Source organism: Macaca fascicularis, chromosome 3 (assembly GCF_037993035.2).
Source record: "Macaca fascicularis isolate 582-1 chromosome 3, T2T-MFA8v1.1".
NCBI classification, from domain to species: domain Eukaryota; kingdom Metazoa; phylum Chordata; class Mammalia; order Primates; family Cercopithecidae; genus Macaca; species Macaca fascicularis.
Window position 1 is genome coordinate 117,585,594 of NC_088377.1, and position 133,106 is coordinate 117,718,699.

Here is a 133,106-nt window from a genome sequence, read left to right on the forward strand (position 1 = left end):
TCACGAAATCTACATAAAACACTTAGCAGTTTGCCTGGAACAGAGCGAAAACTTCTTAAAAGTAGTTGGTAATGTTTTATGTCTTGACCTGGTTAGTGGTTACATGGACATGCTTATTTTGTTCTAGTTCATCAAGCTGTACACTTACGGTATAAGCACTTTTCTGTATACATTTTATGCTTTAAAAATAGGATTTAAAAAAAGTTTAAGATACTGCTAAGGAATGATAGTGGATTAGGGCTGACCTAACCTTTGGATGCAGTAGTCTCTTGCCATAAATTATTATGCAAAAGGTCACTGATTACCTCCCAGAGAGTACCAAAACAAAAACAAAAACAGAAAACCTATTCAATTAAGAGTTAATGAAACAATGAGTCTAACTATTACTAAAGTAATAATATTTAACTTTTGGTGTTAAAAAAATAATCACTATAAATTCTTCTCTCCCCCAAGAAAGAGAAATTAAAGTTTCAGCAAGATGTTTCAGCAAGATGCACAATGTTTATACTATAGACTTGTACACTCCTAAAGTATCTCCATATTTCCCTGAGGTTGTAATATCCCAATTTGTAAGCCTTTGATTGCTGTTTCTTGGCTTGTTTTCTAACCTAATCTGGATAACTCCCTTTTTCCACTCCTCCATGCTCATTTCTGTTGTGCTCTATCCTCATGGGAAAACCGGTTTCTCCAAGTATTCCATACTAATTCATATTTTCACACCTTTTCACATGATGTTCATAATGTTCCATATCCACTCCCACTGCAGCCCTGCAGTGAACCTTATTCATCTGGAGATTTTTTCTTTTTTTCAATGTTGAAAATGAACTTTAAAGGGCTAAGAAACATGATCCTGTATATATCTCACTACTTCTTTTTTTAAAAATTATACTTTAAGTTCTAGGGTACATGTGCACAACGTGCAGGTTTGTTTCAAAGGTATACATGTGCCACGTTGGTTTGCTGCACCCAGTAACTCGTCATTTACATTAGGTATATCTCCTTATGTGATCCCTCCCCCGTCCCCCACCCCACAACAGGCTCTGGGTTGTGATGTTCCCTGTGCTGTGCCCAAGTGTTCTCATTGTTCAATTCCCACCTATGAGTGAGAACACGCAGTGTTTGGTTTTCTGTCCTCGTGACAGTTGCTGAGAATGATGGTTTCCAGCTGCATCCATGTCCCTGCAAAGGACATGAACTCATCCTTTTTTATGACTGCATAGTCTCTCATGGTATTTATGTGCCACATTTTAAGAATCCAGTCTATCATTGATGGACATTTGGGTTGGTGTCAAGTCTTTGCTATTGTGAATAGTGCCGCAATAAACATACGTGTGCATGTGTCTTTATAGTAGCATCATTTATAATCCTTTGGGTATATACCCAGTAATGGGATCACTGGGTCAAATGGTATTTCTAGTTCTAGATCCTTGAGGAATCACCACACTGTCTTCCATGATGGTTGAACTAGTTTAATCTCCCACCAACAGTGTAAAAGTGTTCCTATTTCTCCACATCCTCTCCAGCATCTGTTGTTTCCTGTTAATGATCATCATTCTAACTGGTGTGAGATGGTATCTCATTGTGGTTTTAATGTACATTTCTCTGATGACCAGTGATGATGAGCATTTTTTCATGTCTGTTGGCTGCATAAATATCTTCTTTTGAGAAGTGTCTGTTCATATCCTTTGCACATTTTTTTGATTGGGTTGTTTGTTTCTTGTAAATTTGTTTAAGTTCTTTGTAGATTCTGGATATTAGTCATTTGTCAGATGGCTAGATTGCAAAAATTTTCTCCCATTCTGTAGGTTGCCCATTCACTCTTTTTCTTTTGCTGTTTCTTTTACTGTGCAGAAGCTCTTTAGTTCAATTAGATCCCATTTGTCAATTTTGGCTTTTGTTGCCATTGCTTTTGGTGTTTTAGACATGAAGTCCTTGCCCATGCCTATGTCCTGAATGGTTTTGCCTAGGTTTTCTTCTAAGGTTTTTATGGTTTTAGGTCTAACATTTAAGTATTTAATCAATCTTGAATTAATATGGTTTTGCCTAGGTTTTCTTCTAAGGTTTTTATGGTTTTAGGTCTAACATTTAAGTCTTTTTTTTTTTTTTGTCTTTTTTTTTTTTTCCTTTTTGTGGAGAACAGGGTCTCGCTATATTACCCAGGTAGGTCTCGAACTCCTTGGCTCAAGCTGTCCTCCTGGCTCTGCCTCCCTGAGAGCTGGGATTACAGGCGTGAGCCACCGCGCCCGGCCACATTTAAGTCTTTAATCAGTCTTGAATTAATTTTTGTATAAAGTGTAAGGAAGGGATCCAGTTTCAGCTTTGTACTTATGGCTAGCCAGTTTTCCCAGCACTAATTATTAAATAGGGAATCTTTCCCCATTTCTTGTTTTTGTCAGGCTTGTCAAAGATCAGATGGTTGTAGATGTGTGGTGCTATTTCTGAGGCCTCTGTTCTGTTCCATTGGTCTATATATCTGTTTTGGTACCAGTACCATGCGGTTTTGGTTACTGTAGGCTTGTAGTATAGTTTGAAGTCAGGTAGCATGATGCCTCCAGCTTTGTTCTTTTGGCTTAGGATTGTCTTGGCAATGTGGGCTCCTTTTTGGTTCCATATGAACTTTAAAGTAGTTTTTTCCAATTTTGTGAAGAAAGTAATTGGTAGCTTGATGGGGATGGCATTGAATCTATAAATTACCTTGCACAGTGTGGCCATTTTCACAATATTGATTCTTTCTATCCATGAGCATGGAATGTTTTTCCATTTGTTTGTGTCCTCCTCTTTTAGTTCATTGAGCAGTGGCTTGTAGTTTTCATTGAAGAGGTCCTTCACATTCCTTGTAAGTTGTATTCCTAGGCATTTTATTCTCTCTGTAGGAATTGTGAATGGGAGTTCACTCATGATTTGGCTCTCTGTTTGTCTGTTATTGGTATATAAGAATACTTGTGATTTTAGCACATTGATTTTGTATCCTGAGACTTTGTTGAAGTTGCTTATCAGCTTAAGGAGATTTTGGGCTGAGACGATGGGGTTTTCTAAATATATAAGCATGTCATCTGCAAACAGGGACAATTTTGACTTCCTCTTTTTCTTTCTTTCTCTTCCCTGATTTCCCTGGCCAGAACTTCCAACACTATGTTGAATAGGAGTGGTGAGAGAGGACATCCCTGTGTTGTGCCAGTTTTCAAAGGGAATGCTTCCAGTTTTTCAGTATGACATTGGCTGTGGGTTTGTCATAAATAGCTCTTATTTTGTTGAAATATGTTACATCAGTACCTAGTTTATTGAGAGTTTTTAGCATGAAGGGCTGTTGAATTTTGTCGAAGGCCTTTTTCTGCATCTATTGAAATAATCATGTGGTTTTTATCATTGGTTCTGTTTATGTGATGGACTGTGTTTATTGATTTGCATATGTTGATCCAGCCTTGCATCCCAGGGATGAAGCCAACTTGATCGTGGTGGATAAGCTTTTTGATGTGCTGCTGGATTCGGTTTGCCAGTATTTTATTGAGGATTTTTGCATCAATGTTCATCAGGGATAGTGGTCTAAAATTCTCTTTTTTTTGTTGTATCTCTGCCAGGCTTTGGTATCAGGATGATGCTGGCCTCATAAAATGAGTTAGGGAGGATTCTCTCTTTTTCTATTAATTGGAATAGTTTCAGAAGGAATGGTACCAGCTCCTCTTTGTACTTCTGGTAGAATTCAGCTGTGAATCCATCTGGTCCTGGACTTTTTTTAGTTGGCAGGCTATTAATTATTGCCTTAATTTCAGAGCCTGTCATTGGTCTACTCAGAAATTCAACTTCTTCCTGGTTTAGTCTTGGGAGGGTATGTGTCCAGGAATTTATCCATTTCTTCTAGATATTTTAGTTTTTTTTCTGTAGAGGTGTTTATAGTATTCTCTGATGGTAGTTTGTATCTCTGTGGGATTGGTGGTGATATCCCCTTTATCATTTTTTATTGCGTCTATTTGATTTTTCCCTCTTTTTTTCTTTATTCATCCTGCTAGCAGTCTATTAATTTTGTTGATCTTTTCAAACAATCAGCTCCTGGATTCATTGATTTTTTAAAGGGTTTTTTGTGTCTCTATCTCCTTCAGTTTTGCTGTGATCTTAGTTATTTCTTGCCTTCTGCTAGCTTTTGAATGTGTTTGCTCTTGCTTCTTTAGTTCTTTTAATTGTGATGTTAGGGTGTCAATTTCAGATCTTTCCTGCTTTCTCTTGTGGGCATTTAGTGCTATAAATTTCCCTCTACATACTGCTTTAAATGTGTCCCAGAGATTCTGGTACATTGTGTCTTTGTTCTCATTGGTTTCAAAGAACATCTTTATTTCTGCCTTCATTTCGTTACCTACCCAGTAGTCATTCAGGAGCAGGTTGTTCAGTTTCCACGTCGTTGGGTGGTTTTGAGTGCGTTTCCTAATCCTGAGTTCTAATTTGATTGCACTGTGGTCTGAGAAACAGTTTGTTATGATTCTGTTCTTTTACATTTGCTGAGGAGTGCTTTTCTTCCAACTATGTGTTCAATTTTGGAACAAGTGCGATGTGGTGCTGAGAAGAATGTATATTCTGTTGATTTGGGATGGAGAGTTCTGTAGATGTCTATTAGGTCTGCTTGGTGCAGAGCTGAGTTCAAGTCCTGGATATCCTTGTTAACTTTCTGTCTCGTTGATCTGTCTAATGTTGACAGTGGGGTCTTAAAGTTTCCCATTATTATTGTGTGGGAGTCTAAGTCTCTTTGTAGGTCTCTAAGGACTTGCTTTATGAATCTGGGTGCTCATGTATCAGGTGCATATATATTTAGGATAGTTAACTTTTCTTGTTGAATTGATCCCTTTACCATTATGTAATGGCCTTCTTTGTCTCTTTTGATCTTTGTTGGTGTAAAGTCTGTTTTATCAGAGACTAGGATTGCAACTCTGGCTTTTTTTGCTTGTTTGTTTTCCATTTGCTTGGAAATAGAAAACATTTATTTTGAGCCTATGTGTGTCTCTGCATGTGAGTTGGGTCTCTGAATACAGCACACTGATGGGTCTTGACTCTTTATCCAATTTGCCAGTCTGTATTTTTTAATTGTACATTTAGCCCATTTACATTTAAGATTAATATTGTTATGTGTGAATTTGATCCTGTCATTATGATGTTAGCTGGTTATTTTTCCCATTAATTGATGCAGTTTCTTCCTAACATCGATGTTCTTTACAGTTTGCCTTTTTTTTTGCAGTAGTTGGTACAGGTTGCTCCTTTCCATGTTTAGTGCTTCCTTCAGGAGCTCTTGTAAGGCAGGCTGGTGTGACAAAATCTCTCAGCATTTGCTCGTCTATAAAGAATTTTATTTCTCCTTCACTTATGAAGCTTAGTTTGGATGGATATGAAATTCTGGGTTGAAAAAATTCCTTTTTTAAGAATGTTGAATATTGGCCCCCACTCTCTTCTGGCTTGTAGGGTTTCTGCCAAGAGATCTACTGATAGTCTGATGGACTTCCCTTTGTGGGTAACCCGACCTTTCTCTCTGGCTGCTCTTAACATTTTTTCCTTCATTTCAGCTTTGGTGAATCTGACAGTTATGTGTCTTGGGGTTGCTCTTCTCGAGGAGTATCTTTGTTTGGTTCTCTGTATTTCCTGAATTTGATTGTTGGCCTGTCTTGCTAGGTTGGGGAAGTTTTCCTGGATAATATCCTGAAGAGTGTTTTCTAACTTGGTTCCATTTTCCCCGTCACTTTCAGGTATAACAATCAAAAATAGATTTGGTCTCTTCATATAGTCCTATATTTCTTGGAGGCTTTGTTCATTTCTTTTTACTCTTTCTTCTCTAAACTTCTCTTCTTGCTTTATTTCATTAATTTGATCTGCAATCACTGATACCCTTTCTTCCACTTGATCGAATCAGCTATTGAAGCTTCTGCATGCATCACATAGTTCTCATGCCATGGTTTTCAGCTCCATCAGGTCATTTAAGCTCTTCTCTACACTGTTTATTCTAGTTAGCCATTTGTCTAATCTTTTTTCAAGGTTTTTAGCTTCCCTGTAATGGGTTCGAACATCCTTCTTTAGCTCAGAGAAATTTGTTATTACCGGTCTTCTGAAGCCTACTTCTGTCAGCTTGTCAAAGTCATTCTCCATCCAGCTTTGTTCCATTGCTGGTGAGGAGCTGCAATCTTTTGGAGGAGCAGAGGATCTCTGGTTTTTAGAATTTTCAGCTTTGCTGCTCTGGTTTCTCCCCATCTTTGTGGTTTTATCTACCTTTTGTCTTTGATGTTGGTGACCTACAGATGGAGTTTTGGTGTGGATGTCCTTTTTGTTGATGTTGATGCTATTCCTTTCTGTTTGGTAGTTTTCCTTCTAATAGTCAGGTCTCTCAGCTGCAGGTCTGTTGGAGTTTGCTGGAGGTCCACTCCAGACCTTGTTTGCCTGGGTATCATCAGCGGTGGCTGCAGAACAGCAAATATTGCAGAACAGCAAATATTGCTGCCTGATCCTTCCACTGGAATTTCATCCCAGAGGGACACCTGCCTGTATGAGGTGTCAGTTGGCCCCTACTAGGAGGTGTCTCCCAGTTAGGCTACTTGGGGGTCAGGGACCCACTTGAGGAGGCAGTGTGTCTCTTCTCTGAGCTGAAACACCATGCTGGGACAACCACTGTTCTCTTCAGAGCTGTCAGACAGGGATGTTTAAGTCTACAGAAGTTTCTGCTGCTTTTTATTCAGCTATGCCCTGCCACCAGAGGTGGAGACTATGAAGCAGTAGGCCTTGCTGAGCTGAGATGGGCTCCGCCCAGTTCTAGCTTCCCTGACTGCTTTGTTTACCTACTCAAGCCTCAGCAATGGTGGACACCTCTCCCTCTGCCATACTGCCACCTCGCAGGTCGATTTCAGACTGCTGCGCTAGCAGTGAACAAGGCTACATGGGTGTGGGACCTGCCGAGCCAGGCATGGGATATAATCTCCTGGTGTGCCATTTGCTAAGATCATTGGAAAAGCACAGTATTTGGATGGCAGTGTCCTGTTTTTCCAGGTACTCTCACAGCTTCCCTTGACTAGGAAAGGGAAATCTCCCAATCCCTTGTGCTTCCTGGGTGAAGTGACGCCCTGCCCTTCTTCCGCTCACTCTCTGTGGGCTGCACCCACTGTCCAACCAGTCCCAGTGAGGTGAACCAGGTACCTCAGTTGGAAATGCAGAAATCACCCGTCTTCTGCATCAGTCACAATGGGAGCTGCAGACTGGAGCTATTCCTATTCGGCCATCTTGGAACGGAATCTGGAGATCTTTTTATCATTGAGCATAAAGTTCCAGAAGCTGCACTTGGTGAGGATTCCTTAACTTTCCCAACCAGAATAAATTACTCCTCTATTGTATCACTTCTATTTCATGTACATATATCATATTTATGTACCTATATATCACATATATGGTATATATTTACCATATATTTCTCATATATATCATATATTTCTCATATATATCATATATATTTCTCATATATAATATATACACACACACACACACACACACTTCTACTATAAGAAATGAGTACTCTGACATTCTTTGTTGTCATGTCGAATTCCCCTGCTAGACTGTGATGTAGATTGTCTAGAAAGACTGTCTGGAGCCCAAGAAACATCTGAGTGAAAAAGGAATTTAAAAATTTACCTACTGGATCTTTTCTTCTAGACTGTGAAGGTCATAAGCAAGTTCTCCAGCAGGAAAGAGCCCCAACTAGGAACTTGTATAAAAGAAGGGGGGCCTGGGCTGGTGACCTGGACTTCTTTGCACAGCAATGAGAAGAAAGCCTAGTTCTGGTATATTCTGTATGTGAATATAGAAAAGTCCCAAAAGTCCCTCCTCACTCTGTCTTTCTAACATGGTGTACTCACTCTGAATGTAGGCTCACTCTTCCTTTGTGTCAGAACTACTGCAGCCACTGCAGAATTTTTATCAAAAATGCCTTATGACAGTAAGACCTGTTTAGAACAACAATGCTGTGACACAGACTGAAACAATAGTGGCCGAAAAACAGAGGCTGCTGGAAGACTGGTTACATTACTGTGTACTTTTATCACCCCAAAGCATTTGGCAGTAGGATTGGCTTTTAAAATTAAGTTCTCATGGTTTTGGGATCATTCAGTGAAGGAGGAGAGGCCTCAAGGGAAAAACATTGGTCTTCTGAGAATGCAATATTTTACCCTGAGGCAGTTTATTTTGAAAAATTGAGTTGTGACTTTCCCAAACCCTTAGCTCATGAGGTGGATCATACCAGCCACAGAATGAATAGTCATCAAAGATATTTTTTCACTTGAAGACTGCCAAGCCCAGATCTATGCTGTAGGAAAATTGCTCTGGCAAAAAAATAAAAAAAGTGTGTGGGAGTGGGTAAGAATAAAGAGAATAGGACTAGTTAGAAGGCCTAGTATGATTTCTGGTTAGAGATAATGGAAGCGCTAAATGATGATAATCCAGAGGAAATGAATTGAAGGGAAAATAGGAGTTTCATAATTTGGAGAGAAGATTGACAGGTCCTAGACATTTATGAGATATATGGGGTAAGGGAGGAGTCCTAAGGTTCTTAGGTGTTTAGTCAGAGTAATAACACAAAAGGAATCACAAAAGGGAAGAATCAGTGTGGTAGAGAATATGTGATTCTGGAGTAGTATATAGGTTTGAAGTAGTAGAGATATAGATGTATACATATAGACTAGTTCAACACAGTGGTTTTCATAACTGGCTTTCATTAGAATCGCCTCACGAGGTTATCTTTCCTTAAATGCAGCCATTTCCGCTGAAGCTGGAATTTTTATATTACAAGATAGATATACCAATAGATATATCATGATTGATTATGTAGATAATAGATTTTGATTTACTCACATTCTACAAACTGCTATTGAACATAATGCTATCATGAGCAGAAAGCAGTAGGGAGACAATGATTGAAAGCTAGCAGCACATATTAAAATAAAAGCTGTTTCTTGGGCAACATAGCTGTTTTGTGCCTCCTATGTTAATGATTTATAAAAGTGGTAAATTTTATATAATAACTTCAGCACTAATGAGCATTCTGGTTGGGTAGAAAAGGGACAATAATAAGGAAACCTAATGAAATCAAATCTGGATTTGCTTGATTTTGTATCTATTTTATAGCCATACTTAAACAAAAATAAGTACAGGAAAAATTATCTCTCTATGTGACTGATAATTTATATAATTTATAGCTCCTTACTCTCCTTTTTATTTTTCATCAGAATACTTGTTTTAACAACACACTGTGAAAATTAGAAGTTTCTGAAGGCTACAACTCTTATGTGATGGTCAAAAGATTTTACAATTTTCCTGCTCAGATCTACTTAATCAGATTATCTCAAGGTAAGGTCTTTAGAAACTAATAGAACAAGAAGTATCTGGAAATCACTGAATGAAGCTGTCAGAAGCCGGTGCAGGATAAATTTCAAGTCACTGATAAGATGGAAGGTAGGTGATAATACTAAAGAAAACAGAAAACAAAAACTTGGAGAAAAGCCTATATTTTCAGGTTCATAGAATTTTTTTTTTTTTTTTTTTTTGAGACGGACTCTCACTGTCGCCCAGGCTGGAGTGCAGTGGCCGGATCTCAGCTCACTGCAAGCTCCGCCTCCTGGGTTCACGGCATTCTCCTGCCTCAGCCACCCGAGTAGCTGGGACTACAGGCGCCCGCCGCCTCGCCCGGCTTAGTTTTTTGTATTTTTTAGTAGAGACGGGGTTTCACCGGGTTAGCCAGGATGGCCGATCTCCTGACCTCGTGATCCGCCCGTCTCGGCCTCCCAAAGTGCTGGGATTACAGGCTTGAGCCACCGCGCCCGGCCAGGTTCATAGACTTTTTAAAAACCAGATTGCTGTGTACAATTTTTTAATTGTTGGGAGGGAGTCAGAAGAAATGGTGCCAGGTACAGGTGTGTTTACTCTGGCAGGAAAGACTGCTTCTCTACTATGCTTACAGTACAGGCCAGTGTGAATTCATATTGTGATCTTTGTCTACAGAACTAAAAGAGGGCTTGGACAGAGGTGGAGGAAGAAGGAGTTGCGACTGCTCAGCTGTATTGACAGCAGGACTGTATGTAGGTCTTACTTTCACTGGTAGTGAATGTAGGTCATCCCTGGCACAGAAGGTGGTGTTGCGAAAAGCAAAAACAAGCTTTCAGGGAAGATTCAAGATAGGAGTGGTAAGTGCGCCCTCTTTAGGTTGTGCAGGATCAAAGGAAGAATCCTGGCAATTGATAAGTATTTAGAAAGGATTTATAGAATGAATAAATGAGCAAATTAAGTGTGCCTTAGAATCTTTGTGCCTCATTTTTCTCACTGGGTTGTTTTGGGGAGAAGGAATGAAGTTCCTGTAGCTATAATACGAATAATTGTTAGATAAAATAGTACTTTATTGATATATGATTACTTTTACTTTTTAGGTTTCTGAAGATCACAGAACTTAACTAAAACAACATTTTTGTCATAAGCAATTAAGATTTAAGCATTACTCTAGACTTAGAGAATTATTTTTGGTGTAAAGCAGGTAAATTGAGTAAAGATGCAGCATAATTTCTGATCTAGTGAAGAGAAAGATAAAATTGCTGGCTATCTGCAAGTAATTTAATGACCAAACTGAGTTCTAAATTTGATATTTGAAAAAAAATTTTGAATTTCTCTAAAAACCAACATATGTTAAATGAATGCAAGGCAGTTAGTTTACAGGGTTATTTTAAAATAAGTAGTTTTTCACATTTATCAATTATCCTCAAAATTGTCCTCTAGGGAAAGCAAGATCTGTGTGATTTATCCTTATTTTATAAATGAGGAAACTGAGGCTTAGTGAAGTTCAGAGATTTACTTGCTGAAGATTACCAAACTAGTAATTTTGGATCTGCAACTTGGCTTACTTCAGGTAAAAGCTCTATCCTGATTACACACTGACTTGCTTTGGGATGTGGAATGCAGGAATGAGTCAAGGAAGGAAGAAGGTTCTTTCAGAAAGTTTCAACTATGACAGATGAAGGCAAAAAAAAAATATGGAAGGTCAACATGTTCTTGTTTTGAAAGTGCATTTCCTGTTTTTAGCACAATTATCCCTTAGTATGCTTCATTTATCATAAAGATATAATGTTAAAGGATTAATAACTAACAGTCTGGAATCTATTGAGAATTGGCAGCAAATTTATGACATACTCAATCCAGAAGAATTTTACGGTTTTAAGGGATCCAGATGTGGTTTCAGAATTAGGGAATGAAATAAAGTCTAAAGTTTAACACTCACAAGAGAAATAACTGATGTTGGGGACTGTCATGCTATCTTCTATTTAAAGGTAACCGCCTCGTAGTAGAAAATATGATTATCTTTTTTTTTTTTTTGAGACAGAATTTGGTTCTGTGGCCCAGGCTGGAGTGCAGTGGCACAATCTCAGCTCACTGCAACCTCCGCCTCTCGGGTTCAAGCAATTGTTTTGTCTCAGCCTCCTGAGTAGCTGTGACTACAGGCGCGCACTGCCACGCCCGGCTAATTTTTTTTTGTATTTTAGTAGAGACGGAGGTTCACCGTGTTGCCCAGGCTGGTCTCGAACTCCTGAGCTTAGACAATCTGCCCGCCTCAGCCTCCCGAAGTGCTAGGATTACAGGCGTGAGCCAACATGGCTGGCCAAACATTGGATTATCTTAATGCCTCATGTGATTACCAAATATTAAACCTATATGAGTCTTTGTATTTTCTTTAGAACAGCAACTCTCTATGACATAAATTCAAAGTGTGTTTGGAGGCTCATTTAAATTCAGAGTCAATGTGATTCTTCAGAAACTTCAAAGATTAAATGAGTCTGAGAGACTGATAAATCACTTCTGTTATAAATCATATCTTAAGACATTAGATAGAAAGGTTGTAGAAAGCCAGATTCTCAAACATTTCAGTAATTCTGCAATTAATTAAACTTTTCTCTAAGATGTCCTGGTACTAAGTACAATAAGACGAGGACATGTTTCAGGAAATATCTGAAATATTAGAAATTTATGTGTGTAATTTGTGTGTTGAATGATTACAAAGATAAGTAGTGTTTAATTTGAAATTCTGCTATATAGACAATAGTTTATGTTCTAGACTAAAAAACAGAAATCAATCCTACTGTTTTTGTCTCATACTGGAAATAAGCTTATTTTATTCTAAAGCAGAGGTATAGGGAAAGTACAAATGATCCACCAAAAGATCTTGGGATGACTACAGATCTGTGTGTTTGTGTGTGTATGTGAGTGTGTGTGTATCAAAATCTGACCATAATAATGGTTGCTAAACTATTAGTATCAGAAGACCAGTTTAAAATGTATTTTAAATCTAAGAGAAAAAATATAATTAATTCTTAGTTTTATTTATTTGCATATATAAGTGGTAAACATCTGGAAAAGATTAAGAATTTTGTATATTTTATTAAAAATGGAAATTATAAATGATGAGCATGGTTGATATTTTCTGCTTTCTGTTACTAAATAGACTTCCCATTTATTAAGAGGTTATAAGAGCGCATTGAATTAATTCATAACACAGGAATGAAAGACAGGCTACAATTGGATCTTTTGAACTTCATGTACAACTTGTAATCTTACAAAATCGCATTATATGTAATAAAGCAAAATTCCTATTTAAACAAATGATTTTTTTTTTAAGAGATGGGGTCTTGCCATATTCCCCAGGCTAGTCTTGAACTCCTAGCCTCAAGAAATCCTTCATTTTGGCCTCCCAAAGTGCTGAAATTATAAGCGTGAGCCACTGCGCCTGGCTGGAGAAATGGATATTAAAATCGGGCTTTAAAAAATCAATTATTGTGGTGTCTCACACCTGTAATCCTAGCATTTTGGGAGACCAGGTGGGTGGATCACTTGAGGTCAGAAGTTTGAAACCAGGCTGACCAACCTGGTGAAACTCTGTCTCTACAAAAAATACAAAAATGTTATCCGGGTGTGGTGAAGGGTGTCTGTAATCCCAGCTACTCGGGAGGCTGAAGCAGGAGAATTGCTTGAACCCAGCAGGAGGAGGTTGCAGTGAGCCAAGATTATGCCACTGCACTCCAGCCTGGATGACACAGCAAGACTCCATCTTAAAAAAAAAAAAAAAAAATCAATGATCATTTAATATTTTGGATTCTAAACTATAATTTCTAAACAGTTAAAAAATTTTCTTTGTTTAGATTTTACTCAGATATTAAGGAGTATTATTAAATATATAAATTCAAACTTTCTATGAATTCCAAGAAAATAAAATTATTTTGATGGCTAAAAAATTATAAGCAAAGCTAATGGGAAAATAAAATGGTACAGTCACTTTGAAAAATTTTCTGATGGTTCCTCAAAAGGTTAAACATAGATTTGCCATATAAGCCAGTAATTCCATTCCTATGTACATACCCAAGAGAAATAAAAAACATATTGTGTTAGTCCGTTTTCACACTGCTATAAATAAATAGGTGAGACTGGACTATTTATAAAAAAAGAAGTTTAATTGGCTCACGGTTCTGCAGGCTGTATGGGAAGAATAGTGACTTTTGCTTTTGGGGAGGCCTCAGGAAACTTGCAATCCTGGTGGAAGGCAAAGGGAAAGCCAGCACTTTACATAGCTGAAGCAGGAGGAAGAGAGAGGGGGAAGGTGCTATACCCTTTTAAACAACCAGATCTTGTGAGAACTCACTCACCATCACGAGAAAGGCACCGAGGGGATGGTGCTAAACTATTCATGAGAACTCCACCCCCGTGAATCAACCACCCTACTTCCAACATTGAGGATTACAATTGCACATGTGATTTGAGTGGGGACATGGAGCCAAACCATATCACATATGTCCACACAAAAATTTGTATATAAATGTTCATAGTACCATTATTCATAATAACCCAAAAGTGGAAACAATCCAAATGTTCATCAGCTGATGAATGAATAAACAAAATGCGGTGTATCTGTACAAAGTAATATTATTTGGCAATAAAAAGAACTGAAATACTGATGCATGCTATAACATGGGTGATGCTTGGAAACATTATGCTAAGTGAAAGAAAGTCACAAAGGATCAAATGTTGTATGATTCTATATCGTATGTATGTATGACTCCATATAAATATTGTATGATTCCATATATACATATATATATATATATATGGATGCCTGGTATAGGCAAATCCATAGAGACAGAAAATCTATGAATGGTTGCCTAGGGCTGGGAAGGAGGAGAGTTAAGAAAAAATGGGAAGTGACTGCTAATGGGTGTGAATTTTCTTTTTAGTGTACTAAAAATATTCTAAGACTGATTTTGATGATACTTCCACAATTCTGTGAATACACCAAAAATCACTGAACTGGGGGGAAGAAAAGCAAAAGCAGTCTCTCAAAACTAAATGGCTTCTACCAGTAAACCATGTTTCTTTAAAAAGACTTGCACACCTGCCCATGTACAAGGAATTTTAAATCTTGCACATGTCTACAGGTTAAAAAAATTTTTGCAATACTCTAGCTCTTCAGGATATATATGTAGGTTATTATTCATGTCATGTTTAGGAGAACTGAATTTTGATTGAATTTGTTACAGTTTTTTTTACTTCAAAGGAAAAAGATCACGAGGCATCAATAGATCTCACTGAGTTTTTACATCAAAATATCCAGTTATCTGAAGGGTAAGATTTGCTGACTTGCAAACAATTAGCATATACTAACTGATTATCTCCTGTGTCACAAGCAAGACTTCACAAGGAACAACAGAATGCCTTTGAGGGGTTCAGTTTAGGTTGGGATTGTGTCCATTATGTTTTCACGTCACAAATAATTCCATTCCAAATAAAGTAGAAAAATTGCACTGCTACAACATCAAAGAAGAGAACTAAACAAAGATTAAGCAAAGGTATTTGGCAACACATTGTGCTAGCGCATGGAAATGCAAGTCTCCACTTTGGCAGCTGTGTTTGCATACATTCCAGTCCAGGCTGAACATTAAGACTCCTTACCAAACTGAACACCATGTGACTGGTGAAGCTTCAGCATAAACACAGACAGTGTTATGTATATGGATTCGCTTTACAACCTGATATTTATGTCATGGAAATTAAATATGCATTTGTACAAAGATTGAATATATCAGTACATACGCACAATATTTGGAGACTGCCTTCTTGCCAGCACTGTACTGGACTCTGGAGAACTATAAACACATGACTATATCCTACCTATTTTTAAAAACATGCAAAATAAATACAATATGTCTTTAATCATTGTCATCATATATCTCACCACATATTATTTTTCTTCATAATTTTAACCCTAAACACACTACAAATTATTTAATTGATACATAGGAACACTAAAATTTAAATTTGCTTTTTTTCTGTTGTGCTTTTTCTATACACATTACTCTAAGTGACTTAAAAGGGCCCCGATTTCTCTTTTTCCATCCTAAGGATCTCTGAGAACAAATCATTTCATATATAGAAGGGAGAAAATGTTGTTGGCCTTTTCTTAAATTTTTGATGTTTCCAAAATTATTTGTGAAAGCCACTTGGGGGACTCTTCTGAGATGGTGGAACTTTCTGTTTTATCCACTAATGTCCTAGAACCACAGCCTTCATTGAGATCAGAATTAGAAGTGACTATAAGGAAAGATCTTTTTTTTTTTTTCCATGAAACCCTCAAATCCAACACTCTATTCTGTGTGTATATGTCAGGGATCCTAGCTGCCAACAAATGAAATCAATTCTGGTTAATTAAGCAGAAAGGAATCTTAAAAAGATGTTATGGAGCCCTCTGAATCTGCTCGGGGGCCAGAGAGCCAGGCTCAGAGCCTGCACAGTCAAGAACAATGTTCTAACTTAACCATTGATTAACTGCCAGCAAAGACAGACCTGCAGCCATTGTTGGGCAATGCCACCATAGACTGGTACTTCTGAGGATGAGCCCTGGACAAGACTGCCAGAGCCTCAGCCATGGGCACCTCCATAAACTGGGTGCATCCACCACCGTCCTCACCAAAGTAGATCCCATTGCGCCAGTGTCCCTGGCTCCAAATTTAAGCCTGATATGCTTGCATTTGACAGGTGGTATTTAGGCCCCATACTTGTGCCCCCCACCCAACCCTCACCACTAACTGCAAGGACAGATGGGAACACTGGCTTCTAAGTTCTTTGTAGGAGATGGGCTGTCAAAAAGTAGAGAAAATGTTGGCCAAAGAGCTGGATGACCTAACAGTCTAAAATATTCAATGAAATATGTAAAATCCCACATTGCTTTTTAGGTGACTTAGCTTATTTGTGAGCAAAATCCTTGCACTGAGAACATAACTTCTAAGATAGATGGAGAGGATGTGAGAAGGGGGTTTGAATTAACGATTCTTTCCCAACCATGTTATTCCCTTACTCAAAATTCTTCTATTTTCTTATGTGTAAATTTCAGCAACATAGAATTTCAATTCCTGGAGTATGAGATTTTATGATAAATTTTGTGATAGAAAATTTGAAAAAGAGAAAATAAGGACAATTGAAAATCTGACCAAAGAGGCAATGTGTCTCTGCCTTCCTCATGGGCCTGGAATGCTGCTGGAAATAACTTAATTATCCACCCATAGTAATTGAAACTTTTACAAAGGTATGGTTATAAAACACATCTGGGCTCTCAACATCACCTGCCACCCCACCTTGCCTCCACTTTTTTCTTTTGAAATATCCTTCTCTCCATAGTGGTTATTACTTAAACCTTTCTTATTTGCCTCACATGTTCAAATACAGCATGTCCTTTCTCACTCAGCAGATAATCATACCTCCCCAAACTTTGGGGCACCCTTCTTTTCTCCAGTGACACTGGAAGTGAAGAGCCATCTGCCTGAGGCTTATCTTGCTCCAGTGCCTAGATCTATCTACCCCTGCCCTCCTATTTAACACTTTCAGCTGCGTTCTGAAACTTTACATTTGTGCTAGTTATTTCCCTGCAGCATGTAAATATTTTCAAGGCTTTTACATTCTTTAAAAAAAAAATCTTTCTGCAACCCCAGATCCCGCTGTACTTACTGGCTTTCCATTGCCATTACTGCCAAACATTTTAAAGAAAGAGTGTTTCCTGTACTAGCTTTTTCTGTTACTTTGCTGAATCCACGAATATTTCTGGGGTTTTTATCTTTCTTGATTACCCAGCAGCTTTGACAATACTGACACCTTCTTCTCTTTTTCCTGGATTTCTTTCTTTCTTTCTTTCTTTTTTGAAAGGGAGTTTTACTCTTGTTGCCCAGGCTGGAGTGCAATGGTGCAATCGCAGCTCACCACAACCTCTGCCTTTCAGGTTCAAATGATTCTCCTGCCTCAGCCTCCTGAGTAACTGGGATTACAGGCATGCGCCATCACGCCCAGCTAATTTTGTATTTTTAGTATAGATGGCATTTCTCCGTGTTGGTCAGGCTGGCCTCAAACTCCTGACCTCAGATGATCCACCCGCCTCGGCCTCCCAAAGTGCTGGGATTACAGGCGTGAGCCACCGTGCCCGGCTCTTTTTCCTGGATTTCTTTCTCCAGTCTTTTCTTTCTCCCCTCCTCCCTTGTCCTCTTCCTCTCAGGCTCCTTTGCGGGTTTTATTTTCCCAATTGTTTACCTGTCTGAGTTCATTTTGACTGCTACAACAGAATATTATAAACTGGTTGACTTATAAACAACAGAAATTGATTTCTCACAGTTCTGGAGGCTGGAACATCCAAGTCTAGGTGCTGGCAAATTCAGTATCTGCTGAGGGCCCACTTCCTGGTTTGTAGACCCCTGTCTTCTCCCTGTAACTTCAGATGGTGGAAGAAGTGACAGCTCTCTTTCAGACTCCTTTTATAAGGGCACTCTAAAGAGTTAAAGTCAAGGGTGTATAGTTCAATGATTTCTCACAAAGTGAGAACACCCTAGATCTCTGCAGTGTTGTATTTTTGGGGTTTGTGTATATGTGTGTATTCTATTTTATGGGTTTTTTTGGTTTTTTGGTTTTTTGGTTTTACAATAGCATGTGTATGGGTTGAATTGTGCCCTCTAAAAAGATCTGTCCATGTCCTAATTATCAAAAACCAAGTATGTCCTCATTTAGAAAAAAGATTTTTTCAGTGTGATTACATTGACAGTTTTGAGCTAAGATCATCCTGGATTAACCAGGTGGGGCCTAAATCCAATCACAAGTATCTTTATAAGAGAAGACACAGTGAAAAAGGACGTAAAGGAGTCAGAGATTGGAGTTAAGATGCCGCAAACCAAGGAATGCCTGGAACCACCAGAATCTGAAAGAAACAAGGGAGAACTTTTCCCTGGAGCCTTTGTAGGAAATGTGTTCCTGAAGACGCCAGGATTTTGAACTTCTGGCCTCCAGAACTGTGATAGAATAAATTTCTCTTGTTTTAGACTACCAAGTTTGTTAGCATATTCCTGGGAAACTAATACAGCATGTATAATCATTATGACAGCAATAAAGTAAATATTATTAAATTACAAGATTTGCAGTCCTCCTCCTCCCCCTACCTTCTAAGGAGGCAAGCAGCCTTTGCCAGCTGAGTGAACTTCTGATTGTTGTTGTGTCCTTGATCATGATGAAGGGTGGAATTGAACTGGAAGCTAAGGATTAAACTCTTGATTTTTAATTTTTTTTAAATCTTGCCCAAATTCTTATCTAAGGGGTCTGGGGCGTCATGCCCTCAGATGGGTTTTATTTTACCCTATATACCATGATTTACTTTCCACCCTGACTCTGGTGTAACATTACGAGACAAGACAATCAAAATATTTTACCCCAAAACATGTTTCTTTGCCATATTTTGAAATGGCCCTGCAAAGCTGTTCTTTGTGGGGGAAAATTTGCATCTGTAAAGAATCTCTATTAACATAGCTAGATCTTTTTCTTCCAGACCCTCCCAATCCTAAAGAGATTAACCAAGATCTGAATAGGAAACATTTGTCATGTATTGTTTCTAAGGGCAGCCACTTCAGAAGAACTTTGGTCTCCACGATCTTTATCTTAACCTGAACATTCCCTTTCTATCAATCCCAGGTCTTTAGACAAACTCAACCAATTGTCAACTAGAAAATGTTTAAATTCACCTATAGCCTGGAAGCCACCCCACTTTGAGTTGTTCTGCCTTTCTGGACCAAATCAACGTATTCCTTAAATGTATTTGATTGATGTCTCATGTCTCTCTAAAAATGTACACAGTCAAGCTATGCCGGGACCACCTTGGGCACATGTTCTCAGGACCTCCTGAGGGCTGTGTCACAGGCCATGGTTACTCATATTTGACTCAGAATAAATCTCTTCAAATATTTTAAAGAGTTAGACTCTTTTCCTCAACAAAATCTAGTATAATGAGGGTGGGATATGAATGAAGAAAAAGATAGGAAAAATGAGCAGCTTCAGTGAAGAACAGAACATCTGGGGGAAGGCTTGCTCTGGGTTCCAGCCCCAGCAGCCAATTTACCAGGGAGTAATAGATAAGACCCAAACATTGTGTCTGGAATTGGTTCCTTCCAGTGGGTTCTTGGTCTCACTGACTTCAAGAGTGAAGCTGCGGACCCTCGTGGTGAGTTCTTAAAGATGGCGTGTCTGGAGTTTGTTCCTTCAGATATGTCTGGAGTTTTTTCCTTCCAGTGGGTTCGTGGTCTTGTTGACTTCAGGAGTGAAGCCGCAGACCTTCGCAGTGAGGGTTACACCTATAAAGGTGGCACGTCCGGAGTTGTTTGTTCCTCCCAGTGGGTTCATGGTCTCACTGGCTTCAGGAGTGAAGCTGCAGACCTTTGTGGTGAGTGTTACAGCTCATAAAGTTAGTGTGGACCCAAAGAGTGAACAGTAGCAAGATTTATTGCAAAAGAAGGAAGCTTTCACAACATGAAAGGGGACCCAGGCGGGTTGCTGCTGCTGGCTCAGGTGGCCAGCTTTCATTCCCTTATTTGGCCCCACCCACATCCTGCTGATTGGTCCATTTTACAGAGTGCTGATTGGTCCGTTTTAACAGAGTGCTGATTGGTGCGTTTACAAACCTTTAGCTAGACAGAGCAATGATTGGTGCGTTTACAATCATTTAGCTAGACAGAAAAGTTCCCAAGTCCCTACCTGACCTGGAAGCCCAGCTGGCTTCACCTCTCAACATGACAATATCTCTTCTCTGACATTTTAATTGTGTTAATTTTCATTTGATATCAGTGAGTGAGGCCAGCATGAGCATCAAATACCCATATGCAACAATCTGTACACATCTGAAAACTCCAAGGCCGCATGTGGTGTACTCTGTGTAAAGTGGGGAACTAGATATTTTGCATAGGGCAGTCCATGGTCAGGATTTGCCACTGTGCCATTTTAGCCAGCCACTGTGGCTATTTCAAGACACTAAATATGACTCAGACTAGGGACAGTGATTTGTACTATGTTTACCTGTGATATTTGTCTCTAGGTTAAATATACTATATGAGTTATATAAGCCATTTTCTTCCTCTGAATGACTATGGATATACTTATCCTGTGACTTATTTCCTTCATTAATATAAAGCCATCATGGTGGCTTTAGATATCCAGGCCAAAATGGCACCTGATGTTTGGAAGACTCTTTATCCTAACTTCAGGCATCACTAGTTAAGGGAATCTCCTGCTTTGATGGACAAATCTGGCTACTTGATTTCTGGCTTCTGGTTTTTGAAGGTGCTATTCAAATAAAGCCAAGTCTGTATTTACCTGTCTATTGTTTACCAGCTCATAGAGACATAGGTTAAGTCCATGGACAAATGCGTGGTCAATGGTGCTTTTAAAAAACATAAATAGGGCCAGGCTCACGCCTGTAATCCTAGCACTTTGGAAGACAGAGGAGGGCGGATCATGAGGTCAGGAGTTCAAGACCAGCCTGGCCAACATGGCAAAACCCCATCTCTACTTAAAATACAAAAAATCAGTGAGGCGTGGTGGCGGGCGCCTATAATCCCAGCCACTCAGGAGGCTGAGGCAGGAGAATCGCTTGAACCCGGAAGGCGTAGGTTGCAGTGAGCGGAGATCATGCCACTGCACTCCAACCTGGGAGACACTGTGCGAGACTCCGTCTCAAAACAAAAAACAAACAAACAAAAACCATAAATAGTGATGTCACTGCCTTTCACCCATCTGAATTTGTATGCTGAAAAATACAACAGCCATTCATAACACTATACATTCTACAGCAATTACAATTTCTACTTGTAATATTCCATGAGTTCCCCAACTTTACTGATAACTCTAATGCTATCTGTATCTAAAATAAATGATAGGATGGATATCAATACCTTGAGGACTCCTTCCCACAGCAGAGGGTGCAGCCCCAAGCTAGAGAGGAAGATTATACAAGAGAGTCTTGGCATCACCTTTCAGTACAACCACGTTCCCCAAGCACCTGGCCCCTTCAAAATAATGGAGATAATCAAACAAGTTCAGTTGCCTCCCTTTCTTGTTTGATTGTATCCTCTGAACTCTGCCATAAACTCCATTACGGATGCCAAAACTCTAAAATGTGGAACAACATTGTTTCTCTGAAGGTATTGTGTTATTGAAGAATCCAGGCTGAGGTTCATTGGAAAGGGAATGCATCAGGAGAGATTTTCACCTACATAGCATCTTTGGTATGTCAATACTCCAGTGAAACCCTGCCCACATTCACCTCTTCCTTTGACCTTTCTAAGGAGTTAAGGGTCCTGCTCTATCATTCTCACTACTATTCCAGTTAAAGCTCATCAGTTCCCTGGGAGGTGAGATCTGACAAAATATATTCCATCTAAGGATCACAAGCTAATGACAATGTCAGATAATTAGGAAAACTCAAATTTGTGCATTCTTGTTTACTGTTTACCTAGAAGTTGGCATTAGCCAGAATGATTTGGATAACATCAACATTAGTTTTACTTCATGAATTATTAAAAGCTTAGGTTGAGTCATAGTAGACTTGCAGGGATATTTTAATTCAGTATTGTTTGCAATCAGCACAGAAATAACGGAAAACAATTTATAATGAGACATTTTTAGTAAAGGTGTCATTTTTATTGTAATAACACTAAAAATCTCTCTAAATAATATGGAGTTTGTCATGTTAACTAAATTAAAGCATCAATTTTTTACGGGCAACAGAAAATATGACTACTGAATTATTTTTCCTATATTAAGAGAAAAGTATGTTAGAAATTATCATCTGAATAAAAGGAGACATGATGAAATGCATGCAAATGCCATAGTCAATTATAAACTAGAAATAACATCTTAATAAGGGATTGATGTTGTCAAATAATACTTGGCTGCTTTCACATCAATATGAAAAAGAAAAAAACACAGGCTGCAAAGACCCAAGGGAAAATAATACCTCTGATTTGTCTTCCATGATTGCATTATACAAGGAAATTGCTAAACAGTATCTTTGTTTTTTTACCAATGCAAAAAACATATATATATGTATATATACACATTAAAAATTCATGTCCAGGTGCGGTGGCTCATGCCTGTAAATCCTAGCACTTTGGCAGACCAAGGCAGGTGGATTTCCTGAGTCCAGGAGTTCAAGACCAGCCTGGACAACATGGCAAAACCCCATCTCTACACAAAAAATTAGCTGGGCGTGGTGGCACGCACCTATAGTCCCAGCTCCTCAGGAGACCGAGGTGGAAGGATTGCTTGAGCCCAGGAGGCAGAGGTTGCAGTGAGCAGAGATCCTGCTACTGTACTCTAGCCTGGGCAACAGAGTGAGACCCTGTCTAAAAAAAAAAAAAAAAAATCCTTTAGTACACACATGTATGCATTTTTGTTGATTATCTACCATGGAGTGGGATTTCTGGATTGTAGGATATGTGTATGTTCATTTTAGTAGAAAGTACAAAAACTGTTCAAAGCCATTATATCAATTTATACTTCCCCGGTAGTAGATGCAAGCTCCAGTTTCACTACATCCTCTCCTGTATTTTTACTTGGCATTACCAAGTAAAATATTTGATTTTAGTCATTTCCTAATGAATATTAAAGTTAAGCCACTTTTTACAGGTTTTTTTCTTTTTTCTTTTTCCCCTGAGATGGAGTCTCGCACTGTCACCCGGGCTGGAGGGCAGTGGCACAATCTGGGTTCGCTCCAACCTCCACCTCCCGGGTTCAAGCGATTCTCCTGCCTCAGCCTCCCGAGTAGCTAGGATTAAAGGCGCTCGCCACCATGCCCGGCTAATTTTTTGTATTTTTAGTGGAGACGGAGTTTCACTATTTGGTCAGCCTGGTCTCGGACTCCTGACCTCGTGATCCACCCGCCTCGGCCTCTCAAAGTGCTGGGATTACAGGCATCAGTCACTGCACCTGGCCTTTTTACAGGTTTAATGGCTACTTTTCTGTAAGTTTTTGTGAAGTGCATTTATAAGCCAGTTTTTTTTCTCTGAGTTGTCTGTTTTATCCAAGAGCAAGAACACAGTGGAATGAATGATTATTCTACATACGCGGGGCATATGTAGGCTTTTAAATTCAAGGCCAGTTCAAATGAATTAGGTTTAAAATAAATGTTTAGTGTTTTCCTTTCAGTCCAAAGTAATTATTTACTTATTTTTTCAGCAGAAGGGCTTGTGTCACTATACAATAGTATAAATTCACAGTATGCAGCTTTGGAGAATGACTGGGACAAGAATTGCTTCATGACTGAATAAGGAGTTAAGTGGACAGTTGTTTTATGTTTATAGTGTGTTCCTAACTGTTACTGGAGGCCAAAACATTATTCAAAATACAATGTGAAGGCCATTCTCTTTACCAGAACTGCTAGAAATAAGTGGTGGGAAACATTATTTGATAAGCTACCTAAGATGAGATGAGAACACTGAGGACTGTGCTTGACAAAATACGGAGGATCTAAATGGCTCACCAAGGCTCTCCAGCACCAAGAGGTAAACGCAGGACTTCTGTTTGACTGAGTTGAGTATGAATTTCTTGAATCAGAGAGAAAAGATGAGGCTGACCTCTACTAACAGTAGTCTCCCTGGGTTTTTCTGCTTTCTTTCTTCTGATTAAATATTAGATAAATATGCCAATGTATCAGTTTGAAGAGACACCAGCATATTAGCTTGCTAGGGAGCACCTGTATCTCTTTCTTCACATGTACCCAGTCTAATGTGTTTGGTTTTAGATTAGTACATATGTTTCATATGTTTGGCAAATATATAATATTTTATGTGTATGTTTACAAAAATAATACTGTGCTATAGATCAAAAAGTTTTGACCAGTTTATACATCTATTAACAGCGTATGGGTGAACCTGTAACCCTACACGTTGATGACCACTAACATTTTAATATTTTAACATTTGCTAATCTGGTAGATAGATAAAAGTATGATTTTTTTATGGATTTATTTAATTAAGAGTGTCTTAGAACATCTTTTCATTATTTATCAATCATTTTCATTCTTTTCTGTGAACTTCTATTCATGTCTTTTGGCCATTTTTCCATTGAGTTGTTGACTCATTGATTTGTAAGACTTTCTTTTCAATGAAAGGAATTCTTTACGTAGCTATAATGTTAGCTGTATGTATTACACATTAATTTCTAAGTTACTCATCTGTTTTGAGTACAAGATACAGTTGATTCTTCCTATCTGTGGGTTCTATATCTGCGGATCAAAACTATTTGGGGAAAAAACAATAAAATAACGATACAACAATACAAAAATAATGCAAATAAAAAACCAATATACTATAACACTGTTTACACAGCATTTACACTGTATTAGGTATTATAAGTAACGCAGAGATGATTTAGAGTATACAGGAGAATGGGATAGGTTGTATGCAAATACTATGCCATTTTATCTAAGGGACTTGAGCATTCAAGGATGTTGGTATCCACAGGGGTCCTCGAGCCAATATCCTGTGGATACTGAAGAACAACTGTATATCATATTTCCATGTAGTGAATGTATCATATTTTTAATTTTATGCTTTATGAGTACATGCATCTTTGCTGTGATGCATTCAGAAATTATGCTTATGTTCTTCTCTTTCCATCTTTTGGGCAGGTTAAAACTCTGCAACAGAACTGAATAATCATTTTAGGCTCTTGGCAACTTTTATTCTGCCTTATCATCTTGCTGCTGATCTCATTTTTGATATTGCGATTCAATAAATATTAACTGAGACCCTACTATATGCCTAGGCCTGTGCTATAAATTGGAGATGAGAAAAACCACTGGCTAAACTAGAGAAACATCGTCAAATACAATGTACCCTGAGCCACTCACCTTGCCCTTTACTAATTTTGTGAAAAAGTACTACTTATTACATCATTTTATTCTCATTATCTTTCAAAAAATATTGACTCAGAGGATATTTATAAATATTTTTAAAAATTATTTTTCACTCAGTTACATTCCTAGAAATGTTAAATGTCTACTTCTGTCATTTTTGTTGCATGCAGGACTAGTGCTATATTTATTAGTACAGGTTACACTGCTATAGCAAGAAAATGCCTTTTTAGGTAAATGTTCCTTTAGGCAAATGTCAGAATTGGGTCACATGGTCATAATCAAGTTGAAGTAAGGCTAAGAAATATCAAGTCTGCTTGGACAGCCACATTATCTGCTAGAAAACAGTGAATTCTATGATTAAAAGAAAATGGAGATATTCAATACTAAGGGACAGCAGTTTCTACCATAGTCCATTTATGTGGTATGTCAGTTGTCTCTTTAGTTTTTTCATCCCACATAAAGGATGAAAAAAATTCATGTGGGATGAACTGTTGGACTACATTGTTCATCCTTTAGGACCCAACAATTCTGAGCTTTTGGCTAAGAATCTAGAATCTCTACATGAGGCAAAGTTCTTTCCATGAGTCCTAATGTAGCTTCTTCTTTTTCAATGACCTATATAGACTAGTAGATAATGTAACTGCCACTCAGTGTATTAGTATATACTGATATACAATGGTATATTGGAAATAAAATAGAATGAAAGAATATAATAGAATGGAATGGAATATAATCAGGGTAACTGCGATAAAAACTATTACTTGGAAAAGGGAAGAATGGGAAACATAAAAACCCACTTGTCTGTAGTTTTACTGAAATCTTGCAGGACAAAAATTGCTAGGATTCTCTAGTGGCTACTTGCCAGTATGTAGCTTGAAGTCATTAACTTACTTGAACTTGGCTCTGCTCCCTGGGATACTCCCCTGTCCATTGTCTTTTTGATCTCCTGGCTTTGCCCTTAAGGAAATTGCTCCCTGTCCACAATCCTTTGGGGCACATCTACAGTGAATGCTAAGGCATAGCTTCTTTTCCACTTTAGATGTGATAATGGCCAAGCAATTCTAGGTTTTGAGCTGAAGACAGCATAAGTTTCTTAACTCTCTGCTGATTCAGGTTAAAGTTTTAGGCGATGCTATATGATTACACATTCACATGTCATTGTAAACTAGGTTTGCAAGTTTTTTGGAATACGGTATGCTCAAAACCACAGTTGACTCCTGATCTATTTGGTTCCAGGCAGTTGTATATGAAAGAAACCACAAAGGCTTTATCTGAATATAACAATGCTATTGTCACTCTCTCCCTCAGATTAATAGCAGCTACATTGGTGGGGAAACAACATCCTTAATCTGATTTTGTGTCTGCATTGGTCTCTATTTTTGGTTGCAAACACTTAAGGGAAGGCTCTTGAGCAAGGTCCTGAGTAACAACATAACTACTGTTATTTTCTTCATAGAAACAGTTGAGTTCTCCCAGTTACTAATCCTTCAGTCAATTTAGATTGCTTGCCATCTGCTGATAATGGAGTAGGATTATATTCCCTTTCATCTCTGCATTAAATTGATTAATTTTTGCCTGCCTTACTCTCTGTCTTATAGCACATTGCTAAGAGCAGCAAGGAACAACCAATATACATTAATATCCTGAATTTTACAAACCTGTCTTCCAGGAAATAGAGGCTTTATAACTACTGTTAAAATTTTTACTTAATGTTTTTATCATAGAAGGGATGACTGGCCTCCCAGCTCACAAAATTTACTTATTCACTCTCAGCAAGTCTACAAGTAAGGCAGAACTAGGACATTTTTAAAGAACATCCCACTTCTGATACTAGTTTTTATATTAATTAGGGTACAGACTAAACTGCTTAACAATGAGATTCTGAAATGCACTGGCTGAAACAAGGTAGAATATTTTTTTTATCAGTCTTTACAAATTTATTTTTCTTTGCCATGCAACACTTTATTCAATAAAATGGAATAAGTGTGCCCTTGCCTCTCAGTCGTAAAATGAGCACATCGAGTTATAACAGGGAAGCTCTGCCATCTGCTATGTGTGGTTTCCATCGCTGGCCTCAAAGTGGCTATTCCAGCTCTCATCATTTCTCAGCCAGTGGGAAAGGAATAGAGAAGTGGAGGACAAAGAGCTTCCTTTTTAAGAAGGTGACAAGAAATCTGCCCTCATAACTCATAGAACTTCTGCTTGTGTGTCATTGGCCTGAATTTAGTCAGATGACCACATTTTAACTGCCAGGGAATGTGACCTATTAGGATATGCAGGCAGGGTTTCTGTTACTAAAAGAGGAAAGAGAAGAATGGATAATGGAGATCATTTAGCAGATTTTTCACATCTGTTGGGAAGAATGGCATGCATATTTAGAAACAATAGTTTTAGCTCCTAGGTTACATAAAAATTATACATTTTTTATCTACTTTTCATACTTTTAAATATTCAGACTGTTTATCAGCACCAATTCGCCAATGAATTAAAATATTTTTATTTGCAATACATTCAGCTTTTTAATTTTTTTGTCATTCAAGTCACACTTTTTTTTTTTTTTTTAAGGGAAAGTATCTCTGTAAACTTTTACCTTTTACTTACTGGAATGTTCGGTAAAATCTACATTTCTTATTGATGTGTTGATGGCAGAAGTCTTCTTTACTATAAATAGTCTATTTATAGTAAATGCAAAAGGTGGGAATAGTAAATATGTAAAACAGCTTATAATATTATTGTAAGAGATAAATTTGTCTTTATGTTTTGAAGGAGTTTCCCCTAACTTCTACACAGGTGTTTTTCATCCTATTTTTCACTTCTCACCTCTGCATATATAATAAACCTCATCAAGCACAAAGTACTACAAACTAGCAATAGTTTCTGGCATTCAATTTTTTCCATCATCACCCTACCCTCATCAGCATTCTTGTTTTATTTATTATTTATTTTGGGCAATCGTTGAGTTTTTTCCCACTACCTCCTCACCCCCTTTTGTTTTCCAGAACGTTTCCATGAGTAATTGAACATTTATGCTTATAACTCCTTTCCTCGTCATATCCACTTTTTGACATGTTGGTTTAATTTGGCTTTGTTCAGAAAGTTTCTCTGTCTTCATATTATGTATATTCTGACACTGTGCCACGCTCTTGTTCATGTCTTCCTTCTCTTTTCAGCTGGCTTAGCCGGGGGTAGCAGCTCAACTACTTCCTCCTGACTTCCAGCAGCTGTTCTGGTTTCTTTCCCAGCATTCACACTCCTCCGTGAAAGACTGTGAGGTGAGTAGTCAGGAAAATACATGCTTAACCATTAGAGAAACTAAGATCAAAAAGCAATGAAGTGGTTCACCTAGTATATCTGGCCCTGTATCTGGTCTTTTAATTAAAGGACCTATCAAGACACCATGCAGTGTTCTATAGTATTGCATCGCTATTGGAATCAACCACACTGCTTTCAGACAAAGCAATGGAACTCCAACAGTATCAGTTATCTGTCAGTTATATTTGGCTATTAAGTGTCATCTTGGGAATACCCAGGAAAGAATCTGGTTCCACCAAGATTTACTTGAAAGTTTACTTTCCTGCGGGCAGAAAAGCCATGCCTGGATAATTGAATGAAATTATGCCCTTTATTTTTGGTCTCACTTGTTACCTTAAAATCCAATGAGTATAAAATACATTTTTTAAAAACACATAAAGCTCAAAATTTTAGGAGCGTAACATATTTTTGCAAGCTATAGAATACCTGCAATCCTTATTAGGAAATAGGACATAATTTTCAGGTTTTTTTCTTATTAACTTTTTTTCATTGAAATTTGGGGAATCACTATTCGGTGACCATTTCTGCCTACACATTCTTCTGGGCTTGTGGCAGTTTTGGTGTTGAAGTATGAGGTGATTTGCTCTCATATAATTTATGAAATTCCTTGATAAATATTTATAGCTATGTTTGATGGTGACCTATTCTCTTTAGCAGTGTCATCAGAAATCATCGATGTATGGATTTTAGAGAGGCCGGTTAGGCATTATATAAGCTTTTTGTTCTGAGTTACTGATGACCTCATGGGCCTGAGACATTACAAAGGAAAGAATAGAATGCAGACAGAAATAAGCAGCTGATTCAAGGACTGTAAAATAAATGTTCGCTCTGGTGCCCTCCATAAAAGTTCACGAAAAATAATACTTGACCTTATAAAACATGACCTTTTTTGAAGCACATTTGTATTCAGAAGTAGAAATCTCAAAATAATGATTTCTCTTTATCAAACCTGAGTGAAATAGTATGTACCATTAGAAGCCTGTTGGCTAACCCTGACTGATGACCTGCTGAGAATGTTATCTTTCCAGCGATGTCCTTCCTGGATTGTAAAATACATAACATCTACAGATATCCTGTAACTGAGAATAGAAAAATATCACTCTCAAAATCCAAAGCTCAAAGTAATCTTATGAAATTAGATCCTTAGTTTAAAATATTTTGTTTTTGGTTTAACTCAACTGAAATATCCTATGTACTCTCTTGTTTCCATAATTGTTCCACATACACTTTTGTATTTCAGGTAGTGTTACTGTAATTGTGTAGATAGCAATAGCCTTATATGAACCCAGTATATGAGGTTTTTATTTCTGCCCAAGTATGAAAGATTGTCAGATTGAAGCAAGAACAGAAATTTTTCAAGGATTATGAAAGAGATGAAATATTGACTATTTTTTCCCAAAGTTGCTATTTTTTATTTATTTATTTGTTTTTTTGAGACAGGCTCTGACTATTGCCCAGGCTGGAGTACAGCAGCATGATCATGGCTCACTGCAACCTTCACCTCCAGACTGAAGGGATCCTCTCCCCTCAGCCTCCCAAGTAGCTGGGACCACAGGTATGCACCACCACACCTGGCTAAATTTTGTATTTTTTGTAGAGTTGGGGCTTCACCATGTTGCCCAGGCTAGTCTCAAACTCCTGAGCTCAAGTGATCCTCCTGCCTCGGCCTCCCAAAATGCTAGGACTATAGGCATGAGCCACTATGCCTGGCCCAATTATTTTCTATTTTAGAAATGAGGAGCCCAGCGCAATGGTTCATGCCTGTAATCTCAGCACTTTGGGAGGCCAAGGCAGGAGGATCACTTGAGGCCAGTAGTTTAAGACCAGCCTGGGCAACATGATGAAACCCTGTCTCTACAAAAAAAAAAAAAAAAAAAAAAAAAATACAAAAATTAACCAGTAGTGGTTGTGCACACCTGTGGTCCCAGCTACTTAGGAGCCTGAGGTGGGAGAATCACCTGAGCCTGGGGAGGTCGAGGCTGCAGTGAGCCATGAGCACACCATTGCACTTTGGCCTGGGCAACCGAGTGAGATCCTGTCTCAATAAATAGGTAGATAGATAGATAGATAGATAGATAGATAGATAGATAGATAGAGGTCTAGCCTGATGGTAGAGTTAATGGAAGAGAGTGGGAATATTGACCAGCTTTTCAAGATATCGGCTTCTACCCAATATACCAACTGACTAGAATGCTAGCTTCACTGTACACCTTTTTACTCAGGCAGAATAGCATCCCACCAAATATGTCTACACACTGTGACAAAGATGTCTAGGACCTGTGAATGTTAGTTTACATGCCAAAAAAAGGACTTTGCAGATGTGATTAAATTAAGGATCTTGAGATGGAGGAGATTATCCTGCATTATCTGATGGCTCAATAATCCATTGGACCATTAGACAACGTAAGCAAAAGGTTCTTATAAGTGAAGGAGGGAGGCAGGAGAATCAGAGACAGAAAAGGGGATGTAACCAACAGAAACAGAGGCCAGACAGGAAGACACAGATTTTGAAGATGCTATTTTGCTGGCTTTGAAGATGTAGAAAGTGGACACAAACTAAAAGGGAAGGTCTTGGGAGAGGAGGATGCCACTGGTATCTGGCAAGCAGAGGCCAGCAATGTTACTAAACATTCTATAATAAACAGGCAGCCCCCCCAAAATAAAGAATTATTTATGTGTCTATAGTGCCAAGGTTGAGAAACTGCCTTGTTAGATATGTGAGGACCTCCTGCAAAGTACAGAATAGGTGAGAACAAACATCCATCTCTTGTTCCAGATCTTAGTGCAAAATATTTAATTTTCCATTCTGAAGTATGCTGTCAGCTGTACATTTTTTGTGGATACTCTTTTTAAGATGGAAGACCTTCCATTCTATTCCTACTTTGCTGAGAATTTTTACTATGAATGGTTGCAGAATTTTATCAACTGCTTTTCTGTATCTATTCAGGTGTTCAAATGGTTTTTAGTCTGTTAATATGGAAAGTTATTGATTAATTTTTAAATGTTAAAATGAATTCCTGGGATAAAACCAAGTTATATATTGCTGGATTCAATTTGATAAACTTTTAATATTTTTACATCCATGTTATGAGGAATACTGGTTTTATTACTTTCTTATTACTTTCCTCCCAATCTGTGGTAAACTTTCTTAAAAGTTTAACAGAAATCACCAGTGAAGCGCAAACAGGCCTGGCTTTTTCTCTGTGAGATGTTTAGACTGGGCACTGTGGTTCACACTTTTAATCTCAGCACTTGGGGAGGCTGAAGAGGGAGGATCACTTGAGCCCAGGAGTTCCGGAACAGGATGGGCAACATAGCAAGGCCCCATCTCTGCAAAACCTAAAAACAAGTTAGCCAGGTGTGGTGGCATGTCCCTGTGAGTCCCAGCTACTTGGGAAGCTGAGGTGGGAGGATTACTTGAGTCCACGGGGTCCAGGCTGCAGTGCATGTGATTGCGACACTGTACACCAGTCTGGGCAACAGAGGAAAATCCTGGAGTCTCAAAAAAAAAAAAAGTTTGACTATAATTTCTTTTTTATTTCCTTTTTTTCTTTTGCCCAGGCTGGAGTGCAGTGGTGCAATCTTGGCTCACTACAACCTCCACCTCCTGGGCTCAAGTGATCCTCCCAGCTCAGCCTCCCATGTAGCTGGAACCACAGGCACTCACCACCATGCCCAGCTAATTTTTGTATTTTTTGTTGAGATGAGGTTTTGCATGTTGCTAGGCTGATTTCAAATTCCTGGGCTCGAGTGATCCACCTGGCTTGCCCTCACAAACTGCTAGGATTAATTTAATTTCTTTAATGTGTGTGTGTGTATGTGTGTGTGTGTGCACATGCACATGCATATTCCTACTTAGATTATCTGTCCATGTCTTCTTGAGTTAGCTTTAGTAGTTTCTGCCTCCCAATGAATCCATTTTATCAATGTCAAGTTTATTGGCATAAATTATTTCTCTTACATATTTTAACGTCCATAGGATCAGTGGTGGCATCCTTCTTAATCTTTATATTAGTAATTTATGTTTCCCCCCTTTTATCTTATTAGTCTGGCTAGAATTTTATCATTTTATGATTCAGAAGAACCAAATTTTGACTTTATTTTTTCTAGTTTTTAAAAAATCTATTCTTTATCATTCCCTTTTCTCTGCTTATTTTGGGTATAATTTGTCATCTTTCAATTTCATAAGATAAGAACTTAGATTATTGATTTGAGGGCTTTTTATTTATTTAATGTAAGCATTTAATGCTATAAATTTCCTTTTAAAAATTTTCTAATTTCTCTTGTGATTTCTTCTTTTACCCAAATTTGGGGACTTGCCAGATATCTGTTTTTGATTTCTCAATTAGTTCCATTGTAATTAGAGGCACAGTTTGTATGATTTCATCTTTTTAATTTGTTGGCATTTGTTTTATGGCCTAGAATATTTTCTCTCTTGGTAAATATTTCAAGTTCCCTTAAAAAACAAATATACATGCTGGTATTATTGGTGGTGTTCAGTAATATCAAGTCAGTTAAGTTGGTTGAAAGTATTGTTCAAGTCTTTTAGATTCTTGCTGATTTTCTTCTTATTGTGTAAGCTACTATGAGATGATTTCCCTCTTCCAATGTAATTCCGTGTATTCTCCCATTATTTTCATGTTTCATTTTCACATTAAAATTTGTGAACTACATGGAATTTATCCAGGCACATATAGTAAGATGTGGATCCAAATTTTGTTTTTCCTTTAAGACCAAAGCATTGCATCATGAATATTTTAGGTAGCACAATAAGCTCAGTTGGTATTTAATAAAAAAATTTTTTTTAGAGAATATGCATAATACATATCATACTTTAAAAAATCTAACATAAGTCTTTAAAATTAAAAGGGGAGTCAACATAGTGAAGAGAAAATAAGATGACAGAGCAAGGCAAACAATTTTTGAAAATACATTAAAAAATTACAACACACCCATCCTGTATATATAGTGAATATTATTATTCTTTTCTTCATTTTGATTAGAATTATATCCCTCTGAATAACCTATACAATCCAGAAATTGTTTTGAAGTCAGTTTACTGATTGTCTTGCAAAACAAAGCAAACAAATGACAGCTAAGGCCATAAAACAATTGTTGATTTTACCTGGGAACTGTGTTTCCTGGTTTTTTGCTCAAAGTAATGCCATAATTTGATTCTTTAATTCTTGAGATGTGCTACTCTTTTAAAAATTATTTTTATTTTTGTTTTTGTAGAGATGGAATCTCACTCTGTTGCCCAGGCTGCAGTACTGTGGCTATTCACAGTTGCTATCATAGCTCACTACAGCCTTAAACTTCCTCTCGCCTCAGTCTCCCAAGTAACTGGGACTACAGGCACACACCATTGTGCCCAGTTTATTATTTCTTACCAGATTAATTATTTCTGATTAGTACTTGATTTTTCTGGATTCATTTATATATATATATATATCCATATATATATAGTGTTTATTAGTCACAAATTTCACACAACTAGGAGTGTGCTATATTGTTTGGGGCAAGAAAGGGTCTGTAAAGCACTGGTAGCTGAGGATAAATACATTTGTTTTGGTTTCTGATCCCCAAAATCCACGAGTAAAAGCAGAGAAAAAAGAAATCTGATATTTCATATTAAAAATGAATATTAGCTTCACTAAAGAAAAATAAGAAAGTAATTATAAAACTTTTCCATTTATTAATTAGGCTATATGAAACTGCATTTCAATTCCAAAGGACTAATTTCTATAAGGAATTACATGTAATTTGAGTTTTAGGACTACACAGTATCATTGAACAACGGAACACTCTCTAGAATAATTTTCTTTAATCCCGCAAATGTTCACCTTTTTAGAAGTAGGTTTTGTTTTTGTTTTATCTGGATTTTACTTGTGTTGCAGATGTTTCTTCAAGCCACATCAGCTTTAGTTGTGAAATTAAAATGCCAACTCCATAGGGCTCATAAGTATTCTTGCAATAGCGGCTATAGTTGCTGACAATTTGTGTTCACCTCTACTGGTCAGGCTGGGCAATGGGCATAGGTACTTCCTTCCCACAGTGCTTGTGCTATTGATGCTGCTGTCTTTTTATTTTTTATTTTTTTGAGACAGAGTTTTGCTCTGTTGCCCAGGCTGGAGTGCAGTGGCGTGATCTCAGCTCACTGCAAGCTCTGCTTCCTGGGTTCATGCCATTCTCTTGCCTCAGCCTCCTGAGTAGCTGGGACTACAGGCACCCGCCACCATGCCCGGCTAATTTTTTGTATTTTTAGTAGAGACAGGGTTTCACCGTGTTAGCCAGGGTGGTCTCAATCTCCTGACCTCGTGATCCACCCACCTCGGCCTCCCAAACTGCTGGGATTACAGGCGTGAGCCACCGCCCAGCCTGATGCTGCTGTCTTGTTACCATCACGGCCTCTGATTCCCTGGGTTTGGGATTTGGAAAAGCAGTATTCTCACAGCTCAGGCTGCAATGATTTTTTTTCTGGTGCAGTGGTGACAGTAGAAGAGAACCCTGTGGAATCTCCCTGTTTCTTTAGACTTCAGCCCATTCTACTAGGCATGCTTTCCTTTTAAGGCCTTTGCTGTTGGTACTCCTTCGGCCTGGTTGTAACCCTGAGGTTCACTCCCCACTCGCTATCGATTCTTTTTTTTTTTTTTTAAATTTATTTTCACACAGAGTTTCACTCTTATTGCCCAAGCTAGAGTACAATGGCGTGATCTCAGCTCACTGCAACCTCTGCCTCCCAGGTTCAAGCGATTCTCCTGCTTCAGGTTCCTGAGTAGCTGGGATTATAGAAGCATGCCACCACGCCTGGCTAATTTTTATATTTTTAGTAGAGACGGGGTTCACCATGTTGTCCATGGCTGGTCTCGAACTCCTGACCTCAAGTGATCTACCTGCCTCAGGCTCCCAAAGTGCTGGGATTAGAGGCGTGAGCCACCGTGCCTGGCCTCGATTTTCTGTTTAGATATCGCCTACTTAACCACGCTTCCCTTGACCATACTATTAGTATTGCCTAGCTCCTTTCCTAAATTTTCTTCTCCACAGGGCATATCTTCTAATGTATTTTATAATATCTCTATGTGTTGATTTGTTTTTGCTTTTTGTTTTTTTTCTCTTCCCTAGAATATAAACTCCATAAAAGTTTAGATTTTGTCTGTTTCATTCATGTTGAGTCCAAAGTGCCTGAAATAGTGCCTGATACTGAATAGACATTTTGAATGAATAGTGCCTTGAAGTACAGCTTCTCTCTGCTTCCTTACCTCCTATGCAAGCTCCAGGATTTCACGGGAGCATTCACTATTAGGCCATAATAAAACTGGGCCCACTTCTCCATACCAGGACTCAATTTGAAACACATATGCCCTTCATTTCCCCAGAGAAAAGGTAAAAACTCCTCAGATCACTTCCCTGCTTCGTTTCTTCTTCCCATGGAAATGCAGCTTCCCCTCCTCAACTACCCAGTCCTCTATCCAATGACCAAATTCAGTTCCTACTTTAGTGGGGCTCCAGATTCTGTCCCAACTCCTGTTTTCTGGGGACCTGTGTTTCACATGCAATCTCATATTTCAAAATTTTCATAATGATCTGACCATGAACAGCTGTTTAATTTTGACCACTTAATGAGGATGAATTAAGAAATATTAAACTCAAATCTACTTATGCATAGATGTATTTGACCTTAAAATTAATAGTGTAATTAACTCATCAAATTTGAATAAAATGTCATAACACAAAACTTTCAAGGAGATGTATTTTAATAATTAAAGACAGCATTAGTGAAGTTTTTCTGTATGTATCTTTTGTGATATTAAACATGTACTGTCAAATATCTATCTATCAAAGTGGATAACAATGCAATTCATTTTGTCATGAAAGAGCTGTGCTTTCAAAGACTTTTAATAAGGTTTTAAAAAAAGATAAAATTTCTCTTAGAAAATAACACGTAGGAGTTAATGGCATCAAAGTCACATTGACTAAAGAAGGAAATAGCAACAAATTGTTAAAGCCACTTTAACATAAACCTTATTGCAAGTATACAAATCATTTGAACACAATCTATAGAAAAGAAAAAAACTTCCAAGGCATTACAACTTTTTCTCTGGCATGTTAAAAAGCAAGTTTGACTAATGGCTAATGCATTATAAAATTTCCTATCTGACAAATCTCTCTAGATTATGCATAGTATTTTACTTTTGAAAGGTCATAAAAAAGATATAAATCAGTTTCCAGAAGAGCTAATATTGGCCCATAATGAAAGTTTCCTTCAGGTTATTTGAATGTATTAACGTAAGAAAGCTCCAGTTTAAGAAGAATTTCAAACCAAAATTAAGCATTAAAAAATAGGCATTTGGTTGAGGTTATTTTTTATTTATTCATTTATTTTTTGAGACAGAGTTTCTGTTGCCCAGGCTGCAGTGTGGTGGCACGATCCCGGCTCACCGCAACCTCAGCCTCCTGGGTTCAAGCAATTTTCCGGTCTCAGTCTACTAAGTAGCTGGAATTACAGGTATGCGCCACCATGCCCAGCTATTTTTATTTTTTTTTGTATTTTTAGTAGACACAGGGTTTCGCCATGGTGGCCAGGCTGGTCTCGAAATCCTGACCCTAAATGATCCGACTGCCTCAGCCTCCGAAAGTGCTGGGATTACAGATGTGAGTCACTGCACCCGGCCTTAATTTTCTAAAGACAAATAAACAAAAAGCTTTTCCTGTTCCTCTCCCAAAAGAGCAATGAGATAACTGCCTTGTAATGTTTGTTTGCTTTTTACAAACACCAGTTTACCACTTGCTGGAATCCCAGCCCAGGAACCAGCCTGTGAATGTGGGTGGCTCATGGCCTTGTTTTATGATGACAATTGGTGTCCTCTTGTCTCTTCCAGAAGGGTCTGTCTCAAGGTACATTTTGGCTAAAAACAGTTGTAAAGACACATAAATTCGGTTAGTTTGGGTTAAACTAAAGTAACTGCAGATTGAAAATTCTTCGAATAAAAGTAATAAATTAAATTTCCAGAAGAACAAATAAATATTGGCCACATTGAAAATGAAAATTCTTCGAATACAGTTCTTCAAATGAAAGTGATAAATTAAATTGCCATTGACCAGGTAGACAAATACAATTTCTTTTTGATTTCTCTCATCTGCCATGAAAAGCAACATGCGAGTCTCATCAATGCCCGAAAAAATTCCAAGTTTTATAGAATTGTTCTGGTGGCATAATTATTGTTACACTTTTCAGTAAAAGGAAAATTGTGCCAGAAAGAACAGCTTTAGTCAAAAGGAAGTTTAAAAAATCTGGCTTATCACAGTAATGGAGGTTTTACTCTTATCATAATAAAACAAGGGTTGAAATGAATTTAAGTTTTTCTGGTTAAATTGATATAATTCTATTCTAAATTAGATAACAAAACATATTTTTTCTTGTGCCCATCTGGAAATTCTCCAGTTCAAAAAATCCCATTACTTTTTAGTTTTGAGGAGGAATGCTAAGCTACTTCTTGATTTTGAAATGTAGTTTTGTAAGACATGGTGGCAAAGAGCAGTCAGACACTCGGTCATAATGGTGCCCAGTTACTGCTATAATTGTCCATCAATTGAGCTTACCAGACTTCAGAGATTCTTTTTTCTCAACTTCATTAGCATCTTTGCCAATCCAAATAAATATCTGAAAAATGAAACAATAACAATACGTATGGTTTCTGGGATGTTGACTCAGGCTAGGCCCTGTGTAAAGTGCTTCACGCACACACTGCTCATTGAATCTTCACAACATCCGCAGAAGTTAGGGATGTGGAGGCAGTGGCCCAGAAAGGTACCATCACTTTCCCAGTGTTCACACTCATCAGGAGACACCTAAACTTACATTTAGCCAGTTTCACTTCGGATTTCACACTTGGATATTTTATGTTTACATGGTATTTTCTAGTTTGTAAAGTGATCTTTCACAAAAACAACAGATTGGGTGGATTTTTTTTTTCATCCACCCCCTAGGGTGTGACAGCAGTCAGTCGAAGGAAACCAAAATATTTCACCTCCGAATACACTTCTTTGACATATTTTGAGATGGCTGTTCAGAGGGCTTGCAAAGAGAAATAGTCCGGCAAAGCTGCCTTTTGTGGGGGGAAGAGCTGCATCTGTAGAGAATCTGCATTGGTGCAGCCGGGCTTTCTCTGAGGCCCTCCCTTTTCGGGATCTAGGGAAGATTAACTGAGAGTCTCACACCCATAAAGGTCTGAAAGAAACATTTACCATCTATACTTTATGTGAGGTTTTATTCATAACAAGACCACCTTTCCTAGCCAGGCCTCTTCTCCCATAACCAGTTTTGCCATCCTCCAATCCCCCATTCTTTCTGTAACTTCCAAATGGTACAAAAACATCAACCATCCAGCCATTTCTTCAATTCTTGCATTCTGTATGACTCCTGTGCACATTAATATATTTGTATGCCTTTTCTCCTATTAATCTGCCTTTTATCAACTGATTTTTGTATGAACCTTTGGAGAGTGAAGGGGAAATTTTCCCTGGGCCCTTACACAGTCATTATCCCCATTTCCTAGACGTGGATCTTGGCTGGAAGGGACTACATGTAGACACAGAGCTTGTCTGTGGGTGATCCCAGACTCCCTCCAGGAACCTCTGACTTAAGGTTAGTGTTTTTCTCTTCTAGTAGCGTGCCCTCCCTATAAGATGTTGGTAAAAATGCTATAATGTTTAGTATTTAAATAGCAATTTTTTTAAAAAATTGATATAATTATATAATTATACAATCTGTATATATCCTTCTCCTTGTCAAATGTGTGGGTGGGGGTACTTTAATGCTGAAAAAATTTCCTGAATTACCTTATATTGAAACCACTTTAAAATCACTTGTGGCAGAGCAATTTTGATCAGTTATGTTTAGACTGTATTCTAATTCATACTGAAAGTGCTGAAATATTCGTGTGCAGGGCACAGAACAAACCATGACAGCATGGTAATGTAAATAAAAAGTATGACTTTAAAAAATGAAATGTGGCTTGGTAAATATTCTAAAAAGCATCCATGATTACAGAAACAAGAGTTGACTACAAATGAGAAAAATTAAATATATATCTGAACAAGGAAGTGTAATTCTTCTTTAATTCTTAAATACACAAGAGTGTTTTATTGACTTGGAGATTTAAATCTCATCTAGAAATAAGTACTCCATTCACTTGGCAAGAATCTGAGGCTGGGCCCTCAAGTCAAACATGGTCATTGTAGATCAGAAGCGAGGGTGTGATATAACTGAATGGTTTATCAGTTGGGAACAAACTTAAAAGGAACAATCTCTGTGCTTGCCTCTAAGACTAGGCCTAATTCAGATAAGCATTTCACACTTGTTCTATATAATTTAGTTCATAATATATTTACTTTTCTCTTTCACTGTTAATTTACATAGAGGTTAAAAACCTATCAGATGTGGCATGTCAAATCACCGTTAATTTCCTTGAAAATTAAGATAAATAAAACAGTAACATATTTTACTGTGTAGATTCAAAACTATTCTGCCTGTTTCTTCCCCAGGGGAGGGGCACCCATGACTTCTTGTCAAATTTCAAGAGAAATTTTGAATATGTTGGTTTCCTCAATGGCATTGTACCCCCATGACACTGTACACACGAATACACTTATTAAATGAATTATAAACAAATTAGGAATGAGTAATTTTTACAAATAAATGAAAAATAACAGGTTTTTTTGCCTATAACTGTAAAGCCAAAGATGGTAGCTCTGGAATTATTTTCATAGGAAGAAATCAACTTGCCATATGTATTAGTTTCATTTTTTACCAAATGTGTGTGTATTTTTAATACAGCCTAAATCTCTAGGCTCATTTATATCTAGATTTACCATTTCTCAAAGCAAGTTCTGTCATCTTTCAACCAAGAATGCATTCTCTTGTTATGAACAAAATGTAGTTGTACCTGTTCCCAAGCATCTAGTAACATGACATCATCTTCTGCTAAATCATCCTGGGTGAACTCCCCTGGAACCTCTTCAATCTGAAAGGTATAAAAAGCTATATGAGCAAACAGTAAAGCAGTGATTTTTCCAATACATAGGATACAAATGCCCTGTTTTTTTTTTTTTGAGTATAATGAAAATAAAATTTGGTAGTAATTTTTTTCTTCTTTTTTGGGTAATAAAATTTTAAATAATTGATCATTAATTTGGCATCACAAACTGGTGGTATTTTATTTGGCCAGCACAGTATTTAATATAAACATTGCATTTGTGAAATTAAATAATTCAAATATAAAGCTGGTGGAACCTTAAATTATTCTGAGCTTTGAGAGGAATGTGGCTATGTGGCCTGAGTCTTGAGGCATGCACTCAAGCTTTTGCCTTTTTTTCTGCAAATAATTCGGAAGACCAAAGGGTGCAGAGCTAAGACCCCCCTCAGATCACCACTCCTCACAAAGTAAGAACGTATTCTTCCTTGGAAAGTATTAATAGCAATCTGTAACCAATCAAATCACTGTCAGTATGCACTGGACTTATATAAAAAATTACATAAGCCTGCTATAATTTCTCTGTTTCTGCCTATTGTCAGTGAAACTTTAAGTCCTCCACTTTAAAACACTGGCCCCATTCATTTGGAGTTAGTGTTTCCCGGGTAGCTATCCTCAAGCCTGGCATTTCAATAAACTATATATTGAATCATATTTTCTAAATCTCATCCCTAAGGTTGGCACATTTGAATGCCCACATATATAGTCAATTTGCTCACAATCCTCTATACTTCCAGTCCCTTATGACTAATTGTTTCACAGATTTATGTTGCCTATCTAGTTCCTAAAAACATTGAGTTTATGGTCCGAGTATTAAATTATCTTTCATTTTGTAGGTCAAGATTACTTTTAAAAAATCAATAGGGCCGAGCATCATGGCTCATGCCTATAATCCCAGCACTTTGGGAGGCCAAGGCAGGCGGATCATGAGGTCAGGAGTTCAAGACCAGCCTAGCCAACAGGGGAAACCCTGTCTCTACTAAAAATACAAAAATTAGCCGGGTGTGGTGGCAGGCGCCTGTAGTTCCAGCCACTCAGGAGGCTGAGGTAGGAGACTTGCTTGAACCTGGGAGGTGGAGGTTGCAGTGAGTCAAGACTGTGCCATTGCACTCCAGCCTGAGCAACAGAGGGAGACTCTGTCTCAAAAAAAAAAAAAAAAAAAAAAAGAGAAAGTTAATAGGCCTGGTCATTTTTATAAATCAAAAATTTTCAATAAGATGACATTATAACATAATATTGCATGTACAAATTTTTTTATTTTTATTTTTAATTGTGTTAAATTATAGTTATAGCATTAAAGGGTAATGGGAGGGTTAGCTTCATCCACCCAATACCAATGGGCATGTATTAATCTAAAGTTTGGTATTTTTAGACAATTGTGGGTGAAAACCCCCCTGGATCCTTAAGGCAGGAGTTTGGATTATGGTTCCCAGTTCTTTATTCACTCCCTCTGGCATGTGACTCTGCAGTGCTGTGGAGCTCACTGGGGCCTTGGCCATGTCATATTAGCAAAGGTGACTCAGCAAGGGCCTTTTTGTGTCTTTGGCTTTGTCACTGGAAAAATATGTATAAACCCAAAACATGCGCCCAGCATAGATGAACCTAGTTCCAGGCAGCCTGCAGACATCTGAGCATGACAATTCATGTTTGTTGTAATCTGATGAGATTTTGAGATTGTTATACAAAATAAAACAAAAAACCTTGACCATTTAGAGGGCAAAGGATTTATTTATATTATTTTTATAAGACATATACCAATCACATAATGATTTTAAAAAGAAAAACTTTAAATAGCACTTACTTGATGTCAGGCACTGTTCTAATCTTTTATATGCAACAGCTAATTTAATATTCACAGCAACCCTATGAAGTAGGCACTATGATTACCACCATTTTAGAGTTGAGACAACTACAGCCCAGATAGGCTCAGTAACCAGCCTAAAGTCACAGAGCCGGCAAGTACTACCACCAGGTAAGTGACAGCACATGGGCGGATTGGTTCCAAAAGCTGTACTTTTAGCTAATAAGCTCTGCTGCCTTGTAGCTGCCTTGTAGGAATCTACATGTGTAAAACCTACTTTCTGATAGTAATTTTAAGATCAAATACTTGTTAGCAACAATCCGTTGCCTTAAACTGTAAAGGGAGTGGAAGGGGTTCCAAACATCAAACAAGAAAATGAGTTGGTGCAGAGGAAATTTATATTTCTCTTAAAGGCTAATATACGTGCATAACAAAAAGCCAAAGACTAACAATTCTTTTTTTTAAACACACTGAGAACAAAGCCTAGGTACTTATTTTTGTAAAATACATCTTTCTTGGAAACAAATATCTAATTTATAGCAATGTTAACAAATAATTATAATAAGAAATTATAGAAGCATATGCTGAAAAATAAGTTGCTTGGATGCAATATCAAGTTACCAGTTAAAACAATAAAACAGCAGATTTTTCTGATGACAAATCCATAAAATATAGCAAGTTCAGGGATTTCCTGTAAAGTAGGTGAGCAAATTGTGGTATACAGCAACCAAATATTTATCTCAATGCACTGTTTAAATCTTTAACTTGTAGGTCAAATTATTTATAAGCTTCAAGGGGGACTTGAACCACTTCATCTCAAGTAATTTTATTTCTAGTAATCAAAATATCTGGCAAAATGCATGGGAAATTTTCTTTCCTGTGTTGAAAAATAAAGTTTGCATTTGTTCACTAGGACATGTTGACCAAAATCTGTAGATCAAATTTCATATAAAAGAGGAATTCATTCTTTAAATGAAAAATTTAGCAAAAACTTAGCATGTGAAACAGAGAAAGTATAACTTTTTTTTGAAATTTAGGTGATAGGCTGTGGTTCAGGATGATATTTCAGAGCCCAGTGTAAAATCACTCTTGTATTCTTTTATATTGGATGTTTGTTTCCCCCCAGAATTCCTATGTTAAACCTCTAACCCCCAATGGCATGGTAGTAGGAGGTGGGGTCCTTAGGAGGTAATTAGGTTCAGATGAGGTCATTAGGGTGCAGTGCCCCTGCTTAGCGTCCTTATAAGGAAAGACCTAGGCTAGAGCTTGCTCTCTTGGCCATGTGAGGACACAAGAAGGCTAGAAAGTGGTCCCCTCACCAGACATCAGATCTGCTGGTGCCTTAATCTTGGACTTCTCAGCCTTCAGAATTGTGAAAAATAAATGTTTGTGGTTTAAACCACACAGTCAATGGTATTTTTGTTATAGGAGTTTGAACTAAGACATGCATACACATACTTCTAATTTTACTTCTGACTGACTGGAAGTCAAAGCTTGTAATTGACTATGAAATAAAACATTCCTGTTGATGTCAGTTAATTTGTAACTGCATATATAGCTTTCTGTGATTTTTGCTCAATGATCATAATATTTCCATAATATTTTTAATTCAGTCAAAATGGTGAAAATTTTTACTCCGCTGGGAAATTGACATGTAAAATTTACATATTTCGATCAGAAATAATGATTGCTGCCCATAGAAAATGCCAAATTATTAAATTAACAAATCTAACCACGTATCTATTCATACAGCAACTGCATGCTCACACAGGTGTAAAGTAGCTGGTACTTTTAAGAGCAGCTTAATCTATATAGGAAATCACAACATTAATGCTTTCACATTAATTACATCATTAACCCTTAAAAACACCCTGTGTAAGGAACAGAAAGCCAAATACTGCAGGTTCTCACTTATAAGTGGGAGGTAAATGATGAGAACACATGGGCACATAGAGGGGAACAACACACACTGGGGTCTATCAAAGGGTGGAGGGTGGGAGGAGTGAGACAATCAGGAAAAATAACTAATGGGTACTAGACTTAATAACTGGGTGATGAAATAGTCTGTACAACAAATCCCCACGACACAAGTTTACCTATGTAACGAACCTGCACATGTACCCCTGAACTTAAAATAAAAGTTAAAAAAAAAACCCTGTGTAGAGCAAAGGTTGTTACCATGGTTTGCAGGCAGGCAGAAACTGAGATTCAGAACAGTAGCACGTCTGAAAGTGTCAGAGCCACATGGGACTGCCCCTCCCGGTGTTGTTAGGTTCTATCCCTCTCTTTTTTGGGTTTTTTTTTTTTTTTTTTTTTGAGATGGAGTCTCACTCTGTTGTCCAGGCTGCAGCACAGTGACGCCAGTGGCATGATCTTGGCTCACTGCAACCTCTGCCTCCCGGGTTCAAGAGATTCTCCTGTTTCAGCCTCCCAAGTAGCTGGGACTATAGGCACGCACCACCATGCCTGGCTAATTTTTGTATTTGTAGTAGAGATGGGATTTCACTATATTTGCCAGGTTGGTCTCAAACTCCTTGACCTCATGATCCACTCATCTCGGCTTCCCAAAGTGTTGGGATTACAGGTGTGAGCCACTGCGCCCGCCCCCACCCCCCCGCCTTTTTTTTTTTTTTTTTTTTTTTTAAGAAGGAGTTTCGCTCTTGTTGCCCAGGCTGGAGTGGAGTGGAGTGGCGCGATCTTGGCTCACTGCAACCTCCGCCTCCTGGGTTCAAGTGATTCTTCTGCCTCAAGCCTCCCAAGTAGCTTGAATTACAAGCATGTACCACCACACCCAGCCAATTTTTGTATTTTTAGTAGAAACAGGGTTTCTCCATGTTGGTCAGGCTGGTCTCAAACTCCTGACCTCGGGGGATCCGCCTGCCTCGGCCTCCCAAAGTGCTGGGATTACAGGCACAAGCCACTGCACCCGGCCCTATCCCACTGTTTTTAAAGACACTTACAATGAATCTTCCAGTTTTGTTAGAGCAGCCATAAAGCCGAGGTGGATGGTCTTCAGCCTGGGTCTCCAGTAGTGGGGAGGTCTGGTAGTCTTCTTTCCCTCCAAGGGAACTCCAAAACTCCTCTGTGGAAAACACACTGAGTTATCCAGTGCATTTTCAGGAACACATGCTTGCTGTTGCTTTATATGAACAAATATCATCTCACCTTGGTTTCAATGTTGAGAAGTTACTTAAAGAAATCAGGTACCATCACCCACCCACCTTTGCAACTAATGGAGAGATTGTTAACCCTTATAAGCCGTTAGAAAGTGGCTTTTTGGTGAAAAAAAGATGATTGGCAATCATATCAATATAAAATCTAGTTAGTGCCCTTGGCCCCACAGCACACACCTGGCTCCTCGCCTTCTTGGATCCGTAAAGTTTTGCACTTGAGGACACTTGCTACATACTCTGCTCCTTTCTCCTCCTCCTGGCTAGCACCTTTTCCTATCCAGATGTAGCCACTATTTTGTGGCAGTTTCAGGACAAAAACATCATTAGAATTCAGTGAATGTGCATCAACATCAACCTGGAATATAAAGAAAAATAAAACAGTGATTCAAATTCATTGCTGCTCCCTCAATAAACACGTCCTAGAAGCTGTGACTGTGGCAAACCATACATAGCCTTCTGCCCTATCCCAGGAAATTAATTCAGGGCAGCTCTGGGACACCACTATGGTGTTTTAAACCCTAGAGTAGGAGCACTTTGGTCTGTGTCACTTGTGAATTTGTGACTCTGTGTCCTTCTCTGTGAGAACCTTTCTGACCATATGACTGTGCTACTATGTCACTGGCATGACTTTCTGCATAATTGTCGAACAAGTGTGATATGTGATTCCAGAAAGAGGAAGAAGAACCAATAAGCAAGACTGAGGGGGAGTAGCTGAGACGGAGGAGGAAAACAAAAGTGTAGTGATCTTGAGGCCAAGTGAGGAAAATGCTTCAAGAAGGCAGGGGTGATTTGCTGTGCCAGATGATGCTGCTTGGCCATCTACACTGAACTGCCAGGATGAAGGCATCCACGATGTGGAGAGTTGAATATCACCAGGTTTCTCAGGAGCCCGTCCAAGGAGAGAACACTAGAGGAGGAAGGAACGATTGTTGAAAGTTTTAAAGGCATGTCCAGGAATTGGGAACATTCAGGAAAATGATAAAAATTATCTCCCAGCAGGAATGAGGCCTCACAGACCAAGCTCAAAGGAATCTATCAGATGTAATGATGGAGAATTACAGGAACAAAGTCTGGCTTCCAGGGCTTCCAATTTCTAATATATACATCTCATTATGGGTCCAGAGGAAAGAGCCAGGATGAAGGCTAGAAGGTGACAAGAGATCTATGCCCAGACTGGTGTGAGATCAGGAAATGAGATCTAAAACAGAACCTTATAAAGACTTAGACTGCCAGCAGATGAAGACAGGAAGACTTGTGAAATGATCTTGACTGGTGCATTTCAGAGAGGCTGGGAATGTGAAAGCTGGTTTGAGAGGCCGCAAGGAAATAAAGAGATGCACTGCAAGCAGCTGATGAGGTCTCACAAAGGAATGTCCACTGGGGAAGAAATCAGAATGTAGGAATGGGGCATTTTGGTTGACTTTCCCATCTGAAATCAACTGAGAATGCCCATAGATAATGAATGCTTAAATGTCATTTTGATAGTTTTTAAATGTCAAAAATTAATAGTCATAATTAAACATAGAAGAATCCGTGCACAGAAGGTTCTGGATGAGATCAATACATACGCTGGCATTTATACTATATGACTAAATGAGACCATGGTGAAGGGGCCAAGGCCGAGGCTTGGAGCGCTGAAGAACTTAGAGGTCAAACAGAAGAGGAAAACACAGCAAACTGGCCCAAGAGGAGTGGCCGATAGGTTAGGAAGAAACCATGGTAAGTGTGGGGATACATTCACCTAGTGAAAAAAAGAAGTGCTCAATAAAACTGGAAAGGCTGACTGGCAAATGCTAGTGGGAAGTTGAGAAAAACGAGATCAGAAAAGTGACCTTTGATTGTGGCATACGGCAGGTCACCGGCAAACTAGATAAAAACCAATTCAGTGGACTAGTGGGATGGACACCTGATTGAGGTGGTTTTAGAGAGAACTGGCTTTAAAAAGTAGAGATGATGAGTGAGTGAAAACACTCAAGACAAACCTTTCAATGATATGTGCTCTTAAGAAGGACAGAGAAATGATGCAGTAGCTAGAGAAGGTAATGGTCAAGGTCAAGACACAGTTTTTAAAGAAATGACAGGAGGTTTTTGTTACAGTCATCTTTGTAGTTCAAAGTGAATGATTCCACATAGAAAAATAAATTGATGATACAGAATGAAAGGAGATTACTGCTTGCAATCATGATGAACTAGAAGTGGAATAAATGCACGGGAAAGACAGAAATCCAGGAGATTTCTTAGGAAAGCAAGAAAGGGAAGGATCCAGACAGAAGTTGGTGGCCAGGTGGGCGGAGGAGGAATTGGGCCTTAGATAGGAGGGATAGTCTATGTAATAAACATTTAATAAACTATTTATTGATGTATAACTGTATACAAATACATTATTCATTGCTAATTTATGGATAATAGTATATATGTAATATGTATAGTATATAATCACTTATAAGACACTTCATATATGGAAATTCCTAATATAAAACATTTATTAACTTAAAAATATAAATACAAATTTGATATTTATTTCATAAAACAGGAGGGAAAGAGAATATATACATAGATGCAGACAAATTGATAAAGTTGCAGGGGAGTAGATAAGATGATTTATGCCTGATTTATCTTCTCTGTGAACTCTAAATTAAAGTTATCAGTAGAGAGAAGGGGATGCTGGGGATGTGGGGAGAAAGGAGGACATGAAGGGTGGGGTGTGAAGGAGGCAGCGGGTTCATGGATTCAGCTATAGGCCTGGAGAATTGCCAGAATGTGCATTCTAGAGTAAAGGAGCCAAAGGACAGGAGAGAGTTGTCAGAGATTAGATGACTGGAACAGATTTCTGAGGAGCTATAGTTATTGCAAATGGCAAAATTTAGCACAGGACCATGTGAGTGTGAGATGAAATGCGGTCAAGCAAAAGACTGCTGGAAGAGAGAAGCCAAAGAGATGGAAATACTGAGATAATGGCTGAAGTCATCAAAGAAGAGGAGAAGGACTGGCAGTTCAGTCTATGAAAGCACAAGAGGTCTGGAGGAGGGAAAGTCTGATACAAAGGAGAGAGGCAAGATAAAATCAAAGAGGTAAGGGTGAGCGGGGTGGGGGAACTTGTCCAGCCCCATCCCTGAGGCCGTGGTGAGTGGGCCTTGGGAAAACACAAGTTCCACTTGAGAAGGTCTGCAGGGGAATCTGTCCTCAGAGGACAGTCGTAGAGAAATCAGGTGCAGGGAGAGGGAGGCTTAGAGAAGAGGTCACAGGTGGAGGGATGAGATGACCAACCCGGGTTTCAAGGGTCTGCTGATGGACTTGTATGGAGGGGGAGTTTGAGGGACAGCTCCAGGCTTGATATGCAGAGTATGCCGGGCAGTGTAAGGGTGATGTGGAAGACTTGAATTTCAATGGTGACTGGGGTGACAGGATTGTCCTAAGGTCAAAGCACTTAGCTATTTAAAAACCTGGGCAGACTGGCCTTGTCTATACCTGGAGGTCTCCTTATCTTATGGCACCATGGCATGGGGTCTGATTTCTCTCCCAGCTGCTGTCAGAAACAGCTCATGGGGCCAGTTCAGTTACGGTTCTGGTCCAGTGTGGTGGGACATGCCTCCCATATTTGTTACACTTGTGCAAACGAGGGCCTTCCCTCTCAAATGTCTCCACTGTGGTCAATCACCTGACCATCACCTGTGATCCATCCACCTCAGGCCTTTCAAGATGGAGCTTAAGCAGCCTCATGCTTTTGACAGCTAATTTGTGATAGTATTCTTAAAAATTTATTTGTTTGGGTTCAATGCAATTGAAAAATGTGAGAGGCCTGATATCTAGAGTTTTACTTTTTACTCAACTCTCCTGCTATTAGTGTTTTTAAAATTTTGAACAGTGGATTAATTATAGAAATGAAGGGGTTTTATTTGCCAAGTTTTTAAAGTCTAATATTTGCTGATGGCTCAGGTCCATTGGGAAGTCCACAATTAGGACATGTTTTATGGAATGCATGACATTACCTCCACAATTCTGGTGATAGATGCCAGGTTTCTCCGGACTTGAAAGAGGCGTGTAGGGGGAGCAGGTGCCTGACCTCCTTTCTTTGATGTTCCATTCTTGTAAATAATGAGCGGTTTGTCTTTGAACAAACTCAGCAGGTGAATAGGCTCTTTGCCTTGGGAGACTCGGATCTGATGGGGGAGAAGGGGAATAAAAGAAATATAATTAAGAGTACCGTGAAAGAAGGTTTTAGTTCCAAATGTGTTCTTATGTTCTCTTTTTGAAAATAAAACAAAAAATAAAAAGTCAAGAGCAGGAGAAATGATGATTAACAGAAAATATAGGTTAATGAAAATCAGTTTTCCTTGGTGACTTAAGAATCTTTTGTTTTTGCAGGCACGGTGTCCCTGAGTAGTTTCTTGTCAGGGGAAACATCACCATGCTCCAATACTTTCTGTTTTTGAAAAGTATGAAGATTTAAGTTTGTTTGTTACATCTCCAACACCAAAGTGCTGGAGTCTGCGACCTTATGTGAAAATCTTAAGTGAAAATCGCTCTTCTTTCAAGGGCGCCAGTAACACTTACAGATACTTACAGAGGTACTAGAATCTCATGTTTTTGGATCTGGTTCAGAAGGTTAAGAGATGTGCATTCAAATGCTTTACAACATAAGATGACCCCAAATCATACTCATTATTTCTATACCTCTGTATTTGTAAAATAAAAAAATTACACACACACAAAGATTTCCATACAAGCATTAAAAATGGGCAAAAATAAACAGAATATGTTTTCTACTTTTTAACTTACCTATAGAAATGTAATAGTAGATATGCTCAATATAAGAAACTTTAAAAAATAAGACTTTTAAAAAAATAAGTCTTTTTTTTTTAAAAAAGACTTCAGGATGAGGAAATCGAAAAAAAAGGAAAATTATTTACTTGATTTTATTTATTAGCCCCAAATATTGGATTAGAATTTCCTATTTCTCGCACAAACTATTGATGCATTTACATAAAGAGTTCAAATTTCATGTCAGTCTCCCGTTGTTTTCATTTATTCTGCCCTATGCGAAAATTGAACCGTCTCACTTCCCCTGGTTTGTCTTTTTCTAGAAGCCAGGTGAATGGGAATGCTGATGCATGTACCATTAGAGGGAGGCCTAAAGGCATTGAAAATAACTGACTTCATAAATATATTTCAATTAGTAGGCATTCAAATAAGTGAGCAGCAAAATAGAAATGTTTTGTCAGTTATGGTCTCACAAATACCTAAAACTGTTGGCTTAGCATTTCATATAACATGGAGAAAATTTTAATTGCCAACATGAGAGAAAGTGAAACACTGATTAAGGCCCATCTCTTACTGTCAAAGGAGAATAAGAAAGAAAAAAGGTTGATTAAAAGTAATTTTAATGGTTAATATATTCTACAAAGGAGCATTGAAAACCGCAATACTTTAGTTTTTTCATGCATTATTGTAAGCTACTGCCATCTAGTGATTAAACTAAAAATTACCATTTTGTTGTCAATTTAGGATTCAACTGGCTAACAATTCATGGAAATTCATAATCGAGTGTATCAAATATAGTACTATGAAATATGAAATATGTAAGACAATGCATATCTTCAAAGTTTTTTGTAATAGTTTGGTAAGTAATAACTTAAAGATCAACTAAATTTCATAGAATTGAGTGCATTTAAATAATGCAGTCATCTCATTAATTTGTTAATTAAAAATTAGCAAGTTATTTTTAAAAAGTTAATATGCACCTTTAAATTTAGATGTAACTTGTTTTATGTATCTACTAACTTGTATCAAGATGGGAAGGAAACCAGCTGGAAGACCAACTTCAGCCTCCACATCTTACACTTTATGTTCTAAAGAGTCTAACTTGCCTCTTTATTTAATTATTATATTAAAATAAGCAATTACACACTGACAAAGATTTGAAAACAAGACAGAAAAACCCTTTTGTACCATATAGAATCTTAGCTCTCTTGACACCAGGAATGAGGAAGTTAAACAGGCACAACCATGCAAAGGGAGTGTTTCATGCTGCTGTATCAGAAACATCACTGCACTGGCCAAGTAAGCACCTGCTTTCTGTTTGAACTCTAATCTGTAAGATGCTTTTCCCACCAGATAGGAGCAGATGGCTTCTCAAAAACTGGCCAAAGACAACAGGCGGGCAGAAAACAGGCAGCAGTGTGCGCAGCTCCAGCTAGGAAGACACAGGGAATGAGAGAGAGGGAGAGAGAAAGCTCCAGCCAGCTGTAGGGAAAAGGAACAAGCAAGTGCCCTTTCCCAGAATGAACAAGAAAGCAGACAGACACACTGGGGCACACTAGAGGAAAACAGGGACTCCTTGAAGTCTGTATGTCAGTTATACAGTAAGGGAATTTAAAAAACAAAGACCCAAACTTTTTCATGGTAACTAATAAGGGTCCTGAAACAAGTAGCAGATACTCCACCATAACTATAAAAGGAGGAGCAGTTGAACTTAGGAGAGGACAGAAGGTTGAACCAGGCTAGAAACAGCAGTCTCTTAGATACAGTGAGATCTAGAACTAGACATTGATACTGTCTGACACTGTATAACATTTAAAGTTTTATAATAAATAAAGCAGTATATTATCTTTTCCTGCCCATTTTTCTCTATTTTAATCTCTCTCTGTCTCCAGATAGAGATAGATAAGATAGATAGATAAGTTAGATAGATATATTAAAGTTGACTCATTTTTAATTACATGAAATTTTCATTTTGAATTTGGATTTAGTCATTCTCGACAAGTAATTTTTTTTTCAGAAATACCCAAATAAAAAAATATATCTCTCCTCCCTCTCATACTATCCTCTCCCTTGCCCTTCCTCTTCTCTCCTCCTTCCTACTTGTCTCATTTCTTCCTCCATGATTTCCCTTTCTTCTCTTCCCTCTCCTCCCCTCCTTCCCCTTTTCTTTCCCCTTTCTCCCTATCTTTTCTCTTTGTCCCTCCCATTTCTGTTCATGCTTTCTCCCTCTCCACCACTTCCTCCCTCACTTTTGGGTGATGGACTTTGTTTCAGTAAGATTTTGGTACCTAAAAGGGAAATATAAGGACTCATGCTATTTTATCAAGATTTATTTCTGTTTACTTGTGCAAAACATAACTTACGCATGTTTATGATTTGAGAGTGTAAGAGTCTTTTTTCTACCTATTAATTAGAATTGCTAATCTGTGCTTGTTCTGTACTGTTGTATTTATTTCCCAAATTATAATTTGTTACAGAATTGCTGTAACAAATTACTATGATTTAGTGGCTTAAAACAACAAAAATTTATCATCTTACAGTTTTGGAGGTCAGAAGTCTGAAATGAGTTATGGGGTTAATTTAGATAGATCACTGGGCTAAAATGTGGAATAACAATTTAGTCATGGGGCTAAAATCAAGCTATTGCAGGGCTATAGTCCTTTCTAGCGGCTCTAGGAATGAATCTATTCCTTGCTTTTTCTGGTTTCTAGAGGTTGCCCATATTTCTTTGCTAGGGACTCTCTTCCATCTTCTTATTTTTAATTTTATTTTTTAATTGATTAATAATTGTAGATATTCATGGGGTACATACAATGTATAGTGATCAGATTAGGGTAACTAGCATAACATCATCTCAAATATTTATCATTTCTTTGTGCTGGGAATGTTTAATATTCTCCTTCTAGCAATTTGCAAACTATATAATATGTAATTGTTCCCTCCATCCTCAAAGCTAGCGATCGCTGGTTGGTCTTTCCCATGCTGCATCCCTCTGACTGTCTGGCTTTCTGTTTTACTTATAAGGACCCTGGTGATTACACTAGGTCCACCCAGTAATCCCAGATAATCTCCCTAGCTTAAGATCTGCTGATGAGCAACCGTACTCCATCTCCAACCTTAACTCTCCTTTGCTTTGTAACATATCACACTTGCAGGTTCTGAGGATTAGGACATGAACACCTTGGGGGATTATTCTGCCTACCGTATCTGTTGAACAACAGCTGGAAACAATAATACAGGTAAAACCGTTTTAATGTCAAGCGACTATCACTGACGCAGGGTGTGATTCTAATGGGAAGATTCTTTTGGGATCTTAAATCTGTCGATAGTTTTTTGTTGCTTGTGTTTGTTACCTCCTTTCCAGAATCTGAGAGAACTAATTTGAAATGAGAGTAGGAATATTTGAATTTCAAAATGAAAACAGAGTTCATATCAAGAAAATGTCAAATTTCTATTCCAACTTGGGAGGCAGCTACAGCTATCTATTGAGCTAGCAAGACTTTAACTTGTGTGAGTTTTGGGGGTAAAAATATCCCAACCTGCACAGCCTGTCCTCCGAGGGACCGATCCAACTGAACAGTCAGGAACGCAGATGTTGTCAGCTCATCTCGCGTGGCATTTGCTCCTTGCCTAGAGGAATGAAAGTGAAATAAATTAGCTTGCCTTTAAGTTTTAAGATCGTCGCATGTAGGCATTGCAAGCAGAGACAAGTTATTATGAAAGATCAAGAAGAAGCAAACTGTTTTAACATGATATGAGCTGTTAAGCTATTGTTTTTGTCAAGGTATCTAACATTGAATTGTCCTATGTGTCGTCTAGAACTGTCTATGGTAGGCATTTTTATCTCCATTTTAAAGAAATTGAGCTTTTGTTCCTTACATAACTTAGCTAAGTCATCAGGTTCACCTGATTTTAAGTTGGAGCTGCCTATTTTTTAGAAAACACCACTACAGTGAAAAATAATCCATCTGAAATGAAAATACGAGCCAAACTTATTGCGTTGACTGTTAGTGGCATTTTGTCTTTCTTTTTTTTTTTTTTTTTTTTGAGATGGAGTCTCACACTGTCACCTGGGCTGGAGTACAATGGTGCAGTCTTGGCCCACTGCAACCTCCGCCTCCCGGGTTCAAGCGATTCTCCTGCCTCAGGCTCCGGAGTAGCTGGGATTACAGGCATCTGCCACCACACCCGGCTAATTTTTTGTATTTTTAGTAGAGATGGGGTTTCACTGTGTTGGCCAGGCTGGTCTTGAACTCTTGACCTCATGATCTGCCCGCCTCAGCCTCCCAAAGTGCTGGAATTACAGGCATGAGCCACCACGCCCAGCCAGCATTTTGTCTTTCTATGAATATTTGGTGAGCATGAACCAAATGTCTGTAACCCAGAAAAATCAAGAAAATAATAATGAGAAGTTGACAATGGAGAGGCCCCATTTTGTCATCTTAGCAATTCCATAAGGAATTATTTATTATTATTATTATTATTATTATTATTATTATTTTTTTTTTGAGACAAGAGTCTCACTCCATCACCCAGGCTGGAGTATAATGGCATGAACTTGACTCACTGCAACCTCTGCCTCCCGGGTTCAAGCGATTCTCCGGCCTCAGCCTCCTGAGTAGCTGGGATTACAGGTGCTTTTTTGTATTTTTAATAGAGACAGGGTTTCACCACGTTGGTGAGGATGGTCAGGCTGGTCTCAAACTCCTGACCTCAGGTGATCCACCTGCCTCCGCCTCCCAAAGTGCTAGAATTAAAGGGGTGAGGCACCATGACCTGCCCACCATAAGGAATTAGTAATAAGGCTGTACAAGATGCTAAGCTTCCAGCACTCAGATACGGGTCAGTCCATCAATATGGCCCATCAATATGGCCAGTTCATTTGTAGCCTCTCTTTCTAGGGTAGCTTGTGGCTGTTAACTCTGTGTCACCTTAACCTGTAAAGCAACTTGTGGGAGATTTGCTGTTTGATGAGCTTGTAGAGAAGACAATAAAAGAAAACAAACAAAGCTCCAAACATGGTAAAAGCACTCATTGAGCATTATTTATTTTTAGCCAACTTTCCCATTTCTATCTGACTAGTGGTTAGCTTAGCAGTAGGAATGCTAAACTTGGATTTAGACTTTGAAAGTTAACTATTAGATTGGTGCAATCTATTAGATTGCTGTGTTTGCTATTAAAAGTAATGGCAAAAGCCACAATTACTTTTTTTTTTTTTGGAGACGGAGTTTCGCTCTTGTTGCCCAGGCTGGAGTGCAATGGTGCAATCTCGGCTCACTACAACCTCCGCCTCCCGGGTTCAAGTGATTCTCCTGCCTCACCCTCCCGAGTAGCTGGGATTACAGGCATATACCACTATGCCCGGCTAATTTTGTATTTTTAGTAGAGACAGGGTTTCCTCCATGTTTGTCAGGCTGGTCTCAAACTCCTGACCTCAGGTGATGCGCCTGCCTTGGCCTCCCAAGGTTCTGGGATTACAGGCGTGAGCCATGGCGCCTGGCCTACCCGCAATTACTTTTGCAGCAACACTAATATATCTTTTCTTCTAAAACTTTGACAGTAAACTGTTCCATACTTGGAACAGATTAACAGAACCTGCCACGTTGGGCAACACACACGCGCACACACACACACCCCCAAAACACTGGGAAGATGGTGCATATCTTATCACACAATTTTCCATTGGACCAGCATAGGCAAATGGTTGATGTAAAAATTTTCTACAGAGAGGTGCAAAAAAAAACCATGCACACACATGTTGATAAGAAAATAAAAAATGTTTTCCTTAATAAAGGGACTACTAAAAACATAGTGTTTTAATGTCAATAGCCTACATTTCCCAAGAGCCTATAATGCTAGCCAACACCTGTGTGTGTACTGGAAGCACAGGGTGAGGAGTTACACAGAGCTGCATGAGGACGGGCCACCGCAGGGTCTGTATCATGCGTTGTTTCTTTGTCACATCTGTGGTTTCCTGAATTCTCGCTTCCAGCTGTTGTTAAAAATGGCTGCTTTCCATTTTGCTTTTATTCTGAAGGGAAGAAATCCAACCACTGAACAGACAATATTACCCAACTTTTGTCTTCATTTTGCTCCTTTTTTTTTGGAATATTTCAACTAGCAAACCTGAAAAACATCACTAAGTTTCTGCCTCATGACACGCTGAACAAATACTTTCTACTCATCTTAAACCTCTCTTCTGGATCCCAAGTACCATACTGCCATCCACACAGATTCAAGTATTCCACTACAATCAAGAAATAACACAGTCGCTCTTTTTCTAATTTTAAAATCTTATGCTGAACAAAAAAAGCAATCTACTTTGACGTATTTTTTCTTTATAAACCTGTGGTGGTTGTTGCTCATTAAAGATGAGTGCTGCGTAAAAATGGGATTTACTACTTGAGGAGATTCATCATTGTCGTCTGTTCAATTTTAATTACCTGATATTTCAGAGAAAAGATCATTGCTGAAATTATTTCTGTCCTGTCATTTCAGAATACAAGTGGTTTCATAACTGATTTAATTCTAGTTTCTCACCTTTAACTCTGCCTCTTGGACTTAAACCTATTTATATCCCTGCATTGAAATTATCACATAAACTGGAAAGTTGTTTAATTTGAAAGTCAGTCTTCGATGGAACTGCTTATTTTTTGAAATCCTCTTCACTATCTTTATGGAAGCTTTTGAAGTTCCACAAACCATACAACACTAACAGACTTACATACTTCACATCCATGATTTCAAATGGTGAAGACTCACAAAAGGACTCTGAAGTATCTAATTTACATTCTTGATATCCCCCAAATATATACATTCTTATGATGGAAATGTTGAACATTTCAAATTGGAAAGAAGAAAACTAAATGACCATCCTTCCAGCCCCATTCCAAAGATAGTAACTATTACCAATGTGGTGCCTTCTCGTTCTCTTCTTTTTCCTTTTGCATTTTTGTGCAGTGTGGGCCAAACTTGTCTTCCTCGTAAGATTTTTAATCTCAGGAAATAAAACGCTACCCATTTATGCTCAGACCAGAAACCCAGGGGTCATTCTTGTCTTTGTCTTCTCCATTCCCCATTAACAGTTTTTCTGGTGCCAATACCTTAACACATTGCAAATTTGTCTCATTCTTTCCTTCCCTGTTGTCACTACACTAAATTCAGGCCACATCATTCAGCTGGATTATTGCAACACATTCCCAGTTGTCTTCCTGCTGCTAGCCTTCCTCTACCAATCCATTCTGCAGATGTCAATCAGAATAATTTATCTAAAATGAAAACCAGGCCAGGCATGGTGGCTCACACCTGTAATCCCAGCACTTTGGGAGGCCAAGGCAGGTGGACCACTTGAGGTCAGGAGTTCAAGACCAGCCTGGCCAACATGGTGAAATGCCATCTCTTCTAAAAATACAAAAAATTAGCCGGGCGTCGTGGTGTGCACCTCTAATCCCAGTTACTCAGGAGGCGAGGCAGGAGAATAGCTTGAACCTGGGAGGCAGAGGTTGCAGTGAGCCAAGACTGGAGCCACTGCACTCCAGCCTGGGTAACAGAGTGAGACTGTCTAAAATAAAATAAAATGAAATAAAATGAAAATCAATCATGTAACACCCCATACAAACTCTTTCAGTGACTCCCAATGTCTTAAAAATAAAGTTTGTCCTCTTCAGCATGGTTTATGAGGCCATTTACAATTTGGCTCCTTCTAATTTCCTTCGTTTTATCTTTTGCAGCCTAAATGTTCTCCAGCCATACTCTATGACGAGTAGATTAGAGCACACTATTTTCCTGCATTGCTTGGAACAACTTCCCTATTTGCCTGCCTGTCTAGCTTCCACTTCAATGCCACTTTTTCTAGGAGGCTGTCTTAGTTCATTTTCTGTTGCTTATAACAGAATACCTGAAACAGGGTAATTTATAAGGAAAAGGAACTTATTTTTACAGTTATGGAGAGTGAGAAGTCCAAAGTCAAGAGATCACATCTGGTGAGGGTTTTCTTGCTGGCAAAGACTCTGCAGACTCCTGAGGCAGTGCAGGTCATCACACAGTGAGTGTTTGAGTATGCCAGCTCAGGCTTCTTTCCCTTCTTATAAAGCCACTGGTCCCATTCTCATGATAACCCATTTATCCACTAATGGACTCATCCTTTCATGAGAGCTATCATCTCTTAAAGGCCCCATCTCCCAATATTTCCACACTGAAGATTAAGTTTCAACATGAGTTCTAGAGGGTACAAATATTTAACCAATAGCCTAGGAGTATGGTGGAGGGTCTGTATATAATTATCAAAAGATCACTCAGCTTGATCTTACATAAAATCATCTATATTGCACTAAAAATACCTGTTAATCATCTGTTTCTTATTACATATAAGCTCCTGAAGACACAGGTTGTATTTTTCTTTCCACCACTGTACCTCCAGAAATTAGTACAATGCTTAGCACATAAAGTGCTTTCAAATGATACAAGAAATAGCTACAATTTAAAACTTAAATTTAGCATTTAAAATTTGTAACCTGATTTGTTCTATTTTAGTATGTCCATATAGACATTTATATGGGTTGCAAATTGTTAATTCCTCAAAACACTCTTTCGCATTACTTGCTTAGTCTTTTTTCGTTTAATCTAAATTCACAATTAATTATGTTTTTCATATTCAAAAGAGAATTAACAGGAAGACCATGAAATAAAATGCAAAAGAAAAGTTAACTAGGAATAATTAATTTATCCCAATAAATGCTATGATTTTGTTGCACAAACACTTTTCTGAATTAAACTTTTAGAAAATGAAATTGCAAAATAAGGACATAACTACCTGATATAGATATACTCAAGCCTTAAAGAGACCAATCGATTAAGATTTAAAATGTTGCCTTACAACAGTTGTAACTTTGAGTTAAATTACTTTGTCTGTCTAATCTCCCCTGCTCCATTCTTTTTGGAAAGACGTAAAACAAACAAACAAACAAACATCTGGCACTTTGCCAGTGAAAACATGCTGCTCACAGAATGGTTGCTATTAAGACGACATGTTAACCACAGAGCTAAATAGCTAAACACATTCATCTAGGACAGCATATGGAGTGACTGTGGCATCAGAGATGGTCCTGGGTGCAGTGGTTCACACCGATGTGGTGGTGTAGATTAGAATCTCAGGAATCCCCTCAGCTGAGATTTTGATTTGTTTGGTGAGGGTGAGAGCATTTGGATTTATGAGAAATTGTTCAGGTTATTCCAATATGCAGTCAGTGTTCTAAACCACTGCCTGAGGCAATGTCTGTTAATCATTGAAGTGCATATGAATTACCTGAGGTCCTTGCTAAAATGCAGGTTCTGCCTTAGTGGGTCAAAGGTGGGGCCTGAGAGTCTACAAATCTAAGAAGTTCCCAGGTGATATTGATGCCTCCGAGTTCCCAGACCACTCTTTTGGTGTCATCCCATCTCTTGAACTTGAATGGGCTCAAGGCACTGGGCAGTGTAGATGACCAGACTATGGGGATGAGTGTGACTCTGTCTTTGTGTGTGAGGTTCACCAAAAAGAAATGTGACCATATCAGCAGAGTACTGAATGCATGTATATTCTATACACCTATTACAGGTTGTTATAACTATGTAGGCAAAGGTAGGATCCTGCCCTGCCTTTGCACCTTACACCCACATTTCTCTGCTTGAAGATCTTTTTTAAGAATTATTTTCTTTTTTCCAGCCTTCTTAGCAATATTCTATTTTTACCTGATTTCACTTAATAAAAAGTTAGAGAATTTCACATTATATAATTTCTTGCTGAATCCCCATCCCTTGACGTATCCTGGCATGGTGTATGCACATAAATTACCTGGTTGGACATTTGGTCATTTTCTCCTTGAGCAGGGCATTGGTATTTACTGAAAGTATATTTAGACTTCAATTAACCCAAATCATCATGCAAAACCATGTAAGATGAAAACACAGGGGCTGGGAGCAGTGGCTCACACCTGTAATCCCAGCACTTTGGGAGGCTGAGGCGGGCAGATCACAAGATCAGGAGATCGAGACCATCCTGGCTAACATGGTGAAACCCCGTCTCCACTAAAAATACAAAAAGTGTATCCAGGCGTGGTGGTGGGCCCCTGTAGTCCCAGCTACTCGGGAGGCTGAGGCAAGAGACTGGCGTGAACCCGGGAGGTGGAGCTTGCAGTGAGCCAAGATTGGGCCATTGCACTCCAGCCTGGGTGACAGAGTGAGATTTTGCCTCAAAATAAAAATAAAAACAAAAACAAAAAAACCGCAATTGCATATTTTTTCCATTATTGTAAATTTAATGGAAACAAAGAATAAGAATTGCATCAAGTTGAGGTATCAATGGAATCACAAATTGTATCTCCTACAGGTTTTGCCATATTGCAACTTTGCAGTTCCAATTAGGATGGACCTCTCTGAATTTTAACAATAAGAAGCCATGGTACCTGACACTTGCTGTTGCAGTGTTAACCTGCGTACAAGATGAGATATTCAACTACATATCCACTAGCAGAACATCACTGGTTTGGGATATCAAAACTTTTTCCCTAGACTAGATAGCATGATTTTTATGTAACTCCTGCTGCCTGTGGATGGCAGCTGCAAAACAAAGTCAAAATCATATAAAAAGAAACTACTACATGCATGCTACACAAATCTCACTGGGGTGATTATAGGATTATTCTACCCCATAATGCATGGAATTTAATACTTTGGAGCAAAATCTGGCTCCTGTGGAACCCGAGATCTTTGCCCGATATAAACTCACCACGTGTAGATAATTTGTCCTCTGGGATAGGTGTAGAGTATGATGTAGCAGTCACCACCATAGAATTCACCATATGAGTTTTGGTCGACTTGGATCCTACCATTGTTTTCTACACGCCAAATCTGGAAGGAATGGAATATATACACCAAATTACAATTTTCTTGATCTAATAGTACTTCTCATAAGCTTTAAATAATTTTTGGTTCAAATCTATTATTAAACAACTTTTAAATTATTTTTTAACTAGTTTACAAATCAAGCAAAGGAAAGAAATTGTTATCAATTTGCCAATTTATTGACATTTTAAGTACTTTTATGTTTCTTTTGCTTCCTCTACAGTATTAAGCTCAGTTCCGAGCCTGGTGATTAATAAATACCTATTGTTTCATCTACTAGTGGAAATAACATGACACTCCAGTGGAATAAAAAACTGCAAGATTCAGCTCAGAAATATGTATTTTAATTTTTTCTTCAATTATGAAATAACATGTGTATTTTTTTCCCTGTGCTTGAAGATAGGAGACTATTATTTTCCCAGGCAAGACTTGGTAGACTATGACCAGATACTGAAGATGCTACAACACACTGAATGTTTGAGTCCGTCCACGATTTATGTTGAAATCCTAACCTCCAGTGTGACGGTATTAGGAGGTGGGACCTTTGGGAGGTACTTAGGTCATGAGGCCAGAACCCTCATGAGTGAAATTAGTGCCTTTATAATCAGAAAGCTCTCTAGCTCCTTTTTCACCACGTGAGGATGCAGCAAAAAGTCTACCGGGAAGTGGATCCTTCACCAAACACTGAGCCCATCGAAACCTTCAACGTAGACTCCCCAGCCTCCAGAATGGTGAGAAATAAATGTTTCTGCTTAAACTCTCAATCTACGGTATTTTTGTTATAGTAGCCTGAACAGACTAAGACCAAAACGATAACATGACTTCTGTTTTTAAAAGGTGCCATCCAGGTATAAGACTGAAATGTGATGATGGGATAAAAACAGGCAGAACCACTTTCATTCTACCTCCTCCTCTTCAGCACAGATTAAAGACCCTCCAAGTTGGAGAGATGAGAACTGTAGATGAAACAGGAGAGTAACAAATGAAGGAGAGGCTGCCAGGCACTGTGTGTGTATGTGTAAGCACACATACACACACACACATACACACATATGCACACTTGCCTAAGTTCTCCAGTGGGAAGGGCAGACTCTTTGCTTTGAAATCTGAAGATGAGCAAGTGGACAGGAGCAGTGCAATGCTTCTAGAGAGAGGCCACCCCACCCTACCCTAGAGAGCAGAAGCCTTATATCCTAGAGACAGCACAAGATCCTAGAGAGAGCTCCCCAGATTTCAGCAGCCCTAGGATGGCACAGGAGAAGGCTGCAGCCAGGACACAGCTGGTGCTGGAGACCAAGTTTGCCAGGAGGACTGAGCTCCATCAGGAATGTCTAAGTAGGAGACAGATGCAGACCCAGAAGTCGATACTCCTTTGACAACAGCCATGAGGGACATTTGTGAACTTCTCCCTTGGCGCTCCCCACTCCCCAACACCCATGCCACTTCGATTCATGCTTCATGTCTTTGAAAAGAGTTACAATTATTTCACTAATTTCTTGACCGTATACTTTGGTCCAAGCATTGTAGTAAGCCCTAGGAATATAGAGATGAAATATTTAATTCCTGTCCTCAAGGAATTGATGAGAGGTCTAGGAGAAATCTGGCAGTAAATGAACAATTCTGTGGTAGGAATATGATAAATTCTGTGAAAAATATCCCTAGAGGTTGAATACAGAGAAAGGCCACTTCAGCACTGAGGGAAGCCTTCTCAGAAAAGGTATGGCTTGTGATTTAACTGAGTTGCCAATGAGGTGTAGTAGGAACGTTAGCTAGATGGCAGAGGGGAAGTCAGTCCTCAAGGCAGTGGATAGGTGAAGCCAAGAGAAGGGAAAGGGTCAAGGGTCCAGCTGAAGATGGATGTTCTCAGGAAGGCTGAGGAGAGCCATTAAATATGTATAAATACATTTAGATATACATTTATAAATATATATGTATATATAAACACAGATATCTGTATGTATACACATTTATATATATGTGTGTGTGTGTGTGTATACACATTTCTCCCTCTGTCACCCAGGCTGGAGTGCAATGGTGTGGTCTTGGCTCACTGCAGCCTCCACCTCCCAGGCTCAAACGATTCTCATGCCTCAGTCTTCCAAGTAGCTGGGACTACGGGTGAGCTCCACCACAGCTGGCTAATTTTTGTATTTTTAGTAGAGGTGGGGTTTCACCATGTTGGCCAGGCTGATCTCGAACTCTTGACCTCAAGGGATCTCCCCTGCCCTCTCCCAACATACACTAGCATTCATGGGCTTGACGAAAACAAAAACAGGTAAATACCTCCACTTTGCCAGAACCATCATCCACCATATTGTGCTGGGCTGCCATCTGTGGAGAACTATGTAATTTTGAGGCATCAAAGGGAATTTGTTTTATTTGAGCCACTTTCTCTGTGACATATACTTTCCCGAGGCCATCACTCTGATCTTTATCTCTCCAGTCCTTAAAAAACTGTTTGAAGATTGGTGTTTCACCTCCTTCTGGAAGAACTTGAATCTGAAATTTAAAATAATAATAATAATAAACAGGAAAATAAGCAATTGAGGGAAAATATGAATCTGGCAGTGGAGACATAACTAAGGAAATGAAAAATTATCCTGGTTTGGCTATCAAGCTCATATAATCCAAAACTGCTTTTTCTCATGACTAAAGTAATTACCACTGAATTTTAATATTTGAGAGACAAATCAAGTTCTTTAATATGTTATCCCTGCAGTAAAATAAGTTTGTCTTTCTCCATAAGGTTCACAAGAGATCTGTGAGGTGGAAGAAATTATCTCATTGTGTTCCTTGTGTAAGGACATAAAAACGAGGAGAATAGATGAGGCTGAGAGATTTGGAAAGGAAAGGAGTAATTAGACAGTGTCTAAATTGATTTTGATTAAGACAAGTATCATCTGGGTTTCAGGCCAAGTCTGCACAACTTGCTCTAAGGAATAATAACTCATAAGTGCTCTTAGCTAAATCTACTGTGGTTTACTATCTTGAATTAAAGGCAGTGGAGGAAGTGAATGGGCGCTCTATAGAAAGTCTGATGAGCAGTTTCTAAAAAATTCTAACCCCCACACAGATAAAGAGGGACATGTGACACCAGATTGTAGCAGGCAGGCAGGTGGAGAATCACTTCACATGCAGACGTTACTTTGACCCAAACTTTTTCATGAGTTTCATGGAGATGTCATGAGTTCCCATGTTTTCTATTTTTTTCTAGCCAGTTCATTTTCACACATACTTGGGTATTCTTGGAATAATTCATTTGCTGTAGAAATTCTTCAGCTGTCTTCATTGCAGCCTTCCTCTCCTGGGGATTAGCATCTTTACCTAAAATACAAGGTAAATTAAAGAGAAAGAACTTCAGAGAAGGAAGACATTCTATGATTAAGAAATACTTGTGTACCATAATAAACATAATTATAATTGAAGTTAAATGCAACAGTGAAAGAATAACAAAATTGGCCGAGTGTGGTGGTTCATGCCTGTAATCCCGGCACTTTGGGAGGCTGAGGCGGGTGGATCACGAGGTCAGGAGTTTGAGACCAGCCTGGCTAACACGGTGAAATCCCGTCTCTACAAAAAAATTAGCCAGGCATGGTGGCGGGCGCCTGTAGTCCCAGCCACTAGGGAGACTGGGGCAGGAGAATGGCGTGAGCCTGGGAAGCCGAGCTTGCAGTGAGCCGATATTGCGCTACTGCACTCCAGCCTGGGTGACAGAGCAAGACTCTGTCTTAAGAAAAAAAAAAAAAAAAGAATAGCAAAAATTTCCTGGTATATGAAGTATATTTAACAATACGCGAAAAACGTTATTTGTAAAACAATTCTTTTTATATTGCCCAAACGCTTTTTTTTTTTAAACTTCATATCCCTGGTACATGATGTTGGTAGGAGGAAAATGGCTGTATTTTATGTGAGACATGTATAGATCAAGTCTTAATTAAAAGGTGGGATTTTTAAAAAAAATCAAAAAAATATATTTTATGTAGCCTTTTAGAGGAAATATATATACATCGGAAATACAGCATCGCCAAAGGAATTTTTCACCTTTCCATACGAAAATTTGTTTTGCAGCCCCGTGGTCCAAAATAAAGCATTCTTCAGAAAGCAGCATTGCCATCGAGAAGGGGTTTTCTTCTGCCACCACAGTCACCCTCATGGAGCCACTTGCATCTGAAACCTAATATAAAAACCACGACCTCCATGTTTTCATTTGAGGATGATGAGGATGTTCTATAATTAGATTATGGTAACGGTTGTACAACTCGGTAAATGTAATAAAATAAAAAGCATTGAACTGTACACTTTAAATGCATGAATTTTATAGTGCATAAATTATATCTCAATAAAACTGTTTCAAAGAAAATGAAAAGAATCCACAAGACTTCATTACACTCCAATTTTTTTTAAAAAGTCCTTTGGGGTAAACTTAACAAATAAAAAGTTAAGTTTTGACACTGTGCCTAAAACATCAGAAAAGAATAGTGATAATAATAATGGCTAGACAGATGCTCTTATGTACTAAGAACCATGTAATTAACTTTACATGATTATTTCTTGTACGTTTTAGAGCAATCTTTTCAAATAGGTAATAATCTTAAAATCATTACATACACACAAGAAGATGAAGTTTAAACATTAATTTAGTCAACATTTACTATCTACTATATACCAGCCACTTTGCTAATTAAGCTATTGATACAGTTTATGCATAAAGATTTTTTTCAACATAGGTCCTGCAAGGTAAATACACTTTGTATAAATTATCAAAGTAAATTTCTTCTGTGACATTTGGAAATGACTACAGACTATTAAAACAATTTTTTAAGTGGTCTTATAAAATCGAAAGTGATATTCATGTGCAAGTTAGGATTTACTGGTTTTCAATGGCCAGCTTGTATGCTACAGTTTAGTCACCAATCATGCAGATTCCAGAGCCCTCCCTTGATCAGTGGTGGAGTTTTGCAGGACCAGGGTGGAGTTTGAATTCCGTAGTTTTAGAAAATGCCCCAGGTGATTTTGCTTGCCAGCCTTGTTAAGAAACCGGAATTATTTTCAAAGGAACTTTATACTTTATATCCATGTAATACAGCATAGCTCCACTAGAGGAAGCTATGACTCAGGATGAATATTTTCCCCTTTAAAAACACTTCTTTAGTTCATAATGCTGTCCAAGAGGGAGAACCGTTTTGGTTGATGATGTGAAATAAAAGATATCTGTCAGGCTGTTGAAAATGAGTTTTAGAAATAGTAATTTTTAAAAGCAGTCACAAAATATTTAGGTAACATTTTCTGTATGGCTCATATTAAAATTACCAATATTTAGCAGAAATGGTAACCATATTTCCTTTTGCATTTAGGAAGAAAAAAATCCACTTATTATGAAAAGGAAGTTACGCTGAACAAGTTATTAATTTGGTCTTCACATAAAATCACAGAGTTTCGGAGCCAAAAAACCCTTAAAGAGCAGCAAATATAGTTTCTTTCTGATACCGATGAGAAAACTACTAAATTCTGCTGGAGATTTACGATTTTCTCCAAAGAAAGTTGCAAGGGGAGGGAACACTTGAAGAATACCACTGTAGCAATCCCCTTAACTGGAGTGCCTTGCAGTTTTTGTTACCCTCAACAGAAAAAACAAACAAACAAAAAAATAAAAAAACTACAGAGTTGGAAGGAACCTACTTTCTTTTCTGTGTGTGGATAAGAATGCTAAGACCCAGAGTGGTTATATCCTGTGCGAAGTCATGCTGCTAATCATGTGCCATACAGCTGACGTGGAAGTAGGTATGTTAATGCCCAGAACAGAAGTGTTTTTACCCTGGTTCCCTCCAGCTGTTTCATTTGGTAGCTCAGCCCTCCTGTAACAAAGAACTCCTTCATTATGGCTAAAGACAATGTTTTAAATAGGGTGAAGGCTTTACATTCTTATCAAGAATTTATAAGAAAAAACTGATAAAATATTTTTACTCCATAAAGGAAATATTGTATTGAGTACTACATATCAAACGATTGTTGCAAACTAGTACAGCAACAGTATATAATTTTATGTGAGTCACAGCAATAAGTTCACATATTTGTTGTTTTACATAAAAATAACAAAAAGTATTAAAACTTAATTTAAAAAAATATACAAGAGCAAAGAACTGATTCTATCTACACATTGCTCTTGGAGAGCGATGAGGAGATTTCTCAATTGCAACAAAGGGAATCCCTCCCAATACAGGCCTCTCTAGCTACATCCAGTCCTGTAGAAACAATAAATTTGGTTACAGTGAACTCACCATGTATAGTTTAGCCATTTTCCTGTTACTTATGTCTGCTATAATGTCATCATCATCACCTCCATCTGGAAGCTCCGGCTTTCCTCCTAAGACCTGGAAAAAAGTGAACAGTGGATGCAAAGATAAAGACCTCTCATTAAAGGATGCAGAGTTAGAAACATACATTTATAAAGACATGGATTATAAAATATTTGCAATTAAAATGACCAGGCTCAAACACTTCTCATCAATTCATACACAGTAGTCCTTTTCACATGGGTCAAATCAATCAATTACATTAAGTAAATTGAGTTTGCTTGTGATATGAATTTCCAAGAAAGGAAAATTCCTAATTTGAAAGCCTAGGTGTCCATATTACTGAAAGCTAGAAGGAATTAATTAAAACTTGAGCTCTATGTTCAGCTCTGCAGCAGAATTTATTCTATGACCTCTGCTTCTAGAAATAATCTCTAAGGTTTATGAGTTTATTATAATAAAGATTTGAATCAAAATTACTATCTGGAGGTAAAATACTATTATAATTATTGACATATAGGATGAAGTGCAAGCTCTTGATCACCCAAATCACGCTTTGTTTTCTGCTGTATCGTTGGCACTTGGAACAGTTCTTGGGACATAGTATATGCTCAGTAAGTATTTGTCAAATTAATGAATAAATGTATTTATCTATTCTGTGCATATGTGATGCAATCCAAAAGTCTAAAAAAGTGTTTGGTAGAAAATACATTTGAATCTGCTTTGAATTTCTTTATATTAAAATAAAAAATATGTCTATGAGTAATTAATTTATTAAATTAATTAACACAAACAGCATAGAATGTCAAGGACAGGAGTCAAATATAAACTTATTCTAAATAATTTAATTTTTATAATATAGATATAAATTCAAGTTTAGAAAATGCAAAAGTGTTCATTTAGATACAACAAATACTTAATACACAATGAGTTCCTTACATAATGTGTTTTATATTCACTATTCCTTACAATATATTGTATAAAAATGTGTACTGCAAAATACCAGAAAACAATAAAAATATACTTTTATCCTTGCATGAGTATAAGTACATTCTCAAATTTAGAGATGCATCAGAGAACTTACGTTCTCTGAGAACATACCTATCTTTTTATTTGTACTATGACCAATAAGATGTTTTAGATACTGTACATGCTAAATGATTGTAATAGTTTTTCTTTTTTTGCCAAAAATAGAACCAAGCAAAAAAAAAAAAAAAAAAAAAAAAAACCACTTGTGACCAAAAGCCTTTTTTAAAAAACACTTTTGCTATAAGTATGTATAGGAGGTTGTAAGAGCCATCAAAGATCTCCTCACATATACTTTTCTAATTCTACTCCAACTAAGACCGTAGTTTGGAATAAACAGTTTGCGTTAAGGGCATATCTAATACTAGGAAACCTCCCAGCGGGAGGACCAAGTCTGGGATTTGAGGCACACTCTAACTTTTAATTTTCAGACCACAATTCCCATATTAGCCAGGCATCTTAATTAGCTTCTCAAAGGACTGCAGCATAGTTGGGAATTGAACCCAAGGGATTTAACAAAAACAGGCTTAACTCCGGGGTAGAAAGATGCCGTATATTTGTCAGGAATCATCTCTAAGGATCACTTTAAAATTGAGTTCAACTAAGCATTTATCAAATATTTGAGGTCACTGAGGTATATAGATGAGTTTCTAACCACATTGTCCAACACTTAAGGACTTTACATCTGGTGTAGAAAGAGCAAAATAACTAAATATGTTCACTTTATCAACTAGGCCATACATTTTGATCTTTGACATAAACTGTGAATACAGCTTGGAGTATCATGCCTGAATGTAAAACATTTTCATTTTGGGTTGCCCACGCGATTGGCATTTAGCTCATGTAATCCTTTGCATGTGAAATAACATATATTTTGACAATTTAATGGGGTACAAACACAGAGAACCCTCATTTGAGGGTGTTACATAAAAATTTCATCAATTGTTCTAGCCAAGATTTATCTTGCAAGTTTGGAGCTCCTCTTTCTTTCAATTATTTTCTGTAAGTTTCTGTTTAAAAGTATTGCCATCATCTAAATACTCCAAGCTAAACTTATTTTCTACAAAATTAGCCACTCTCAATTCTCCATTGTGTAATGTATCTCTATTCTCTTCTCTTTATATGGACTTACAATTATGTGATCAATTTTAAATACTCCCTCTCCTGCACTTTGGATCTCCTACCCACTCCTACCCACTTATTATTTTTAATAATGGTTAGTCACCGATTCCCGTCTATTCCTTGATTCAGACCCTAGTGAAGGCCCTCATCCCTCTTGTTGTGGGTAACAGCTCTGCCAGTTCCACTTCCTTCAGTGTCACCTCATCTTTTCATCCTAAGAGTTATCCTGGACACTGGCTGCAAGGCCCCTTACTTCACATTACTCCTATGTTGTAGGAATATGACTCTAGATCAAGGAAATCCTGTCATTTGCAACAACATGGACGAACTTATTGTATATTACGCTAAGTGAAATAAGCCAGATACAGAAAGATAAACAATGCATGATCTCATTAATAAGTGGAATCCAAAATAGTCCAATTCATAGAAATAGAGTGGTAGAATGGTGATTGCCAGGGGCTGAAAAATAGAAGAAATGGAGAAATGTTAGTGAAAGAATTCAAACTTCCAGGTATAAGATAAATAAGTTCTGGAGAAAAAATATAGTATGATGGTTATACTTATTAATAATGTAGTTTATATTTGAAATTTGCTAAAAGAGAAGATATTAAAATATTTTCACCACACACACAATGTGAGGTGACAGATGTTAATTATCTTCATTGTGGCAATCATTTCACAACTTATACATATATCAAAATACCATTTTGATAGATGTATGCACATCATATATATATATAGGCATCTATCAAAATATCACATTTTGATAGATGTATATGTACAAACTTTGTCAATTATCCCTTTATAAAGCTGGAAAACATTTAAAATTTCTTTTTAAATTTTTAAAAACTAAAAAATATTTATATTTTACGTCTGCTGCAGTGGTTCCTGAACTTCAATGTACTGAAGCAACACCTGTGTGACTTTGTAACTACAGATTCTCAGCTGCCATCCATTGAGTCAATAAACAGGTCTATGGTGAGGCCCAGGAATCTGTAATCTAGATTATTCTGAATTGGGTGCTCCCACTGACCCAAAACTTCTGTCTGAATCCCAAGTCCCCTTCAGATGCTGAATGTCATCTGTCCTGCATTATTTCTCAGCACTCTCTACCTTGTACCCACCTCTAATTAGGCTGACATACTCGGCGTTCCCTGGAAGCCACGCCCATTCTTTCCCCCTTGCTAGCTAGGAAATTAATAATCACCCAGCCTTAGAGTTTCTAGGTTCTCACGACCTGTCTCAAGACCACCCTTGGTGTTTCTTTCTTTCTTTCTTTCCCTACTATGATCCAAGGTGAACTTTTCTTTTTAAAACTTAAGCAGGCCTATGTGGAAATTTGTATTTTTAGATAAAAGGATCAGGCAGCTAAGAAACAATTGCTATACTCTTTTACTCTCTTAATCCTTAGTTTTTTCACAGTATGTACATCTGTTTTTACTTATTCATTTATTTTTTACCTTTTAGTCAACTCTACCTACTTTGGATAAAAAATTCCAACATTTACACTGGCTCGTTCTCAAGATGTGGTTTCCCTTCTTTATACAAAAAAGTCAAGATGTTTGGCCACTTTAGAATAAATATTTGTAATGCATCATAAGAAAACAATACTGATGTATAACCTGGAAGAAGGACAATATGTAACTCAAAGCTACATATCACTGTGGATGAAAATGCGCCAAGTTGGTGCCAAGTCCTAAAGGCATTTAACATTGAGGGCCTTATGTGCTCCCAGCAGAACTCTGGGAGACAGGCAGGACCTGTATCATGATTACTTTAACTTCATAGATTGAGAAAATGAGACTGAAGGAAGTTAGGAGTTTTGCCTTAGATCCGTGTCTCATAAATATTAAAGCAAATATGTAAACCCCAGGCATTCTAACCTCTACTTCAAAGTTCTTTATATAGAAAATGAGACATTTCATTCTTCTTACTTTAATCATTTTAGGGTAGATGGCTCTGGTTTTATTTTCACTAAAAATAGAATCAGCTCACAGGTTCCAAGAATGGATATTTTAATTACTCAGTAAATTCTGTATCTTACTTCCTTTCCTTAACTGAGAAACAATCAGTAGCGTGCAACATATGGAGCACAGAAATAAATTGTAAGAGTGAAGCTAACCCTTGTTGTTATGGTGTATTTACTTGCTGCAAGGCATTTTATGCCTTAGATAAGACAAATATTTGATAACAGGGAAGATCCACAGAGATATAAAATGACTGGTGATTCTGAGGAAAGCTGCAGTCTTATTTAGCCAGCTCCACCCACTCTAGATATAAGATTCTAATATTTACTCTGCTGCTGTCTCTCAGTGATGGCCTCAAAAATACCTTTATCCCTTTATTCATAAATGAAATAGAGGGTGATTTCATATATTAAAGAATAGATAAAGGTATTTTAGAGGAGGGAAAGCATGTGAGGTATTTTAGAGGTAGGAAAGCATATTTGGATAAAAAGACAAAGTGAATTGGGCATCTGCAAGAGGTTTAGCTATAGTGCAGTGCTGTCCTGTAGAAATTTCTGCAATACCAAATATTCCATATCTGTGCTGTCCAACACAGTTATCACTAGCCTTTTGTAGCTAATGAGTACCTGAAATGTGGCTAGTGTGACCGAGTAACTGAATTTTACATTTTATTTAATCTTAAGGAATTCAAATGTAAACTTAAATAGTCACTCATGTCTAGAGGATGCCAGATGGAGAGTGCAGCCCTAGAGGCCTCAGGGAAACGCTGTGGCAATGGGGAACTTATCATGAGGCAGGACTGAGCTTCAGCGTTCCTGTAATATCAGCGTATTAGAGAATAGATGTTGAAGGGTGAAACTCATATGAAAGTTACCCCAAAATTTACTATAATATGGAAAGTTACCTTACAAGTTACTACAACATAGAAAGCAAAATCACAAGTCATTAAAAGCCATAAGCCAGAATGCCAACTTATTAAACAAGAGCAGTTGTTTTCACTGTCTGCATATTAGAACCATCTGGGCTGATATAAAAAAGAATGCCAACATCTGAATCCAATCTCTAGAAATTCGGATTTGTTTATTCTGATTGGAGCCCATGCATTGTATATTTGAAAAGCCTTCTGGGCCTGGTTTGGTGATGTGATTCAAGTGCTCAGTGGCATCAGCTTTGCTAGCCTGGTTTATCCACCTCAACCATTGGGATAGGTCTGCCAAGCATTTCTGAGGTTCACATAAGCTTGCTAGAACACATCTCCCTTGGACACATTATTAGGGCCTGGTGGTCTGGGAGCTGCTGTGAGCCAAATCTCAGGTATTAAGATTTTAAGTCATTTGACTTTTCTGGACATCACCAACCCTTTTTCCCTAAGGCTTCAAACCCACTTTGGACATTTCTGTCTGATCAGTGCTTGGATGAACGCTTCCAAAACTTGCCTTTGGGGTTCCTAATTTCTCTGCATTCCACCACTGTCTTTTTGACACCTTCCTTCATTTGGCAGGATCAGGCAGACTGAGCTGGGTGGAGCCGCTACTAAGAGTCTCTGTAATCTTGTTTCCACATTTAAAGTGGCATAATAAATAATACGGTTCAATTATTATGTGATTACTACTATGACTAGCATATGGTGAAAATTCAACAAACGGTAGATCCTGTACAACAAATGGTAGATCCTTTCCTCACCTTTATATATGCAGAGTCAAATCTTTCCCTGGTCAAAGCATTACTCTTTCTGTATTATACAACCCTGCATATTACTGGACTAATCCTTTGCATAATGATTTTACCACTGGACTTCTTTCTACACACCTCCTCATGGACTTACATTTTATTATTTGTTCATGTACTGATCTGATGATTTTATAAAACAATCTAAAGTCTTGGTAATGTACCTTTGTTAAAATCTTATATCTTAGAATTAAACTACACATTGAATATAGATCTGTATGTCCCTCTCCAGGCAAAACCTAGAGAAAAGTATTTTATGCAATCAGCAAAAGAGTAGGTGACAATGCTGAGAAGAAGGAATACGATATAGTAATCTCTTCCTTTCATTGAAGTTTCTCCATAATTGTGGTGTCTATCATAAGTCCTTGATTATAAAACAAATTCTCTGATCCTCCTCTGTGTTTCCATTGTATTTTCCCATATAGTCTTGTACCTATGACCTTATTTTGGTGAGGCAAGATATATCTGTTATGTAAGGTTTATTTCTTGAGTGTCTATAATATTCTGGCTTTGTGGGAAACAGCTGAGTCTACAATGGTTAACAGGGTAGCTTTGATCCCTGCTTCAGGTGAACTGACTTTCAGTGCAGTGTTTTAGCTGTTTGGAGTTGCTGTAACAGAATACCACAGACTAGGTAATCTATAAAGAAAATAAATTTATTTCTCACATTATGAAGTCCAATATCAAGGTACCAGAATCCGGTGAGGCCTTCTTGCTACCTCCATCTCATGGTGTAAGGAAGAAAGGCAAGAGAACGTGGGGAGCAAGAGAGCAAGAAGGGGCCAAGCTCGCTTTTACATAATGATAAACCCATTCTGGAGAAATAACCCACTTCTGCAATAATAATGTCAAACTATTCACGAGGGCTCTAGTCATCTCCTATCAGGTCCCATTTCCCAAAACTGCTGGATCCACAAAGACCATTCTCCCCCTCTCATGGCTGGGGCTTCACTACAGTGTCTCTGGTAACATTATTAGTCTCAGTAACTTCTTGCTTATTTTCACTGACTTTGGAAAAGATTACGCTCTGGTAATCTAAGTTGGATAAAAAACTAAGTTGGATAAGAGGAGAAATGGAGAAGAAAATAGGGCACCCCTATAGTGAGAACATGAGCTAAACCTCCAGGAGTATTTTTTCACTGCCCTGTATCGCCATATACATATACATATACACACATTTATATGAACTTGTTTAATTTTATCTCATCCTTTGAGGAGAAGGTACATAAACCTGATTTATATATGACTTTTAATTCAGTTTGGCTAAGTTTTGTTTCAATGGCAAGGGAGTTGAGAAAACTTTTTTATCTACATAATCCAGAAAATTTCCAAGCAGGAAATTTTAACTGAGCAAACTCAAAAATGGCTTTTCAGGTACTCTGAGGCACTTAAAAATATTTGCATTCCTTCTATGCTGTACATTAAGAAAACATATATTCTTTCCAAAAAAATGTGTATCCCAATTACCCTGAACCTAATGCCTCTGTAGTTTGGATGAAGGGGTGAATGCTAATGGTAAGAGATATAAAACAAAGGGGTAAGCCAGTTGAATTAGTCAGTTTTCGCACTGCTATAAAGAAATACCTGATACTGGGTAATTAATGAAGAAAAAAGGTTTAATTGATTCACCATTCCACATGACTGGGGATGCCTCAGGAAACTTACAATCATGGTAGAAGGTGAAGGGGAAGCAAGGCACATCTTACATGGCAGCAGGAGAGAGAGAGGGAGCACACAGGAAAAAACTACCACCTATAAAACCATCAGATCTCATGAGAACTCCCTCACCATCAAGAGAACAACATGGGGGAAACTGCCACCATGATCTAATCACCACCCACCAGGTCCCTCCCTTGATGTGTGGGGATTACAATTACAGAGGAGATTTGGGTGGGGACACAGCGCTAAACCATATCACCAGTCCACTGAGTACAAACATTGTGCTATTAAAACTAGTAATTATTATATGGAATATATAAAATGAGGCATAATTATCAAACATTTCTGGCAAAGTTTTTGAAGTTGTAAAATAACTTCACAGCAGTTGGGATTTCCCTTGCTCTGTATGTTTAAGATCATGGTGTCTGTAAGAAATACTGCTTGGGTGTGATCCACAGATTCCTTTTTTTTTTTTTTTTTTTTGAGACAGAGTCTTGCTCTGTCACCCAGGCTGGAGTGCAGTGGTGCGATCTCCACTCACTGCAAGCTCTGCCTCCTGGGTTCACGCCATTCTCCTGCCTCGGCCTCCCAAATAGCCCAGACTACAGGTGCCCGCCACCGCGCCTGGCTAATTTTTGTATTTTTAGCAGAGACAGGGTTTCACCGTGTTAGCCAGGGTGGTCTCCATCTCCCGACCCTGTGATCCGCCTGTCTCGGCCTCCCAAAGTGCTGGGATTACAGGCGTGAACCACCGCGCCCAGCCGATCCACAGATTTCTTATTCTTATTTCCACTTGAGCAAGTTACATAGCCTATCTATGACTCAGTTTCCTCATCTGTAAAATAAGGATGTAGTAGATGCTATTGGTGCTCTGCCCATATCACCTTGATCTAACTTAAAGGTCATTTGTAGATAGTGTCTTAAAGCTCTAAGTCTTCTGTTCTTTACATGGTGGCATTTTCTGGCCATGGAGCTGTCTATAAATAGTGTCTTAAAGCTCAAAGTCTTTTGCTTTCTATCTGGTGGCATTATCTAGCCATGGAGCTGTACTGTGTCCAAATACAAGGCAGACTGGAGGTTTTGGGGCATTAAGAACCAAGGAGCAACGCTCAAGCAATGAGGGATGGGAATTACTGGCTAGACCCAGCAACCACTCAGCCTTCTGAGGGCTAATGCCTGAGGGTCGCTTTGAGACTCAGTCCCAGTTGCTCACTGCAGTAAGACATCTGTTAACAAAATGTTGTCTCACTTTACTCCTACTTGGTGCTTTCAGGATCATCTTTGAAATAACAACCTGCCCCCAAGTCCTTGTCTCAGAGTCATCTGTTGGAGGAAAACAACAACATAGACAGGAAATAAAAAATGTCTCTATTTCATAGTAAGTGTTGTAAGAATTAAATCCTGTAAAGCCTACAGAAGACTGCCTCTTCTGTGGTTAGCACTGAATGTTTGTCAGGGTAGGAGTTCTTAGCTCTTTTGCAGCACTTAAAATCCATTTCCTAGATTATTTAATTCCTGTGTTAATAATAAGAAACACTTGTATGCTATCAAGAAAATGTAACAAAAAGATTAAGGAAGGAATAGAAAGTTCAGCCTACCAGTGAGCCATCTACATTTACCCTTATAGAACATAAGATGAGAGAAGTCGTGCCCTCCCGTAACAATAGTGTTCCATAACAGTGAATATCACAACACAATTGTAGAGCATTTGCTCCTTGATTCAGAACTGTTTTTAATCAGCATATTTGTCTTCTCTACATGCACTCTATCAGACGTTGTTGAAATGTATTTTCGATAGCGGATTGCTTTTTAGTTTATTCATTGCAATAGAGCATTAATATTTAATTTCTCTGTGATACATGGTATATGACTTCACTTACCAACATATTTCTATGAAGTTTTTTTGTTTACATACATATACTAATATATTTTAGCAGCAAGTTAGTACCTTTTTCATTATTAGTACATTATGGGATATCTGACACTGAGAATTTCCTATTGGTTTCCACTGAGTAGAATACTGTATTTACATGAACAAACCATCCTTTCCTTACAAAGTCACTTTAAAGTCTTTTAAATAAATATATTATTACATATACTTTTTTCAAAATAATGTAATTCTAAAAATTGTGATGCACTAGATACCCTTGCAAACATAATAGCAACTCTAATACAATAACACTAGTTTATACAAGTGCTGTCAATATAACCCAGTTCCAACACTTTGCAATTCTAGGCTCTGGAAAAACAGTACTAGGAAGCACAATCCAAGTGGTCACCATTTTAGGAACCTCTTTCCAATACGTGAGCATATTTCCTCATAATATTAAACAAATGTTTATTATCAAATACATACTAAGGAGATGTGAATTGCTGAATCTTGCAGATTTGACATTTTCGTATCCGGGCTTGGCTAACTCTAAGAACAATATGTAAGAGGAAACTGATATAAAGTAAATATTATTGTTTATTATTATATACCTAAAGACTAATTTACTAAATGAATGCAAGAAATCATGAATCACTGAATCAGAGACCTGGCCCTTTTATATCTGTGTTTGGCTGATTCTTAACACTAAGGATAAGATGAACTTGACCTGAAATTACTGAAAAAATACAGTCTGTTAGTTTTTTTTTTTTTTTAAATTATCACTATTGTGACAAGTGGAACACTAAAAGGATAGAATAGAAACTGCCATTATAGTTCAATATTTATATTAGCTTATCAATTGAGATACACACCTTTTGGGGCAAAGATCCATCCCTCTCCCCTGTCCTACCCATTAAATCCATCTGTCTTGGAACTGCATTATCCTGTTTACAGAGTCTATTTGATATTCCCTCACTTCAGCTGCAAGCTAAAAGGAAAATTACCTCATTCAGAGATGATTGCCAAATGGTGTTAATTTGGACTGATTACATAACAGTGGTACCTTATCTGTAAGGTTACAAGTCTTCATGATGAACTTTGGTGTGACAAAGAGGGAGATTACATGAAATGTTATCACTTTATTGCAGCATATGATAAGCTGTTACTATATGAATTTCTTATCTTTGTTCAGAACATTTCAACTTCCCCCACTGGATGAACTGGTGAGGAACAAAATGGGTATCCATATTCAATACTAGAAATCCAAGCACAAATTAGTTAAATTAAATAACAACAAATGAATAGGGTCTTAAACAGTGCCTGGCAAAGAGTAAGCCATCAATACATGGTAGATCTAAATAGCTAGAGCAACTATAGTGTTCTAGACAGCATCGCAACCTTGGGGCAGGTGCTCCTTATCACTGTAATACTTTGGATTTCAGGAGTGTACTAAGTATTATTTCAGTAAAGCAAATGGAGAAAATGCATTAATTACAATGCAACAAAGAGGAGAAAGGGAAAGATTCCTACTTGCTTGTATTTCTGATAGTTCATCTCTTCTCTATATGCAGTGTAGCCTCAGGACTAATTTAGAGAGGGTTGCAAATATATTTGCTCCCTTTAACTTAAGAATCTTTGAATGGTAAGTTGGTAAACGGACCTCCTCTTTCCCAATGACTCTCATAATAATGTTATTTCAGTCAAATGACAAATACTCGATGAGCAGTGCCTATGTGTCAGGCACCATGCTACATGAAAGAGAGATTCCAAAATATTTAAGACATTGTTCAATTTCCCAAGGACTTACAAAAATTCCTAGTAAAATAAAAGTGGTATAAACAAGGAAGCTAAAACTACTTGGAAAACACGCAAGTATTTAGACCCAACCGATATCTCAGACAACTCAAATTTCCATTCTTACAAAGTACAGAGTTTTGACTAGAACTGAAAAAAAATAGCAGGGCAACAGAAAAATAGTTTAATGAGTTATTTTTTTGTGTGGGTATTACAAACCCATAGAGCAACCTTAACCTTTTTTTGTTGTTGTTTTAAGAGACAGGGTCACTTTCTGTTGCCCAGGCTGGAGTGCAGTGGCTATTCACAGGCATGATCATAGTTCACAGCAACTCGAACTCCTGGACTCAAGCAATCCTCCCACCAGAGCTTCCCAAATAGCTGGGACTATAGGTGTGCACCATCAGCCTAGCTGTATATTTATTTATACCATTTTCCTATAAAGCTTTAGACGCTTTCAAAAATGCTATATATACTGTTCCAAAGTGGTCGTGAGGGGGATTTTCGCAAAGCTCCCCATTTCAATTACTAGTACTTCTTGGTTCATTTGATACAACCCTACAAAGATAAATGGAGAATGATTGATTTATCTAATCAAAGATCACGCCCCAGAAATAAAGTTCTTTCCTTTCTCTGTAGTATCATTTTCAAAACAATCATTCTTTATTCAAATGTACAACTATATTTTCATTAAAATATTAAAATATAAACCCATGTAAGTCCAGTAAACTTAGGACAAACATTTCCCACAGAGAAACTTTAAGGAATGCTGACAAAATTCTAAGCTTCCAAGTTCCGATTTGATTTGGTAATCTTTTACATTGTATGCTGAAATGTATGAATGTTCCAATGATCAAATTATTAAAATTTAAAAATCACTCCTATTTCTGTAAATTTAAATTATGTAAGACCTTTGGAAGCACTAGCCATGTGCACAGCCTTTTGACCTTAAGTTTGGGGGAAGAATAAGACAAATGTACTCAATAACAAAGCACTACATGTGTGTAGTTCCTTGGAGTTCATGGAGCAAATTCACCTTTAGTCCAGAGTGGTGAGCAGTGGTGGCCCCAACAGTTCCAAAAGAGGCAGCACTGAAATTGCAGGCAACAGCCAATCAGGGTCGCCAGGCCAGCGGGCAGCAGTGTTACATGCTGTCCTGGCAAGAAAAGAATTGGAGTTTTGTGGCTGCTGGATTCTAAAAGGGGTGATGACCTGACCTGAGAGGGACGTAAGGTAACATGCATTTTAATTCACAGATGAAGAGTTTTAGATACTAGCTACACGTTTCTTACTGTGTGAAGCACTTTCACTTGGAGTATATGCCATCTGCCTAATATGTGGGACAGTATTGCACTAAGTATAAATAAGCTCGAGACTTGTTCGTTGTTTTCGAGAGGCTGTAACTATCACCTGAAAAAAGAAGAGGAGCAGCATATTTGAATTATCTTTTCTAAATACTAACTGCCCTTCTATATAAATCTAGTCGGTCTTAAAACTTACTTTAATCAGCATACGACTTTGTTCATGTCTACATCAACAATATCACCTAAAACAAGGGTATTTTTTAAGTAATACCATCCTCTAAAAAACAGAAAAACAAGCATACTTAGTTTCTGGAACTACATATTTCACAGTTAATTGTCTTAATTATTCAAATACGAGTGAGCAATGTGTTAGAGCTGTGAGGGCTACACAAATACAAAGGCAGTGCCTGCCCTCAAGGAACTTAGTATTCATAACATATACATTTTATTTTGCAAAGTACTTTGAAGAAATATGGCTAAAAATTTACTCTTTGCCTCAGTAGGCTTTGTAGAGTACATCTCTAAAAGATAACTTAAGAACTATGTTCACTATTCAACTCTAGTTTTTACTAACAAGACAGCCAGATCAGCATAGAGTAAATATCCCATCAACTTTCCAAGAGAATGGCTGAATACATTCTTTTGTTTTCATACTTTGAATTATGACTTATTAAAACAAAAGCAACACATTTTCCAATTTGGGAGAAGCTTTGGAGGTTAATCTAGACTATACGCTAATATCATAAAGTCTAAAATAGGATTTTCATCATGAGAAGTCTTCCAACAAATTGTGGTGTCATTCAGACCATGCGCTCTGGCCTCTGAGGACCCTCACGACTTATTCTCACACTGTCTGACTTTTTTCTAGTGCATGTTTATCTCCTCAAGCAGACAATAAAGTAAGCAGAGTCTTCAGATTTCACTGGGAACCAACCCTGCACTTGATAAACAGTTATTAATGAAGATATAATATGTTATTCTGATTCTCTTTTTTTTTTTTTTAGGTCAAAAATCTGAAACAATCATTGCATGTATGACTTTCCAGAGAGCCTTACAGTTGCTTTTATAAAAGCAAGAGTTCAACAACAGTTCAGCAACACAGCATCTGCCCACCATCTCCCTGTAGTATTTTTACTGCCAGTATTTCACCACCAGCATTTACAATGATTATAGGCTTAACGAATTCATTAAACTATATTTAAAAAGTCTTTCCAGAATAAAAAAAAATTGTTGTTGTTTCAAACAACTTGCCCCTTCTTCATCTTCATTCTTTTTATATCTATGGGATGCTGGTTTTTTTTCTTAATGAAAGTCTATAAAACATATATATATTTTTTTCCTTGGGTTATTTTTCGTTTATTTTCTTTTTTCTTTTTTGCTTTCCTCCTAATGTTTACAAAATGATTAATCAAGGAATAAAGTTTGGGACCTTAAGGCTAGTGAAATATTTAAATTTTCTTCACATTCACTGATTATTTTAAATATGAAAAGAAGAAAGATGGTGAAATAAACTTTACATAATTTATGTGCAGTCATTTATGGTAAATACATTTGCAGCAAAAACAAGCTCACAGTAAAATCTGACTTTAGTTACAGAGTTTAGATTTTTCCACATATAGGATTGTCTTCCTATGTAGGCACATAGGCTTTTAAAAGTACTAAAGATGAAGAAAGGAGAGTGAGCACACATTCTGTTTCCCCAGACAGTCTTGTTAATGATGGTTGTGTTCTGTTTCCTCAGTGCCCCCTTTTACTCTACAACGTGCTTTGCTTTGGAGGATAAATTTGTGGTCACCCTGGAGATAAGCCATATAAAAACTGTGTGAAAATAGTGTGATCAATAGCTGAAATACTTCAAACTAAAGACAAATTTTTCAAAAGACTCTCAGAAAAGTTTGAGTTTCAGTGTTGAGCACTTTAATGTGTTAGACAAGTTCAAAAAATTCAGCACTGAATACAGACTAATGAAAACAGGCTCATTTAATAGATTAAAATATGCTTGCTTTCAAGGCATTACTTTCACATAGAGAGGCTTTCAAAGTTTTTAAAGTTAATAATTTTAAAAGAACCTCATTAGAAATGAATCATTTAAAAGGTCAAATTTAGGCTGGGCGCAGTGGCTCATGCCTGTAATTTCAGCACTTTGGGAGGTCAAGGCTGGCAGATCACGAGGTCAGGAGTTTGAGAGCAGCCTGGCCAACATAGTGAAACCCTGTCTCTACTAAAAATGCAAAAAATTAGCTGGGTGTGGTGGTGGTCACCTGTAATCCCAGCTCCTTGGGAGGCTGAGGCAGGAGAATCGCTTGAAGCCGGGAGGTGGAGGCTGCAGTGAGCTGAGACCGTACCACTGCACTCTAGACCCGGTGGCAGTGCAAGACTCTGGCTCAAAAAATAAATAAATAAATAAATAAAAGGTCAAATTTAAAAGATATTTGAAAATTTTTTAGATTTTCAGACTCCATCTCTAGTAAAATCAACAGTTGTACTAGAGTCTCAGAAAAAGGAATGACATTTTTTAATCTTAAACGAGGATACTCTATGTGTGTGTGTGTATGTGTATGTGTGTGTGTGTGCATGTGTGCGTGCATGCTATAGACTGATTTGGAACACTTCTGAAACCTATTAGTTCCCTTCTAAGAAAAATATTTGCTAAATGCATAAAACAAGATACAAAGTATTATAATGGAAATAAATTACACTGAAATGCAACTCTTAAAATATCAAAATATATATATTTTAAAGTTTGGTAAAGTAATATATGAGCGTTTCAGTAACTCATTAAATACTAGTGAGCAGAAGATCTAATAACAATAATAATTACCAAGTAGCAATGAGCAAAAATGATATTTTCAGGTTGTGTACAATAGCTATAATGTGATCTGAAAAGTCACAGTACTGTTCCTGCTACTCACATTTGCTTATTACTTTCACAGTTGGAGGAAAGGCCATATTTCAGTTAAGAGGTTAGTGAAAATAAAGTTGTAATTCTTCCCAACCAAGTTCATGAGCTTTTTGTATTCTATCCTTATCATTACAACACTAAGAAAGCCTAGAAGTCAAACAAGTTTGTTATAGGTGCTCACTTAATAAATCAAATAATTACTCTTTCTTGTAATCAGACTACGAAACTACATTTCCAAAAACAAAAAGCCCAATGAATGCTTTTTTCCCCCTATCTAATAAAGGTTTTCACTGTAAATTCATCTCAGTTCATTGTGTGGGTGAAAGCAGTCAGATAAAATGTAGTATAGACACTGAATGTATTGAAAGAAAACAAAGTGGGTGCTTTGTAGGATTTTTCTAAAAACCAAACGGAAAAGTCTTGGAAACACAGACGCGACATTTTATCTTAAGCATTATATCTCTTTATTCTATCATTAATATTTAAAAGCTAAATTATATTTTTGCACAGTTTTTCTTCATTTGCATTTTCTTATTTTAATTTTACAGTGTAATGTATTAATTGACTGTTTACACTTTCTTTTCCAAAACGTTGAATGAAATCCAATAAGCAAGGACACCAAATATGTACATGCACAGCAAAGCCCCTCAGCCACAGCAGCATCACTTCCTGGAACAGACTACAAGTGAAAAATGAGTGGTAATTAAACACAGCTGCTGCCCAAGAGGTAAGGTAGAATCATAGATCATTAGAACCTAAAGGGACCGGAGAAGCCATTTTGTCTAACCCTTCACTTTGCAAATGAGGAATCAGAGACAATGAGTAGTTAGGAGACTTGGTTTGGGCCAAGGGTGACCCTGGAGAAGCATCAGTGATGTCTGATAGTTAAAGTAACACTCTTCTTACCACTTCTCAGGGCGAGTCCTGTTCCTGAGTCTGCTTCTATCCAAGCATAGCTATCGAGATAAGGGGTTACAGTCAACTAGAAATACATCTTATTTATAGATTTTTGCTTCCAAATATGCCAAGTTAGAAGACTTACATGGTTGATCCCATCTCTAGAACAGAGGACTTAAAAGATCAAGAATTTGTTTTGAATACTTTTCAAAGTCTGATTTATTAGCTATGTTATTGTAACCAGTGAAAATCCAGTAAAACCATCCCTAATTTTATCTTAATTTTTTAAATGGCTTTTCTTTCTGATTATAAAATGAATCATATATGTTAATTATAACAAAGACAAATGAAGAAGAAAATAAGCAGCCACATCCCAAGATGTAATACTGGTAATATTTTAGAATATTTTTCTAGTTATATGCGTATGTATGAATACAGAGCTATATACACATATTATACATTAGTATAATATTGCATATAACATTTTATATTCTGCCTTTTCTCCTAGCATTATACCATGAGAATTTTCCCCACTGAATTAAAATTATTTCCAAAACATCGTTAATATGAAAGTCTGTGTCTGGATGTTATTAAAGCAATAACGTTTAAAGACATTACAATATATAAAGTTATTTCATATAATTTCTGATCACTGGATTTTTAGGTTATCACTGGACCATGTAACTCTACTGCAGTAAATTTCTGTAAATCAAAAATATTAAAAATATGTTTATGAGATAGCCTTTAGATAGATTTAAATGCAAATCTAAAATTACTGGAGGAAAATGTATATAATATTCCAGGAAATCAGAGAAATGAAAACTCAGGGATACCACTTACTGCTATTAAATGCAGAAGTTTCTAAAAGGTATTGTATCAATAGATTTTGACAGGGCTCTGTAAAGTCACGATGGAACACAGTGCTCATACAAGGAAGTAGTAACTGGTGCAAACATTTAGCGCCTGGCATATCGCAGGAGTACAATAAATATATTTGTTGTGTGAACAAATGGAAATTAATTTGTGAATACGTATCAAGACATCTCAGTTTAGTTATGCTCCTTAACTGATAATATTATTCAAGGGAATATATACAATATATACACTTAGATAGTCACTGCAATATTCTTAAAAGACAAAGATTGGTCACAACCAAATGCCTAAGATTCATATAATGGTTAAGTAAATGATGTAGGTCTATAGAGCCAAGAATCCTTAATTTTCACATTAATTTAAGAACTACACTAAAATCATACATGTGTTGCCTGTAATTCTTAGCTTAAAATGATTGAAATATTTTAAATACTAGCATGTTTAATCTCTTGGTGTAATATTTTATTTAATTCTTTTAATGAAATACAGGTTTAGCATCCCTAATCGAAACATCTGAAATTAGAAATATTCCAAAGTCTGAAACTTTTTGAGTCCTGATGTTATGCTACGAGTGGAAATTCCACCCACAAGTACTTAACACACATTTTGTTTCATGAGCAAAATTATTTAAAATATTGTATAAATTTATCTTTAGGCTGTGCATGTAAGGTGTATATGAAACATAAATGAATTTCATGTGTAGATTTGACTCCCCTCCCCAAGATGTAACATTTTGTATATACAAATATTTCCAAACGGCTGGAAATTCAAACCCTGAAACACTTCTGGTCCCATACACTTTGGAAAAGGGATACTCAACCTGCAACTATTAATTTTAAAATTGAAGAAAACCGCCATGTTTGAAAAAAACCCTGAGAAGGCTGGGCGCAGTGGCTTATGCCTGTAATCCCAGCACTTTGGGAGGCTGAGGTAAGCAGATCATGAGGTCAGGAGTTCAAGACCATCCTGGCTAACACTGTGAAGCCCTGTCTGCCAAAAATACAAATAATTAGCTGGGTGTGGTGGTGGGCACCTGTAGTCCCAGCTACTTGGGAAACTGAGGCAGGAGAATGGTGTGAACCCAGGAGGCGGAGCTTGCAGTGAGAAGAGATTGTATCACTGCACTCCAGCCTGGGCAACAGAGCGAGACTCCGTCTCAAAATCAAACAAACGAACGAACAAACAAACAAACAGTAAAACCCTGAGAAGCCCAGAAGAATAGATGAAAGAACTATTAATATTGTCTTCCTTCCAAAATACATTTTTTTTTTTTTTTTTTTTTTTTTGAGACGGAGTCTCGCTCTGTCGCCCAGGCTGGAGTGCAGTGGCGAGATCTCTGCTCACTGCAAGCTCCGCCTCCCGGGTTCACGGCATTCTCCTGCCTCAGCCTCCCGAGTAGCTGGGACTACAGGCGCCCACAGCCGCGCCCGGCTAATTTTTTGTATTTTTAGTAGAGACGGGGTTTCACCGTGGTCTCGATCTCCTGACCTTGTGATCCGCCCGCCTCGGCCTCCCAAAGTGCTGGGATTACAGGCGTGAGCCACCGCGCCCGGCCCCAAAATACATTCTTATAGTCAATTTCAGAAGTGCCACTCATTTGTTTCTCCTCATATACTATAGAAGATAGGACCAGAGTTTCCTTTGATAGTGACACCAACAGTGAGAGAAAGTCATGACTTTCTGTTTTCCCAGCTCCATCACTTAGATAACCCTGTTGTTTCCTCTTGCTAATTGTAGCTAGGCTCACTATTGAAAACTGTGTTGAATCTCTTTCCCCTTCTTCACCACCCTGCTGCCTTATACACACACACACACACACACACACACACACACACACACACACACAGAGTTGGAGAGGTAACCCTTTAACAAACAACAGGAATCACAATACCTTTATAAGTTCTGAGGGTTCACTTCCTTCTTCCACGACAATTAGTTCAGACCTTCCTTTCCTTTCATTGTAACGAATGCCCGTAGCTACCTGGTTTGCCTTCAGACGTTCATATTTGTTGCATGAGGAACCACACCACTGATAAATTTTCTAAAAGAAAGAGAGAGATCTGTTGACCCTAAGAATATGAGGAAGACATTTAGCCTCAGTATAATACTTTGATTAATTAGGAAAGAAAAAGGAAAATTAAATGACCTGTTGTTAAGGTGTATACATAATTGTTATACTTCACTCTGCATTCTGCTGCTTTCAGTTAGCATTACAAAGTAAGCAGTTTTTAAGCATGGAAAATATAATATATATATCACCTTTCTCTGTGTATATAATCTATAAATTACATTTTATAAAAGTAAACATATGGATAAAATTTGAAATAATAAATATATCACACTTCAGAAAAGAAGTCAAGAATCTGTTAAGATACTCTTGATGATCATAAAATTAATATAATACTTTTGTAAAACTATTCATGTTTTTAAATTGACAAATACATATTGTATATATTTATTGTGTATAACATGATGTTTTGATATATGTATACATTGTGGAATGGCTAAATCAAGATAATTAATATATGTAAAGCAATTTAACAATTCTTATCAAGAGCAATAAAAAGATTGATACTGTCCCAGTAATATCACTATCTGGCACTTACTTTAATAAATAATTCATAAAAGGAGAAAAAAAACACACATATAAGGGTGCTCATTGCTATGTGACTATATTGGTGAGGCCGTGGAAAGGCATTAATTGTTCAAGAATAGGATAATAGTCATATAAATTGTGATACATAGGGAAAATTTGATACTTAACTGTTAAAATTAAACTTTAACATCAAAACATGAAAAAGTAGAAACAGAATAACCAGGTGATATATTGTAGCAATTATATTAGCTACCATTTAGATTAAACTACTATATATTTTAGATTGTAGATTTTAGTATAGTGTCCAGAAGGTATACAGATACAAATGGAAAATAATAATAAAAAATTATATCCGCCATTAACATTGTTTACCAAAAGAAAGAAAGAGAAGTTGAATAACAACCAGAATTGGAGGGGCTGTGGGAATGGGCATTATCATCCACTATTTGGGTGGTATAAACTGACACAGGTTTTTTAAGGGTAGTTTGGCATCATTATAAAAAAATTTAAGGCCGGGTGCAGTGGTTCATGCCTGTAATCCCAGCACTTTGGGAGGCCAAGGTGGGCAGATCACAAGGTCAGGAGATCGAGACCATCCTGGCTAACATGGTGAAACCCTGTCTCTACTAAAAATACAAAAAATTAGCCAAGTGTGGTGGCAGGTTCCTGTAGTCCCAGGTACTCAGAAGGCTGAGGCAGAAGAATGGCTTGAACCATTCATGAGATCACGCCACTGCACTCTAACCTGGGGGACAGAGCGAGACTCTGTCTCAGATAAATAAGTAAATAAATAAATGTGCTTTTAATGTCAAGAAATTCAATTTATAGGAATCTATAATACAGAAATATTCAAACATGAGATATAAAAACAAAAGAAACTGTTGCAGGAAGTCAGGGACCCCGAACGGAGGGACCGACTGGAGCCACAGCAGAGAAACATAAATGTGAAGATTTCATGGACATTTATCACTTCCCAAATAATACTCTTATAATTTCTTATGCCTGTCTTAATCTCTTAATCCTGTTATCTTCGTAAGCTGAAGATGTACGTCACCTCCGGACCACTATAGTTGTGTTAACTGTACAAATTGATTGTAAAACATGTGTGTTTGAACAATATGAAATCAGTGCAGCTTGAAAAAGAACAGAATAACAGCAATTTTTAGGGAACAATGGAAGACAACCATAAGGTCTGACTGCCTGCAGGGTCAGGCAAAAAGAGCAATATTTTCCTTCTTGCAGAGAGCCTATAAACGGACCTGCAAGTAGGAGAGATATCGTTAAATTCTTTTCCTAGCAAGGAATATAAATATTAAGACCCTAGGAAAGGGTTCCTCCTGGGGGGAGGTCTATAAATGGCCACTCTGGGAGTGTCTATCTTATGTGGTTGAGATAAGGACTGAAGTATGCGCTGGTCTCCTGAACTATCCTCAGGCTTACTAGGATTGGGAAATTCCAGCCTGGCAAATTTTTGGTCAGACTGGTTCTCTGCTCTCGAACACTGTTTTCTGCTGTTTAAGATGTTTATCAAGACAAAACGTGCACAGCTGAACACAGACCCTTATCAGTAGTTCTGTTTTGCCTTTTGTTTTGTTTCCTCAGAAGCATGTGATCTTTGTTTCCTTTCTGTCCTTTGAAGCATGTGAGCTTTGTGACCTACTCTCTGTTCTTGCACACCCTCCCCTTTTGAAATCCTTAATAAAACTTGCTGGCTTTAAGGCTCAGGTGGGCATCATGGTCCTACTGATATGTGATGTCACCCTCGGAGGCCCAGCTGTAAAATTCCTCTCTTTGTACTCTTTCTCTTTATTTCTCAGCAGGCTGACACTTATGAAAAATAGAAATAACCTACTTTGAAATATTGGTGGCGGGTTCCCATGATATCTGGTGCCCAACGTGGGGATCAAACCCAGCACCCTGAGATTAAGAGTCTCATGCTCTACCGACTTCCCCAGATAAGAAACAAAACAAATGGCCATCAATAAGAGGATGGCTAAATAAATGTCATTGCATGAATGCTGTCTACTCCTCTTCAGTAGTTAAAAATTAAGGAAAATGTTTAAATACTGATGTAGAAAATTAGTGAAGGTATATCATCAAGAATACAATAAAGACATAGAATAATATAATTACGTTAAAGTAGAAACAAAAACACAAGCTCTGTCTCTGTGTTTGCACAAAAAAAAAGATAAACAGTTTTAAGAGATTCAGAGGGCATGCACATGCAGAAAGAAAGCCTTCAATGTTTACTGTATCTAAGTCAGTGATTTTTTTGTTTGTTTTTATGTCACATACATTTCTAGGTGCTTATTATGCTGGGGACACACAGATAAATAAGAAAAAACTAGCAAGGAGAGATGGACAGGTAGAAAAATTGGCTGATACATTTGCACTGTGCTTAGTTTTCACAACATTCCCACACACATTTCATCTAGTCAGCCATGTAGAGTTGTGGTTAAGTGTGAGGGAAATGGAGCTAGGCTGCCACTCTCTGGGTATTTGATAGTGTGTTTGCAATTTTTCAAAAGAGTAAATAAATTAGAAATAGCACAAGAAAACATTCAGAGAAATGGACTCTTTTCTCTGATTAAATTTCCAGCCCAGAGTCATTTCTTCACTCAAAAAATGGTTTACTGAGTGACTAAAATGGGGCAGCCTCTCTTGTAGATACTGGAAGCACCATTCTGAACAAAGTGGGCTTGCAACAGTCTCTATGACTGCTGCTTAACATTCCTGATTACCTAGTCCACAGTCTTCCTTAAGAATAAAACACGCATTTTAGGAATGCAAAACTTTATAAGAAATAAAATCAAAAGGCCTATGTCTAGCAATCTTTTTCTCTCAAGAATTGAATGCAGTTATTTTGTATGGTCAAAGGGCATGGTCAAAGGTCAAAGTATAGTAAAACCATATCTAGGAAATACTCACAAAAATAGTAAAACTTTAAATTATTTCTAAAAGAATAGTGCACTTCTACTGTTTCTTTTTAACCTCTTTTCTACATTTGGGCATTGGAATATGAGGCTCACATGTGGAGGTCATTTGAATACCATGACAAAGTTAGCAGTTAGAAAGAGTGAAAATAAAGGACTCCCACTGATCAGTCAGCTCTTAGCCATTGACCATTAAAATCAGATAATGGAGTAGCAAGGTAATTTTTAAAAATACAAAGATGTGAGTTCTATCTTTAGGAAATCTCAGGTGTGTTCTGGGCAGCTGTGTTTATTAAAAGCTCCCCAGGTGATTCTAGTATTCAACCAGTGCACACCAGGTATGATGTACTCTGAGTACACCACACTTGTTGTGCACGATAGGGAATCTGTAACATCTAATTATCCAATGCAACTCAGCAGACTTTTCTGTTTAGCACAAACTAGTGTTTTTGTTTTGAAAACATTTTACTTATACTTGACTCATGACAGAGAAACATTGACCCTATAAATCAGAATATTTTTTCCTACATGTATCTTTGTTTTTGTCTTAAATTTTTAATTTCAATAGATTTTTTGGGAACAGGTGGTATTTATTTAGATGAATAAGTTCTTTAGTGGTGATTTCTGAGATTTTGGTGCTCCCATCACCTGAGCAGTGTACAGTGTACCCAATGTGCAGTCTTTTATCCCTTACCATCCCTCATCCTTTCCCCTGAGTCCCCAGTGTCCAATGTATTATTCTTATGCCTTTGCATCCTTATATCTTAGCTCCCACGTATCAGTGAGAACATATGTTTGGTTTTCCATTCCTGAGTTACTTCACTTAGAATAATAGTCTCCAATTCTATCCAGGGTGCTGTGAATGCCATTATTTCATTCCTCTTTATGGATGAATAGACCTAAATCTAAGACCTGAAACCATAAAGATTCTAGAAAATAACATTGGAAAAACCTTTCTAGACATTGGCTTAGGCAAAGACTTCATGAACCCAAAGCAAATGCAACAAAAACAAAGGTAAATAGATGGTACTTAATTACACTAAAAAGCTTCTTCACAGCAAAAGAAAGAATCAAGAGTCAACATACAACCCACAGAATGGGAGAAAATATTAGGAAACTATGCATTTGACAAAGGACTAATATCAAGAACTACAAAGAACTCAAACACATCAGCAAGAAACAATCCCATCAAAAAGTGGGCTAAGGACATGAATAGACAGTTCTTAAAAGAAGATACACAAATGGCAACAAACATGAAAAAATGCTCAACTTCACTAATTATCAGAGAAATGCAAATCAAAACCACAAGACAATACCACCTCACTCCTGCAAGAATGGTCATAATGAAAAAATAAAAAATAATAGATGTTGGTGTGGGCGTGGTGAAAAGGGAACGCTTTTATACTGTTGGTGGGAATGTAAAGTAGTAACGACCACTATGGAAAACAGCGTGGAGATTCCTTAACAAACTAAAAGTAGATCTACTGTTTGACCCAGCAATTCCACTAATAGGTATCTACCCAGAATAAAAGAAGTCATTATATAAAAAAGATACTTGCACACACATGTTTATAGCAGCACAATTTACAATTGCAAGAATATGGGACCAGCTCAAATGCCCATCAATCAATGAGTGGATAAAGAAAATGTGATACACACACACACACACACACACACACACACGTATACACACACACACACCATGAAATACAAACTAGTGTTTTGCTCAGATTCGTCTTCCAATCTTATTCCATGATATTTTGCGAGCAATTATTTTCTCTGCAAGTTTGAGAATACAGACTTCTAATAATTATATTTTACATTAAAGTGAAAGATAAGAAGTAGATCAGAATTTAGCTCTCTAGAATTTTTCAGATTTATTAGCAAGGTTTCACAACTAACTTACTTTGTAGTTGTATAATCATTTAACAGATGTTTATATTTTTATTACCTTAGTTGTATAAGTGACCTCTCATCTACTTCAATGAGATTATATAAAATCATAGTAAATTTTATTAGCATATGTAAAACATTATGGGAGCTTGGTAAAATGTGTTTTAAAGTGAATGTAAACTTAATAATTTTACAAACATAATTATTATTTAACATTTAACATAGGATTCTATAATATTTTATGGATCCCAGAATATTTTCTATGATATTACTGTGAGTTGGGAGTTTTATGTGCATATCAATTCAGAGGTAAATTTAGTTATAGAAATATTTCTTACCATTGCTTAGAGACCACAGTTTCTCTAAGTTACTTTACTTTAAAATAGTAAAACCATATCTACGAAATACTCACAAAAATAGTAAAACTTTAAAAGTGAAGTTTTCTTTTTACCTCAAAGGTGACTAAATTACTAAGCAAAGTGGTTACAGAAAACTTCTTATTCAGCATGAAAATGAATGACTTGAGTTCTCTTTTTTATTTTCACCTTATTTTATGCCACCATTTACATACAAGTAACATATTTTCCTACTTAGTAGACTTATTTTCAATGGTTGAGGTAAAAAATTTAATAAAATAATAACTTTAATTGTAAATGGCTAAAAGTCAGATTGCCTAACAAGTCATTATTAATTAAAACACTGTTTTTTTTTCTTTCTATCTCTCTCTCTTGCTTTTTATTTGAGACAGAGTCTGGCTCTGTCACCTAGGCTGGAGTGCAGTGGTGCAGTCTCAGCTCACTGTAGTTTCTGCCTCCAGGTTCAAGCAATCCTCCTGCCTCAGCCTTCTGAGTAGTTGGGACTACAGCTGCGAACTCTTTTTTTTTTTTTTTTGTAGAGATGGGGTTTTACCATGTTGCCCAGGCTGGTCTCGATGTCCTGGGCTCAAGTGATCCACCTGCCTTGGCCTCCCAAAGTGCTGGGATTACAGGCGTGAGCCACTGTGCCAGCCTGATAACACCGTTTTTATTTAATCTAATTAAATGTTCATTCAGTGGTGGCAGCAGCACATTAAAACTTGCTTTAAAAACACAATTTTAGTATTTCATCAAATATGAAAATTTATATTCTACCATGTGTGGATAATGTGTTTAGGATATCTCATTTTAACAGAGCTCTACTGTGCTGAAAGAAGTGCGTGTAGTTTTATTAATAAATCGTACTGCCCAACACTTACTCTATTCAGAGGTAGTTAGTTATGACTACTTCACCACTCTGGCACAAGGAAACTTTGTATTCAGTTGGCACCATGCTTGAAAAAAACTCTCTTCTATAATTCAACTTACTCTGTTTCCTCCAGGGAGTAGGCTTAAAAAATAAATTCCTTCATAAACTTAAAAAAAGTCTGAATAAATGTGATAGGTAAATACCTATTACTACAACAAAAAGTTTTCACTATAATCTAAGTTATTTTATGTATAATGCTTTAAAAGAATTTAATTTAAAAACCATTCATTGACTTGATTTAAGTGTGCTAGACACTGAAAATTGTAAAGCAAACAGTTTCAGGGGCAACTATTTCACCATTTAAGATCCCAAGGCATTTAACAACTCAACACTAAATATTATATTTCTTTAGGGAAGTAATGTTAAAAAAAAAAGCCCTGTAAATATGAAATTATCCATTTGTAAATAATTTGGAATGAAATCCACTTAAATTCTGGCAGAAAGCTGATGGACATGTTGTATAGGAACATCCTCTAGCAGAAGTTTGTGAAACTATAATTAACTCTTAATATACAAACTATTAAAGAAAAATAAAATTATTCTGCACAATTGGAAAAGGAAGAAATAAGACTATAAGTACAATCTGTTACTGGCAGTTAGTCTGGTCCACTAGTTACAAGAAATAAGAGCAAGTAAGTGATATTTATAGAAACAACCACACTTGGGGAGGGGAGTCCAATTATTGGTCTCGAAAACCAGAGGTTTCTAAAATTTCTTTAAACTATGTGGTGAGTTAATAAGTGCAGCCAGACATCATTTGAGGACAGAAAATAAGGGCAAAAATAAAACAATGCTCAATGGTGCCCTTGAGAAAAAGCAAGATTTCAGAGGCTGTGTTTAAAGGAGCATCCCAAACAGCCTATGTGATGTTGACTCAACATGAGCAAAGAATTCAGCATAATAAGCTTGCTACTCTTTCGTCCTTTTCTAAGTTATTATTCTAAATACATCTAAAATTTCATTAAAGGAGAACATGAGGCCAGACTTCCTCTTCCTGGCATCTATTGGCTTAGTCTTTCCTGTGTTTAGCTTTCCCTTAGATCTAGTTACCCAAATATAGAAATTCATTAAGATGTATCTTTAGCCCAGAGGTTCTCTAAGTATAGTTTAAAAATGATGATTTGTGAGATAACTCCAGGAACCTTTTTTATTTTAAAAGTTTAAAATATGACTTAACTTGTTTGAATAAACAAATGTTTCTTTATGTCTATTTTGCTGTTTCCTCAAAGCCCACACAACTCAATATCCTTCAGTGACATATGTATTGAAATATATTGTGTGTGTTTTTCAAACTACCTCTGAATGAAGGACGCAAGATGAATGGAGTGGTGTGCAGGGCCACTGAAGGCTTGGTGACCAGAAAGGAAGCAACTACATTTGAATTAGGGCACATCAGTGGTGACAGAGGGAGGAGAAATAAATATTTAGAACGTCTAAGCCTATAGGATTGATCAATAATGCCATTTGGCTGTGCAGTAGAGGGACAGGGAAAAGGAAAATGACTTGGACAATTCTAGCTTGATTGCTGGTAGTGATGCCACTCACCAGGACCAGATGAACAGTTTTGGGAGGGATCTTTGCATAGCATCAGTGAGTACAGGTGAAATTATATTCTCTTACTAGTCAAAGTGTTTGCCAAACCAGAAAAAAAAAAAAAAAAAAAAGCTTATAGTCATACTTTAACAAAAAGCATTTCTGCCAGCCACCTAAGTTGGTGACTCAACTGCTCAATCATCAAGAATTACTACTTCTTCATGCGTATTGTTACAGGTAGTTACGCAGGCATGAGTGGAGCAGGAGAGGGCCCTCCCCGAACCACTAGGAATGTCAGTTGATGGTTCAGCAATGATCACATTGCCTCTCTAAAAGTGATAAATTGGCAGCTGGCACCAGAAAGAGGGCATTTCCTGATGGTCCACACCTGTTGCACTAAAGTGAACACAGACGTCAGGGAGGCCATTTCCTGATGGTCCACACCTATTGCACTTAATTGAACACAGACGTCAGGAAGAAGCAACTTCTTGGGGATATGCATGAAGAGACAACATGGTGGAGTATGACCTTCTGGGGACACACCACTGGAAAAAGGAAAAAAGCCTCAGGTGGGCGTGTGTATGACTTCCTAGACACACTGCATGTGCCCACCTCCCAAGGGTAAGGAGGGCACTGTACATGCGGGCAGCCCACCCTAAGGGAAGAATCATGGGAAAGGAATCTATAAAGTCCTAGGATCAAAGGAAACACCACACTTGACCTTGGTGCCTGCTTGGGTCTCTTCCAAGCATATGTTCCTTTCCTTTCCTTCCTGTTCTAAGGCCTTTAAAAATAAACTTCCACTCCTGCTCTGAAACTTGTCTTGGTCTCTTTCTCTGCCTTATGTCCCTCAGTCGAATTCTTTCTTCTGAGGAGGTAAAAATTGAGGTTGCTACAGACCCATATGGGTTTGCCACTGGTAATTCGGATACCTTCCACTGGTAACAATACGACCCTGAATTGTCCAGCACCTTTAGACATTTTCTTGAAGTGATTTTCAACATTCAATGTACATTATATTATGGTATCCCGGAGGGAAGGAATCTTAAGAAGTCCCAACACCAAATTCCAAAACTTTAAACTCAGAATCTTCAGGAGTCAAGTCAGTTACCAGCATTTAAAAAAACTTTTCCAAATGATTCTAATGTGAAACCATGGCTGAGTATTAAAGCACAAATTGTAATATCTTAAGAGTTGTCTTTCATAGTGCCTGCTCCTCTTCCCTCAACCATCATCCCTATCCAGCAAGAAGCAGCCAGATGACAATGGTGCCCCTCTTCTATTACCTATTAAAAGCCTGGAATGTTAGGGACAAGCTGCCCCAGACCCCCACCTCCACCCCAATGCAGTTGACCCTTACCGGGAATACTCTGCAGCTGCATTCCTGGACCCTTATCTAGGCGCTATAGCACGGTCACCAGACTTGCTTACAGCCCTCCAGACGGCATGGGGGAGGTCATGAGAAACATGGAGAAACCTAAGTTACATCCTCTTGTACATTCCTATATTGTAACCTGGTCACGAGATATGTGGTAATGTTAACTGACAAACAACCCCAGGGTCTCTCTCCCCCATATAAATCCCTCACTCTGTAAGCTCAGTGCTGCTTCCTCTGACTGGTGGAGCAGCTCGGCAGGATAATAAGCTTACTTGCCTGACCCTGGGTCTCTCTCTCATCCTTTCTCTTGGCTAATCTTACGTTTTGGTGCCAAAACTCAGGGAGGGAATAGGCTCTGGCCGGGCGGCCTTAGAGGACTCCCTCTCTTTCTCGACCTCTCTCTCTCCTATCATCCCTTACCCAGCCAATCTCCCCTTCCTGAACCCGCTGAAGACCCGAAGGATCTCTCAGACTCCCCCACTGTTGGTGACCTCATCCACCATCAGATCCTCTGCTTGGGGTGAGTAAGAGAGACTTTTGCCTATTACCCGGAAGCCTTGACCGCCTCTTCACTCCCAAAAGACCCAGCGCTGGGCCAAGGGCTTCCTCTGGCCTCCAGGCCTCTGGTTCCTCCATTTCAGGGACGCCTGACTCGGTGGCTACCTCCTCTATTCCGGACAAGGCCCATGAGACAGGGGCCGCCCTCTCTCGTCCTTGTCATTGGTGGTCTCTTCTTCCTCTACCCCCACCTCCTTCATTCACTATGGGAGTCTCTCTGTCTACCCCTCCCAAGACCACCCCCCTTGGGTGTCTCCTCTGCAATCGCAAGGCTCTCGGCCTCCATTCAGAGATCCGTTCTAACAGGCTTATCTTTTACTGCACTACCGCATGGCCTCAATACCAATTGGACAATGGATCCCAATGGCCCAAAAACGGTGCTTTCTATTTCAATATACTTAAAGACTTAGACAACTTTTGCCGTCGCAATGATAAATGGTCTGAGATTCCTTATGTTCAGGCTTTCTTCATTCTCCGTAACCACCCTTCTCTCTGCCAGTCCTGCTCTAGTTTCCAAATCCTACTTGCCAGCTCAAATCCTGATTGATCTCCTGCCACCCCACCCACAGCCCCAGCCAATGACTCTTCTTCCTTTAACCCCATGGATTTTCTCCCTCCCCGACAGCATCATGATCCTCCACTGCATGTCCATTCTCCGGCTCTACCCCTCTCCCCTGCTCTCTCCAACCAGCCTGCTTCTGACTCTGAGTCCTCTCTGTCTCCGCCCCTCACCCGCTCTCAGGCCCAACGTGCTCAGCAACCAGCTCCCTTGCTTCCTCTCCGGGAAGTAGCAGGAGCCGAGGGCATCGTCCATGTCCACGTCCCTTTCTCCTTCTACGATCTCATACAGATTGAAGAATGTCTTGGGTCCTTCTCCGATCCCGATACTTATATCAAAGAGTTTAAATATCTTACTCAATCTTATGAACTCACTTGGCATGCTCTCTACTTTATCCTTTCTTCTACCCTCCTTCCAGAAGAGAAGGAAAGAGTGTGGTTCGCAGCACAGGCATATGCCGATGATCTTCATCGGCAGGATCCTACTAAGCCCGTAGGAGCTGCTGCTGTTCCCCAGGAAGAGCCTTCCTGGGAATACCAACCCACAGACCCTGGCCGAGCATACTGTAGCCATATGATTACTTGCCTCATTGCAGGCCTTAACAAAGCTGCCCATGGGCTGTAAATTTTGAAAAACTTAATTTCCCAAAAGGCAGATGAAAATCCTGCCCAATCCCTTTCCCGCCTTACAGAGGCTCTCCAAAAATATACCCACATCGAACCCGCCTCCTGAGAAGGAACTGTTGTTCTTAAAGCTCATTTTATTTTCCAGTCTGCCTCCGACATCTGCCACAAACTTAAAAAGGCTTAAGATGGTCCTCAAACCCCACAACAAGACCTCCTTAACCTGGCTTTCAAAGTCTTTAATAACAGGATGAGCAAAATAAATTAGATAAAGCCCAAAGAGATCGTGCTAAATACCAGCTTCTAGCAGTGGCTATCCGTCAGCCTAGCCATAGTACCCAAGGGCACAAAAGACCCGATAGCAGCAACCCTCCTGGGCCTTGTTTTAAGTGAGGCAAAGAAGGCCACTGGATGCAGGGATGTCCCAACCAATGAGTGCTGAAGAGCCCTTGCCCAGTCTGCCAGTAGACAGGCCACTGGAAGTCTGACTGTCCTCTCAACAGATGGATAGACAAGCCTGCTTCTCAGAGCCACCAATCCTTCAACAAGACAAAAAGTGAAGAATTGCTTGCACTCCCACAGCTCCTTGGCCTAGCCACTGAAGACTGATGAGGCCCAGGGTCCCTGGCCCCTGGCGCCCAGCTCCCACTGCCATCACTGCATCAGAGCCCAGGGTAACTCTACTAGTAGCAGGTAAGCCGATCTCTTTTTTCATTGATAGTGGGACCACCTACTCAGCTTTGCCTGAGTTCTCAGGACCCACTCATCCCTCTCAAGTCTCAGTTGTGGGTGTTGACAGACTCATCTCACGTCCACTTGCCACCACACCTCTTACTTGTTTCCTGTTTGATGCTGTTTTCTCACACTCTTTCCTTGTCATGCTTCGTTGCCCCACCCCCATTCTAGACTGAGACCTTTCAGCCAAAGTCAAAGCTACTATCACCTTTTCTTGCCCCCCTCAACCAGAGGCCCCTCCTGCTCCTCTCCGCTAGTCCAGCTCCTGACCCCTCTCCCCAGTACCCACTTCCTGCCTCTCTCATTAACCCTTCCATAGCGGCTCACCATGACCCTATCAAAATCCAGTTAAAAGACCCCTCCAAATTTCCCAACGTTCCTCAGTATCCCATCTCTCTAACCCACCAAAAGGGCCTACAGCCCATCATAAACAAGCTCTGCTCACGCAGTCTTCTTAGACCAACACACTCTCCATATAACACGCCTTCCTCCCTGTTAAAAAGTCTGATGGCTCATACTGACTTGTTCACGACCTCCGAGCCATCATTCAGGCTGTCCTCCCTATTCATCCCATAGTCCCTAACCCCTATACACTTCTCTCTCTCGTCCCCGCCAACACCACCCACTACACCAAAACTGACCTGAAGGATGCCTTCTTTACCATTTCCCTACACCCTGATTCCCAAAACCTATTTGCTTTCACCTGGACTGACCCTGTCACCCTCCAGTCACTACAACTCACATGGACTGTCCTCCCTCAGGGCTTCAGGGATAGCCCTCACTTCTTCAGACAAGCTCTAGCCAGAGACCTCACTTCCTTAAACCTGTCTCCCAGTCGTCTTCTTCAATACATGGATGACCTTCTTCTTTGCAGCCCCTCTCTAAAAGACTCTCAAACTCACATGGCCGCTACTCTCTTAAACTTTCTTCCTCTCAAAGGGTATAGGGTCTCCCCCTCCAAGGCCCAAGTCTCCACCTCTATGGTGACCTACTTAGGAATTCAACTTTCCCCTGGGGCCCAGGCTATGACTACAGCCGGGGCAGCATTAAAAGAAAATCGACCCCCACCCTCCTACAAAAGGGAAATCCCTTCCTTCCTAGGGCTAGCAGGCTTCTTTAGAATATGGATTTCCAACTTTGCCCTCCTAGCTCATCCCCTCTGTGAAGCGGCCAAAGGCTCTCTCAATGAACCCCTAAACCCCTCACATAACATACTCCCCAGCTTCCACAAACTCCAAACTGCTCTTGTCACTGCGTCAGCTCCGTCCTTACTTGATATCTCCCAACCTTTCACTCTCCATAACTGCTGAAAGCTGAGGAATAGCCCTCGGTGTCTTAGGACAACAGAAAGGAAATCCTCCTTCCTTTGCCCCTGTAGCTTACCTCTCTAAACAACTAGATAACACAGTCAAAGGGTGGCCAACCTGCCTTAAAGCACTAGAAGCGGTGGCCAGCTTAGCTCTAGAAAGCAGGAAACTAACTTTCAGCCAGAATACCACCGTCCACAGTTCTCATAATCTACAAGATCTCCTCTCCTCCCGAGCATTAAGCTCCCTTCCTCCTTCCAGGATTAAATTACTCCAGGCCCTCTTTATTAAATATCCCAAATTCAGTCTTGCCAGAAGTGCTCCCCTCAACCCAGCATCCTTAGTCCCCATATCCTCTTCCCCTCCTACTCATTCTTCCACCGATATCCTGGACCACGTACAGCCACATTTCCCAAGCATTTCCTCTGAGTCTCTTACTAACCCTGATGACTAACTGTTCATAGATGGCTCCTCTTCCGGGCCCAGTGGCTCCCCCCAAATTGCTGGATATGCAGTTGCTTCCCTTGACCAAGTAATTGAAGCCAAGCCCCTGCCCTCAGGATCCTCCTCGCAAAAAGCAGAACTCATAGCTCTCACCAGGGTCCTAACCCTTTCCAGAGGCAAACGAGTCAACATTTATACAGACTCCAAATATACCTATCACATTCCTCGTTCCCATGCTGTTATCTGGCAAGAGAGAGGATTCCTTACTGCCAAAGGAACCCCTATCACTAATGGCCCCCTTATTTACCAACTCCTTCAGGCCGCACACCTCCCAGCTAAAGCAGGAGTTATACACTGTTGAGGACATCAAACAGGATTGGATGAAATCTCAAGAGGGAACAGAAAGGCTGATGAGGCAGCTAAAGGAGGCTCCCTATCTTCTGCCTTTGCCCCCTCCTCCTCGTTACCCCAGCAACCCAACCCAACAACTCTCCCACCAAGAAAGCTTCGCTGCTACAGCAAGGAGCCTCCTTTCAAGGGGACTGGATAGTCAAAAATCAAAAGCTTGTCCTCCCCCAAGAGCAAACCAAAGAAATTCTGACATCTCCTCACCAATCCTTCCATATCAATGTGCACCCCCATACCTACTCCTTTGCCCTATTTCTCCTTCCCCCATCGATTCACCTCACTAAGAAACATAACCTCAAGTTGTTGTATATGCTCTGTTACTTCCTCCCAAGGCCCTCCACTCTCCCTCCATCCCTACACATCAGCTCAGAAGAACACTCCCAGGGGAGGACTGGCAAATAGACTTCACCCACATGCATCCCGTCAAGAGGACAAAATTTAGTCTTACTCTTATAGACACCTTCTCTTGGTGGGTAGAAGCATTTCCTACCTCTTCAGAAAAGGTCACAGAAGTCTCCCAAATTCTTGTAATAGAAATCATCCCTAGATTTGGTCTCCCTTGCTCCATACAATCACACAGTGTCCCCTAGCTTAATCTCCCAAATCACTCAACAGTTTTCTCAGTCCCTTGGCGTCCAGTGGTGTCTCCATATCCCATACTGGCCCCAGTCATCCGGAAAAGTCAAAAGGGCAAATGGGATCCTTACAGCTCAGTTACTCAAACTCACTCTTGAAGTCCAAAAACCATGGACCTCCCTTTTGCTCATAGCACTGGCCAGCATTAGAGCCAGTCAAAAAGCACCCTGCTTCCCCAGTCCATTTGAGTTAATGTACGGACTCCCTTTCCTCTTACAAAACAGGCCCCCTTCTAACTCTCAGCTAGGTGAATACCTCCCAACACTCTCCCTCATCCGCCATCTCCTCCACTAACAAGCCAACCAGGCCCTTGCAAAACCCCACGAAAGGGTTTCCAATCCCAAATAGACTTGCTCTCCAATTCCAATTAGACTCTTTAAGCAGCAGTGACACTTCAAAACCATTGAGGTTTAGATCTCCTCACTGCCAAGAAAGGCAGACTGTGCATCTTTTTAGGAGAAGAGTGCTGTTTCTATACTAACCAGTCAGGACTAGTACAAGATGCTGCTTGACGAATAAGTGAGAAAGCTTCTGGCCAGGCACAGTGGCTCACGCCTGTAATCCCAGATCTTTGGGAGGCCGAGGTGGGCGGATCACAAGGTCAGGAGATTGAGACCATCTTGGCTAACACGGTGAAACCCCATGGTGAAACTCTCTACTAAAAATACAAAAAATTAGCCAGGCGTGGTGGTGGCCGCCTGTAGTCCCAGCTATTCAGGAAGCTGAGGCACGAGAATGGCATGTAGCATGAACCCAGAAGGTGGAGCTTGCAGTGAGCAGAGATCGCGCACTGCACTCCAGCCTGGGCGACAGAGCAAGACTCCATCTAAAAAAAAAAAAAAATCTTCTGAAATCAGGCAGCGCCTTTCAAATTCCTAGCCCCAGTGATTTCGTAACTCCTGAGCACCCTGGCTACTGCCCTTCCTAGGCCCTGCCATTACCCTCTTCTTCCGTTTAGCACTTGGCCCATGTCTCTTACATCTCCTCATCCAGTTTTTACAGGACCATGTTAGAACCTTCACCAATGGAACAGTACAAGATATGATGCTACTCCAAAAATACCAACAGCTCCAGGAACTGCAGTCCCTACTACCCAGCCTCTCCCCACAACCATTGCCCCTATCCAGCAAGAAGCAGCCAGATGACAACGGCACCCCTCTTCTATTACCTATTAAAAGCCTGGAATGTTAGGGACAAGCTGCCCCAGACCTCCCCCACCCCAACCCAATGCAGTTGACCCTTACCGGGAATACTCTGCAGCTGCATTCCTGGACCCCTATCCAGGCGCTACAGCAAGGTCACCAGACTTGCTTACAGCCCTACAGGCGGCATCGGGAGGTCACGAGAAACATGGAGAAACCTAAGTTATATCCTCTTGTAAATTCCTATATTGTAAGCTGGTCATGAGACGATATGTGGTAAGGTTAACCGACAAACAACCCCAGGGTCTCTCTCCCCCATATAAATCCCTCACTTTGTAAGCTCAGGGCTACCTCCTCTGACTGTGGTGAAGCAGTCTGGCAGGTTAATAAATTTACTTGCCTGACCTCAGGTCTCTCTCTCTCTTGTCCTTTCTCTCGGCTAACTTTACAGTGCCCTCATCCATTCTCCAATTATAATGTGTTTACACCTTTCCTCCAGCATGTCTCACATTTTACCTTGTCATCCTCTTACTTGTAGTATGTGTCTATACCTCTCAGCATTTGACAGTACCTGAAGGTCAAAGTGTATCTGCTGTTTACCCATACAATTCTATTCACTCAGCACATACTAGGCACAGAATAAATGCCATTCATCCCTACTTTTACTTCAGGGTACATTTTAGAGATTTAAGATTTGGTGTATCTTTCCCATTATCCATTCTTGTTGCCTCGAGGCTTTCCTCTTATAAATCTAGTGGTATGCATTACTTTGGGGGTAAGGACAAATTTATCTAGAACAGAGAAGATGTGGTTCAGTCTTTAGTTTTAAAATAAGCATTTCTAAGTAATAGCAGAGACAAAAGTCCGAAAGCCAACATAGTTTTAATTTAAAAGAAACTTGATTTTGCTACAGTTTTTTGGCCAGGAGTAAGTGAGGATGCTGTTTCGAAAGCTGGTCTTGCATCTTAAGTAGCACAGTGTTGGTCTTAGGGGCTGGAGTGTATTTTGCAGGAACCATAGAGTAGGCAAGAATGTGAGGTGGTGTAAGACTACTTTGTCTGGTTCAAAAAGTAAAAAAGACTGAAAAAAGTAGGACATCTAACCCAAAGCAATGAATCTTTGAGAAGAGCCCAGCACACTTCCTTTCCAATTGATTTGTCCTACACCCATCCACGAGCCTAAGCATTAGAGCAGAAATGACTGAGGGTAGCATCCAAGCCATTGAGCCAAGGGGCACTGGTACGATGAGGATACAGTGTCCCTCAACTACAGGGTAGTCTGAGAAAAACAAAGCAGAGTTCCTGAGAAGAGTGCAGTGGTGGCTGACAGAACCAGAAAGGGTGTTGTAGTAATATGTGGCCATGACATCAGAAGCCTAAAAGGAGCCTATGGATATTCCCTAGCAAATCTTGGGAACAGAGGCCAAAGCCCAAAGCTCAAGAATTAATGGAATTAATGGAATGACTACAGCTCAATGGAGGTTATTGACTACAGCTCAATGAAGGTTATAGATTAGCGCGGACTGATGACTACAAACCAGACTCACACTTTCATCCTCATCCTCACTCCTGACTCCCAGGCCATAATATTACATATATGTCCCCTACTCCTGAGGGATGGAAAAGAGGATGGGTAGGATAAGTTCAAACTGCTTTAATGGCTAACAAAATTCACCTTTATTCCCTTTTATTTTTAGCTGACATGTAAAAATTGTACATATTTATTGGTTATGGAGTGATATTTTGATACAAATATTAAGTGTGTAATGATCAAATCAGAGTAATTAGCATATCAATCACCTCAAACATTTATCACTTATTTGTATTGGGAACACTCAAAATCCTTTTCTAGCTTTGAAAAAATATACAGTAAATGATTGTTAACTGTATTCACCACATAGCACTATAGAACAGTAGAACAGAACTCATTCCTCCTATCTTGCTATAATTTTGTATCTGTTAGTTAACCTCTCCCTATCCTCCCGTCCCCCTACCCTTCCCAGTCTCTCATAACCACAATTCTACTCTCTAGACCTATGAACTTATTTCTAAGTCCCTGCATTTGAGTGAGAACATGACATATTTATCTTTCTGTGCCTGATTTACTTTGCTTAACGTAATATCCTACAGGTTCATCCATGTTGATGCAAATGGAAGGATTTCATTCTTTATTTTATGACTGATTATTGTTGCATTGTGTGTATACCACATTTTCCTTATCTCTTCATCTATTTATGGATATTTATGTTGATTCCATATGTTTGCTATTGTGAATAGTGATGCAATCAGCATAGGGGCATGCGTATCCCTTTAATATACTAATGTCCCTTCCTTTAGATAAATACCTAGTAGTGGGATTGCTGGATCATATGGTAGTTCTATTTTTATTTTTTTGAGAAACTTCCATAATATTTTTCATAATGGCTGTAGGAATTTATATTACCACAAACAGTGTATAAGACTTCCCTTTTCTCTGCATCCTCATGAGCATTTGTTTTTTCTGTGTGTGTTTTTGATGACAGCCATTCTAACTGGGATGAGATGGTATCTCATAGTGGTTTTGCTTTCCATTTTCCTGATAATTAGTGATGTTGAGCATTTTTTCATTTACTTATTGGCCATTCAAAATTCATTTCAATAAATTGAAATTATTTTTAAACCTTCTGGGGAAATAGGAGCTTAAGAATAGGGTACAGTTGAGCTATAAATGAATAAAAACACTCTAGACACGTGACTGCATGAGCCATATACTTTATGCTGGATGGATATACATTTGTTGAAACATTTGTTGAGTGGCTGTAAGTTCTAGGCTTTATATTTCAGAAACACAGTGAGTGAGGAAGACTGATACGTAAACAGACAAGCAATATAGAAAAGGCTGAGAAGCAAGTCTCTGCATAATGACAGGAAAGTTAAGTCTAGACCTGACCCTAAAGGACTGGGACACTGGACAGGAGAAGCAGAAGAAAAGGTCAGGAAACGAACTATGAAGAAGGCAATATCTGAAGTGAGTATCAAAGGATGAGAAAATATTGGATGCCTGCTGGAGAAAGGTGCCAAAGAAGAGGTTAGTATTCTAGGCAAAGGAATCAATCTGCAAAAGCAAAAGTCTCGTGACTTGAAGGAATGTGTCAGGCACGGGGTACTAAGACAGTATCAACAGCAATGAAGAGAACAGGAAAGATTCAAGAGATAATTAGAAGGTAGAATAGGCTAGGATAGCAATTAAATGAATGTGGAGCCCTTAGGAGAAGTTGTCAGGATCACTCCTGGATTTTGGTTTTGAAAACCTGAGTGAGTGGTGGCTCCATTAATAAGATAAAGACAATTAGAGAAGAAACCATTTTCTAGACGTGTTGAGTTTGAGGTTCTTATGACACACATGACATGAAATATCTGAAATTTTATTGACTTGGAGCTCAGACAAGAGGTCTGAGTTAGATTGAAAGTTTAGATTGACTCATGGGTAGTAGCTGAAGCTCTGGGTGGGGATGAGTTTGCTTAGGAAAAATGTATAAAAGAAGATACAATAATTAAAATCCTTTAAAAAAGCACTTGAAGGGATGGGCAGGACATACAAAGAAGAATAAGATTGGCCTGAAAGGGAGAAAAACAAGGAAGCCAGGGGAGGAGTGAGGCTGGAGAAGCTGGGAAAAGTCAACAGTGTGGTTTGTAACACAAGAATCAAGTGCATAATGTCATGGTGTCCACTGGATTTAGCAGGGGTCATCGATGCCCATAACAAGAACAGTTTCCGAGGAACTGTGGGAGTGAAAGTCGGACTGTGGGTTAAAGACTGACTGGTAAATGAGGAAGTGGAGACCGTTTTTTCAAAGCAGCATGACTGAACAATGGGAGAGGGCGTGATCGATTCTAAATCGTGAGGAGAACAGGGTAAAGCTGCATCACTGACCAAACAACAAGGAAACAGAACATGGGAACATCAGGATCAGTAACTCACCACAGGAATTCCTACTCCTGGGAAATCGAATGCTTCACTAGTGGCTAACTGTGACATACCTTTTCAAGAGTTAACCTCAGACCCCAAATCTTAAGAATATGGGCTTTTTTCCCACTATCATTCACATTCTGCAGTTACCCGAAGTATTTTACAGTATTTTCAGATGTAATTTTACTAATTTCTAAAAATACTTCATATCTTTAAAAATAGTGGGAAAATCATGACTAATAAATTCACCACCCTTAAAATATATTGCTCAAAAGTGTTTTTCCAATGACTCCATAAATTGGTAAGATCTAGCCACGTTTCATATTATCTTCTAAAAATATGCTAAATATGAGACAATGGGTCTAAATCATTCTCCAAAATATTGATGATTTTCTTCCCTTTCAAACTGGCTAAACTGATAATTATACTATCTTATGCCTCAGGCTGAGGAGGTTATATTGTAATGTCTGGGAATATTTACTATAATTTAGAATTCAATAAAAGGACAAATATTTCTAAGAGATATGGAATAACATATTAATAATAGTGACTGTTGATCAAAAAAGCTGATTTCTCCGATATGTGATCAAGGTATGGGATTTAGGTTATATCCATAAACTTAGTTTTGGCCAGGTGGCCTTAGCTGGGTGATAACTGGATGTTTAAATTAAATTTTTCATACCTGGGTCATAATACAAACTTGAAGAAACTGCACTGGCATCCTTTTAGGCTCTCTGACACAGAAGGTTGTCTTTAAATAACTAGCGTAATGACTACTATTAAAATATTATGGTACAGAAAAGTTTAGTTACGTGTATTTCTTTGTTTACTGACACACCCCAAAATAAAGCTGCCAAGGTAGTTCAAGATCTTATCACCATTCAGAAACTTTTGGCAACACACCAACTGGCTAAAGGTTAATAACACAAACACAGATCTTGGAAGTATTTATTGTAGATTATGTAGGAATCTGGTGCTTGATTCTCACCAGGGTATCCCTTTTGTGTATAGGAAAATTCCAGAATATAACAGATAACCAAGCACCAGTACCTCTGCAACAAATATCTTTCATTGCATATATCTCTTTTACAAGGCATGGGAGAAGAGAACTTGAAAGTTATTAAAGATAATTAACTATATAAAATAACTTACTATTAAATAGACGAATGCCCTGGAACCTTATAATAGAGACTCTGTCCCTTTTACATGAACCTGGATTTGTGGGTCATACTCCCACAGGTTGACTATGAGAAGAGAGTATACGACATAAGAACTACAACCTGTCTACCACCACACCCAACTACTTGGCCCATAGTGGAAACTCTGTATTTGTTCTGCAAAATAATAAATGATTTAGTGAATGCTACTGCTTTCAGTGGAATCTCAGAAGATTAGGCATCATCAGGTTTGAATTCAGCAGATTCTGAAACTATCGCAAGACATTCTATTACCAGGCCATACTATCTAATATACTACCAAGTTAGCTTAGTGCCATGAAAAGAATGTAAAGTAGGAATAGAAAAACCAGGCCCCATCCTGGGTCACCACGCAACTGGCATGAATGTGGAGTGACTTGCACATACCTTCTAAGGCCTAAAGCTTTTGTTTCCCCTTTTGAAACTGGGATGATAACTGCCATTTCCCAGATGTGACTGTGTGTCAGATGAGACTGAATCATAGTCAGCTAAGGGTAAAAGTGGCATCAGAAATCAGACTCAAGATGTAAAAACAAATGAGGAAGTTAAGGCTCAGAGACAGTGAGTTACCCAAGATCATAGCAGATAGTTAGAAAGCTCAACTGGAAGCTATCCATGATAATTGAATAGATGATTATACTTACATAACAATTACATTATACACAACAATTTTTTTGTTTTTAAAGAAAAGAAATACTTACAAGTAATGGCAGTAATTAATTACATTATCATTGGGAAGCGTCCTTCTTGTTTAGGGACCCTCATGATCACCTAATCGAATATCTACTTTTACAGATGAGAACCTCAGAGTACAGCAACTGGAATGAGAACTGAGGTCTCCTTTTTCTAATAAAAATGCCATTTTATTTTCAAAAGCACTTATATATTATAAGGGGCTTTAGAGTGTAAATGGTGGAGATGAAAGTTGAGATAGAAAATTATTGTGCATAGGGTTTGAGAGACTGAATGGTGCAACTGCTTTGGAACTGTGTGGCTGTAGACATTTATTCACACGAGTTATTTATTTCTTTATTTATAGCGTAGGGGGTGGCAGCGGGAGGGGAGAATGAAAGGGTGGAATAGTATGTGTATTCTGCCTAGATCTGAGAGTCAGGACTTAAATCTGTTAGGAGAATGAATTAGCTATTGAAGTTGAGAAGGACTTTCCCATGAAATTTATTGTGAGATTCAGGGCAAAAGTACTGCCATTTAGGGTGTAGATGTCTACGTGTAATATTAAGAATTGTACTTTGGGCATCTATATTATTGTGATCTCAACTTTGCACACAAGCTGGTATGATCCAAGACAGTTGGATTATGTATAAGTAGTAATAAAACTATAGATGCACGCTCACTTAAAGAAACTGATGCAGTTTATATCTTGGGGTCATTTTCCAAACAATGTATAACCTTAGTACATTTAATCTCTGTACTGTTGTTAAATTAATATTGCTTAAACAGAACTTTGTAACTCTATTTTCAGAATCCTTTGTGCCCCTCCTCTATGCCAATGGAATAAGCTCTTTTGGCTTCTGTCTACTGCTTTATCCCAAAATACTGCCCAAGTAGATGCAATAAAACAAAAAGCTTAGTGGGACATCAGATATGCTGAGAGTCTAATCCTGGCTTCATCATTTACTGACTTTGCAACCTTGAGCAAATTCCACATACAAGCCTCATGCTAACTGAAGCAATGCAGGTCAGCTCATAACTCTGTTATAACGTTTGGCCCAGAAATGTTAGGAATGATCATTAGAATGTTGAGATGTATGGTGTGATGAAAATTATGATAATGAAAAGCAGGAAGAGGAGATCCTTGTAAGTTCTGTGCTTTCTTGCTTTCATTGCTTTTGCACATGGTTTTTCAGTGGAGGGAAATGCTCTTTATTTCTATTATAAAACTTAACAAAGTTTTAAAGATACAACTTATATCCTACCTTCTAGAGTCTAGCAAAGGGTCTTGCAATAATGCTTCTTTGTCATGACAATAATGATTAATAAATATACCTGATATTAGAGGAGCGTCTTCCAGGAAGAAAACATAAGTCAGATATAATATACCATTGCCCATGCTGTTAAGATGATACTTGATATTTGTACTTCTGCTAATTGAAAAGTGTGAAACGGTATGGTGTGTGTGTATATGTATGTCAAAATACATCTTTACAATTCTTTAGGTGGCTGTTTAGATTCATCTTATGTCTATATTATATTCTAGAACCTTTTGTTGCTGGGGGAACCAGTTTCCCCCTCAAGCTATGTTTTCCCATGCACAATTAGAGACAAAAATAATTAGAGGAAGCTCTGTTCAGAGAGAAGGGGAAATGTATTAAAAATTAGTCAATATCTGTTCTATGGTGGGAAGAACTAAATCACTATTCTAAACCTATCAAAGAAAAACCTTTGAAGTCTCACTTCATGCGTCATTTAAATACTTGGCAATTACTCATCTCACATAAACATGGCCCCTTTCCAGTGTGTAGAAAAAGTGATTCTTTTCAATAACATGTATATATGATTTGATCTGAAAGCAATTCACTTTTCTTTAGACATCAATGTGTGTATATGAAACTTACGGTGCCAAGGTCAATGATGAAGCAGTCACCCTTGTTGAAACTGTCCCAGCTAAGGGGAACTTCTGTGGCTCTCACCACTCTACGACCCTTCACATGTAGGAGCCTCTTGGCTGTCAGGTCGTTCGTAAGAACATGGTTTAATCCAGATGCCACACCTCCAGCCTGATGAATGGAGGGAAGACACACAAAAAACAAAGAGAAAACTGATGAGGTGTCTACCTAGACAAAGCAAAGTACAATAATACCGCTGGTGTTTGTGTCAAAACTGTACCGTCAGGCCAAGTTAAAATAGCCACCTATTCCATAAGACAAGAGAGAACCCCTTGGTAATCAACAGATTGTGTTTGTTTGGTCTCTTTATTCTTTCTGTTTCAACCATTCAATTGACAGCTGCAAGTATTTACTGAGAACCTTCAGTGTATAAAACGCTGCTGCAAAAACAAAAAGAAGAAGCCATAGCTCTTGCCCTTTGGACACTAATGATCCCCAAATCATTACTAAGCAAGAAGGCAAATATTTCAGGGAAGAAGGTGACAGGTGGCTAGAGGAGGGTCAGAGATAACACGTACAGATGACAGCAGCCAGAGAAGAAGGCACCCAAAAGTTCACACTGGTACAGGGTTGGGACAGAGATGGTTATTGAGTGCTGGCCAGGAATGGGCTGATCTTATGTATGGTCCTTGTTTTTACATTTAAAGTAATCAAATGTCTTCTATATTTTCTGGTGAACAGGTCTTACTATTAATAAATATGCTAGGCCTGAGTGTTTTTACTGTAAGCTAGGAGAGATGCAATATATTGACTGTACATCCCCAGCCAAAACAAAACAAAATAAAATGAAATACAATCACACTGAATTAAAGAAATGCTTAAGAAAAAATATTAATTGTATCAACTACATCTTCTTATATTATTTGCAATCATCTTTTACCTTTTCATTTTTTCTAATTAAATGATATGAACCATATCTTTATTTCTACAATTAATTATAATTAATTATATGTGCATAACTGAGCTGCAGAATAAACAAAACTGTCATTGATAGATTAAAGACCTCTATAATAATGGTAAGGAAAATTAGAGCTAATTTGTCATTAGCACATTCTTTTCCACTGACTTTAAATTTCCACCATTCTCCAAGAAAAGTTGGTATCGATTAAAAGTTAATTTCAGGACAATTAAAACCTCAAATTAAAAAAATATATATATACAATGATTTCCCAGTTCATAATTTTACAACGACTGCCACATTTCTTGGTTGAATAAACTAAGCATTATATAATTAAATAAATACAAGTTTTCATCTATGTACTACTGCTTTGAGACGGAGTTTCACTCGTGTCTCCCAGGCGGGAGTGCAATGGCATGATGTCGTCTCACTGCAACCTCTGCCTCCTGGGTTCAAGCAATTCTCCTGCCTCAGCTTCCCTAGTAGCCAGGATTACAGGTGCATGTCATCACGCCCAGTTAATTATTTTATTTTTAGTAGAGGGGATTTCACCATATTAGTCAGGCTGGTCTCAAACTTCTGACCTCAGGTGATTCATCTGCTTTGGCCTCTCAAAGTATCGGGATTACAGGTGTGAACCACCACGCCCGACCACAGTTACTTTATTATTTAATTTATTCCTTAATACAACAGCTGTATGAGGAAGCTGTTATAATATTTATTGTTTGGGGAAACTGAGCACAGAAAGCTCTGTATTTTCCCTAAAGGAAAAACGTCATATGTGGCAGAAATGGCTCCATAACTAGGATGGTGTCACAGCACCTGCTTTTACTAACTACAAGACTCAACTTATTTAAAATGTTGAGTTCACTGACATAAAGGAAGTTTCAGTATAATTTGTCATAAACTGTAGGAGCTCATGTGAATCAAATAAAATGAGAGGTAATAGTTTTGTATTTAGGGTAGTTCATAGCCTAGAAAAAAAAAATGATTTCAAGAGACATAAGAGAACCTACAATGTATAAGTGTTTTGTTCTGATCTTAATAGTATCACAAAATATTCAACCAAGACTCTGAACAGGTAAAGGTGTAAATAAGCCTTGCCATCTTAGTAAGTGGAGTTATTATTACAGTCAGAATTGTAGTGAAGCTCTAAGGTTTCAGGTCTTCACTAGGGTAACATGCTGACAAGGCGGGGCAGCGGGATGTGCAGAACACTTGCTGGAGCGTGTTTGATTTCGGAAATCTGTGACGTTTGTCTGGGGAGGGTATTCCTCACACTTGAACTGAACACACGTGGAGGGGTGGGTGGCAGGAATGGTGAAGGGTGGGCCAGTCTGGAAAGATAACTGGGAGAATGACAAAAAAAGAACAAAACAAACAAACAAACAAACAAAAGACAAAAAAAACCCTGTCCTATACTGAAGGCTGCCTTAAAGGGATAGAACCATTTAACTATTTGTTCTTGTTTTTCAGAAGTAAAGCCAATTGATCGGTGTTTCAGACCAGTGTGGGTAAATTGTGTATGTGCGTGTGTGTAGTTTACCTGCAGAATTTTCAGCTCAAAAGTTTCATCTGCATCCCTTCTAAGATCAAAGCACACTATTTTGGAAATACATGTATAGTTCTTTACAGTAACTAAAATTATAATTATTATAAATACTGTATTAATATATTCCAGAACAACTGAGATTTTGAAGGCTTCGGGTACTCACAGAAACTTCAGAGATTCTCTGGAATAGCAAAAACAAAAACTTTTAAGACCCAAATTACCAAAATTTAAATGTTGAAATAGCTACAAAATATTAAAAAGTTGTCTTGTGAAGACATAACTGAAAGCTCTTTTAAAAAATTAACCTATCAAAGTAAATTGTCACAATATTTCACATATTGTACCACACATTTCACAAACATTTATTGAGCACCTACTGTGTATTCATCAGGTACTGGGGATATATCCATGAACAAAACAGATTAAAACAACAACAAAAAACAAAAAACTGTGTCCTCAATGAACTGTCATTCTATGAAGACAGGAGGTATGGATGGACAAGAGGAGAAAGGGATTCATAATGGAAAGTGAGGGAGCTGCTTACCTTGTATTTCAGACCGTCTTTGAAATAGCTAACAAAGTCAGTAGACTCATATCCTTGAAGTTCTCTATTCTGCACTGGCTTGCCACCCAAATAGTCATCCATCTGAACAGTGAAGATGGCAGCAGCTGTGCTTTCATCCTGGGAACACTCCTTTCCTAAAACAGTGAACAACAGCACCTCAAATACCAAGCAAGAAGAAGGATTAAGGCAGAATTTCTGATATGAGTCAGAAATTTTCATTTCAATTATGTGTCAATACAACAGTCTTCTACAGAAAGATCTTTTAGCTGAAATAGTGTCACATATTATTTTGCTAATAATTAACAATATTTTTGTCTATTTTTTTTTTTTTTTGAGAGAGGGCGTTGCTCTGTTGCCAAGCCTGGAGTGCAATGGCATAGTCATAGCTCACTGTAACCCCAAACTCTGGGGCTTAAGCGATGCTTCTGCTTCAGTCTCACAGGCAGCTTGGACTACAGGTGCATGCCACCATGCTTTGCTAATTCTCAAAAAAGTATTTTGTGCAGCCGGGCGCGGTGGCTCAAGCCTGTAATCCCAGCACTTTGGGAGGCTGAGACGGGCGGATCACGAGGTCAGAAAATCGAGACCATCCTGGCTAACCCGGTGAAACCCCGTCTCTACTAAAACATACAAAAAACTAACCGGGCGAGGTGGCCGGCGCCTGTAGTCCCAGCTACTCGGGAGGCTGGGGCAGGAGAAAGGCGTGAATCCGGGAGGTGGAGCTTGCAGTGAGCCGAGATCCGGCCACTGCACTCCAGCCCGGGTGACAGAGCGAGACTCCGTCTCAAAAAAAAAAAAAAAAGGTGTTTTGTAGGGAAAAGATCTCTGTATGTTGCCCAGGCTGGTCTCAAACTCCTGGCCTCAAGCAGTCTTCTGGCTTTGGCCTCCTAAATTTTTGGGGATTACAGATGTGAGCCACCGTGCCCGGCCTGTTTTTGTTTCTGCTTTTTCCAATTCCTTCAAAAATTTTAAAAAGAAACACTGCTGTGTGAAGTTGCTCGGGAAGATAAAACAACCTATTCCAATGAGATTTAAGTAAACATTAATTTGGTAAGGGCAATAAGATCAGGCTATGAAAACATTTGACAACTGGTTTAGCCTTTATTAGGATAAATCTTTGGTTTTATGATATGTCAATATGTGAATTAATGTTTGTGAGAAATATGAACATCATGAGCCATAATTAAATAAGTGGTTTTTACAATGGGAAAATGAATATAATTTAATTTTACTCCTATTTTTTTGGTCTTTTTCCCTACTTCACTATCTGATTGGTTTTGTTTGAATGAAATAATGATCTCTGAAGGAAAGGAAGAGCAAAGGAAGCAGCATGTTAACATTTATTAAGTGTTAATGTACTTGGTATTGTTCCGGGTATTTTACATACAACATACATTTAATTTTCACAATTGTAATACAGATCACATCCAGGTAACTTCACTAAGGTCAAAACAATTAGTAAGAACGAGCGTCTGTAGTGTACATAAAGGTCACAGTACGGACAGTCAGGAGGGGTACTCACATTTTATGGAAAACACTTCAAACTCTTTACTACATCCAAGCTGTAATAAAAATCTTAAATGACTCTAGAAATAATAATGGCCAACATTATACATTTATACTACCCCTATGGGCCAGACACTGTGCCAGTGTTTTACATGGATGATCTCATTTAATCTTCAAACAACCTAATAAAGCAGAACCTATTTTCTACTAGATTGGAACCGAGAAAATGGAGGCTTAGAGAGGCTGGGTAACTTTTCTGAGGTCAGAGAGCAACTTTTGGGAGAAAAGGACCAGATGTAGGTTTGTGTGACTCTGAAGCACAGGTTCTTAAAAGCTACAGTACACTTGTGGGTAATTTTTTGTACTCAGGCTCTCATTAACGGTACAATTTTATAGTGACAAGGTATGTTAATTTCTTCCATGGATAACTGATGCATAAAAGCTTAGAAGCTGTAATAATTTAATAGTTCACATGAACAACCCTAATTGAGAGTATTCACCAAAGTTGAAGAAGGGAAATCAGTCAGCTGTATTAAAGAAAGAATCAGATTTCTTACAATTCCCCCTCTTACTCTCAAAGGAGACCCATATACCAAGTATCTTCTGAGGGGGGAAAACAACAACAACAACAAAAAACAACTCAGTAGCTAGAAGACTACTTGACATGACAACAATTTTGTGAACTTGCTGTGGTCAAAGTTAATTATTTAACACACCAGCAATTTTGCGATCTGAAAAGACTCTGGTGTCATTCTTCTGCCAATTTGGGATCCAAACCCTAACTGAGAATACTGTAAAGACGTAGATGTAGATTTTTATGATGCTTTAAGAGATAACTTGGAATCAAGATTAACATCAAAGGTGCTAAAGATGATGTATTTGACATAAACATCCTTACCTGACTACAAGTTGAAACCTGAATCTCTTTAGGTAGATGTAAATGGACAGGCATGAAGTTAATGAATGAACTGAAAGTAAGTTAATTAAATTACGCTATCATTTGCTGATGCTTATGTAATGTGGTTGGCCAGGGGATATCTGTATGAATAAAACAGGCTGCCTGAAAGAGGTTGACGGTCTTGATGAAGCCAATGTCAGCCTTGGGATGCAAAAATTAGAATCAAATTCAGTTGTAGCATGATGGAATTCCAGAAAGTGTTTAGAAACTTATGAACTTTGTGTATAAAGTCTGGTTAAGAATCAATTTAGTTTTCCCCTATGAATCTGCTTATGATTTCCATTTGTTGTTTCCCTACACTGATTTTACCAGTCTCTTTTATGTTCTGTTATACTATGTTGTGCCATGCTATTTTATATTATGTTAGACTTGTGTACATCCTGCAAATTACTGTATTTTGTGGTTGTAACGATTTTATAGATAAAAAGAGGGGTTTAAAACTAGGTTAATCCAACAGCCATCCATGATAAAATAAAATAAGCCAAATTAGGAATAGAGAGGAACACCTTCAAATGATAATTAGAGTCAACAAAAAATGTAGCACTAACAATGCTGAACAGTGAAAGACTGAATGTTTTTCCCATAAAATCCGGAAAATGGGTGTGGACTCTCACCACTCTTATTCAACACAGTACAGGAAGTTCTAACCACTGCAATAAAATAAGAAAAAGAAAAAAAGGCATACAAATTGAATATGAAGAAATAAAAAGGTCTCTATTTAGAGACAACAATATTGTTTACATAGTGAACTCTAAGAGCGCTACCAAAAAATAAAAATAAAAAATAAAAACTCTCCTAGAAATAAAAAGTACATTGAGCAAATTAGCAGGATACAAGATTCATCAGTAACACAAAAAATCAGTCACATTTCTTTTACTTTTTCTTTCTTTTTTTTTTTTTTTTCTGAGATGGAGTCTCGCTCTGTCGCCCAGGCTGGAGTGCAGTGGCCGAATCTCAGCTCACTGCAAGCTCCGCCTCCCCAGTCCACGCCCACATTTCTATATAGAAACAATGAACATGCTGAAACTGAAATTAAAGGCGCAATGCTATTTACAATCACTCCAAAGAAACTGCAATACTCAGGCATATAGTTTAAAAAAATGTATAGGAACTGTACACTGAAAATTACAAAATGACATGCAAAATATCAATGAAGACTTAAGTAAATGTAAACATTTAGTGTTCATGGATTTTAAGACTCCACATAATAACGATGTCAATCCTTCACAAATTGATCTATAGGCCTAATGTTATTCTTATCAAAATCACAGTAAGGTTTATTACAGACATATACAAGCTTATTCCAAAATTTATATAGTGTGGCACAGGCCCTAGAATAGCTAAAATCATCTTGACAAACAAGCATAAAGTGGGAGGAATCACTCTACTTGATACTAAGGTTTACTATATAGCTAATGTGATTAAAACAGATTGGTACTGTTGAAGGATAGACACAGATCAATAGACCCAATATCCCCCAGTAGTGACACTTTGTAAAATTACAGTATGGCTTAGTATATTAATGTATAGTACAGTACAGCACTGAATACCACAACCAGGATATTGGCATTGATATAATCCACCTATTCTTTTCATATTTTTTCAGTTTTACTTGTATTCATGTGTGTATATGTGCATTTAGTTCTATAAAGTTTTATCACGTGAACAAATTCATACATCTGCTATCGCAATCAAGACGCTGTATAGTCCCACCAAAAACATCCTTCATGTTGCCCTTTTATAATACACTCTTCTCCTGCCCACATCATCCCCTCTTCACCCTATCAATACATAACTAATGGCAATGCCAAATCTAAAATTTTGTCATTTCAAAAATGTTATATAAATGAGATCATACAGTATAAAGCCTCTTAAGATTTTTCGCTCAGCATGATTCCCTGGAACTTCATCCAAGTTGTTGTATGTATCAACAGTTTGTTCCTTTTTATTGCTGAGTAGTATTAGTTGGTACAGATGTACAACTTGTTCAACCAGTCACCTGTTGAAAAGCATCTGGGCTGATTCTAGTGTTTGTTTATTCAAATAAAACTGCTGTGGAAATTCAGGTACAGGTTTTCATGTGAACACAAAACTTCATTTTTCTGGGATAAATACCAATGAATGCAATTGCTGGGTCATATGGTAGTAATATATTTGGTTTTGTAAGAAACTACTAAACTCTTTTCCAGAGTGCTGTACCATTGCACGTACCCACCCCCATGCTCCAGCAATGTAAATGATCCAATTTCTCAGCATCCTAGCCAGTCCTTCATATAAGTTCTTTGTATCGTATATTGTAATCCAATCCTTTGGATTCTCAGGGCACAAGGCCTGATACAGCCCACTTATAACATAAATGCATACTGCTTTAAAATATATTTGGGTAAAGTTTAAAACTGGCAAACAGAAAGAATGAGGATAAGTGTTTGTAGCTTAGGTTAGGGATGTGACAGGGAGCAGTTTTACTATCTAGACCTACCCATTCATTTGGTGCTATAAGGAACTAGAAACAGAAGGTGGATGGATGCATTTAAACTGTTAGGTGCAAAGCTGAAATGTTTTTAAAGAAGGGCTAATGCAATAACATTTAAGTTCTTTGCAATAAATTTTTACTTTCATTACATTTAAGCATATGATGTTAATACATTTCAGCACGTAATATTAATACAATAAAATAATCTGAGATATGCCGAGTGTTCTGGAAACATGGAAGGAGAGACCAGGAAAGACGACTCTCCCTCTCTTCTCTCTCGTTTTAGGTCCAACTTCTTTCTGTTTCCCCTGTCTGCCTCCCATTTGGCCTGTTTCTTCATTTCTATGCTACGCACCTTTTTTCATCTCAGTTTAACTTTAGTTTCTCTTCTTTCCAGCTGATTCCCTTTAACCAAATGTTCTTTTCCCCTGGATGTTCAGCTCTCTCTCCTGGGACTTTCTCTCAATCTGTCTCTCTGATGAATCCTCATGGATTCATCCTAATTTAGGTCTTAGACTACACTATTCTGGATGAAATTCTGTTTTCTTAGGGAACGGAAGTAGGAAGAACTGTTGGGCAATCCCATCTGAAGGTCCTGTTGACTATTTTACTTGAAGCTTTTTTCCTCTCCATGATTCTCTCTTGACACAAAAACCCTTCCAAGTACTCTCACTCTTTTTTTTTTTTTTTTCTGTAAAGGCTTCTGTTTCCCTATAACCACAGACACTTTGTGCTTTCACAGTAACTATCACATTCTACCTGTGTTATATCACTTTTTGTCTTTTTGCACCTTTGAGGTGATGAACTTTCAGAGAAGGTTCATTAATTATTCATATCTACAAGTGCCTTGTACAGTACTGGCCATATTGAATAATTACTGAATGAATTCGCTTGTTATTAACATGTTATTGACTTCAGTTTTAGCACGTCTTTAAGAATATAAATGTTTCTGCCCAAAGCATTTCTTATTATATTTTTGAAATTTATGAGCACCAAGTGGATAATTAAGCAGATAATTAACTGAATAAGGTGAATCTATAAACCCTACAAAACAGTAGTTAAGTCAACTTGGATAAAAATGTATAGAATTAAAGAACTGTGTTCAAATCTCCCTTGCGGTCGTCTGACAAAATCAAACTTAACTGCTGTCTGCAGTAAGATATGGAATGATTTCACATTTTAATTTATTCAAATGGCAAATGTGGCATTTCAAACACTTTCATTCATATTAGATTTATGTTCTACATAGAAAGTCCTCTGTAAGGACATCATTATTCTATCTGGCATCATTCATTCTTGAACATGGGTTATATATTAAAGTTTCAGTGTTTTCTGGCACAAAATACAAATAGATGACAGTGTATTACAGCATTATAATAGGAATAACAGCAATGCAGCAAGAAACCAAAATGTGTTTAGAACTCAGGCTGAGCCTTCTCCGCCTCCTCAAACTAACACAAATTTTTGACTCCAAATGTTATAATTAGAAGTCTTGTCTTCATCTACATATTTTTCATTTCTCATTTCTCAAATGCCTGTTCCAGGTGTTTGCCAGTGTTTAGACAGTCACTATTCCATGTTTTCTACTATTTCATTTCTTAAAATCTTCAAGTGTTAGAAATTACAATGTTGGCTTTCAGGGACTTAAAAATGTGTATGCGTGTGTGTGGTTTTGTGTGTTTTCCTCCTAAGCTCAGGGATAAAACTAAACAAACACGAGTACTGGGCAGGCTAGCTAGTTTTAAAAGAAGGCAAAAAGGCTCAGAGAATAGGTATGTTGTTAGACAGGGTGTGCCCACTGGCACAAGACCTCCTGGGGAGAGGGTGGACATTCGGGATGTTTATGAGTAAAAGTAGAAGGTGGAAAAAGAACACACAAGGCCCAGTGTCCTGACAGCCTGGCACGAATGCAGCTCAAAATAATTACTACTGCTGAAGGAACAGTTTCTGTTCCATCTTGTGTCCTTGCTAAAATAAATAATAAATAATAACAATAAAGCAGACTATCTACATAAATATGTGAAATACCCATATAGAGCTATTTATTTATATATAAAATATCTGTATCTTTTTCTTGCTTCCCTCTGAGGGCGTCAGCTTCCTAATGAAGCGGAGTTTTTGTCTACCAGACCCGCAAGCAGCGTGGTGCGGGTCGAATCCTATTTTAAAGAGGCCCAGAACAATAATTCCCGCAATCATAGAGAAAATAAGCCAGTGCCCGAAAGCAACAAACAAAAATAATGTGTGAAGGAAAAGAAAAAGACTTCTCCCTAGCGGCGGCAGATGCACCCAAACTTTATGACTTCCTCTCCATCCCGACAGGGAAAGCAGGACTGAGCTTGTCGGAAGGTGAGCAGGGCTTGGCCAGAGACGGCGCGCGCGGAGGCAGAGCCCCTGGACAAGAGTGGCATTTGGAGACTTGAAGGTGAAAGGGGAAGAAGCCAGAGTCACCAGCTCCAAAGTCCCGGAACTACACCTGGCAAAGGTCAAAGCCTGTGGGGTAAGTCAATTGCGGACAACGCCAGAGCCTCGCGTTTGCAGCAGGCAAGTTGACTTCGGCGGGGAGAAAGTGGCCGGCCGCAAAGGGCCGCCCGACAGGTCTCCAGTCTAGCTCAGTTTGCAGTCCCCTTTGCTCCCACGTCTGCAGATCTCGGACCCCTAGGTCCTCCCCTCGCCCGCCTTGGCGCGTCGGGGTCCCGCCGCCCGCCGTCCCTTACCGAGCCAGAAGTGCAGGCGGTAGGTGAAGCCTCGGCTCGTCTTGGCCGTATGCAGCACCAGGTAGGCATCCCCGACGTAGAAGTCTCCGTGAGCGCTCTGGGGCACGGGCACCAGCTCCAGCTTCTCAATCCTCCAGACCTGCAGTCCCGCCTGCTTGCCCGCCCGGGCGAACTCCTCGTGGTATAGCTCCTGTGCCATGGCTCCTGCACGCGATGCTCCGGGGGGCGCGGGATCTCGCTGACCTTGTAGCTGGACTAAACCCAGAGCAGCAGGAGGAACCTTATTCGCCGCCACTTTGTAGGGTTTGCCATCCGGGGAGGCGGCGCCCTGAAACGGGAGGGGCTAAGTGCCCGGGCGCGAGTTGATGGAGTAGGCGATCGCTTCCCACCGGGAGCGCAGCGCTGGCTTCCAAGCTCCCACGCCCTGCCCCAGGCCAGGAGCAGAATTGGCGTCCCAGAAGTGTTGAGATTCAGAGGGAGTTTGTAGTAACTTGTGCCAATGCCTCCTCCAAGGAAAGACATTTTCTCTAGCAATAGACGGAGAACATTAACGATTAAAACTGCCTGGCACTCCCTCGTGCATACTCATCATCACCGTCCTGCATATTTCCTCTTCTCTCGCTAATTCTGTTATTTCTGGACCTCAGTTGTTCTTGGCAGGAGGGGTGAGGTGAGGAAAGAGCGTGCCAGCCCTACAGAGTTGAGTCAGCGTTTACCCGGGTGGAGCAATACCTGTTCTTTCTGGCCCTCTAGAATACTTCTTTCCTAGAACAAATCTTCCTCTGCTAATAGCAACACCTGCCGTTAGGCAGCAGAGGAGTGTGCCACATTAGCATGTTGGAATAATTTTAATGCATCCTTCTTTAAAAAATTGGCTTTTTGAGTAACAAACATCCTAATGATCAATTCTGTCATTTCATTGGGCAATCTCTCCATTCCTGATGACCAAAGTTTCTGTCTTGATCTTCCAGTTTGAAAATACCATGAAAAACAGCGTGTCCGTTTTCTTGGACAGGAAGAAAACCTGGAAGAATGACAGTCTTACCCCAGGTGACAGAGCTCTGTAAATCTCAAGGAGTTCAGGAGCTGTGGTTGAGTTCTCTTACCACCTGCTTCCTTTGGCCAAGAAAGATGAAAACAACAACAACAACAACAAAAACCCAGCAGCCGCCCTCCTGAGATGTTCTCTGCAGGGCTGTTTGTGGCTGTAATTTTATGCTTGGCCAGCCTTCTGGGTTACCTGTTACCTAGTTTCAAGGTGAAAATTTTCTCATTGTTTTACCTACAGGTTTTGCTTTTGCAGGATGGCTAAAACACTATGGAATTTTTAGTGTTCCATATGGAAAATTTACTCTTGATTTGGCATTCATTTAACAAGCTGGTAAAGGATTTTATTACTGAAAAAGGCAAATCACTCAGGATGTATAGAGTAAGAAAGCTGAAGTTCAAGCATGTAAAATTGTTTTCATTTAATTTCTAAAATTACATGAATCCCTGGAACGTCAATAATAATGCAAAATTAGTTTTTTCCTTAATTAAATTATGTTTTTCATAGGTTATTACATGACCATGGTAAAAAAATTAAAAGTACAAAATGTGTGCAATAAAAAATTATCTCCATTTCACCCTGCCACCCAGTTGCTTTCCCCAAAGGCAATTACGTTACCAGTTTCTTATGTATTTTTCCAGACACTCAAATTTTGTCAACAGAAATATAGATAATGTAGTTATTTTAATTTTTTAACAGAAAATGTAACATATAACCTTTCCGAATTCCCCCACTGTGTGTGTGTTTGTGTGTGTGTCTGTGTCTGTGTATCAACACACAGTACTCATAGAGCTACCAGTTTTTACTGACCACATGGTATTCTACCTTATAAACATACTAATTTATTTTGTCTATCTTAGTTCATAGTGTAGGGGCCAAGGGAAAACTTCCTGTCTGCCCTCTGAAGCTTCACTGAAAAACCAAGTCACAAAAGGCAGATTAACAGGACAAATGGCATACAAATTTATCAAAGGACATGGGGGAGAATCACAGAGTGATTGCCCAATATCCCAATGAGGTACAGATGGTTGTACATCCTTACTAGAGGAAAGGCAGATGGGTGATGTATGGGTGATTTGGGGAGTTAGAAAATGATTTTTAGGGGAATTCAATGGGTTTGAAGAACATGCAATGGCCTGAGACAAAGTCTGTTAAGCCTGCAGAGCAGACAGTGGTTTGTGACAAAAGTCTGTCCATGTGTGTTGACAGACTTCAGTTTTTCTTTCTGCAATATGAGTTCAGTTTGTGGAAAGTCGGGGAAGCGACCAGAGGTAACTGTTTCCTTCTTTGGCAAGTCGAGACTTTAGGCAGATAAGGGAACTTCAGAGAACACCTTCATCCTGTGCTTTGGGAAAGAGAGGATTGGTGAAGGAAGGTCAAAGAAATTTTGAGGCTTCTTCATTTCAGCATGTCAAAGTGTCACATTTTGTGGTATTGGTTTCTGAGCCCCAACATTAGGCATTTAAATTTTGTGTATATTTTGCCAATACAGTGTTACAAATAGCATATTGAACATACTTTATTATACATTTGCAGTATTATAATTGAGTTAAACCCCTGGAAATATAATTAGTTGGGATTAAATAGTTTTTATGATAGTGATGATAATTACGAAACCAATTACTACCACTAACTGATGTTTGACAATAATTGGCTATAGTACACATTATCTTGATTCAATTCCTGCTTCCATCCTTAGTTCTGAGGCTTTCAGGAAGTTACTTAACTACACACAGCCAGTCTCACGTTCCTCATCTCTAAAATGGGGAAGTAATATTTGCCTTTTAAGATTATTTGGTTTAAATGAGTTGACACAAATAAGGTATTTGTGTCTGTTACACAGAAAACGCTCAACAATTAGGAACTATTATTATGTGGTGGTAAGTTTTCTTTTGCTCCTTTAGATCTATTCTCTGTCCTGCACCCTTCCATCTTCCCTTGAGGCTGATCTGCAAGAGCTAAATCAAGTGGGCTCTGATGTCCTCTAGCTGAGGCTTGGTTGGAGATCAGAGGGAGAAGAGAGTGAGGTCGGAGTATTCATTTGCTTGGCTTCTTCTGCAGAAAGTCACTGTTCTTTTAAAGGCAAATAACTCTGCCTTTTTCTCTCCGGTTGGGTTATAGCAACTCTCCCTTCACATGTTTTATTCCTTTTGTTTTTCTCTGCCTCTGTACTTTTGTATATAGCTTACTAAAAATCTCCTGGAATTTTCCTATTTTGCATGCATCCTCTGTTGTAAGTTGAGATCCTAATGGATAAATTTTATTATCTGTATTCTTTTTTTTTCTCCTGACCAAAACAGTGAGAGGTGGATATGAGGCCTCATTTTACTGATGAGGAAACTGAAACTTTGGAGTTTGCCGTAAGTCAGTCACCCAGCTGATGAGTAGCCAAAGGGAATTCAAGCTCTCTCTCTCTCATTCAAAAGCACTTGCTCTTTCCAAAAACGTATTCTTTCAATATGAATTATTTGGCCAGGTGTTTTTCCCTGAAGCATACTTTATGGTTTTATTTTCCTCAAGGTTGTACCTAGAGAAGCTTCTGATCTAGTGTGTCCTATGCAGCACTAAGAAACTTAGTTTTAACTTTGAGCTGTTAGATCTCGGTTTCCTTATCTGTAGACTGAAATCATGTATTCTTTTCCTCCTGAGGAAAAAAAAAATATAAGAACTGGTGCTCTAGACTTAAGATAATTTAAAAACCAGAAGTATCTCATGTTCAGTTCCAATTTCAGTGATCATTCCTTTCTTGGAGAAATAAAAAGAAGCTTTGGCATAGATGAAAGTGAAATTCCCTCTAGGTTAGGCCAGAGCCAGTGTGAGGCAAGTAAGACACATGCCTAGGATGCAGAAGTTAAAAAGGCACAAAAAACAACAAAACAAAGTAGCATTCAAGATAAATACTATTTTATGGTGATATTTTAAAGCTCAAAATTAATGCAAAATATCATGATATAACATTTCAAATAGAGACAGGATTGTATATAGTGCTATACAGGCTGAGACAAAGGAAAAGTACTGATCCTTCCATAACTTAAAACTTTGGGCTGGGCACAGTGGCTCACGCCTGTAATCCCAGCACTTTGGGAGGCCAAGGCAGGTGGATCACAAGGTCAGGAGATCCAGATCATCCTGGCTAACATGGTGAAACCCCATCTCTACTAAAAATAAAAAAAAATTAGCCAGGCATGGTGGCGGGCGTCTGTAGTACCAGCTACTCCGGAAGCTGAGGCAGGAGAATGGCGTGAACCCGGGAGGTGGAGCTTGCAGTGAGCCGAGATCGCGCCACTGCACTCCAGCCTGGGCCACAGAGCGAGATTCCGTCTCAAAAAAAAAAAAAAAAACCCCAAAAACCAAAAAACACTTTGATAGTTAGTTAATAGTTTAGACATTAATTTTTGTATTTTAAAAAGTGTTGCATTGAAATACTATTTTATATACTAAAATACTTGATTTCTTTTTTCTTTTTTTTCGTCCTATTAATTTTGTGCATGAGGCAAGTGCCTCACTCCCCTGACCCTAGTCCTCTTCTGGCTAAGTGAGCTCCAGATCTAAACTTCCAACTCCCTGATAGATAGAGATACCTGATAGATCCTGCTGAGGTCAAGTTCAGCATATGCACAACAATCTTATCGTTTTATCCAAACATACTTCTATTTTTCTCTAATTTTACTAACAGCATCATTTAATTTTGACCTAACATTCTCTCTTTATCTCCATATTCAATCATCAATCCAATCCATCCCTGGTAGCCCACTCTCTTGCTCCTCCTCTGATCTTCAGTAGAGACACGCAGTGAAAGTTAAGCAGCCTAACTTACAATATGGCTTTGACCTAGGTTGAATCCTTGTTCTCCCCCATTTCAGCTCACTGAGCTGGGGCAAGTTACTAAACATTAGGTGTCTCAGCTTTCTCATCTGTGGAATGGGGATACTGATAGAAATTTCCTTGTAGAATTGTCATGAGGATTAAATGGATAAATAGATATAAACCTGGAAAAGTACCTGGTACATAGTAAGTGGCAGTAAACTCCACTGAGACTAACAAGTGATTTATTCATTTATCCAAATTCAGTCTTCAACGAATAATGTTTCCAGAGCCCAGATAAGGACTGCCCATTTTCTACACAAAAAATGGTCTCCAAAACCAAGTGCCAATTTCCTTGCCAGGCCTTTATTTTCTCTTCCTCTCTCATACCCTAGTTCCCTAAAAGTAAATAATTTCCTTCCATTTGTGTTATTGCCCTTCTTCCATATCTGTCTGTTAAAGTTTCTAATTCTTTCAAGTCCGCTTCCTTAGGGTCATGATTCCCCCGGATCCACTAAATTCCAGCATTCTCTGTGCTCCCAGCACTCCAGATCTGCTTTCATCATAGCAGCTCCCACACTCTGAAGTGTGTTTTCTCTCTCAAGTTTGAAGATTCACTTAGAGATTCATGTCTCATTATTTGATTCCCTGGCTTTATAGCAATACATGCTGACAAGGTATGATTGAATTGTTTGTTTTAGATTAAATTACATTTATATTTTCATCAATTTACAAATCTCAGTCCAAGAAGAAACACCCGATACAAATAAGTCTTTACCAAGAGTCAGGAGATTTGAGGTTTGGGGCTATGTGATTGGATTCGAGATAAGTGCCCTAGAGTATTAATACCTCGAGGGGAATGTTGCATATGTTATTCCTCTGAATAAAAAACAATGTCAAATAATATAATTGATTTATTGTGCACTTCCCTAAAATGGGTTGGGAAAAATGAATCAGTTTCAAGCGACCTTCATTCCTCAGGGGTAGAATCTCTGAGTTGAGAGACATTTTATTTATGTCATTACATCGTGATTCCAAAATTGTTGAAACTAAACATATGAAAGACTGGGACTGCAATTTTTTTTCCCCCAGGAAAGGTAAATGCTTTGAATGTGCTATTTATTTGCTTTCTTTTTTTTTTTTTTTAATAAGTAATGAAATAATGTAGTTAAAAATACATTTCTTTTACTGGTAGTCCTGCTAAATTGTAATAATTTAACGTTTGTTTTACCAAATGATTTGAGGGTATAAGCATGGAACCTGGAATCGGGGGACCTGAGCATTATGAGAATTAAAAGAGATTATGCGGCTCAAGCCTGTAATCCCAGCACTTTGGGAGGCTGAGACGGGCGGATCACTAGGTCAGGAGATCGAGACCATCCTGGCTAACACGGTGAAACCCCGTCTCTACTAAAAAATACAAAAAACTAGCCGGGCGAGGTGGTGGGCGCCTGTGGTCCCAGCTACTCGGGAGGCTGAGGCAGGAGAATGGCGTAAACCCGGGAGGTGGAGCTTGCAGTGAGCTGAGATCCGGCCACTGCACTCCAGCCTGGGCGACAGAGCCAGACTCAGTCTCAAAAAAAAAAAAAAAAAAAAAAAAAATAAATAAATAAATAAAAATAAAAGAGATTATGTATGTCAAAGCCCTGAGCACACAATCAACAAAATCAGTCGATAATCAGCAAGCACCCTTTCTTCTAGCACCTATCAAAGCCTCACTTAGAAGTGAAAATACATTCCAGGGAAGTGTATTTCCATCCTTCCTGCTCATTCTGAACAAACTAGAGCTTAAAAAAAAGTACTCATTTTAGAAAAAGCTTCAATCAGGATTTTGGACCTTCCCTTTCATAAGTCAATTATTTTTAAACCACATATAACACTATAACTATAAAGTAATACTGAGTCATGAGCTGTCATAGTCCAAGGTTCAGTACTAAGGTGAAGGTTTTATTGCTGTTGAATGTCTGCTGTGATATATGGTTCATTTTTGTAAACCTGCTAACTACAGCAGGTCATAGTTGGTTGATTTGACATTTCTTCTTAATACTATCATGCAGTATTTTATTATTATGTAAGCAATTTCTAATCCATGTTTGATTATTTACAGAAGACATTATCATTACTTTAGAAGTTTATGCACTGAAGAATGCTTATGACCAAAAGAAAGTCATAAGGATGAGGATGAAAGTCTCATGAAAATTTATAATTTAAATGGTATTTTTTTCTTTAAAATTATATTCTTATAAGTGGAGATCATATAGTCTAAAATATAATAATATTGAGGCTAATGGTGTTTGACCTATGTCAACTTTTTTGCCTGATTTTTCTAAATGTCTCTATTTTACTAACAATCACAATTAACAATGTGTTCTGTTTTGCTTGCTTATTTGTAGCCCTGGCTTTACCACTTTGTGAGAAATAACTTCAGATTTTCAAGGACTAAGTCAACAATACTTGAATGTTAGAACCGTGTAACCATAGAAAATGATGGAAGTCAGATATGATCAGATTATCATTTTGTTGTAAAGATACTTACAAAAATAAGGTTAATTAATTCATTTAAACCAAATAGAAGGTTGTTTTTAAAAGTTAAAGCTTGAAGATTTTTTTTGCTAGCCAGAAATAACTTCCTTTTGCCAATTCTCTTTTTGATGCAACCTCCCTTTATATGAGTTGAAATTGTGCAATTTGACTGTAACTCCTTTTACTCTTGGTATTTTGAGGCTTCCTTGAAATCATAGGCCTCTATGGAGTAAGCAAATTGACTGAAAGGATTTCTGAAGATATTTTATTTTACATACTTCAGAGAACAGTGTCTTTTGAAGCTGACAAAGGGAGCCTCATCAACTCCGTATCTACCCAGTTCCTCTCCTGAAATGACAGAAATTTTAAAAAGCAACAAGTATTCCCTGGACAGCTGGTACTCATGCTTCTAGCTGAGGCCTACTGAAGAAAGATGGAGAGCAATTTGCTTCACCCAAGAAGTCTTAGGGCCTTGGGTACTTGGGGCAGTAAAGATGAGGGAGAATTCTTTTTGTTTTCCCACTATTTCTTTATTTCAGTATCTACATGGCATTTTTTTCTGATTGTCATGGTTACACATGTTTACTGAAGACAATTTTGAAAATACCAATTACAAATGAGATTAAAATTATCCCTAATCATACAACCTAGGGATATGCTCTGATAACATTTTACACAAAGTTAAGATCATGATATAATACTGTACATTTCCATTTATAATTTGTTTAGGACTCATACTACACAGATCTTTTCTTTGAGTGGTTGGGGTTGAAAGCAATGTAGAATTCCCGAAAGTTCAATCCTTCCATTTGAGAAACCCTGACTTGTTAGGCACAGAAATATTCCATGTCATTTTAGCATCACTCAATTGTATAATTTTGACATTTATTTTTATGTGAAAATTATAGAGGAATTACACTCATCCATAATCATGTCTTTCTTGCTCCCTCTCTATTTTAACAAATACTATGTTATGTAAGAAGTCAGTGTCCTTGGCCAGGCGTGGTGGCTCACGTCTGTAATCCCAGCACTTTGGGAGGCCGAGGAGGGCAGATCACAAGGTCAGGAGATACAGACCATTCTAGCCAACAAGGTGAAACCCCTTTTCTACTAAGAAAAATTAGCCAGGTGTGGTGAGCAGTGCCTGTAGTCCCAGCTACTCAGGAGGCTGAGGCAGGAGAATGGTGTTAACCTGGGAGGTGGAGCTTGCAGTGAACCGAGATTGCGCCACTGCACTCTAGCCTGGATGACAGAGCAAGACTCCGTCTCAAAAAAAAAAAAAAAAAAAAAAAAAAAGTCAGTGCCCATCATTCCCATCATTGACTCATAAAATGCCATCTTTTAGAGGTTACAGCATTTTAACAATTTAATATCCCTTTCAAATTGTTGAGTTGATAGACATACTTATGCATTATCTTTCTGTCTGCCTGCCTATCTCTGTTCCTTTATTCATCCATTTCTCTCTGTGTTAGTGGTTAAGAGCACAGGCTCTGGAACTAGCTGTCCTGAGTTTAGTTTCCTGTTCTGCGAGTTCTAGCAATGCTGTGGCAAGTTACTTTGCACCTCAATTTTATCATCTCTAAAATGGGAGTACTGTGTGATAGGATTGCTATGAAGGTTAAATGAGTTAATACAAATAAAGTTCTTGAAATAGTTCTTGCCAGCTAGTAAAATCCTCAGTACATTACGGTTATTCACGCATAAACACCCTTACACATCTACCCACAGGTACTTCAGCCAAAATGGAATGCATGTCAACATCCAGCTTCCTTTCATTTAAACAAAATCATATTAATAGATTACGAACATTCTTTCAGGTAAGTATGTATGGATTTACCTCATTAAAAATAACGGCTTTGCATTCCATTGTATTAAGTAATATGCAATTTCCTTATTTTGGTACTTTTAGTTGCTTTACATGCATAAATTCAAATAATATATTACTAACTTTCCACACATATCTTTCTTTGTATACACATGTTACTATTTCTGTAAGATAGGTTTCTAAAAGTGGAATTTCTAGGCCAAATGATTTACACAATTTTTTTGTGTTTTTTTTGTTTTGTTTTTTGATACGGAGTCTTGCTCTGTCACCCAGACAGGGGTGCAGTGGCACGATCTCGGCTTACTTCAAGCTCCGCCTCCCAGGTTCACGCCATTCTCCTGCCTCAGTTTCCTGAGTAGCTGGGACTACAGGCACCCGTCACCATGCCCAGCTAATTTTTTGTATTTTTAGTAGAAACGGGTTTTCTCCGTGTTAGCCAGGATGGTCTGGATCTCCTGACCTCGTGATCTGCCCGCCTTGGCCTCCCAATGTATTGGGATTACAGGTGTGAGCCGCCTCGCCTGGCCTTGCCTGGCTAATCTTTTGTATTTTTAGTAGAGACGAGGTTTCACCAGTTTTACACTTTTTTTTTAAAGGTTTAAGGATATCACCAAATTATATTTTCTAAGTCAGTGGACAAAAATGACCATTTCCCTTCTCTTAGTACTAAATTCTAACAATTTTTCATTAAAAAATTCATTTCCAATCTAATGCATGAAAATTATATCTCATTTTCTTAAAGTTGTATTTCTGTGATTATTAGTGAAATTTAACATTTTTCTATATATTTGTTATTATTTTTATTCTGGAAATTTCTTATTATATTATTTGAACATATATCTGCTGAATTCATATTTTGTGTTAGTTTGTGTGTTAAGTATACTAATTTTTCCTCTTAGATGGGTTGCAAATATACCATTTATTTTCATTCTTTATTTTCTCCTTAGGAAAGCTTTCTTAAGGTGATGTTAAATAACATTCTCATATACTCTGTTGCAATAATTTCGAAACTTTGTATTTTTTCCTTAGATCTTTACTTCATCTGAAATACATATTTGTGTTATAACATAATTTAAAGATACAATTTTAATCTAAATTCATAACCACATTTCTTAACAAGATCTCTTAAATCATGTATATGTACTGATTTGAAAGATATTTATCAATGTGAAATTTTTGTTTCTTAATCTAACTTATGTATTCATTTGTCTGTAGAATGCATTTTTATATCACACTAATTATTTGTTTCCCTTTAATCTCTACTATGGCAGATCTTCACTATTGTTTTCCAAAACTGTCTTATCAATGCTTACATATTTTTACACATAAAATTAAAAATCAATTGAACATTGTGTTTTAGCACTAATTTACGCTTCTGGGAACATTGTATAATCTTAGCATTTGATTATATCTTGGCTTATAGTGGTCAATAATATTTCAGAATCTTTTAAAGTTCTTATTTCTAGACTTTCCATAAGTAAATATAAGACATTTTTGTTATAATATTCTAAGCAAATAAATGTCAGCAAATTTGAAATTCAAGGTAAAATGAATATAGTTCTAGAAAATGTAAAATGCCAAAATCAATGCAGTAAGAAATATAAAATCTTAAATACATGTTAAATTAAGAACATTGTTTTAAAAGCAAAAACTTCCCTCCTATAAAATACAAGGCCCAAAAAGTTTTACATGTGAATCACCTTTATTTACTATTGTACACTAGTTGATGTAGAAAACAGAATTAAAGAAAAGCTGCTAAAATCATTTTGATAGACTATTGTAACGACACAACCCAATATAGGTATTCAAGAAAATATAATTATGGTTCAATTTCATTTATGAATATCAAGGCCAATATCATAAATAAAGTTCTCTCCAACCAAGTAAAAAATGTGTTTTGTTTAAAGCAAAAACAGTAAGATTATCCTACTGGAGTAAAAAGTAATAAAGTTCCTCTTTTTCAATATTCTTAGAAGGTTACATAGAAGGGAACTTTATAAATCCAATGGTATAATAATAAATTGCATTAATAACATTAAATAGAAAAACTTTAGAAGGATTTCGTCTATGGTTGGCAAAAATGATAGGAAAAAACATTAAGAAATTCACTATCTCACTACTGTTCAAGAGGGTACAGAAGTCTTTGACAATGCAAAGACCAGAAAAAGACATACAAGATATTAAGAATTGCTAGGAAAAATAAAAAGCCAATATTTGTAGATGATAATCATGTAAATAAAAGGTCTAAGAAAATGTACTGACAAATGAAGAGACCTCACAAGAAACTATAGTGATTATCAAATGATTAGAATAATGTAAAATGAAATGTAATAATGTAAAATGTAAAAAATGCAATAGAAATTCAAAAGAATCAAAATCTGTAAAACTGAATATCTTTATGAGCTCAGAGTAGAAAGGACTTTCTTAAACAAAATCCCAAAACAGCATGAAGTACAAAGGGAAGAATGGATAACTTTGACTACATCAAACTAAAGATGTAACTTCAAAATAAGACAACAAAGATGAAGTTAAATGTTGGCTGATAGACTGTGTAAAAATAAAAATATTTTCTATTATATAATTATATCAGAATATACATATAAAGAAAAAGAAATCAGCAAGAAGAAATTCAATAAATCTTATAGAACAGTAATTTTGAATATTGATACAGGAGCTAGAAAGAAATTATTTAGGCACATAGTGAGGGTAAGAGAGTCCTCGGTAAGGTTTCTTTTTAATAAAAAGCAGCTTCAGGCCGGCTGTGATGGCTCACGCTTGTAATTCCACCACTTTGGGAGG

General features: G+C 38.2%; 1 protein-coding gene and 3 long non-coding RNA genes across 6 annotated transcripts; 3 read left to right on the top strand and 1 right to left on the bottom strand.

Moving 5' to 3' along the window:
* Positions 1-36,291: 36,291 nt before the first annotated feature.
* SCIN (scinderin) lies at positions 36,292-121,378 on the bottom strand. The gene is made up of 16 exons (XM_005550090.5): positions 121,108-121,378; positions 113,433-113,587; positions 110,388-110,549; positions 86,530-86,679; positions 67,482-67,574; positions 65,245-65,377; positions 64,439-64,527; positions 63,487-63,702; positions 61,088-61,209; positions 53,862-53,952; positions 49,551-49,721; positions 45,739-45,916; positions 45,349-45,470; positions 40,501-40,578; positions 38,156-38,216; positions 36,292-37,461 (listed from the first exon to the last, which is right to left on the bottom strand). Exons 1-16 carry the CDS (start codon positions 121,304-121,306, stop codon positions 37,334-37,336), a joined length of 2,148 nt encoding a protein of 715 aa, XP_005550147.1. The 5' UTR covers positions 121,307-121,378; the 3' UTR covers positions 36,292-37,333.
* LOC141410016 (uncharacterized) lies at positions 42,446-50,561 on the top strand. Its single transcript, XR_012433224.1, has 2 exons — positions 42,446-42,559; positions 49,927-50,561. It is a non-coding gene; the product is annotated as an uncharacterized lncRNA (long non-coding RNA).
* On the top strand, positions 51,065-65,572 carry LOC102116361 (uncharacterized). 3 transcript variants are annotated; one of them, XR_012433221.1, is made up of 5 exons: positions 51,065-51,181; positions 53,478-53,561; positions 60,689-61,934; positions 64,418-64,539; positions 65,272-65,572. It is a non-coding gene; the product is annotated as an uncharacterized lncRNA (long non-coding RNA). The 3 variants fall into 3 exon arrangements; XR_012433222.1 differs by having other exon boundaries at positions 61,603-61,934; XR_010585762.2 differs by lacking the exon at positions 64,418-64,539 and having other exon boundaries at positions 61,603-61,934.
* On the top strand, positions 96,638-100,936 carry LOC123572337 (uncharacterized). The gene is made up of 3 exons (XR_012433223.1): positions 96,638-96,775; positions 98,578-98,688; positions 100,801-100,936. It is a non-coding gene; the product is annotated as an uncharacterized lncRNA (long non-coding RNA).
* Positions 121,379-133,106: the final 11,728 nt, after the last annotated feature.

Bases quoted from the DNA above. Each gene is read 5' to 3' on its own strand.
- SCIN (XM_005550090.5), bottom strand. From the start codon at position 121,306: ATGGCACAGGAGCTATACCACGAGGAGTTCGCCCGGGCGGGCAAGCAG. The intron at 110,550-113,432 runs GTAAGCAGCTCC...TCCATTCATCAG, and splicing joins AAGACGGTCTGAAATACAAG to GCTGGAGGTGTGGCATCTGG. The intron at 49,722-53,861 runs GTTGGGATATTT...CTCCCCCATCAG, and splicing joins TCGGAGGACAGGCTGTGCAG to ATCCGAGTCTCCCAAGGCAA.